General features: G+C 41.3%; 9 protein-coding genes and 1 long non-coding RNA gene across 12 annotated transcripts in view; 6 read left to right on the top strand and 4 right to left on the bottom strand.

The window, feature by feature from the left end:
- Nucleotides 1-505: 505 nt before the first annotated feature.
- On the bottom strand, nt 506-2,527 carry id3 (inhibitor of DNA binding 3). Its single transcript, XM_031758359.2, has 3 exons — nt 2,123-2,527; nt 1,716-1,789; nt 506-1,334 (listed from the first exon to the last, which is right to left on the bottom strand). Exons 1-2 carry the CDS (start codon nt 2,420-2,422, stop codon nt 1,736-1,738), a joined length of 354 nt encoding a protein of 117 aa, XP_031614219.1. The 5' UTR covers nt 2,423-2,527; the 3' UTR covers nt 506-1,334; nt 1,716-1,735.
- Nucleotides 2,528-23,919: 21,392 nt separating this feature from the next.
- Nucleotides 23,920-79,121, bottom strand: si:ch1073-358c10.1 (mitochondrial peptide methionine sulfoxide reductase). 2 transcript variants are annotated; one of them, XM_039603829.1, is made up of 8 exons: nt 78,977-79,121; nt 75,779-75,896; nt 75,478-75,547; nt 52,555-52,623; nt 52,279-52,398; nt 47,814-47,918; nt 36,595-36,701; nt 23,920-24,864 (listed from the first exon to the last, which is right to left on the bottom strand). In XM_039603829.1, the coding sequence occupies exons 4-8, from the start codon at nt 52,571-52,573 to the stop codon at nt 24,691-24,693; spliced, it is 525 nt and encodes a 174-aa protein (XP_039459763.1). In that variant the 5' UTR covers nt 52,574-52,623; nt 75,478-75,547; nt 75,779-75,896; nt 78,977-79,121; the 3' UTR covers nt 23,920-24,690. The 2 variants fall into 2 exon arrangements, with proteins under 2 accessions (XP_039459763.1, XP_031614220.2); XM_031758360.2 differs by lacking the exons at nt 75,478-75,547; nt 75,779-75,896; nt 78,977-79,121 and adding an exon at nt 60,328-60,547.
- A 433-nt stretch (nt 79,122-79,554) lies between these two features.
- ythdf2 (YTH N(6)-methyladenosine RNA binding protein 2) lies at nt 79,555-88,334 on the bottom strand. Its single transcript, XM_031758327.2, has 6 exons — nt 88,139-88,334; nt 87,893-87,917; nt 86,595-86,674; nt 83,971-85,668; nt 81,389-81,454; nt 79,555-81,049 (listed from the first exon to the last, which is right to left on the bottom strand). The coding sequence occupies exons 1-6, from the start codon at nt 88,163-88,165 to the stop codon at nt 81,026-81,028; spliced, it is 1,920 nt and encodes a 639-aa protein (XP_031614187.1). The 5' UTR covers nt 88,166-88,334; the 3' UTR covers nt 79,555-81,025.
- A 10,510-nt stretch (nt 88,335-98,844) lies between these two features.
- Nucleotides 98,845-103,843, top strand: vgll2b (vestigial-like family member 2b). The gene is made up of 4 exons (XM_031758205.2): nt 98,845-99,163; nt 99,580-99,922; nt 101,856-102,302; nt 102,769-103,843. The coding sequence occupies exons 1-4, from the start codon at nt 99,077-99,079 to the stop codon at nt 102,810-102,812; spliced, it is 921 nt and encodes a 306-aa protein (XP_031614065.1). The 5' UTR covers nt 98,845-99,076; the 3' UTR covers nt 102,813-103,843.
- Nucleotides 103,844-108,107: 4,264 nt separating this feature from the next.
- On the top strand, nt 108,108-110,910 carry LOC116334821 (procathepsin L-like). The gene is made up of 9 exons (XM_031758364.2): nt 108,108-108,248; nt 108,514-108,618; nt 108,838-108,980; nt 109,115-109,312; nt 109,403-109,594; nt 109,956-110,121; nt 110,232-110,337; nt 110,462-110,565; nt 110,735-110,910. The coding sequence occupies exons 2-8, from the start codon at nt 108,519-108,521 to the stop codon at nt 110,559-110,561; spliced, it is 1,005 nt and encodes a 334-aa protein (XP_031614224.2). The 5' UTR covers nt 108,108-108,248; nt 108,514-108,518; the 3' UTR covers nt 110,562-110,565; nt 110,735-110,910.
- A 2,556-nt stretch (nt 110,911-113,466) lies between these two features.
- On the top strand, nt 113,467-127,485 carry LOC116334698 (procathepsin L-like). Of its 2 annotated transcripts, none has more exons than XM_039603094.1 (9): nt 113,467-113,622; nt 113,888-113,992; nt 114,212-114,354; nt 114,489-114,686; nt 114,777-114,968; nt 115,347-115,512; nt 115,623-115,728; nt 115,853-115,956; nt 127,176-127,485. In XM_039603094.1, exons 2-8 carry the CDS (start codon nt 113,893-113,895, stop codon nt 115,950-115,952), a joined length of 1,005 nt encoding a protein of 334 aa, XP_039459028.1. In that variant the 5' UTR covers nt 113,467-113,622; nt 113,888-113,892; the 3' UTR covers nt 115,953-115,956; nt 127,176-127,485. The 2 variants fall into 2 exon arrangements, with proteins under 2 accessions (XP_039459028.1, XP_031614053.2); XM_031758193.2 differs by lacking the exon at nt 127,176-127,485 and adding an exon at nt 116,130-116,302.
- LOC120434762 lies at nt 117,719-119,283 on the bottom strand. The gene is made up of 3 exons (XR_005609338.1): nt 119,218-119,283; nt 118,875-119,021; nt 117,719-118,759 (listed from the first exon to the last, which is right to left on the bottom strand). It is a non-coding gene; the product is annotated as an uncharacterized LOC120434762 (long non-coding RNA).
- LOC116334697 (procathepsin L-like) lies at nt 122,814-127,396 on the top strand. The gene is made up of 8 exons (XM_031758191.2): nt 122,814-122,955; nt 123,234-123,338; nt 123,670-123,812; nt 123,961-124,158; nt 124,253-124,444; nt 126,518-126,683; nt 126,798-126,903; nt 127,072-127,396. The coding sequence occupies exons 2-8, from the start codon at nt 123,239-123,241 to the stop codon at nt 127,169-127,171; spliced, it is 1,005 nt and encodes a 334-aa protein (XP_031614051.1). The 5' UTR covers nt 122,814-122,955; nt 123,234-123,238; the 3' UTR covers nt 127,172-127,396.
- A 2,180-nt stretch (nt 127,486-129,665) lies between the features above and the next one.
- LOC116334699 (procathepsin L-like) lies at nt 129,666-132,725 on the top strand. The gene is made up of 8 exons (XM_031758194.2): nt 129,666-130,196; nt 130,483-130,587; nt 130,838-130,980; nt 131,103-131,300; nt 131,394-131,585; nt 131,876-132,038; nt 132,143-132,248; nt 132,434-132,725. Exons 2-8 carry the CDS (start codon nt 130,488-130,490, stop codon nt 132,531-132,533), a joined length of 1,002 nt encoding a protein of 333 aa, XP_031614054.1. The 5' UTR covers nt 129,666-130,196; nt 130,483-130,487; the 3' UTR covers nt 132,534-132,725.
- A 9,255-nt stretch (nt 132,726-141,980) lies between these two features.
- LOC116334700 (procathepsin L-like) overlaps nt 141,981-142,949 on the top strand; it is a 2,674-nt gene continuing 1,705 nt past the window's right edge. Inside the window, exons 1-3 of the mRNA XM_039603096.1 lie at nt 141,981-142,010; nt 142,328-142,432; nt 142,683-142,825. Coding sequence (XP_039459030.1) covers nt 142,333-142,432; nt 142,683-142,825 — 243 coding nt within the window. The 5' untranslated portion in view covers nt 141,981-142,010; nt 142,328-142,332. The remainder of the gene's footprint in view (nt 142,011-142,327; nt 142,433-142,682; nt 142,826-142,949) is intronic.

Raw genomic sequence — 142,949 nt, 5'->3', positions numbered from 1 at the left:
GCCCATGCATTGTTTCACTCTCTAATTAATATGATTCCATAAAGAAAGCTTCTCTGTAAAAGCCATGGAAACATCTTCCTATCTTCTTTTTTAAAAATTGTATTGTTTTGTGAGTGCTACCTCAAGAGTGGTGCTTTTTAGCTTTCTAGGTAGGCAGCATACCTCTACACACTGGTGTCATGAAGGTGACATTTTAACAGGATTTATGAATGATCAGATGCACAGTTTTACAATCACGTAACATCCTCTCTCTTTTACACCATTTAGGAAATTCAGCCGCTATGAACTGGTGACGCTTTCTTTGGAAAAATAGAAACACTCAGAGGAAACTCCCTCTGTTTGATTTCCAACCACTCAACCTCAAGATTCATCTAAATACATCCTGTTGTATCAGCATTTCACTGTCATCCAAAGCCAGAAAGTCACGTCAGCATCACCATCGTCTTCAGAAGAATACTAGTTCAAACTCATTCATTTTTCTAGACCAAACACACCACACCAGGAAAACGGTTTCACATTCTTCTTCTTTTTTTTTTAATTTCATTACAGAAAAACATACATGTACATACGAAGCAAACTTTATAATAAAGAGTTTATGAAACTCACAGCACATTGTCTGTAGAAATAACACAATCCCTACAAACATTTACAATTGACTCTAGTATAGAGTTCTGATTATACCTAAGAAACTCAAACTCCCAATCCAAAAAAAAAGAAAAGAAAAAGAAACATCCATATTGATTCACATTTCACACCCCCAGCAGATATGTACACCTTCTTAAGAAGTTTGATCAGTCCTCGAGATTATTGGAAAACATGTGTTTTGCTTTAGGGGAGGGGTGGGGGGGGGGGTGATAATTGTGTGAGGTGATATGAGACTTGGTAGATACAAAGTTCAGGTTGTGTGTCCACAAAAACTTTTGTTTGGAATGCAATACAAAAAGAAAAGAAAAGAAAAGAAAAGAAAAGAAAAGAAAAGAAAGAAAAAAAAAAAAACAACAATTCCTCCGACTATCTATAAGGAATCCCAGGTTGTTGGTTTTTTTTTTTAAGAGGAAGGCATACAAAGCTGGTAGCTTTCACTTTCCAATCCTGGCTTCTACTTTGGTGTGTTGATTTGTCTGTCCAGGGGCCAAAGAATGAGTCTGTTTTCTTGCTCATGCAATACTGTTGATCCCCACTCATCTAGGAAACAGTCCACTTTTTCTCTTTCTTTCTTCAAACCCTCCTCCTCCTCCTTCTTCTTCTCTTTCTCTCCCAAATACCTATCCCACCCTTTCTGCCCCTCTTGTCCTCTTGCCCGGAGTGAAGTGGAGACATGTGTTTCCCTGCACCTGCGTGGAGAGAAAGGAAGAAAAGTGAAGTCAGATCTCTCCCTCTCACCCTCCCTCCCTGCAGAGGGGAGCAGACAGACTGGCGCCTAGCATGGAACTTTCATTAACCCCAGGCAGATAGCAATGAATCCACTACACAATCACTGGCCTGTCTAATTGGCGAGTATAATGAATGTGGACGGAGTGGAGACTTTCACTTTTAAGTATATCAGTACTTACATTATTCTCTCTGGCATTTATAGATTTATTTGAACTTAAGTAAAAAGGAGTAATTCAAGATATGATGATTTGCTTCAGGGCACATTTGCCTCATATATATATTTATTATATTATTATATATATTTACATGTATATATGTATCAATTAGGAATATATACGTACCATAACATGCAATCTCCATCTTAATGGCACAACCGCCCTTCTTCTTTGGAGAAATTGTGACTAATGTCCGCAGTCTGAATGGAAAGCAGAGAGAAGAGAAGCAAGTTTCAGCAGCTGGCAATAACAGAAGTATATTCTAATAAATGCCTGAGCAGAGGTGTCACATCGCAGAGCACCATCTGCTGCTGTGTGACTGCGGTCTACAGCAGAACAGCAGCGCGATGCGCGCACGTACGCATGCGAACAAACTTTGGAAAATTCACAGAGCACGGCCTTGAACTTTAAATGACTCTGCAGTCCAGATTTATGCAGTGCAAATAACCAGCAGGCAAATTCCTGCCAGTGATCGTGACGAGTGACTGGGGATGTCGGAAGGCGACCCAGCATCAGCCCACATCTCCCCTCACCTTTATTGACAAAACCATCTCCGGCGTAGCCGTGTCCCCTGCCTCCAGCGCGATCTGCAGGTCGAAGATGTAGTCAATAACGTGTTGCAGAATCTCCACCTGGCTGACCGACTTGTTCTGCGGGATGCTCGGAACCAGCTCCTTCAGCTTGGAGTAGCAGTCGTTCATGTCGCACAGGGCGCTCACCGGCTCATCCAGACAGGAGTGTTTATTCCGGCTGATGGCGAGGCTTTGCTCCGAAATGCAGCACACGGCCTTGTAGCAGCTCCTCACCGAGCGGACGGGACTGATGGCTTTCATGGTGAAAACGCAGGTGAAACTAGAGCGATGCACTCGGCTTGTAAGTTTTCCTGCTGAGGTCTTTTCGATCAGTGTCCTGAACAGCTACAGTGCAGTGACAGCGGCGTACACTTTGGTTTTTATAAGGCACGCGCTTGGAGACGCCCCCTTTCTCGTGATTGGCCAATGTAAAGAATAAACCTAATCCCATTGGCTGATACGGAATTGGGGAAGCGTTTGGAAGGAATGAGGAAATAAGGTAGGGATGCCTGAAGGGAATTGTCAATCGCTTTTTTAAGCTATCGTTTTCTAATAGTGCTGTTTATTTTAAACAGAAGAAAGATTTTAAAGTAGGTCACTTTGGAGGTGCAGAAGAACACCGTGTAAATGAGGGCTTCTATTACCCATGGGGTTATGCCTTGTGAATAATAGTAAGGAACGTGGTGGGTTTAGAGTTGGACTTTTATTTCTTTCATCACACTTTGTTATCCGTGATCACTGGACCTTCAGGAAGTTTGTCTATGTCCAGCCCTTGGAAACACCTCTCTCACAGGCTTCTGAATCTCTTCAGCACATCAGTACGGGCCTACAAAAAGGCTCTATATTAAATTTTGTGAACTTCGACATTTTCGGACACACACTCCCTAACAAAGATACAAATATATTGGAAATTTATAACCGATTACAGGCAAAAGGTCAGAGGAAATTAAAGTTTCCAAGAATCACATGCTCATCCACTTATTCCCTGGCTGTCCATTTAGGGTACAGTGATAGTTCACAGCCTACTGTTTAGTCTCACTGTGTGCCATGAATAGCGAAAAATCACTCCTATTATTGAAGCCCTGTGTGCTTAAGATGTCCTTTAATGTAAAAATCTGGCTTCTTTTGGGCGAGACTCTTTTTTATAAAAGTTATATTTTAACCATGTAGAATGTCGCTCCATTTTGGTTTACATCAAAGCACGCCCCGTTCTGCTCCTATTTGGGTCTTATTTTCCTCTTTTCTCACAATCCTGTTTTGTGGAGGAATGCAGGCCTGAGCCAGCTGTGTGTCCTATCCCGGCCCAGCTGTGTTGATCTAACGCGCCAGTCCCAGACATGCTGGCGCCAGCCTCCCGACGTCATCCATTCACCCCGACGCGCACTCCCCTCTTTGGCAGACGGCCCGCCCTCCCCCGTGAACCATGGGGAGGGAGGGAAGCAGAGGCGCTCGGAGATCGGATTGGCTGAGCGGTTCTATCACTCATTAACCGGACTCTGCGCCTCCACGCTTCTCTGCTTGGGTCTACAGATGGACTCAAGACAGAAATCGAAGGGAAAGTATTTCTAAATATCCACAACTTTTGTAATGCTGGACATACGCAACTGTGGCTCAGAGATGAATCATGAAAAGTTACAGCACAGCATTGTAGATTCTCTATCTCTGTTCCTAATGAAGAAGTCCAAATGTAACATTTCAGTGTGAAGAGAAAAAAATGATTTGAACAATAGTGTTGCCCAGTGGTCTGTGGGTGCCACAAAAGTAGCCTGTATGCGATATTTTGCAACCACTCTGAAAGTCTCCCTCACACAGAACTAAAACTTTAGTCTATCTTTGTTATCATAGGCTCTTTTTAACTGTAGCGAAGGTGGCAAAAATTTAAACATCGCGTTACAGGCTACAGGAGTAGCTGATTACAAAAGCTGGGTAATGCAAAAACTTCATAATCTTATAAATCTGTGCACAAACATGCTCCCAGAGATGTCCCATCTGCCCAGAGGTTCAACAGATGTTCCACTCGCTGCTTTGCTTGTGGCACCCCCCTCCTCCTCACGGCAGTTGACCCTGACGAGTCATTCAGAGACCTCACTTTAGCGCAAACCACACTGAACCGTGAGACGGGACTTCGATCCAGACTATTTTAAAGTCATATTGTGTGAGCAGCGCTGGGTATCCAAACAAGACTTTGACCTAAAGTATCTTTCTTAAATTTGCTGAAAGGAAGGAAAAATATTGCTTTGAAATTCCCAGGCTTGGTGGGAAAATAATTGTTTGCGTTTGCTGACCGAGCCAGCTGTCGTGACAGGGTCAGGGTAAAGATTTGGCGTTTGTTAATCAGACAGAAATCACTTTCTTAGTCATTTTAAAGAGCAAGGAGCCATTTCTGTCTTGTTAAAAATGGTATTATAGCATTTTCCTGTGGTACTCATTGCCAGGGGCCTGTAGATTCCAGAGTTCCCAGTGCGTAAATCTGTGAAAACGCACACACACGCACTAGTGTGTCTGGGCAGGGATCAGGTGCTTGTCGGAAAGGCCCCGGACACAATCGGGTCTCTCTTTCAATGGATGGGAGAATTCCGAGCCCGGCGTCAGTGAGTCTGCCTCTCTCACCGCCCTCCCTCTCCCTGCTCCTCCATGCAGCTGGACGCAGACAATCAAGCCATCAACAATCGCCACGCATAATTAGCAGCACCCCCCTTCTTCTCCCCTCTCGTTCTCTCTCCCGATGGCATTTGAATTCACTTTTTTTTTTTTTTTTTAAATTTCAGTTACTATCAAAGAAGCAAAAAATACAGTCTCATATTAACATCAGTTCTACTTCTATGAAAAAAAAAAAAATCAGTTTTCACATGCAGAATCTCACTCCCCCACTCGTCTTTATCTCTCAAAGCACCTTGTGTTAACATAAACAAAGTGCCTCCTTTTGCACCAAAACAGCATGTAGGATAATGAGATGAAACAGAACAAGACAGCAAAGATAAACCTCCATACTGTCCCGTGGAGAGGTAGCTCTGTATACAGAAGGGTATCTTTTTCATCTGCAAGTGCAGGCTCATCTTAAGAGGATAATTAAGTGGCAAGAAACTCAGTGAAACTTAATTCTTTATATCCCAAGTGTGTCTGTGTGTGTGTGCAAGTACACACCATGCACTGTTGGTGTGTTTTCACTCTGTCCTTCATCAAAGACGCCTCAGTCTTCTCCATCAGCTTTGAGCAGCCTACAGATCCCAAGCTTTTCGCCTTAGTGACCCAGGCAGTGACATGACATTTTATGCACATTGTTGTTTTGTATCGGCCACTTGTTATCTATGTTAGAGTCTCTTGTTCAAGCTTGCGCATAATGATCCTGCTGGATTTGTAGATGAGAGGGTACATAATATGTCAGAAGATAAACTTACCCATACGTCATTCACTGAGTCACACACTCGCCCACTATGTGCCTTTTTCTGTTGTTTTGCTGAACATCCGAATGGAGTGTTTGAACAGGGGTTCTGGGTCTTTGTTGCTACTGAATAGGGAATTACTTTCCGTTGTCCACCACTGAGAGTGCCAAATGATTAAGCAGCATGTGTCCCATTAAACATACATCAGACGTACAGCATATAGAGCTGCTGTTTACGTTTAAAAAATCCAGAAGTCGGTAATGTAAGGAAATATTGTACTGCTCACTGTGGGAACAGGGTAGTTGTCATAACTGTGTTGACAGGTGGCCCTGTTGATGTCCTTGGGTGTGAATAATGCTCTCTAGATGCAAGGACCCATCCAGGGAGTGGAACTGTATAGCAGGTGGGAGACAAGCCACAGAAGGCCATTTAAATCCATGATCACCACACTGGTCCAAAACAAGCTGAGTATAATGTTGAGTGTGGCTTGGCGGGTGGAGAGCAGGTGTTGGTCACACTACTGTTTTGTCATTTTCATCAACAGACTGGAACAGTTGGTTTATTCTCTAGCCATCCAATGAGGATAAACATCTGGCTTTTCCGTGCACAACCCAGACCTGGTGATTGTGGCTAGGATCTACACCAACTCCAGCTGGTGTCTGTGACTTGGTCTGATTAGTCACAACAACACCTTCCACCGGTCTTCAACTGTAAACAAAAAAAGGGCTTGGACTTGAATTCTGTAGGTTTATTCTTTTTCTTTAATCAAGAAATTCATCAACAGTCACTTTTCCATCAGACACTGAGCTTACTGTACAGCTGGTCGGCCATAATGGAAGTTCTTTGGGCCCAAATCTCTGCTTTCAATGTTGCAAAATATGCACGTCTGCAGACAGCACAAATTGGCTGTGTCTGCTAGTTGTCTCCACAATGCTAGGAAAGAATGAGTCTGATCCACAGTTTTCATTTGGTCTCACCATTGTGGAGCTACAATCTTAACATTTAACCAGAATCAATCCAGGCAACTATTTGCTGATTACTACCAGATGATGACTATATAATTATTTTTGATACAAATGCTCTCGTGTAATAGCTGTTCCTCTCGCAGTTTTTGCAAAGGGGGCATTTGTGGTGCACTATAAACTCGAACTAGAGTTCTGACCTTGCATTTAAAGATTGTCTGGATCCACGCTTTATGTGACATATCCACACAGTGTGGCCAGTACCACGAGGAGAGTTTAAGAGTGGGGGTCCAAATCTGTTATACTGATCTATCTTGCTGTAGTGCTAGCCGGCATGTTGCGGTTGCAAGCTACCATCGAAATGGAAATAAACTAATCCCAACATTTGTGACCAATTACATGGTGTAATGGTATTGGTACGAAGTTTTAAGACAAAAGAGGTTGGTTGAAAATTCTGACATCTTCTTACATCTACTCGCTGAGGCGTTCAGGGTCAAATATGGCTGTCCAACTTCCTCACAGACCCCACGGAAGTTAATACATGTGGTTTTGTATGAAGAACACATGGACCGGGAAACACGATAGAGAAATACAAATAGGAAATTTGCTTGGGTGATGAGAAAGCAGTCCAATGAAGGGAGCGAGCTGAGAGGGGCAGAGAAAATTGGTGTGGAAAATGTCTGAGGAACACACTTGAGGGCGAGTGACAGAAAGGAGAAAGAGGCACTCAGACTGTAAAAGAAAGAGAGGAATTGAGAGAAAGAAAGCTGTAGAGGGGTCTGACGCTGTGGCGGATGCTGCAGGGGTTCAGCTGGTCAGGCTTCACAGAGACACACATACAGAGGCCATTAGGTCCCTGGTGGGTATCTCTGCACCTGTGTGTCATGTGTTTCTAGGTCAAGTGGGTGCCTGATAATCTAAGATGAACCGCAGCAGTGACTTTCTCCTTCTGTCACTGACATTGTATTCTTCCTCCCTCTGCCCCCTCACCCACTCCACATGCACGCATATACAAATACACGCACGCAATCCACCCCTCCTCATTTCTCTTGTCTGCTCCTTGTGCTGCTAATGAATTGGAACGGTGCAGACTGAGACATGACGCACAGCTGATTCCCCAACTCTTACGCACACACACACACACACACACACACACACACACACACACACACACACACACACACACACACACACACACACACACACACACACACACACGCACTTACCCTTTCCTAATCTGGGTCAGCGGTGCCCCTCTTGGTCACCCCTGGCGGAGCCCTCCAGACGGAGGGCGCAGAGTGGGAGCAGAGAGGCCTGGTCTCTCAGTGACCTGATTAAAGGCTCTTACACAGACTAGTGATCTCCACAAGCAAGCAAATGACACGTGTCCTGGGCAAGCTACTGGACTTTTTCTAATACTTTCTGGCTGTCATATACTCGTCCACTTATGTGTACAGTGATGAGAAATATTTCATAGGTGCTTGTGAATTTTCTGCTCAGATCCAATCAGTCCAAAAAGACATAATGTTTTTATCCCGAGTGGTTTTAAGTGGGGTGCTGTGATGTGAACGCCACCATGGGATGAACATAAAGACTTGAGGAAAACGGATACTGCACCAGCTGGTTAGCATTGCATTGCCATGTTCAGGCACCATCACTGAAAGGTCACCTCTCTCAGCTCATATAATGGTCCAATGTGTTTTGTTATTCGTGTTCTGTCTGTGAATCATTTTAGGCCCTGTGAGCCCATCCTGGCTCTGTGACCCGTTGTTGTTTTTACCCCCCACCCCAGAAAAGCTTCGAAATCTGTACAAAGTATTATTTCTGAGAATAAAAGGTGAAGTAATAGAAGCATGACTCACTCCAGAGGAGAGAAACTCTACCAGGAAACTGCTATATCTGTTTAGCCGTGCCTGGTCTGTGTGTGTATTGTATTATGGACATTTCCTGCTGAACATTCCCTGGTTACTCTGTAATTACTGAAAATATCCTCACACCACTAAGTTAAGAGTCTGGCCAAAAGTGGAGGGTCAACGCCACTCAAGATTTCTAAAAATGTTGCTTCCTCCAAACCCCTAGGATGGCCAAAAGAGGAATATAGCCTTTGCGAGAAAGTTCTCATAAACTTGAAGCACTTACAAAAAGACTCTGAAATTAATAATAAAATTGACACATGTAATAAATATGTGTCAATTTGAATACAATAAATATCAATGCATAATAAGAGGTACATAAAAGGATTGTTTCACTCAGCTCCTGTATGGGATTTAGCATTTATGATCGGTGACGTTTTATTTGCTCAGATTTTGAGATCTTTTTCTCTTATTTGCCTCATGGATAGTCAAATGTTTGAAAATACAGAAGTGGGAGATGTATATTAACTACACTGATAAAGACCACTGTCTAAGAAAGATGACCTCAACACACATGTGCTACTTTCACCACATTGGACATCTTGCTATGTCCAAATTGGCATATTTTTATACCAGATGCCCTTCCTGACACAACCAGAGATCTTTCACTTGTTAGATTACATTACATGACTTGAAACATGTGATCTTAGATAAATACGACACTTCAAATACTGTAAAGGACACAAAGCAACATCAGGTTCAAGAAAGAGACAGTTTCTAAGAGGTTAGCGTTAAGTATCGCAGCTCTGCATTGTTTTCATAAAAACCAAAGGATGCAACATGCTCGATTTCCTGTGGGTTATATTTTAAAGGTTAGCAGAGGATGGAGGTGTGGAGCTTATCTAATCGGTGTCACTACAATCAGCAGTGGCATTTTGTAGCTGATTAGGCCAAAGCCTGACGTGACAGACAAGCTAAAACGAAGTTAGCTGATCTGTGTGTGTGAGCGTGCATATGCATTCATTCACGTAACAACAACCTCATAATGACTGTTTAACCACTCGAGCAGTGCTCACCTGTGTCAACGTGTTGAGGGACTGAGTTAATTATTGTCCTCCAGACGTCTGCGAGGCCTCAGAGGCCGAGAGATTACAAGCCGAGGATTAGATAAACAGGAGAAGCTACCTTTCTTTTCAAATCAATCCGGAGATTACTGATCCATTGTGCTGTTTAAATAATGGAGATAAGCCAGAGCATCAGTGCAGTTATTCATGCTTGTTTAAGATAATGCTCATAAATTACTTTGCTTCACGCCAGATGTGCGCCCCTCTTGTTAAGGAGGCTGATGATTCCACCCTCCCCGACCAACAACAACACTCCAGTGTTAGGCTAACCTCCTGGTGACTTAATCGCAGCATCTGGCAAACGTTAGGCTTCACCTGAATCCACCATTTATGCTGTAATCTGAGCAGCGCTCTTACAGATGTGGCTTCAATAGGCAAAGCTGGCTGTGAGTACGTGTGATCATATATGGACTCTCACATCTGCGCACTCTCTGGGCTCAGCTCCGCTCACAGGGTTTTAAAAGACAATCGCTCAGTTCAGGATGGGAATCCAAGAAGCCGGAGCAGGCACAGCAGGAATGCCCTTTTCACAGAGTGCACAATAACCACCCAGCCCCAGAGAACACAGTGCCTGGCTTGCCTAGTGAACGCACAACAGTGACAGTGTGCCGCGCACGTGGTCGAGATGAGTCTATGTGCCCTTTTGTTAGCTGTGACTGATGAGTGAAAAAAAGGGGGGAAAAAAGAAAGCGAAAACAGACAAGACCTATAAGACAATAATACCACACTCCCTGCACAGCTGGCATATTTTCTGAGAAGCTATTTCCTGTAAAAATTCTGACACGGGAATAATGATGGCTTTGATTGGGCCCCAGTTAACGGGAGGCACTTCCTGTTCCTTTGTATTGGTCTCATTGTGAGAAGATGGGGTGGGAGGGGGGTGGAGCGGGCGAGGCAGGGTTTGAGGGAAACAGCTGCTGGAGATGACACAGTCAAGAACATCCCTGTGACCTCCCACCCTTGCACACAACACACACACATTCGCACATATCACCACCTCTCACATTGGTAGACCTGTAGATGTGGGTGCATGCAGATTTTTCAGCTGGTGACCCAGTTAAATCTCTTTTTAACTTCCACGCTGAATCGAGACAGTTATTCAAAGTTGGAACACGACCATGGGACGCTTACTTTCAATTCTCAGGGCAAGTGCCACTCAAAGAGCTACTTTCAGGTCATCGTTAGTAGTTAAAGTTCAAAAGCATGACACTCAGATCAGTCACTGAGCACTGCCATCTGAGGTCTTTAGTCCAGAGGAATATCTAGATTAGCAGATTACTGTGCCTCTATTCAAACAACCCAGGGATAATACCTTTAGCAACCTGTTTACAAGAAACCAGGGCTGAGAGTTTTCATAAAATTATCATATATAAATTGTCACCAATATACCTAAATGCCATTAGTAATTACAGTATAAGCCAGATTAATGAGCAGAGAATGAAAAAGAGCACGCTTTCAACAGCTGTGATGATCTGGTTTTTTTTTTTTTTTATACTCTTATCTAAAATTAGTTATTAAACTAAGCTGCAGCTTAAACGTCGAAAACAAGTCAGTATCTTTGAAATCTTTGTTGTTAAAAAAAGCTTTCGTTAAATGTTATTTAAAGGTTAGGGTTTGTGATCGCGTCTGTTTTGTTTGTACAAAGTGAGGGAAGTCTCACTTGTTATCTGTAAAGGAAGGTCTGTGGTTCTCGAGTTAATTGCTGCAAACGCAGCTGTACGTTGCATTTCTTCTTCTTCTGGAGAGCCTGACATAACCTTTGGTTTGCCTAGTTTTGAGAATAATTGTGAAATTAGAAAACTTTGCAAGATGTTCTCTGCTCAGAGGTGGAATGCACACACGCGAACGCACACTTAGTCTTTATGCACACACGCTGACGTTTTCTGAGTGAGGTTTTCCATTAGCGTTTTTGCAGAGATCACAGGTTCTTCTGTTTCCTGCCACACTCAGTGTTTCGCCACACAAGCTAACCAGTGTTCATGCACTCTCTGCTGTGCATTGAACATGATCACTGGAAAATCATCAGCACACACACACACACACACTCACACCTGCCACAAACACAGATGCAAGAGCACAAACACAGTTATGGTTAAGCTTGATTATGCATCTGTGTTTCTCACACACTCTCTCTCTCTCTCTCTCCCATACACACACACACACACACACACACACACACACACACACACACACACACACACACACACACACACACACACACACATATATAGATAGATAGATAGAGAACTCTATTGGTGAAGATAAGCTTGGCAACCCTTTGATAAAGTCATCTGCTTCATTCAGCTACAAACCATATATTTTTAACCAATCAGTTTCCAAGGCTGGATAAAGTGCCCTAATGTCTCATTACATGAGGGCAGTGGAAGTTATCGCACTTAGCGATATAATAGAATTTCCATCATTATTCCACTCACCACATTTTACACACCAGTTGAGTTACTGTTAGTCATTACTGCTGCTCTTTGACACCATTCGGGTTCTGAATAGAAAGAAACACTGTGCGCCTCTTTTCAGGGGTCTTCTCAGATTTGATATAGGTGATCTCATGGTAGGTAGCATTGTCTGATTATGGGAACCCTTAAATGTGAATTTGTGCAAACTGCAAAGGGTGTCCAAGAAGACTCAGTCTTGAGGTTTGTTCTTTTTACTTTTCATGTAAATGACACAGTTTCTTCAGTAACTGAGAGTAATACACATATACCTGATGATGAGATTATCTCGTACTGTCAACAATCTATGGGCCGACTTTTAAATCGCTTCAGTCCTTCTTTTCCAATTTAGAGGTTGTGCTCACTAATTATAAACTGATTGTTAATAAAGATGGAAATTAACCTCATCCTTTTGACCAGTAATGATCATTTTGTAATCTCTATTAAAAATGCTTAAAATATTAAGAGTTGCAGGTATAAATAACATGTAATTTGGTTCAGTTACTCAATTAGTGAGACAAAAAATGGTTTTAACAGAAAGAAAAATGTGTTTGTTACATTTACATTTTTGAGTTATTAACTGCTCCATAGTTTTACTTATATACCTTTTATTTATTTTTTATGTACAATTTTATTATTAAATAATCTCTCTTACTTGTGTTTCTTTATCCCTTTCCCCATTTTCTGTTGGTCTTTTATTCTGTTATAAAGTGAATGAGGCCTAAATGTTAAAATGAATATTGGTGGGATGGCTATGATGTTTTGGCTTTTCTGGAAAATAATTTAATCATCTTATTTTTCCCCTTCAGTCTATATTTCTACTTTACATTATATTTCTTTTGTCACCATCATATCTTACTGTTCTTTTTCTTCTTTCTTAAATCGCCTGCTCTTATCCATTTTTCCAGCGGTGCTGTACCAACAGTCCAGATGTTGAGAGACTGGCTCTCATAACCTCTTCTACTGTCATTCTCCTGACTATAAGTCAGATCTTATTTGATATTTAAAATGTTAGCTCTTTTTTTAGGGAGGACTTTTGTGATTCTTTTGCCCTTTGTGTGCAATTTTATAATCATGAAGAAATTTGACTTCTGCACATTTTTAATTCTCATTATAAAAACACTACAACAACAAAAAATTCTGTCTTTTAAAAAAATATTTGCATTAGCAATTTTGTTTGTCGTCATTTGCTGTTTTTTCCTCAGTTTTTTTTTAAAAAACAAAGTGTGTTCATAACAGTTTGCTGTAGTTCTGATACACCTTATAACCAAACAAAAGTAGGCCATTTATTTCTTGATGCATTCTCAATCATCCAGGAAAGTAAATCATCCTCATTTCTCACGTAAATGGCCTCCTTGTGTCCACTTGCCTCATACAGGCCAGTGGACACTCTTTCAACGATGAGGATGTACACATCCTGGACAGGGAAGAACGCTGGTTTGAGCGCAGAGTCAAGGAGGCCATTTACGTGAAAAGGGAAAGACCATCTCTGAATCGAGGAGGGGGCCTAAGGGTACATCTTTCGCCATCTTACAATGCTGTGATTGCAGCCATTCCCCAACTCTCTGTGAATGGTACTCATGGCCATTGATCAGTGTTCTTTGATCAGTGGGTTTTGGTCAGTGATTGTTGATCAATGGTCATGGGAATTTGCATAATTATGATTAAGGAACTGACCTCACAGCCCATTGTTCCTTCAGTGGGCTGGTTTCAGTCATTATGCAAATGTACTGTTTATAAGGTTTGGGGAAACCTGCAGTCAGCTGAGACTGAAGAAGTCACTTGGATGAGTGACGAAACGTTTCTCCCACAAAACGCTACGTCCAGATGAACAGATTCAACTTTTGGAGATAGGCCATTTATTGTCTGACATTATTCATGACTGGTTTTATTTAGTACAACCTAATAAAGTATCAGTGCCCATTGACACATCTTTATAGTTTAGGACTACAGATTGCTACATGTAGTATTTACATTAATTAAGTATTGCTGCATAAGCAACTTTTTTTGCCAGTAGGTGCAGAAATAAAATAATAATAAAAAAAAAGACCGATGGAAGTTCAGTGCATTGGATGATGTTACAACCTAGTGTCCTTTACACACACACACACACACACACACACACACACACACACACACACACACACTCCCTCTCTCTTAGCTTTAAAACAAATGCTAAAACTGTTATCTTCACGTAACACTTTACTGGCTGGGTCAAAGGACACTTAGCCTCTAAAGTTACTATCTCTGCATGCGAATGGCCATTCATCAAAGTGGACCCAATGTCACCTTCCTCACCTCTTGTCCCATAATGCACCTCTCCTCCTCCTCCTCAACACTGTCATCCATGGTTCCTGCAACTGGTCACCCCTCCTTCGTTCCCCCGCTCTAGTGCTTCCTTCAAAGCGCACATTGATCATCAGCGGATAGACAATTTAAGGGAGTCGTACTGGTTTCGCTGAGCGAGCGTGTCTGTGCATCAGCAGGGGTCACACTGTGAAATTAGGCTGCATGCCAAGGCTAATTGAACTCAGGGTCACTAACGCGCATCACTGACCGTGTTAGTTAGCATATCTACTGATAAGATCGTGTGCATGTGTGTGTGTGTGCACACGTGGGTGTGTATTGCAGGTAATTTAAAGTAAAACAGCAAACAGAACCCAAGGTAGCCATAATAAGGAATGACTACAGTTAAGTGGTTTAAGGTGTCACGGGAAATGACATTCACAGACCTTCAAAGGCATTTTTCACACGTTGCTGTGATAATAACCACAATTGTTTCACTGCTGTTTATAGAACAGGAGGTTTTAAATTGGAAGTAGCTTGCAATTAAACAAACCATGCATACACAAAGTATATACATTCATTCATGTAACTGGACAATAACAATCACAACCAGTGTTTGTTCCCATCTCAAGACTGCTATCAGGAAATTTTCCCCCCTGATGTTTTGGATGTTGTACGCATATAAGAGGCCACAAATGCTCTCTAATTTAATTTCGCATCCTTCTCAAAATAGACGGCCAGCATTAACCGCCCACATGAAGAAACACCAAAAAGTAACTCACACATACATACAAAAGTCTAACTACTGAAAGGTCAAATTAGGTAGCAATTAGGCAAATTGAAATAGCTGCTAAATCCATTTTGCTCTAATTAGAACACTTAGCAGTACCACAATTTGTAATGCATTAGTCCAGTCACTTCTATGTAATTAAGACATTTCAGTTCACCTGCTGTGACCCGACATCTCCTGAATATCATTAAAAAGCAGCTTTTTCGAGGTTGTGTGAGAATTTAAAAAAAGGCCACAGTTAATAGTTTGCAAATACTTGCACACTAGTTAAAAGGAGACAGTTTAGGTTCTGCTCAACAGTAGTCACTTTAGCTACCAGTAACATTAAGGGACATTAAGGAAAGAGTAAATGGTAAAACATGGTATACCAGCGGCACAACTGTAAGTTCTGCAGCAATGTTAAAATGGGTTAGACAGTTATGAAACGTCAGATTGTAGTGAGTAAGGTAGCATTTGTTTTTCTCATGTGTGAGAAGATCAAACTGGAGATCAAAACCTCTACAGTTTCAATTTTATATGCATAACACAATCAAAACAGCAGTACATTTTAAAGTTCAAGATTCTACACATGAAAGTGCATGTAAAGTTCCTGTGGAGTGCTGCTGTTATAAGTGACAATATGTCTGGAAGTGAAGAAAAGCTTTAGAGTTAGAAAGAGCTCGCCAGATATCTGCAACCCACTTCTCATAAAGCCTAACATTTCCCCGTATGTTCCATATTTTATTGCACGAGTTCGACTGTAACAATCTAATCTCCAGAGAATGAAGTTAACTTTATTTGCATCTGTTCTGCTGAGATGCTGCTTTGATGTTGACCCATGTCATCCCGGTGGCTTCTAATCAAATGACCTGATGAAGGGGGTGGTGATGAGTGTGTCTGTGTGTGTCTGCCCTCAGACTGCAGACTGAGACTATCCGCTTTCTCTGCCCATGTGGAGCAAAGGGTCAAGAGTTGCAACAGTTTTAATGATGGCTTGAGTGAATGTGTGCGAGAGGGTGTGAGTGTGTATTGTGCACTAGATTCCTTTGTGCTCATCTTTCCTGAGTTGCGGTTCTCTGTAGCGTGACCTCCGGCCTGGTCACTTGACCTTTCCAGTGTTGACCCGTCCTTGGTCATCCAGCTGTAAAACAGACTGTGCACATCTGCGCTTTGGTTACATCCTGAAGAAGTTCTGTGCTCTTTAAATGAAAAAGCCTCATAAACACATCTGTTTGTTTTCTCACAGTGTGGGTTCCTACGTGGTTTCCTCCTGTGATTGGCCTATTTGCTCACTCTAAATCTGCATGCTAGAGTCTTTACTATTATCGCTGTTCTTCCATAGGTTTTTTTCCCCCAGATTCCTTGCCCCCTCTGCAGAGGACCAGAGGAACTGCATTCGAGCGCAGACTGACACAATTTACAGTGAGGCATTTGGGAGCAGGCAAACAAAAGAGGAGCTGCATTTACCTCCTAATATCGTTTTACATGTTTTACATGTTAACCAAACAGATGATGCACTGCCTAGTATTTAATATTTGCTTTTTCCTTTCCTTTCCTTTCCTCATGGAAATATGAATAATGCCATTTGGATGGATCTCACTTAAATGACTCTCAAATACACACAGGAACAATTTATTAGAAAAAGTGGGGTGTTTGGGATGATTGTCAAACCTTTCCAGGAGAGAAGAAACAGAGCGTACTGATTTCCGTCGCAGTTGCATCTGGCTGATCAGAGTTGCATCTGGCTGACGGAGAAACTTTGACACACAAATCTGTCTTCAACAGCCCAAAAATCTCAATCTAAGAGGGCAGTTTCACAAAGTTCGAAGCTTGTGGAATGAATACGGCGTAAGACCTGCACGATAAGCCATGGCAACAGATTGAAAAAAATAAAATCTCCCCTTTTTCTACCCGCATCTTTCTTTCTATTTGAACTTGTTGGGTCCCCGATACAGCACACAGGGCCCCCTTTTCGTCTCCTCCCATCCATCTCTCTTTCTCTCCTTCCTCTATATCTCTCTTTCTCTCTCTCCCCCCTGCTAGGATCCCCACAGCTGCGCGGACCAGGTGCGTTCCGCCCCGACACACACACACGCACACACACACGCGCGCGCTGACACACACACACCCTTACACCCGCCAACGGACGCAGCAGGAAATGCCTAATACCAGTTTTAGAATGATGCCACTATGCCAGCTTGACAGGGAGGCTGCAGGATCTGTCACAAGAGAAGGCAACGGAGACCGAGAGAGAAAGCAAGCCCGACTGAGTGAGCAGTATCTTGCACAAAACGAGGAAACCGAAAGAATGAAATAATCGCTTTATTTCCAAATGTTACGTTCTAATATTAGGTCGAGACAGCCGAAAAGACTTTGCGCTGCTCTACCAAACAGCGTCACCTCACGGGGGTTCATTTCCAACACTCGCATCTCTACCGACAGAGCCAAACATACATCCAGTGACACCCCTCTCCAGGGATCCTAAAGTAAAAGGGACCTCTGTGTGACTGTGCTTATGCGTGGGACAGCGCACGCATGTGTGACTTTACGTGTGGGTGGATGCACATGTGTTTTTATAACAAAAAAAAAAAAAGAAAAAAGTACCAGTTATTTTGGTCTGTGGCTCACCACAGCTCACACTCTCCTCTGTCTTGTACTCATCTCACACGGCCCCAACAGAAGAAGGGGAAAAAGCGTGTGACAGACTGAGAAGTCAGTGAACAAGAGAAAGACAGATCAGAAAATACAGATAAGATAAAGAACGAGTTGATGAGGTGGAGGAAAATAAATTTGTCATCAAAAGGTTTGCACACTACAGGAGATTTTAGAAAATACCCGACAAATCAGAATGCACTGCTGGCCTAATTCGTATTTAATGGCCTCCATTTGTACTGGTGCTGATGTGTTTCTTCTCAAAAGTACTGCACTTCTCGTAAAATGTCTCACAGAACGAGATCTTGGGAAGGCAGCCAATACATAGTGTTTCATACAACAGTGAAGAAGATTACTTCCTAAGCAAAAAAAGCATATACAGTCCCACCAGTCATAATTTCCTAAAACCTAAGCATCTTCTAGGCTACCATATACGGGTGGCCTGGTGGTACAGGTCTTAGTGCTATCGTCTCACAGCAAGAAGGTTCCTGAATTGAACCCCAGCTGGGGCCTTTCTGCATGGAGCTTGCACTTTCTTCCTGTGCCAGTTAGGGCTTCCTCCTACAGTCCAAACACATGCACATCTATTGGCTACGGAGGTGAGGTAAGCAGACAAAGTGCTTTAGGCGTATAAAATGCATGGTTAAATGACCTGCAGTCTAAAGAAGCAGGTTTAGTCATAGTTATTTATATAAAAGTTCAGTTTTATTCATCCGTAATTTAGGCATCTAAATTCTTTTTACTCTACTTTAGTCGACTACATATCGTGAGATTATAGTAGACTAAATCTAGATCTAAAGTTGAGTCATTTGAATAAAATATGTGTAACAGTTCACACAGTTTACAAAGCATTTTACAAAGCTCTACCCTTTCCCCGGGGCAGCTCAAATGTGCACATCTAACCTTACTGCACACTTCCAAACTTCTCACACATTTCTACGCAATTAAGTAGTTCTGATTGGATCTCATCTCTGCAGAGATGTTTTTATTCATTCACCGTGAGCCTCAGTTCATTTCCTCACAGTTTTTTGTCCTCATGCATTAGTTTTTATTTCCTTGTAGCCAATTTCGTAGACATTGGTTAAAACTAGTCTAAACTAAATGACAATTTTTTGTTGCCCCTGAAAGCATTTTTAGCCTTGGACTAGGCTTAGTCCACCTCTCGTATCTGAGGCTGCTACACAATGTTTTTGGAGCATGGTTACAGTCAGTCTCAGGGATCGAAAATAAAAACATATATATGTTAAATTGTGGCATACACATTATGCTATTAATTGATTAAAATCTGATTCCCTTGAAGAAATACCACCTATCAACTTGCACTACTGTTGACTATTACTCAGTACTCAGATTATCATGAACAATGAAGGAGATTTACTACACTGGTGCAAAAAAAACAAACAAACAAAAAAAAGTAGCAATAAAAAAACAACAAAAATCAGTAGCACAAGTCTCTAATCATCCCACTGACCCAGTCCAATTTAATAGCACATTATAGGGACAACATTTCATCAGCTGACACTATGGGACATTATGGCTGCATCTAAAGTAACAGCCCTGATGATGTCTCAATGATAAATGCGCATTAAGTTGCATACATTTAACCTTTTTTGCCTTTATTTGTCAGTCTTTGCTTTTAGACAGAGTTTGCTTTTGGCCTTTTATATTGTAAAAACTCTCACGGGTGAAGCAGCTTTGCTACTATTAATATTCAGTTAAATGAGGAAGATGCAAAGCCAGTAATAGTCTAATATGTCATAGTTACTTATCATGTATATGCTGAACGTTCTGAGGTATTGATATTTTTTTTCGCCCACAAAGGTTTATAAATAGGAAATGATGCACATGGTGCATGTTACTATGTATATGTCAGAGGTCAGTGTGATCAGAGACAAATGTGCAGTGAAAAGCACAAGAGCAATGTGGCTAACGAAAACCCTTTGCATTTTATTGTATTGGAAACTTAGAGAGACCGCCAAACTCATATATTGACACATACACAATTGCACACCCTGACACCTCAATGTGGCCACATTCTCACCTCAAACCTTTCCATTCACTGACTGACAGGCCAGTGTTTCCACCAGCGGATGTTTTTTGAGGCCAGTATTTCTTTGAAAATACACAGAGGGCCTCAGCCACACAGGAGAAACCTACGTCTTCAGTAGGATACCAAGAGTCTTCGTGCCTCACTGCTGAACCCTTTCTCTTTCATACACCATGGAGGTTATAATTTTCTTTTTGCGTGCATCAACTGAAATGTTTCACAGAATGACATAATTCTGTGTTGGAACCTGTTGGAAGTAAATTTCTACACAAAAAAAAACTAAACATAGATGCACACACACACAAACACACACACACATATGCACACACTCCAACAGGAAGAGTGTGGGTGTTTGGGAGCAGCTGCATGGAGTGGCATCAGACCCAGCTTCCTCCTGGTGCAGCGAGCACCATCTCTCCTCCCTTTTCTTTTTCTCTCCCACCATCTACTCATTTCCTACACATTTATTTCTAATCTTCCTTTGTTGTCGCCACTTCCTAGACAGAAACATATATTTAGTTGCAAATAGGCAACATCATCATGCCACTATCTTTATGATGAGTCTCATCAGGAAACTGAACCCAAGATTCAATCTGCACCGTTGACAGAAATTAGTTGGCTGTGGCAAGCACACGGAAAACAGTTTGCGCATGTTGCAATGCAAAGACTGTGTGTGTGTGTGTGTGTCCTGTTTCTGCCCTCTTTCCTTAGAATGGTTACACATCAGCACATTGCCACCTGAAAGCCCAAACGTTACTCAATACTTTCCTGCACTGAGCTCTAATTGAGAGCTTGCTAGCAATTTTAAGAGTTTACTTAACTTGCGCACCTGCGCGATGTGAAGCTGCAATGACTCAAGCAGTTGATGGACAGAGCAGATAAAGCTATAAAAACACACACACACACACACACTACATAAAAGAGAGATGGTTTGGAAATGTATCTGTTATATGGGCGCCCCAGCTGCAAAATGTCAATCTTTTGATTGTTACACAATCATCTCTGTAGTGGCTTGATTATAAAAATGACATGATAAACAGGATGCATTGCATGTGTCAGAGAAATGCTCAGCAGTGTTTGAATCAAGGCCAGTGGAATCTTCTTCTAACACAAAGAGGCACAGGTGCAAGAGCCTAAGCATCTTGGTGTTTCAATTTTCTTTTCACTTTTCTTTCTTCTTGCTCCATACTGCTATTACTCAGTCCAATTCCACCCATTACTCCTACATCTTTCTGCTTTCTTTTAAGAGCTCCTCTCAACCATTTTCTGTCAGCGGCACACTCCCAGTACGTGATAACTGTGCTGAAGACACTCAGCAGTTATTTCTGTGTTTCCTGTGTGTCATGTGGTGGTAGCTTGAGCTAGCTAGCATGGCTGACAACACACAGGCTCCCAGGTGCAGAGTGTCACGGAGTGGGCTGTCAGCCAGAAAGCCTGTGGGCCAGTTAGCAGCCAACAGGGCCCTGCAGCACGTGCTGGCCTCCACCCCCCCAGTGCTTTTCACAGTGGCAAAGAAGAACAAAGTTATAACATTCTGTCTTTTTTGGGAAAACACATGTGTATGTGAACATGTGGGAGCCTGTGTTTCTGCTGCACCAAAGTAACCTGTTTGAGAGTACATTTTTTAAACACAACATCACTGCTTTGTCACTGACTGGCATGCTGTAGCTGATCTGCCGTATTTGGTAATATGCTCGTGTTTCTCCCTCAGAGTTAAAGGGTCAGGCTGCACTAACAGAGCCGACCTCGAGTGAAACCGGCATGCAGGGGCACCAGGGTTTGCCCTCTTCCCCCAGCTCGCCCCCAGGCCACAGATGCATCGACCCAGACAAGGCTGCACTTCTCTGGGCAGCACAGAGAGACTGCTGTGCTCTGGTTCCTGGAGCCCTGATGCTCTGATTGAGACCCTGCGCCCATGCAGGAACCAGAGGGAGGGGAAGAGAGAGCAACAGAGGGGATGCAAACACATCTGGCATCTGCAAAACCCGCACACAACTTCTCATATCATCACGGAGTAATGTACAGGCCCTATAGAAAAGCAAAGCGCTCCCGTCCCTTCGCTATCACACGTGCGGAAGACGATATGCACCCCCACACAACCAAATGGTTGCCTCGCTCCAAATTCTCATAATTATGTGAGGAGCGGGACAAGAAGGCACAACAATCCTCCAGCTGGTAGGACAGCACCAGCATACACCGCTCTGTGCTATTGTTCTTTATATATAGCTCTCCAAGCAAAGCTGTGTTGGTGTCTAAAACAATAGATTATGTCACCACATGGTATCTAAAACAGGAAATGGTATAAAACAATGCTCTCTCCAATGATGTATGCACATAGGGTATGGTATATAAATAAAGTTAGCTCTATTGAAGCTCTTAAAGGGAAGATACATGAAAAGCTATGAAAGGAGGACACCTTAGAGAGCATATCAGAGTGCAAGAATTTGTGTGGGTGCACGTCTCTGCAAGGTGTCTTTTTGGTGTGTTTGCTTCTTTTGCGTGGGCGCTGCCTTTTGCATTAGGCGGCAGTACAGGACGGAGTTCGAGGTAGCGGTTGGGACTTGTGTTTGTGAGGGTTGTGTGTACACGTGTGGGTAAGAGTGCACAGTACCTCTCATAAACAACCAGCACCAGCTTCAGCCCACTGTTCCACAGTGCCACAGGTCTTTTGCAAACCCTTTCTTCAAATCATCTGGCAACGACTTTCATGAGCACAGTTGTTTAAAAACGGATGGGTAATACATAGAAAAGAATGCTTGTGACAGAAAAAAAGAATATATCAAATGCGTGATGCTGGTATGGATGTGAGCTGCCCCCTCTCTTGGAGTATAGGCCAGTGAGAGGCAAAGCAGCACGCTGGAGCGGTGAGCCCTTTGTGGCCAGCTGTGGGGCCATTAAAGGCCCATCTGCAGACAATAGGCTCTGTCTGAAGGGTGCACACAGCCTGGTTCCTGTCCTGTTCTGCCTCACTGTGTTTGTGTATAGATGCGTACATGAGAGTACCAAGCATTTCCATGCCCCATTTTAATCTATTACAAAGGAATACAGAGAAAACACACTTACTCACGCAGCTACACTCTAAATGGCACTCGTTTTTACATGTCTGCGTTAAAGCCAGTAATTTTCCACAGAAAAATCTCTCCCTACGTATTATCAACTCATAACCTGAGTTAGTGATAACAGCATCACTGCTTTGTGGGAGAATCATACCGTGGCTCACTGAGGCATCTCTTGTTTCAGTCAGAAATCATCACAGATGGCGGAAAACCTGATGTCACAGCGCGATTAAGGCTTTAATGCCACCCTCTTCGTCAAAGACGGGGGAAATGAAGATCGCTTCATTAAAAGGTTATCTCCTCTCACACACTTGAGAAGCAAAGCAGAATGCAAAAATATAAGCAGGCACTGGAAAACAGCAAGCTGGCCCAACCACACACCACTCAGCGCGGTTCGATCAAGCAAGCCACAGCTTCACATGCCTCGACACACACGCACACACACACACACACACATACAGGGCTGCTGCATGCAGACACATGCAAAAATATCTGTCCCAATACTAAAATAGGCCCACAGAGGTTGCACCTGCACCTGTGCCCTGGTCCACACCTACACACAGGTGTCAGGATGTGACACATACACACAGACAGAGAGAGATAGCAGAGAGGGAGGGGGAAGAACAAGAGCGGGGTGAATCACACTACTGCGGTCGACCAGAAAGCTTTTTCTAGATATCATCTCTGTATTTTGGAGTGTAACCATGTGTGTGATTTTCATTTTTAAATAGACTTTCAGGTTGATGTGTTTAATTATAAAAAAGACACACAAAAAATTCTGCACACAAGGCAGAATCGGAAATTCAATTCTTTTAAGTATGTCAAATAATGAGCCTTTCATTCCTAATTATGGGCTACGTAGCGTAGAGTGAAAGTTTAAGCAAACCGTGTATCATATTGAATGCACGGGTATTCAAGTGTGTCATTGTGTGATTCAGAATGAATGGCCTTTGAATGTGCATCTGTTTATCACAGTGACTCACCCATTTGTCCCCCGGTGGTACGTCCCTTCTCAAATGGGGCTGAAAAGGGGACAAAATACTTTACGCAGTGGTTTTTCTTCATTTTATATATATAGATATCTGTGTGTATGTATATACAGAGCTTTGTGGGCAGGCACATGCATAAATTAACACATACTGACACATATATACACAAACACCTGCACACTAAACATAAGGTTGGAGGAGAAACGTTTTTATTTCCAGTGTCATAATAAGAAAGGCAATGAGCAATAAAAAAAATTAAATGCAACGTTTAGAAAAGTTAAAAACTAAAGAAAAACAGCGTTAAAATCAAGCTGGTATTGGTGTCTTTGCCTGCTACGAAGTATAAGAAGCTGAGCTTTGTCACAGTGTTGTGGCAGTGTTGGAGGTGAGACGGATTACACGGACCAGGTTAGAAAACCGTTTCATCTCCCAGTTTACCAAGACAATGTTTATACACCCTTCCTTTGCAATATCATCCCACATTATGTGTATATTAAACATAATGTATGGATTTCTTTTGTGAAACCTCGCCACCCTCTGGAAGCTGTTAGTTACTGCAGTCAAAAAGAGCACAGCAATACAAAATTCAATCATGTTTCAAATTAACTTTTATGCAGCTTTTAAACATTTGATTTATGTCATTGCTGTCCAAGTTTTTCAAGTTTTTTTTTGTTTTGTTTTATTTAGAAAATCTCTCAAAGATCTTTTACACATACTGTATGTATTCTCCATAGCTGGCAGGCAGCCAGGACTTACTGAAGCTTATAACAAATATGAGGCTCAGTAATGATGTTGACTAATGTGTTATTATCTTACAAATAAAGACAGATGCATTGTAGATACAGTCCATTTATAAGAAAAAGAAAATAAATTAGAGGCATGGACCGCGAACAATGACATTAGTGCCTATAAGCATATTCTGTGAGCTGAATATTTTCCCTCTCTCACCACACATGGCTCACAGTTCATCCTTCCTGGCGCCGATGGGACAGGAGATCCCGGTGCCTTTGAGGCCACAGTAGCCTTTAGGTACCTTCTTCAGGTACTGCTGGTGATAGTCCTCAGCGTAGTAAAACTGCTGCCCCTCCAGAATCTCAGTTGTAATGGGACCATATCCTTTTTTCTCCAGCTCCTAGAGACAAAACACAAACATTCACCACTTTAGTTAAAACTGAATGCAAACTAACAAAAAAAGAAAAGAAAAAAAGAGCACCCGTTCAAAGTGTACACTGTTTGTTATTCAGCTGATGCTCAGCACAGTGATGCCATTGACTGAGGTTACTCATTGGCATTACTTCCTGAAATTACTGCTTTCATTACCACACTCATGAAATATATTCAGCATTACTTTCTCCAACTCCCTTAACTTCCTCAAATGAACACACCTCTTAAATGTTTTTTTTTTTTTTTAAATTCTGTAGTGTATTGCATGTGAACTTCCAATACATCTCACTGATACAGTAAAGAGTTTCTGCTCCTCGACTAGAAAGCAGGGTGATTGAGTGACAGAAGAAAGGAACATCTTTTGTTTTGTAGTGCAGCGTGCCTCTGTGGCTCTCTCTGTGGGACAAAGCATCAAAGGGTATCCGCTCTCTTTGAGGCCTCTTTAAGACATTTTCACACTTAGCCTTTTCTAAACACCTTGAGAGAAGGCTTCAAACCCACTAAAGCAGCACGCTCGTTCACATAGACACTCATAACGCCTTGAAAAACACCTCTGACAGATATATCAAAGGTTTACCTGCTGTGCTGAGTGGTTTTCTCTATCTAATAATACAAGCACTCAGGCCTCTCTAGATCAGTGCTCCTGAGAGCTGACAAACAACAAGTCTGAGCTGCACTGGGACTGTCTGTGGGCAACAAGTAGCTTGTGTGTACAACAGATTGCTACACCTCAGAGAGAGCAGTTTGCAGCACTGAGGAGCTTTGCTTTGTGGGGGCGTCAGATGGGTTCAGAAAATACAACAAAACAAGAGCTGAATGTGCTCAAGAAGGACGAGCATGTTCTTACCTTCTGCATGTAACCACAGTCATTAAGTATGTTGTTTATAAGATATATCCGATAAGAGTGTTGTGTAGAAGGTTGTGATTGTACAAACCTCAAAGATCTATCCCTAAACTTTACAGTCCTTCTGAGCAGGTTTTCGCTCATCACTTTGGTTTTATGGATTTAACACTATTGCTCTTCTGCTCTCTCATTATTAACCAGCACCACCGGTAAAAAGGGTTGGGGTTAATTAATCCATGTTTTGTTTGTTAAAAATTTATTAGTTACTGTTAAGGTGACAGTTTTATACACTCGCTGGTCACTTTAGGGTTTGGGTGCATATTGTCAGTACTAGGCTGGATCCCTTTTTCCTTAATTCTTCACGCCAATGGAAACATTCATCAGGGATTTTGCTCCATATTGACTGCAGTCATAAAGGGATGTACACGGTTAGCAACAATATCCAGGCAGGCTGTGGTGTTTAAATAATGTTCAATTGGTCCTAAGGGACCTAAAGTGTGCCACGAAACACCATTAAACCTCCACCAGCGGTATGGATTTGTGTTTTCAGGAATTTATGGCAAATTTTGATGTCTCAGCAGAAATCGAGACTCATCAGACCAGGCAGCATTTTCCAATTTTCTATGTTGTCAGATTTTGTGAATTGTAGCCTCACGTTACTGTTCTTAGCTGACAGAAGTGGCACTGGGCGTGGTCTGCATACCTTGGTTGTGTCAAGTTGTTATAGTGTTACTGTTGCCCTCCTGTCAGCTCGAAGCAATCTGGCCATTCTTCTCTGACCTCTGGCATCAACAAGGCATTGTCATTCAGAGAACTGCTGCTAAACCCAAGGGACGGCTGTGCAGCTTAAACCACCTTTCTTCCCCATTCTGATCTTCAGTTTCATCTTCAGCAAATCATCTTGACCATGTCTACATGCCTAAATACATAGAGTTGCTGTCATGTGATTGGCTAATTAGATATTTGCATTAACAAACACTTGAATAGCTCCATCCAATGAAGCAGACAGTGAGTGTACTCACTGCAGTGTGCAAAAAACCCACATGACCAGATTTTGCTTGTTAAATCAGTCAGTCCATCATCAAAACTGTTACAATTTCTTTGATTAAATGACTAATTGTAACTGAGCTGATGAGTCTGGAAATTCTGTTGGAAAGGAGAAACAATAAAAACTCACGATGAAGCAGCTGTATGCTGTTTTTCACTGCCTAGAGCTATTTAGCTGTAAGAGTTCAACAAGCTAACCTCATACCTTTGGTCATCAGTAATTGTGTGATGAGAGAGGGAGACAATATCTGAAAAAAATATCATTTCTAACTGAGACTAATGTCAGTGAAAAGCAGCAGGGTAGTGTGTGATATTGCCCACATGGAGGCAGTGTGGTACTAACCGTGTGTGCTCGGGTTTGCTGGAGGTGATGCAGTGGAGTCAGTAAATCAAAGCTCTGCACCCCACAGAGAGGCTGAGGCAGCAGCTGACCTCTAACTCCTCAGTGGCTGCCGCTACAATGTGAGGGCTCTAATCTCCCTGCAGGAAGGACCCAATGTCCACAATCCAAACTACAACACAATGCAGTCCTTAACACAGAGCCCGAGCCTCACCAGCACAGACATATTTACCTTTTTAAAAGGCAAACTGTGAGCAGTCTGCTAAAGAAGAACCAATTTTCCTGCCTGTATCCACCAGCACTGTGGTTAGCCAGCCGGCACAAGCAAAGAGCTTTGTACATCATGGCCTAATTAATCAGCCATCACCACCAAACCACAGTAGCAGAGAACCCTCCGGGGCAGAGGATGCTCCGTGTGAAGGGAGCGCCACGTCCAAGGAAAGGTCTGCTATTCTGAGCATACATACACCTCCACCCTGACACCCCCACACCACTCCCTCGCTCTCCATCCAGCCTTGTACAGCAGTCACAACACGGCGGCCATTTTAGATCTATAAATCAAAATGCATGGCGTCATGCCACTGTGTATAACCTTATGTGGCTTTGCTTTCTCTCTCTCTCTCACTGCAGCAGCAGCAGCAGCAAAGAAATGGAAGGAAGAATATGGAGGGAAGGAAAGGATGTAAAGATGAGGGGGAGAAAATTCTAGATGGGAAAAAGTTGATGACGTTCAAATGATGGTTACCGAGAGACAGGCAGAAGCGTGTTTGTATGTGCAAATATGTATATGAGTGTGAAAGGGCTGATACAAAAGGTGTGTGTGCTGTTATTCAATTTGTGGAGTCAGATATTTTGTCACAAATCCACATCATGGGGACCCGATCCCCAAAAAGCGAAACCTTTTAGGGTTAATATGTTTTTACTTAGCGAAGATCACAGCTAGCATTGCGGCTAGTCGTGGCTTGCAGTTAACGCTGGATTAAATCTGAAGCTAATGAACGCAAGTCAATGCAATGTCCTCTTAAGTGACAAAAACATGTTTGTGTGTGTGTCCAGGGCTGAGCTCACTCAGCCCAGTCAGCCCTTCCTTTCTTCACGCCTGTCGGAAAGACTCCCATGTCAAAGACATGGCTGAATGGGTGCATGTCTCTTTCTCTCTCTCTCTCTGCATCTCCCTCCATTGCCGATTCTCTCGCTCTTTCTCCCATGTGAGCACAGAGGACTTTGCTTCGTGCTACCAAGTCCTCCCTGTTCGCCAGCCAAGCGAGAGAGCCCCTCGCACCATCGCCATCGCTAGAGAGGCGGCCCCGGGACACAAATAGGACGTGACACCCCGAGAGAGGGTTGAGGTGGAGGAGGAAAAATGTACTCTCTCTCTCTCTGCTCCTCTCTTCCTTACCCCACTGCCTTGTCTCTCTGTGTCGTCTTCCCTCGGAAGGCCTACGGCTGCAGAGTGGTGGGGAAGAGACAGGCACTGACATAGAGTTTGTGACACTCGGTGACTCATAGTGAAGACATTTGAAAGAGGGATATGACCTCAATTCGGTGATTTATGTAATCATGCCTTAGTCCGCTATACTTTCACCGGTTTGTCACTAATGCTATTTGGGTCTCTCGATTTTTCTTTTGAGCTCTCACCTCCATCTTGGTCGCTAATTCCAATTAGCTTTATTGCCATTATCATAATTAAGTACAGTGTTGGCATAAATTTCAAGATATTTACAATGTAAATCTGATAATTTAACTGTGGATGAAAAAGTACTAAGACCTTAAGCAAAATCGCAGCCCTGCAAAAAACACTCTTCATATGGGTTAATTATTCATCGTGCTTTGCCAGTCTGTGTTGATGACTTACTGTGTAAACAGACTTTAAAGTTGCGTAATTAGGTGAGTTTTGACTCTTTTACGAAGCGTTGGGTAGTATATATTCTATAATACTGAATTAATGTTTTATCGTGTTTGGATGCAAATACACTGAATGCAACTTGTCTTCAAACAGAAAGTAACGGCTAAAAGGCAAAAGATGTAGAAATATAAAGAAGCATAAAATGTTAATATGTGCAAAGACAAAATAAGATTTGCGCGTTCCTACCCGCTATCCATCTCCTTCGCTCAGATCTAAAAGCCAGCCCAGCACTGACTGCAGCTGCAAACCTGAACTCTGGAGCACAAAAAGCTCTTCAACATCTTAAAAATGTAAATACACTCTGAGTACTACAGACAGCAAACCTGCTCTGTGGCGAAATGCCGGGCTGCAGCTCTGCCTGAAAATACACGGAAAAGCCCGACGTGATATTCACGCTCGAGTCCACGGCACCATGCTTGCCCTCAGTGACCTCAGGGAGAGAGGCAGAGTGGGAGTGATGGAAGGAATCCAAGGGAAATACAAAAAGAGAAAAAATGGAGGAAAAGAGCGACTTGGAGATGGTGAAGAAATGGAGTGAGGATCACTGACCAGAGTGTGGTCATACACAATAACAGAAAAAAGGATATTGTATTGTTCATGTGAGGTTTTGTGAAATGCAATGAGTGCAAAACTCATCATGCACATCACTGCATCTGTATGTGTGCAACTGTGATTTTTCTTTTTCTTTTTTTTGCCTGCTCTGCTCATCTCTCTTTCCCTCTGTCATCATGGGTCAGGCATCCATTTTAGCTGGGCTTCTTAAGCGAGGTCTCCTACATTTTGTGAGCAGAAAAAAAACACTCCTACATTTCGAGCGGGAGAGAGAGGATGCACGCTCTTCGGTCTCGGAGCAAGGTGGTGCACGCTCCTACATTTTTCTTTTCTTTTTCCCAGGGCAGACAACAAGTAGCTCGCTATCAGAAGACCCAAAATGCAGAAGATCAGCTCGACGTTCCCGTGAAAAGCGATCGCCTTTGAACATCGCAGCTGCAAGGCAATCGGCAACATCTCACTTGCAGGCGGCGACTTAAAAAAAAAAGTTGCCTGCGAACAATATTCCACTAAAATTTTTCTACTTATTAATTCATCTAAGCCAATAATGCTGTTTTAATATTGATCAGTTCGGCGCGCGGCTAAATTTAAACGAATTTTTAAAAAAAATGTGCAGCACAGACAGGGTTGAGAACGCTAGGGCCGGGGAATCACTGGAAGGGTAAATCTCACTTTCTGACGACTTTCCAAAATGCGGAACGTGAGCTTGTGCGACGAGAAGCGTGATTCTGAAACCTGCTGATGTTGTGCCCTGTTTTAACAACCCTCGGGCTTCTCCTCAAGACTTCTAGCCTCGAATGATCTCCTTTTTTTTTCAGCCATCATCCGAACCCCTGCGCACCACCCCTACACCCTCCACCCCCCACCCATTTCAAGCTCATTAAGTTAGGATGCTTTATCAGAGGGCACACTCACCCCTCCAAGGCCCTACACACATGCATGTGCGCATACACACGCACGCAGTATTCAAGCTGGCTTGATAAAACCTATTGTTCATACATGCACGCACACACACACGTGTATATATATATAGAACCCCCCGTTCATCCATTTTTCTCTCCCCTAACCCATCTCTAAGCCACCCCCACCCCCCGACTCTCCTAATCAACTCTTCCCATCCCTTCTCTCTCACCCTCTACTCACCCCCACGCCCCTCACCCCAGCTCAAGGGAGACACATTTTAGCAGAGAGGGAGGGATAGAAAGAAAAAGAGATGGGGGGGAAAAAGAGGGATGGGGGAGACAGAGGGAGAGAAAGTGATGCACTCCTCCTCTCTGCTCTGCTGCCACAGCGGCTTGGCTACAGAAGCCTTTGATGTTCTGCAAATTTCAAATTTCATTATAGAGAACCCCCTTCTCCTCCCCTCCTCTCCCTCACCCACCCCTCCCCCCTCCCTCTCTGCTCTCGCGCTTAAACAAGCTTTTCTGCCTCACTCTCCCAAACCTCCATGCACCCCCCCTCTCTCAATGCTGAAGTTAAGAAACTGAAAGCCCTGCAGAAGAGACTCTTCGTATGGGTTAATTATTCATTGGGCTGTGCCTGTATGTGCCAAATGTATGTCTGTGTGCGTCTGTATGTACACGCGAGTGTGGGTGAGTCATGTGCTGGCAGTGGGGTAGAATAGGGATTTTGTGATGCCTTATCTCTGGTTGTCTTAGATCGCCTCCACCCACTCTCTCTTGTCACTCTTCTTGAACATGTATTCACTTCTCCTGATGCTCTCCCAGACAGCATTGGGCTTTCAGGATAAAACACACACTCACATACAACCTCACAAGCACACACACACAGCAAGCTCTTCCTCCGTAGAGATGCTGTTTTCAAGCCAGACGTTCTTGAGACTCAGCATCAATGTGGCGAGGCAACCATTTCAGGGCAGGAAGCTGCCATTTTGGTTCAGAGTGTGTCAGCTGCTTTGGGAAGATACGTGTCCCAGTGGTCCCAGTGGCCCTCAGATGGAACTGGGGTGCCACTGAAGTGGCTGACAGATTGGTGGTGTCAGCAGCATTCCAGAGAGTCGGGGAGATTGAGTGAATACCGTTTCTATTCTAGATGTTTGCAAATGTGAGTGTGTGTGTTTTTAAGGGTCTTTTATGGACTGGATTATTTATTCTCAGGCAGGTGACAATATAATGCTCACTATAACAGCCTTTTCTGTGCTGTGATACAAACTCAGTGAGCCCCCCCCGGGCTTGCTTATGGTTGTTTTTCCAGTCTGTTTATTTAAAGGCTCATGACATTAAGATTCTCAGTCTTACCTAGAGCCCATACGCACTGTTTTTAGGATTTTTTTCTATTTTTTGCAGTTTGTAAATAATTACATTTAATTTTTCTGGCTATTTTAATTATTTAAAAAAAGAAAAACGTCTCGTCTTGTCTTAAAAAATCTCAAATTCATAATAGAAAATCATTTAATAATATTACAATAACATTTTGATATTGTAACTTTAATCAAGTGTCTCTATATTCAAATCATGCAATCACATAATTAAGGGTGCAATTCTTTGATATTCTTTGAATGAGTACAATGTACAAAACTTCTCTAGTGTAGAGCTGCCTGGAAAAACTGACCCTAATCTGCTGAGCTGCTGAGGATCATACACCGATCAGACATAACATTTTGACCACTGACAGGTGGTCATGGGGCCTGTTACTGTGTGGTATACATGGGATACATGTGTGAACATTTTGTCCTCAACGTTGTTTTAGAAGCAGGAAAAATAAGGATTTGAGTTGGACCAGGGCCAAATGGGGCCAAACTGTGATGGCTACACCAATGGATCAATAGAAGCTATGGAAGAAGGTAGCCTGGTGTGGGGTATCACATAGATGATGGGGTAAGTGTGTGTCACTCATCTGAGAAACACCAGGATGCACTAGGGGAAGAAAGCAACCCGGTGAAGGCAGTGTGATGCTTTGGGCAATGTTCTCCTGGGAAACCTTGGGTCCTGCCATCCATGGGGTCGTTACTTTGACACGTACCACCTATCTAAGCCTTGTTGTACACCATGTACACCCTTGATGGAGAGGATAATGCACCCTGCCACAAAGCAAAATTGGTTCAGGAATGGTTTGAGGAGAACAACAACAAGTTTGAGGCATTGACTTGACCTCCAAATTCCCCAGATTTCAAGCCGATCAAGGATTTGCTGGACAAACAAGTCCAATCCATGGAAGCCACATCTCGCATCTTACAGGACTTAAAGGATCTGTACATCTTTGCGCCAGATAAGATAGCACACCTTCGCCCTTCAAGGGTCTAGTGTAGTCCACGCTTCGACAGGTCAGGGCTGTTTAGGCAACAACACAATATTAGGCACGTGACCATAATGTTATGCCTTTTCGGTGTACAAAATAATGTTTAAAATGACTGAAAGCTCTACAGGAGATTCAGGATGGCTGAATTATTTCAAAGTGGAGGGGCAATAAATAGATGATATAATTTCCCTGCTCATAGTTGGTAACAAATGAATGAATGAATAATGTAATGACATGTGAAAAGTTTCAAATATACAGATGTAACGTGGCCTCTTAAGTAGCAACAGCTGGACAATAACACAAAGATTTAGCATGGCTGCTATCCTCGCTAATAAAATAAGATAAAGAGATATTTCACAATAACTTTAGGAGAAAAAAACCCCCAAAGCAACCTTTTATATCTGCCTGATTTAGTTCATCTAAAGTCTTAGTCATATGCTACCAAAGTTGTTATGACTGTGTACCATCAATGTTTGAAATGATCACAACAAAGATGGGGACCAGATCTGAGACTACTCACAGTCAGTTGCCATCTTCAAAGCAACTTTGGTGTGTCAAGACGACGATAAAACAGGACAAAACGGCAATAAGAGGCAGTCAGTGTGCTATTGATTTTTCCTTTGAATTGGGTCAAGTTGGCACTTACATGCAATCTGTTTGCAATAACACAGAGATTACCTGTGATAAATCACAAATCTGTGGATGTTTGTTGCCGTCTATATCAGATGTTTAGTTTTGTACTGAAAGAAGCATAGAAAAGAGTCCCTGTATGAAGGAGCGTGAATGGGTGATTGAGCCAAGTTGGGTAAAGCGCTGTGAGTACTTAGAGTAGACAAGAGCTATATAAGATCCACGTGTTAATGAGGATATTGTTACTGTACCAAATGCGTGCATTGGTCTGGGTTTTTCTTCTTTCAGGTTCTCCCTTTAGCGGTTGCCTCCATCTCACACTATCCTTTTCCTCCTCTCTGGCAGCTTCCATATTTAACATGCCCAATATATCCCCTATCCCTCCTCTGCACATGTCCAAACAATCTCAGCCTCGCGTCTCTAACTTTCTCTCCAAACTGCTCAACCTGAGCTGAGCTCTGATGGACTCATTTCTAATCTTGTCCATTCTGGTCAGTCCCAAAAAATCTCTGCTGTCTTCAGCTCCTCCTCCGGTCTTTTTCTCAGTTCCACCATCTCCAAACAATACATCCTTTCCTTTCACTCATGCTGCTGTCCTTCTGTGACAAGTTACCCTGACACTCATCTCCTCCCACTTCACGCTGCCTACATCCTCTTCTTCACCTCTCTTCTGCCCTTTGCTCTGGATGGTTGATCCCAGGTATTCAAAGTAATATACCTTCACTACCTGCAGCTTCACTGTTAAACCTGTCTCCCTCTCATTCACATGCATGTATTGTGCCTTGTTTCTACAGACTTTCACTCCTCCTGTCTCCAGAGCATGCCTCCACCTCTCCAGACTCTCTTCCACCTGCTTCTTACTCTCATGTACAGATCATCCTTCTCTCTCACTGAGTCCCAACACAACTTCCATATCTCTGCTTTCCTTTACTTTAGCCAACAGTAGATCAGTTTCCACCAGCACCTTTTTGGCAAACAGCACCAGAGGAGGTCATTTTTAACTCGGGGCCCCAACCTGGTATGGAAATCTAATTCTTGGTGTTTTTGTTTGATTTTATAAAGATTTTAACACCTTCATGACGCAACCTTCAACATATATTCGAGTTTGGGATAGATGGATAAAGGCAACAGAACCCTGAAAAAAAAGGCATGCAGAGATGATTGAATTATGTCCTGACGTCTGTGTAGAAATGTCTGAAACACTGGAACCGGCTCTGCTCACTGTAAAAAGGAAAGCAAGATGTATCCTTGTATGTGCCTTGCATACAAGGATACTCCTCCTCCCCTCCCTCCAACGCTCCATTAAGTTCAGTTCAGTTCTGCTCTGCTTCAATAAAATCCCAGTATTACTGTGGAGCAGGAATATGTGGCTCGGCTCTAAACACTCAGAGCAGGGACCGAATAAAGAGCGACAGGACAGAGTCAAAGTTTTAGCACTGCGCTCACAGCTTTGAGCCATCCAGTCATGCCAATTACACACTCATTCTGATAACATCTCCCCCGTCTTTCCAAATAAATAAACACTCCTAGAGGCAATTATCACACACACATATCAGCCACAAAATAAGACATGCTTTTGGTGTAAAAAGCATAATTTACAGTTAATTGCCTGCCACAAACCTTAGTCACTCAGGTTTGTGTGTTTCATTATTTGATGGAGCAGATGCCGATCTGTCTGCCTTTTAAGAGCAATTAGTTGCAGGCCTTCCTCCAATCTGTTCGAGACTGACTCTTGCCAGTTAAGGTTGAAATGAGACAGGTCGTCTTCCACCAGGTGACCTGTGCAGTTTCCTTGCAACTACACGCATCCAGAGGTTGAGGGTGCCGCACGCTCAAATTCCAGGTGAGAATGGGTCATTGAAACTACTTGCTATTGGTCCCAGACAACAAGAAAATTCAATGTAAGCACTTGGCAACCACTGATTATTCTGGGTCTCCTTAAAGTTTTAACTTTCACTTGCATTTGAGGCCCTACAGCGAACCAGATGAACTCAGAAGAGCTGCCAAACAGATCACAGGTAAGATTGTTTGGTCAAATGCCGTTTCCAAGTTCAAGGATGAACTTTTAAACTCAAAACATACACATGTAATTTCCTCCTGTCTCTTACTATGCAGATGGTAATGCATGTGTGCCATCTGTGCATTTCTCTCCCTGTTTCTTTGTTGACTGTTACAGGCTTCATCCATTTGCCCCATGCTCTTTAGCTTTTTAAAAAATACTTCAAGGGTGTGTGGCTTAGAAATCTTGGTGGTATGTGTGCTTGTGTGCGTGTGGGCGTGATGAGGTCGTGGTCAGTTGACAGCCAAAGGGCAGGGTCATCGTGAGTTGATAACCTGTCAGTGATGACTCTCTGATCTAACTGCCTCTCTCGTACTTTTCATGCTCTTCCTCCCCCACCTTTTTGGTCCCAGCTGCCACTCCTCTCTAACCTCTGACCCAAGCCCAAGGCCAAGGTTGGGAGGTTGTTGCCACGGCAACATAACAGGCCCGCAGCGCCTGGCTGCTGACCCCGGGAGCCCCAAGTAACCCTAACGATCATAATTTGCTCCCCTCTGCCCCCTGCCAGCTCATCCATGAATACCATTGAGAGGAGCGAAGAGGGTGATGCCGGGAACAACGGACGGATCGGCGGGCTGATGGGCAGAACAATAGAACGAACAAAAGAAGCACGCGTGCGCCACTGAAAGGGAGAGCTTTAGAAATCAGTTAGGATGGCCTTTTGACCCCCTTCCTCTCTTTCGGTTTAAGAAAGCCGGTTTAGATGCATATCATCTAAAAAGATGGTTTTGACTAAACTGCACAAGAGGCCGCTACTCCAGACACTGATTTTTAATTGCCATTCAAATAATAAAGAAAGCTCCAAACTACAGCTTATTCTGCTGCAACACTCAAAAAGTTTCCTATATATTGATAAAACCTATATATGATGACTCAGTCATATTTATATACATGCGTTACATTAGTCTTTTAACTGGAAAGGTGTGTGAGACTTTCTTCACATTTTTCACAAGTCGCTCCGTGGCTACTGCTTTACTTGGCTTATAGTTTGGTTATATGCAATCCCATACTTGAGTAAATATAATAATAAAACCTCCTGATGTGTGTGAGGGGGTATCATACCTGCTGGAAGGCCACTTTACTCTGCAGCGCAATCTCCTGGTGAGTGGGGTTGGATGTGTAAATGGCTGAACGATACTGAGTACCTTGGTCATTGTGCTGCTTCATACCTGCAAAACACACACACACACACACACACACACACACACACACACACACACACACACACACACACACACACACACACACACACAAAGGAAAAATAAGACACCCCACAAAAATGCATGAAGCACCACAATCAGAGCAGACACAATGTGATTTGCATGTAAAAGGCTTTCATAATTATGTCATCATCCTGCGTCTTGAATTCATGAGGCCGAATGAATTCAAAGATCACAGCAGATTCGGGCTTTCATTAGGAAGGCCTGAGTCGTGTAGGTGTATGGGCAAATGAAGGTGGACGCATTTTCCTCTTCTTTGTCATCTATGTGACAGTGTCAAAAATTTTCATCAGCTTTACGTCAGAGTGTTTGGGAGGATGCCCAGGTCTACTGTAACTTGATTAGGAGGCCAAACAGCTGCCATCCTTTCTATGCTTTTCAGATGCTAAACTCCTGAGCAGCTCAGACATCCGTGGACACATCTCCCACTCTGCATTTGTTTCCTTTCTTTACTGAAGTGTGTCATTCTTGTCTTCTTCTATCTTTCTAAATCCTTGTCTTTTTCAGTTATTGGCGTTTTGTTATGGGCTTGAATCACTGATACATGTGGTCTTCTTTAGAGGCCTTTCAGCCTGACTTTGATAGTGGATTAGTTCATGTGGACAACACGTTTACCCCTCCTTCCAGCCACTCTCATTTCACTTCACTTTCGGCTACTGGTCAGCGATTGCCAAGCAAAACAAATGGTTAATTCTTATATATTAAAGGTAGCATCAGTGGAGAAGCTTGTCATGTTTCTGTCACCATATTCTTCCCTTTCTCTTTTTCTTGTTTTAACACAGAATTTTCTGGGGCGCCACATCCCACATGGGCAGAAAGCAGCAGCATGGGATCAAACTGACGTGAACATTTTGGCAAACATCTGCCTCTTCATACATCTGGCAAGAAGCAACTCTTGAAAAAAGTCACACAACATTTTGAAACAACAGTTTTGCTCATTTGTGTTGTATTTTGAACCTGTGTTGTGCTCAGAGCCGGGCCCCGTACCAAAGCAAGGCAAACCAGTAGCTCAGTAAGTCAACCCAGGACTTCCAAATCTAGCTAGAAAGGCATTGCAAATGAGGGCAGGTCTACTGACAGAAGAGCAACTGGTCTTACCAAGAAAGATAATACGATGATATTATTAAAATATTAAGAGAATAAACACATATAAAACAGACTGCCACAGACATTGTGTGCTAGTATGAGAGTGTGTGTGAGAGGAAAAGTGCTGAACAGTAGTTTAGTATTAAAAGCCCTGTATGAATGTGTGAGCACTTTAAGCACTTTTGTCAGTAAGACTGGAAAACACCTCCCACATTAATAAAGTCTAGCCTATTTGAAGCTGGGAAGAACAGCCGGAAAAAATACAGACTGTGTGAGGTACGAGAATTATTGATATCACAGTTTTATAATGGAAGACGTGGGAGAAAACTGGATTTCAATATTCTGTTAAATTCCTTTAAATTAACATTTTTAATGTAAGTAAGACAGTTTTAAGCTTTTTTTTAATTCAAATTCAAAAATTTAGTGTAAGATCCACAAGTACAAATAGGTATCCTGTTTTGTTTGCATATTAATGCTTATAGAACAAAACAACTGTTGTAAAACAGTTTACAGTCAACAGGGAAAAAGCATCAAGGAATAAAAGTGCACTAAGAATCTATATTTATCACTAAGGCTCAGGAGGGAAAAGCAAAGACTGGACGCTGCAATGGTGCAGCATGAATGCAATGGTGAAGCTATTTTCCATAGATCTGCTTGATCTTTATGTGGTGATTTCATAGCTGCAGATCTCTAATGTGGAACATTACCTGTTCCAGAGGTGGTTAGATCTGCAGCACAAGTTACCATGGCGATATACTCTCACAAAAAGTAAACCAAATTTTGGTACATTTGTGTTGTTTGTGCAAACCAAAACAATGAGCTGAAAGATGGTGATAAGGGCTAGTTCGTCACTAAGAATGAAACTGCTCTCATTACAAGTGTTCCTCAGACCAATTGTTAACGTAAAAATAATGGTTACAGCCTTGTGAGTTTGAATAATGGTGGCTTCAGTTGTCTTTAGGTGTTTTTTTTGGGGGGGGGGATTGGTTTGCTGAGCTGGTCTTCTTTTTAAAAGTGCATCAGATTTTTAATTTCACCTCTCCTAAAGATTTCCTATCTCCCCGATAGGTTTTCTTTTAATTTTTCAGCCTAATGATGGCCTTCTTCACTTGCATCGACAGCTCTTTGGACCTCAAGCTGACAGCTCCAGTAAACAGATAGAAAATGTAAATTCCACATTTGGAATCAACTCCACATCTATTATCTGCTTAATTTATCATGGAAAACAAAGGTACAGGTCTCACCTGGTCACAGAGCATCTTGTAAGTCAACTGTCCAATTTCTTTTTCAGCCTATTATGTGGGACTATGTATGAAAATGGCAAAACGACAAAAAAACGTGTCATACTTCAAATATTTACGTCACTAAATGTAAGGTTTGCTGTACGTGTAAGGTAAAACAACACACTGTAAGCGATGTCTGTTGTTACATCTCAGATGTGGGTGTTCGATCTATACTGTGGCAGAATAACAATTTCCACTCACTGTACGGACAAGACATCTCCCTGACACAGTGATCTGCATATCGTGTTCTCTTTAGATTAAATGCTACCTTACATCATAGAGTGTCACAACCTATCTGCGACACAGTCTGTTCAGGCATAATGGCTATAAGTATTCATCTGGTCTTCATTCAAATCAGAGCAGACAAGCAGGCATCGCCTGCTCTCCGACACACGTTGAATAAACTCACTGTTACTAATGTTGCTGCCTTGAGGAATTTGCTTCACTTAATATTTCTGGAACAATATCAAATGCTCGTACACTTAAAACATGATCTAAAAACAAAGAGAAGGCATACATATCATAAATGCAATACAAATAAATACATTTGAAATCGGCAATCCTAAGTACAAGTGACATACAGGTAAATTTTACGACAGTGCACACTTGGAGTAACTTGGATAGTGAGTGAAATAAAATGAACACATAACTGCTCTGAGCTTCAGTAAAAACCAACTAATAGTAATTAAGTTTCAAAATGTCACCCTGTTGCTTGGAGTCAGTGTGTGTGTTCTCTATGACCCACCAGCTTGGAACTCAAATACAAATATTCTGCAATTTTGTAAATATATATTTTCTAATTTTACCTTTTTACATCTTTAATTTAGCATTTGCTTCTGTATCTCTACCCTCATCCTCCGTCTTCCAAAACCTGCATTGTGCACCCCTAAGCCTCCAGCACTGCTGTTCAGTGACGAGACAAATGGTTGCCCCTCTATCAAAGGCCACCAACTCAATCTTCCATTGGCTTCTCACTCAGAGTCTTACCTCTGATTGGTTAACTCGAAGGGATTTTGTAGCTTGGCTCTTCCCTCTGACCTATCCTGACCACCCTGACCACACACAGAGCACCGCTTGCATATGCACGTGCATGGTGTCGTATGCAGCAACACATATATTAATTATGCCAGGGAACACCATCAAATATCTCAAACTCCGCTTTAATTTGATTAAAGCTTTTTTTTTCCTTATACAGCTGAACATAATTAATTTTCCACCTTACAGAAACAGTGGAAGCTTCATATCTCACATAAAAAAGTAAAGATGAAAAAGGCTTCTCTTCACAAAGAAGTGGTAGATGATATGGAATATCAGAGAAAAGCCAAGAGACAAACACCCTGGAGTGGTAATGGCGGCTTCCAACACAATTAAGTTCTGAGATCCATCCACCATCAGAAGGAGTCACTCCCTAATCAAAATATTAACACCATCCAAAATATGAGCCTAGCTTTTGATTGTACTAACTCCAAATCCATCCCCATAAGCATTCAGCCCTCAAAGAACTACGATGGCGAAAAAAAAAAAAAAACAGGAGGGGGGGAAAAACACCCCAAAAACTCTTGATTCTCCCCTCCCGCCTCCACCGTCTCTCTCAGTCTCTCCATTTTTAACAGCCCCCTTCGTTATTTTCTCCATCCATCAAAGGCGGCAGTAATTATTAATGAGAGCCTCCCTGTTCACTCTGCATTATGCATGAGAGCCTTGCCTCTGAAAGCAGAGGGTAATGGGGGTGGACAGAAGAGGAGGGGCTACAGGTGACATATGTACACACACACAAACACACTCATCTACATATATATATATACATATATATATATATATATATATACATATATATATATATATACATCTATATATCTATCTATCTATCTATCTATCTATCTATCTATCTATCTATCTATCTATCTATCTATCTATCTATCTATCTATCTATCTATATATGAACACTACTGCCTCTCTGGGTTACTGACCTATGCCCGCAAAGCCAAAAATATTACTTAATTGCTCCAACCCCCCTCCCTGACCAAATGAGAACCTTTAAAGTAGCTCTTTTAACACAAATGGAAGCCAAAATGAGAAAAAGTGGGAGGAGTAGCTACTCTCTTCAAGAGACACTCGTGCACAAACCAGCGTATGGAGAAGCAAACTCTTCTGGGTCTTGTTGCGTTTAAACCTGCTGAGATTTCTTGCAACTCTATACAATTTCTTCCAATGTTTATCCTTGCACACTCACATACACACACAAAAAGGCTCCACTCAGCTTGTCCCTTCTGGCTGTTGGGGATAAAAGCACGCCATTTCTCCCACTCCCAACTTCACCTTCCCTCCTAACTTCAGCACTCTGGGCTTTTTCACTTTCCTGCTCTAGCTCTTGCCTCATTGCCCACTTACTAATTTGTTTCCAGATTTCTTTCCTTGCTTTCTTTGCCATATGCGCATATATGTTTTTTGTGCTGAAAGGATGCCGAGAGATCGGGGGGGGGTGTTCTGGCACCAGGCGTAGCCAGACTTGTGATTTTAAAAAAAAAATTATTTGCAGGCCAAGAAAAGAGATGAAATAGTAAGAAAGTAATCAGATTAAAATCAAGGCTGGTGTTGTGACAAACTGGTAGGGAGGAAGGAGGCAAACAAGTGATGGAGGTAGAAATTACAAGCCAAGAAAGAGCGAGTGCCACACTTTAAACGTGCTCCACTTTCCCGCCATCCTACAGAAGTGGGGGCTTATTTTTTTTTATCCATGATCCTTCATCTGGTAGCACTCCACCACTTCACGTACCGTTCCCACCTCCCCTTCGGTCTTCATCGGCTGCTCTACCATCCCTGTATTTCAAACGGGCAGTCGACACTTAAATAGATGTAAAACAAGAAAATGAGGCACAAAAAAATCATTTAATTGAAGAGAAGAAACAACAACAAACATTTCAGCAGTCAAGCTTCTGTAGGTGTCTGCAATTAAGGAACGCTTCTGCATAATTGGTGACTTTCTGCATGCTTCTGAACACGGCGGGAAAAACATGCGAAGTGAATTCAGAATTACTGCACTTGACAGCACATACCAATTACACTGCAGCACAGTGAAAACTAATGAACTAATGTAGTTTCTTTTTTATTTTTATATATTTTGAACTCTTGATTCCTTACTCTCTACCTCCGTTTAGTGCGACGCATACACAACTGTGGTTACGAAGGAGGTTTAACACAGCCCTGTGCCCATGCTGAAAGATCATCGGGAATTATTCGGTGTTCGCGGAGTCCTCATTTCTACTATTCTGTCAGAAAAGTACACACACAAGCACGCACACACAAAAAGATGTATAATGCCTGATAACTGCAGTCTTCCCTGTGCATTTGTGTGTGTGTGATAGTACTCAGGGTTGTGCCGTGCCCCGCGGTCCTGTTACGACTGTGTGCGTGCCAGCAGAGCTCTCTCCTCCTCTCCACTCTCAGATGCTATTTTTGCCCTGTTCTTATGTAAGACGCTCCTGATGCGCTGGAGACAGAGGCAGAGTACGGAGATGGGATGAGGAGAGCATCCCCAGCGGACACACACATTCACTCTCTCCTGCACGTGCAAATGCATTCGCACACATAAGGATGGATGTACTGTATGCATATATAACATAACCATTCAAAGAAAACAATAAGCCATTGCAAGCTTGCTGTGAGGTAGTGACACAACACTGAAAGTAGGTAGTTTTAAATCAGAGCTGTGACTCTCAGGGATGGTACCGCGACTACATCTGTTTACGTGACAACGCATGAGGTAGATTGCTGCAGTTATCTCTTTTGAAAAGCTGCCTCATCTCCCTGTTTTTAATTTCTCTATACAGGAGCAGTGCTCTCTAACATGATCACTTCATAGTTCTGGGCATGTTGTCAGACCACTGTGACTCTAACCCTTAGCTGTTTATTTTTAGCTGCTCCAACAGTGAAGCGAGCTCTACCATTGTACTCCAGTCAGTCCATACTGAGAGCATAAGTTGGATTCCTCGAATTATATCCCTCTCTACTTTAGACAGAGTTCAGGTCAGCAGTTTCAGCAAACCCAAACCTCCTACTGGGATCAAATTTACATATTATATAATTATGTAAAAATGAAGTAAACAGAAATATAAAAAACCCCGACTGCTCCAAATTAACAGTTACAATAATAACACTCTAACTTCTTCGAGTTTCTGTCCAGAATTAAGTACATGCAGTTTCTCTTCCCTGGAGGGAATATGTTTTTTTAAATATTGATTTTTCAAATGCTGCACGTCTTATTTTTCTTTTAATAAATTTTATCTCATTTTGTGTGCTGTCAAATTAAATATACGACAGGCTGTCAAAAAACTTAAAATGTTTAGGACACGTTGGCGGTCTATCACTCTTTATTCTGAAAAACACTTTAGTTTAGACTTTAATTTTGAAAGAAGAAACCACTTGCTTTTGGGACCCCATATCTCCTGTCTAGCTCTATTTTTTGAAAATATATTTTTTCAGTCCAGTTGTCATCTGTGTCGGTTTATTACCACGAAATATGAATACGTTCACAAAAGCCCACAGAAAAAGGTTGCAAATTTGCAAATTAAAAAAAAATACATTGAGAAAATAAAGTATGAAAATGTTTGAAAACTTTAACATAATCAAATGGACATGCAGAACTCAACCCCCACGCTGTGAACACACGTGCCTCAATCTCCATAAATTAAGGCCGTCAGCATGTGTGAGGGTGTAATAACCGACACCTGGTAATGAGCCCGCCAACCTCAGCCAACCACAGGAGAGAAATAGGGTTGGATTAGAAGTGTGGGGGGTTGCAGAGGTCATGGGTTATATGTCAAGGTCATCTCCTGTGGGATTTTGGCTTTGGATGTGCAGGGGCACCCCTGAAATTGAGGGATGTGGTGACACGGGGGGGACACGGGGGTACCCCAACAGGGAATTGGCGTGTGTCGCCGCCAGCTGGGGTGAAGATATTACATAAAGGAATATTCATGCTCATTGCAATTGTCAGAAAGTAACTGCTGCTAGGTTGACTCAAATAGATCATGTTTATGTGTGATAGGCAATAAGCCATTTAAATACAGCTTGTCATTTAGAATGCAATGCAGCAACAACGCAGTGCAGCTTACATTCATATTGTAAAATATAGATTTTAGAACAAAAAAAAAACCCAAGCTCAAATGTAAAGAACCTCTCACAATCATTTTTCTTTTCTTTTTTTTTACTTAACTATTTAAAGTATCTGCTGCTGCGCGGCTCCACCATCATCTACCTACAAAGGTTAGCGTGCATGTACGTGCAGACGTTATCAAATGAGGACAGCTGCGTCGGCCATTTTAGTTGTGCACTTGTGTTTTTGTGTCTATCGGCATACGCCTGTGATGTCTGTTCACTGACGCAGCATCAGCAGCCCACAACATAAATACTGCATGGCCTCAAAAAATAGAGAGGATGGAGGGAATGAGGGGAGAGGAAGCAAAGAAGAGGAAAGAGAGATGGGGAGGAAACAATGAGGAGGGGAAAAGCCTCGCTTGTTAAGATGAAGGGCGGCGGAGAGGGTGGGGGAGAAGGGGAACGGAGGAAGAGATGAGGAGAGCGGGGGGGCAGGGAGGAGAGAGTGACTAAGAGATAAAAGAGGAGTGAGTGAATGTGAGTGTGTTTGTGTGATGAGCGGATGGCCTCGGGGAGCGGTCGACTCACTGTGCTGCTCTGCGGATGTACTGACGGGCTCCGGGCCGTTTGCTCTCTCACTTGCCCCTCCGCTCCACTCACTGCAAAAGGGACAGGGGTAGGGGTGCAGGTGAAATGGGTGGGGTGGGAAGGGGAGGGGTGATAGGATGAGACAGGAGGAGAGGGGGAAACTGGGACAGAATGTGCAAACACAGAGGAAAGAATTGGAGGGAAGAAGATAGAAGGCAGAATAAGAAATCACAGAAAAGGGAGGGGGGTGCTTGTTTAAAAGGGTTAAGGAGTTTTTAAAAAGGGTGGTAAGGCAAATATTGAAGTAACAGAGAGAAACAGCGGGGTTTGAGCCGACAGGTTGCCCGGATAAAGAAATGACCAGATTAAGTGTTCCTATCTTCCACAGGGAGTGCGGAGATAGCAAAAACAGAGAGTGAAACAAGGCCTACAGGCCTCTGTAACAAGGACTCATCCAGTGAATACACCGACAAGCAGCCTATGCTGCTGTGTACGCTCTCTGCATGCACAGTATGCATGGGTGTGTTCTTGAGCGTATGTTCAAATGAAGCAAAGCTTAATTAAAGCTTAAAGCAGGCATAGTGGGCACTTGTGCATAAGGTAAAATCAACAACACGCTTGGATTTTACTGCGCCGGAGTCCGCATTAAAGCGAAAGAAAAACTGGATGTGCTCGCAAGTCAGCGGTAATCATCCTCAAGGAAATCACGTTTTCAACTTTCAAGATGCAACAAAACGGCTGCTGCCCTCTGACATGCAATGTCACCGACTGTTGAGAGTTTGTCATTCACTGGCGTGGAGGGGTACTCCTGAAGAGTTGACTGAACGTAGACATGAGAAACTTATAATATGGAAGCATGTTGGAATGGGGGGGTGTGGGGGTGGCTTTATGCAACATCCCAAAGAAGCCAGCAGATTGAGACTAGTGTTGCTGAATATGGAAAGGGGGCACACAGCAAAGGCTGCTGGGAGTTTCTGATTGGCTGCTAATGTTGCTATCCAGGCTGGGATTGGTGGAGCTGACGCAGCCCGACATCACGTTGTCGGGACTAAACCCTTTTGAACTGAGGCAAAGCAGAGAGGCACAGATATCAAAACACATACACGTGCGCACACATATGTGCATGCACACACCCACACGAACCCATTAAAAGGGAAGCATTACATGCAACTGAATATGCACCTGTGCATTGCCCCCCTCCCCCCGACACACACACACACACACAAGCATATGTTTTTATAGATATATATATATATATATCTATCAACCCTCTGCTGTTTTGATACGTGTCAGGAGAAAACAGAATTCGTAATGCTCCCGGGCTCGTCTATATACGATCTCTAGTGAATGTGTGCAGTTAAAAGGGAAAAGAGTGAACTTCCTTAATTTCTCCATTCTCTTTTAAGCCCAGCTCTAAGGTGGACAGAATAAATTGGAGCTTAAGCATGCGTGAAGGCACAGCCAGCGGGCCCTTTTCCACCACTCCATGCTACATTTGTCAAATCAGAGGAATTTCTGCTACACGTGAACCCGGAATCTGAGAAGAGAGAAACGGCGGGGATTCACATTTAAGTCACGCGCAAAGGAGCAACACTCAGGGAGACCGAGAAAAAAGTACATTTGAGTTTGTGGTTATTCCGAAATATGTCGTCTGGTCTTACCTGTGACAAAAAAATAAAAATAAAAATACATAGTGCATAGACAATAAGCTGCACGCTATTAATAAAACATGAGATGAGACAAGGCAGTGAGTCAAGGGAAATGCATGACTAGTCTTTTGGCCTCACTGCTTTTTCCCCGTGGTGTGTCAGCTCGACTCTTTGCCCCTAGTAAGACGTGTCTCTGCTCTCAGCTGTGGTCAACAGGAGAAGAATCCCTTCTGATTAGGAGGATGGCGTTCTTGGATGATCTTCAGCGCTCACTAGCTTCTTCTTCCCCTGCATCCTTCCTAAATCCCGCCTCACGTAGAACAGCGGAAGTGGAAAGCTTATGCTTGTATTTATATGGGTATTTGCGGTAGACGCACAAACACGGCTGACATTCCAGTCTATGTAGGTCACACCAGGAGCGATCATGAGAGAGCAATCATGACAGATGCAAAAGGGATGACAAAACCGTCACGGGCAACGTTACTGTGAGTGGTGCGTGCGTGCGCACAAGCCTGAAGGTCGGGCCTATGAATCTTTGATCCATCTCTTCCCAAGTTGTCATGCCCCTCCCTACATTCAATATAAGTGAGCACAGCACCTCTTTGCCTGTCCTTTCTGTCTCTCACACACACATAGATGCACACACCCTCTACATATCCTCCCGGTGCATTAATGTTCTTACATCACCTCCTCCAGTGAGCACAGAAAACAAGAGAGCAACAGACTTGAAGAAAAGAAGAGATATGGCTTTTGGGGGATGTGGTCCTTGTCGATGCTGTGCGAGTGCGTCACCCTGTATAAAGTACGTACTGATGGAATAGGGATCACAAGTGAAGCATCTGAATTAGTTAAGCGAGCTGTTACGACGTCGCTCCAAAGTTTGTGAACAGTCACCAGCCTCTTGTCACTGTCAACTTCAGATATGTCGTTAAGGGACTAAACCCACAGATGAAACACAAGTGAGCACAATAACATAAAAATCCAGAGACGTTATTCAACCTAGAAAAAAGCGAATTTAGGATCATCAATGCATCACTCAGAATCCAATATGTGTAGTGAGTGACAAAAGGCTGGTATACATACAATAAAGTCAGAAAGACGCACATGCTCAGTGAGGTTTTGAACGTGCACCACACTGGTGGGTCTCTCCATGGATGGCTGGATCTCAGACACATTAACACTGTCTGGCGTTGACTTACACCCATGAGACCTCCCCCCGCCACAACACACACACACACACACACAGGCACACGTCTGGGCATCATCCTTCTGCTCTAATACACCCTGTGCCCCTTGGGAGAGGACTTATTTGAGGGCAACTTTGGGGTTTGTCTGTAAGTGTATGTGTGCGCTGCTACCTTGTGTTGGATCGTGGTTCTCCCAAAAGTGTTTAAGCAGTTCTTCAAGGCTGATGTCTTGGGGGGCGAACACCACTCTCACCACCTCGGTGTGACCTGTCAGACCTAGTGGAGAAGCACAAATTTGCATTAATCTAAGTAAAGTGACACGACATCCCCTCTTATGATGTCCACTCGATCCACATTCTCCTTATTTCACTCTGTTCTCCTACATTTCGCCACAAACACTGGACATACTGTAACAGCTGATTAAATTTAAAGCAAATGCCTACTGAAAACTGCAAAGGAGAGCTCATGAGTGGGATGCTTGTGCAGTGAGTTCAGGTGCCACAGGTAGAAGACAGTCAGCCATTGCTCATGGCACAATGGGGGGAGAGAGAAAGTGGCAGAAAGAGAGAGCAAGAGAGAAAGCAGTCAGTGTTGGGGTTTATGGTGGAGGTTGCCAAAAGCACTCACTCCTGTCTGCAGCTGCCAGGACCCCGAAGCTTCAACAAGCTGCCTGCAGGCATTCACAAAGTAGGAGCTGCTTTAGGTCTCACATGTAGGTGCATCCGCAACGGGAAACACATTTAGAGCAGAAAAGGTAATCTCAAACGCCAAACACCCCTTTGCAAACAGATTTTTCTTCTAAACATAAAGACAGAGGTGTCAGCTTGGAACTGCTTCAGAAGAAACTGTAAGTACAGTATATAGCACACACACAAAAGATGCCCACACAGAAAGATTTATCAGGTGCATTGCAGATAATAGATGAATGTCTGCCAAATTCATGCATCTGGTTTCAAACCAACTTTCTCTTTTCTAAATGATACTCAGAGGAACATGGTGTGCCAAATGAAAATGGAGGAGTTCGCTTATTTAAACTGCTGTTACCAAAGTCAAGAAGTGTGTGTTAACTAATTTCTGAAAAAAAAAGGTGTTGCTAGAAACTTTAAGCATATTTTTAGATTTAGATTGTAATATATAAGCATATTGTGCAGCATGGTGCAAAACTCTTCAAGTGTTTATATTTTGCAAGGAAAATTGGAAACAGGTGGAGCTATTTAATGAAATGTGCAAACATTCATAGAAGTACAGTATATAAGAGATTGAAAGACAGTATTTCATATGACCACCTTTGTTCTTCAACACAGTCTGAACTCTCTTAGTCAAGCTTTCTGTGTGTTTTTCTATCCAGGTATGCTTTAAATGCATTGGCAGTGTGTTTGGGATCATTATCATGCTGGAAAATGGAGCCACTGCTTTCAAATGCTTTCCAGATGGCACTGCATGGTGGATAAAAATCTGATGGCAGTTTTCTGCATTCATTATTCCATCAATTATGATACAATCCTCAACACCACTACGACAGATTCTCCACTGTGTTTTAAAGATGGCTGAAGACACTAACTGTTGGATCTCAGTTACACGACAATTTAAACCAAAAATTGCAAATTTGCAATAATTGTCTCATAAGACCTTTAAATACTTTAAAAAATGCTTTAAATACTCTCTGTTGCAGCAGGCTTCCCCTCCCTGAGCCTGGTTCTGCTGGAGGTTTCTTCCTGTTAAAAGGGAGTTTTTCCTCCCACTGTTGCCAAAGTGCTTGCTCATTGGGGATCTTATCATTGTTGGGTTTTTCTCTGTATGTATTATTGTAGGGTCTACCTTACACTATAAAGCACCTTGAGGTGACTGTTGTTGTGGTTTGGTGCTGTATAAATAAAACTGAATTGAACTGAACTGAATTCTTAACAACCACCCTTCCCCTGAAATCATTTCTTATGACTTCACTGAACAGCTGGTGGATCAGCTAAAGGCCCAGATGCATCTCTTGGGTCCTGTGTTAGGTCAGGTCTGGATTATTTCTTAATGACATCACTTTCAGATGTCATTTATCTGCTGTAACACAGTTAGCTAAATATATTAGCAAAATATAAAGAAATGAGAGGTGGCTCAAGACTATGCATAATACTGGACTTGGCATATTTAATATGTATTACCTGTATAAAACCTCTAACTCTGTGGGAATGCAAACATTCTGCAAACACAGAACAGTGAGTGTGGCTGCAGACTGGCAGTCATGCTGTGAGCAAGTCAACAAAAATGGTAGAAATTCAGCTGGAGCAAAAATAGCTGTTAAGACCTGAAAAAATATGACTGTGGTATGACTCTTCAGGGTTGTCGCACATGAAAGGGGTGAAAGTGGAAAAGTCCAGCAACACTAAAGCTGCTAGAGATTCAATTTTTGGCTGAAGGACCCTTCAGCAAGGTGAACAGCCCTCTGGGTGAAAAATACCTCAAAGCCCAACATGGCATCCCGTTGGACTTTTTAGTTTAATTGTTATCTGCTGTTATAAACAGCAATGAGTGAAAAAGCTTTGGAAATCCACAGAAATACTTGGAATTACCTTCAGTGAGCAAACAAGAGTCTTAAGTATAATTATTGTTATTTCACCCACAGTGGCTATATGAATGCACTCAGAAGCTACGCCTGTGCTGAAGAATGCATTCTTGAAAAATATAACTTCACATTGGGGCTACTGAAATACCATCTGCCTTCTGACATTTCTCTTACAAGTTTCTTATGCCAGTAGCAATCATCCAGAGCCAAAACAGCATGAAGCAATAAAACACACACTCTCTATTGCAGTAATGGCCCTATAGCAAAGCCATTTTTACTGCAAACTTTCTGCTCACTGCTCCAAGTCACAGTGAATGGCACAACATAATCACAGTGGTTCCTTATAGAAAAGTCCTATATTCAATCACAAAACACAACTGACCTTCCAACCCAAATCAAAAGTGTACGAAAGACTGTATAAACAGTCACAGTCTTTCTCCTTTCTCCCACTCCTATTTATTATAGTGGTTGTGATATTAATAGTTCAGATCCTGCGCTGAAATAGAATTTACGGCCTATACCTTAGAGGTCTACACATGGCCTCCATTAACTCTATTTGTAAGATATAAACTGAACTAAAGTGGAAAACATGGAAGTCGTGTAGTGTTGCTGTGTCGCTGTGAGTATATAAGCAAAACACTGGAGTCTGGAATTAATGTTTTTTTTTGTTCTAATAACAATCACAAACCTTGACTAAGGTTTGGCAGAAAATAACAAACTAATTTGATTTTTTTAAATCCATTGATATGATCAGCAGCCTATCTGACTGTTATGGTTGGAGGACTGGATTCATCTTCATGCAGCACAGTAGAACTGAAAGGTATCAGCATCAGCCTTTGATTCTGTATCGCAAACATCTCGTGCAATGGACTGTTTTACAAATTAGTTCAAATATGCTCATTGATAATAACATCATTTTCTCATCACTCCCAGCTGTCTGTCTGTGTCTGTCGAATCTGACTGCACCTCAACCTCTCCTATTTCTGTCTGTCAGAGCATGCTGCCTGTCCTTCTATCCCTCCCTGGCTCTTCTGACAGTTCCATCAACCCCTTCTTTCTGTCTGTCTGTCTGTCCTGCCTTGGCTGTGTTGACAGCTCCTCGGTCTCATGCCGTCGCAGTGTTCTGCTCCGTCATGGCCACTGGAGCGACGCCTGCACTCTCTCAGCCGATGGACAGGTAACCATTCTTTCTCACACTTTTTTTTTTCTCAAAAGTTTATTTTACCCATTTCCTCACTTGCTTCGTCACTCAGTCTCTCTTTTTCTGTCATCTGTCTCCATCTCCATCTTCCTCTATAGCTGACCATCGTGTTGCTGGGAAACTGACAGAAAGCAGGACTGGGAGGAGAACAGATAGAAACATAGAAATCCTATGAAGGGCTCTGCTCAGAAAATCTGCCAACTAAGCCCAGAGCATCTTTCCCTTCCTTTCCATGTCCCCATGCTGTGCCTTCACCTAGACATTATGCCAGTCTGGAGTGATGGAGAAGCCTCAAACTAACACTCATATCTCCTAAAACACAAGGGAGGGAAAACGAGAGTGAAATCTAACGTATTCTCTTGAATATATACATCAACTGCCTACATAAATCTTTTCGACTCTCATGATGAGGACAACTGAGAGACTAATTTAGAGGGATTCAGACAGGTAGCCAAACATTTTCAAAGCCTCCGACTGCAAATACTCAGAATTTATGCCTTCATCTCCGGCACGTTCGCCAAATCATACTCTCAGGGAAAGAAGCCCAATCTATGGCGCTTCATACACAGTAACCTCTGTTGGCAAAAACGCCGCAGTACAGCACAGTACAGAGCCCAATCCTTACAAGTAGGTCATGGGGGGGTGGGGACGGGTGGGTGCAGCCCATCTGGAGCGGTGCATTCTGAGTAGTTGACTGCAGATGAAGGGAAGGAGCAAGAGGAAGAGATAGCTTTACTTAAAGCAACCTTTCCAGCTGTTTACCTGTTTTATTTTGGCCATAGATATAACAGTAAAATGTCCTGCTCAGGGGAAGGTAGCATGCTCGGTTATTATAAATCAAAGTACAGGTATAATTACACAAATGCGTAAAAGCGCAGTACCTGAGCAGACCTCTTCGTAAGTGGGGTTTGGTGTGAAGCCACTTGCATAGCCCACTTGTGTGGAGAAGACTCCCGGAAGTCGCCAGAAAAGTTTCTCGGCTCCCCAGAAACAGCCCATTCCTGGATGCGCACAAACAAATGCATGAATCACCCCTGCTTCAGCGCTACAGTAAAACCAGCTTCTCGCCAAAACGTGTTACTAACCACAAACTGGTAAAAGAGGATGCCATATTGGTTTATTTCTGATTTTTCAAAAGTGTGATTGTGCAGTCTCACCAAACATGATGGTCTCCATCCCTTCTGGGAAAGGCTCCACAGTTGGATTCCCATTGACTGCATGCTTGTCTGTGAAGAGAAACAGTGTGCAAATATGGCTTCAGACCATAACACAGTGTTGCAACAGTACAAATTACAATACGAGAGCAAAGAGGCCTATTAGGCGCCTCGATTTGGCCTCACAAGTCTTTACTTGGTTACAGGCTGCCCCGGGCCAGCAAATCAAAGCCAGAGGCTTCTGTGCAGGAAAGACATTTAAGGGATTACACAGCTTTGACTGCCATTCTATCCCTGCTGTCCTCTCCTCAATACACACAATTAAACACAAAGCAGCAGTTTTCTCTGATCTCTCTCTCCCTCTTACTTCACTTTATGTGGAATGAGAGCACATTTAGTGTTCAGCTCGGCACCACTGGGCGTCCACAAAGCAAAAAAGATGACTACACTTCAAGGGCATGAGCCTGTATAACCTCACATGTGGGGAAGAGCACTGCAAGTAGACTCAATGCCACCCTAATCTTCATCATGTTAAAAATACCCAATAAGTAAAACAAACTGGAGTGCTGAGAGGTAGCACTCTACTGCCAACTGTGCTGAGTGGAATTAGAGTGCTAAAAAGGAAGTGTGTGTGAGTGTGTAGCTCGCAGATGTGTGAGGGGGATTAGGGTTTAAGAAGACTGAGGTGACTTAGCGTGCAAATCTCCACTAAGCAAGGCTGGTTTGTACTGCAACCACTAATATTAGTCTACAGATAAACAGGCCACGGGGTACACTAAGAGCTTAGGCACATCCCAATAATGGACGCTCGCGCTGAGTTCAATGTGCGATTACTCTCTGGCTGCTCAGAAATGTTATGTGCAACACTGACCTGAATAAAAACAATCTCTAATCTGATACGGACATAATAGTTCATTTCCTAGATGGGATGATCTCCCTGTGCGATAAAAGGCCAAAGAACAGCAGCTACCTTCAGTTTAGGCTTCCAGAAATCGCTCCGAAACCAGACAGTAGAGCACAGAAAAGAAACAGTTTCTGAATGCTTGGGCCCTTAAGATTAAGTGTTTGGAAGACTACACAATAAAAGAGTACACTTGAGCTGATAATACTTTCTTGGCGTGCTAAGGCACTTTTGTTACTTGACAAAAACTGTTTGTTTTTTACTGTGGAGTAGCACACTGCACAAGCATAAAGAAGTAAAATGTCACGGGGGCCTGGGTGCCCTAAGGCGGTCTCTTCTTGCCCTCCTGTTGTGCGACAGTGCTGTCTTTCAGCAGCAGGTTGTTTGGCAGTGCTAGGTCATGTTCACGAGTACAGTTAGCTCCAATCAAAGTATACGAGTGCCTGTACGGGCAAAATATTCTCATCCGATGGAGGTGACTTGAGGAGGTGTGAGGACATTAGATATCTTCCTTTTTTTCCCTGTGAATTTGCATTGTTTCTATCCTCCGCTCACTCTCACCCTCTTGTCCTTTGTTTCTGGCCACGGCGATAAAAAGTACTGTAGCTGCCAAACGACTGAGAGAGAAAGAGAGCGCGAAACTGAGAGAGTGAGAGGGAGAAGAGTGTGCGATAGAGGAGGAGGAGAAGTGGGAGGAGGAGAGATCAAGCTTGCCAAAACAATAAAAGGCGTAAATAGCCAGTGAGAAGCAACAGATGAGGGTAGCAGAGAGGCAGTGAAGGATTCTTTTTGGCTTTCGGACCACCATGCCTTTGGGCGCTATATAAAAAGACCAAGCACTTCATCCAAGAGAACACAGAGAAAACAAACACACAAACAAATAAACAAACAAAAAAAAAGAGAGAGGTAAAAACAAAGTTAGCCAAGAATATGCCGACACAGCACTGTCCAAAGAAGGAAACTCAGCGCCAAATCTCCCCGCCCTCTCATCTCTGTCAGCTGCTCTCCATCTTCACTTCACACTCTCTTCCTCGCACCACCTTCCCATCATCCCTCACTCCCTTCTTGCTAAACATGTGCGCGGCTGCCTGCATGCACGCAATCAGCCACACAATCACCTGCACACCAACCTCTGCAGTGGGTGTTTCTCCCAGGGAGCATCTGGCAGAGGTCCAGACAGTGCCAGGCTGGCTCCTTTCACTGTGCCTGGTCCAGCACACCCCCCCCCCCCTCCCCCTCCAGACCAGCGCCCACACCCCATTCTGCCAGAATTACCCCATCTAACACACGCAGGCACTGAGAAAGAACTGAATACCCTCACTACGCTCCCTCACTACGCCAGCAAAAGAAAGAACAGAGGACGACAAAAAAAACAAGCAGGGAGGGTGACTGACTGGGCTTACAAAAGAAGAAAACAGGCTGAATATGGGGGAAGGATTCATGAAAAGGATTTTTTTCCCAACTTGGATGAGATATGGGCGTAATTTCTTTGCGTGTCTTTGTTTTCTTGGATATCTGAAAAGCACTGCGCCTTCTATACAGTGCAGCAGGACGGAAGCGGAATACGTTGGTCACCTTTTGTTGCTTTTACGATGTCGGTTGAAGGCGGCTGGACCAGAACCAGAAAAATCAAACCCGGACACCCTGCCACTCTGCTTGAATCAAGGTTACCACCAGTCAAGGGGACAACAATCTGTCTGTTGTTTAGCGGACAATAAAGCCCAGTTTGACTTGTTTTAGTGGGTATTTAGTCTTTGTTAACCTCCGCTTCTACCCGTGATCCCGTGTTTCTCACCCGTAAAACTGAAGTCCAAGCGCTCCTGCCTCCTCACAGGGACCCGGGAGAGGTTCTATCCCTGGATGCCAAAACTGGCGATGGAAGGTCGATTTCCAGGCTGCTCTGTTTACTTCCTTCCAAAAAAAATCCATTCTATCTCTTTCCTCTCTCTCGTCCCCTTCCCTCCCTCTTCCCTATTCCCCTTCCTAGCTTCACACAGGTTGGCAGGGACTCAGGCACGAGTCGTCGGAGCAGGCTGATGCTTTATACCGCTGCCAACTACTCCTCTGCTGTATGGGAGGGTGGGTAGGGGCGAGAAAGAGTGGAACAAATTGGGGAGGGGGGGTTAAAAAAAATACCATTAAGAGGTAAGTAATGAAAACTTTGCTGGTGTGGCCTGTAAACAACCAACCCAACTTGTTATTGTGATGCATACATACACTTCACACTGTCACTATTCTGGGTTCGAAAAAGATTGCTATTATCGCATCAGCTCCACTATTCCCCTTCCTCAAAGATGGAGGCACATCCTGTTTGGGCCTGCTCGTAAATCTAACAAAAGCCGGTGTGATGGGAAAATAACACAGCAGTCTCCAAGTGGCCCAAGAAAAATGCAAAAATGAACTTTCACATTCTCGCCCTGCACATATATGAGAGCAAATCCAATGATTTTCTATATAGCTAGTGTCACAGAGTGGTTTACTCCAGAGTGCACTGACCAAGATGCATGAAGAGTGTAAAGAAGGTCTCCAATTCACCAACTGACTGCGGTATGGAAACCATACAAGTATCAAACGACAGATTTCAGGTTACGTTCTTGCACTGACACTCTAGTAAAAATCAGTGAGCTGCAGGACCGCACATAAGCAAATCTCTCATTTATTTATCTCCTGTTTGGATACTTAATTTATATGTTTACTCAACACATGCATGCTTTCTCCCCTCCAAGCTCTTTCCAAGACTAGGAAACCAAGGGCATCAAGAGACGGAAGAGAAGCAACAGAGGTGTAACACCAGAAATATATCTTCTCTATGAAGCTGCTTTTAAGAGTTATAGTGAAACATGTAGCAGAGATTGATTTTAGTCAGCTGACCTCCCCCATCCTGTTTAGAAGAAATATTGGCAGTCTATCCCGCACTGACTCAAAATAATAGCTACTGTGCCCCTACCATGTAGCAATCTGCCACTGGATCATTCTCGCCAAGGTCACTGAGTACATTATACAGACTGGAGCAAGGAAGGGAGAGAACACAGGACAACAGGACGTCTGAACAAGAAACGGGGTGCTTCTTTAAAGAGGATGGAAGGCTAGAAGTAGCTTTCAAAATTAGCGATCTTCATTGTGGACAGGACGCGAGTGCGTGCACTCGGACACACACGAGGCTGGGACAGCACAGGGCATATGTGGAGACAGTTCTTGCAATCCTTAAATTACTCATGCTTAATGGCTCACACCGTCAAACACAGAAGCATGCTATTCCAACACACACATACACACACTTGAACGACCCCATCTAAACTGCTCCCCCATGGTGAAAGGGGAGGAACAGATTTCTGCCATGCGGTGTCTCCGAGCTGCTTCAACAGACGGAGAAGGAACTTACGACGGGGCGGAGCCTTCATGCGCATAATGCCCAGATGGACCTCTGGACGCTGCGGCACGGCTTCATCCTATGCGCTCACACCCAGGTCCCACAATGCACTTTGTGGATAGTGCTATCTATGTTCATATCACACCATGATTCTCCTTGGTGGTACACTGATACTGGGCTTGCTGTCCCGAATTAATAAGATGAAAAAGTGAATGAAAAGATAAGACAAGCTGAGGTGAGGCAGGGATGTTTGACTCACAGAATGAATGAAATTCCGAACAGTTCAGCAAAAGCTAGTAAAATGATTTCATTCAGTTGTTTAAATGTCACATTTTCTGTGCCAGGATGGCTATAACAGAGCTGAGGACTTGATCCAAACAGATTTGTGTTATCCTGACTTAATCAACAACTATTTGTACACAATCCCACCACATATCCCAACAGGCTTTTGCTGCCACTACAGATTTTGTTGTTGACTGAAAGATTTTATTACTGTCCACAGACTAAATCACACACATTCACTCAACAGGCTAAACAGACGGGTGGGGGGAAAAATACAGATACAGTACAGTGACACCAAATATCGATATTTTATTAATTAAATCAAACTACTATGGAAATACAACAAACGAGAGGGCTGATCTCATGCACCACCATCTTGAGATGATGTTACTCAACCAAACCGCTCAAACAAAGTGAAAGTTGCTGAGCACAAATGTAATAGTTAAATATTCATTTCTGTCCATGTAGACAGCAACAGATATGTGATTTTCTCTGACCTATCACAGTTAATTGCTGTATTATCAGAAACTGGTTGCATGTAATTGCTAACTTGACCCCATTCAATTGCAGACTGATAGCAGACTGGCTCCGTCTTCAGGACACATTTAAGGCAGGTGTTGGCATTCTTGATTATTATCATTTTGTAGAGAAAAAAAAATTAAATAACTTTTATTTCAAACTCTACTAAATAGTATCACAGCAAATGTATCCTGAGGTGCTTGGTTTGAAAAGTTAATGTCAGGGCAGGTAAAAAAGCTCCAAACCTCCATATTTATATCTCCACAGTTGTAAAAATGTCAGGCTAACACAAGAGTTCTGTGGATACAATTTATCAGATCCATATCAGAATCATATCCATATCCATATCAGCAACCCACAGTGTGATGTCAAAAGTCCAGTAAATACTAACTATTCCACCCAATAAAAACTGTAAATTAGAGAGTAAATAATTCTGACCTGCAGCTCAAACACATTTAATTCAACGGAAATTAAGCAACAAATACTGCATCCATTCTAGTCATCGTAAAATGGCCTCTTTACTTACTGTGTAATTCTTGGAAAACAAAACTATAACTATACACGGCGGTACACAGTCTCCCTGGATGGAAGGGTTGTAGTATATTAGAGCTCCCATGGGTAAAACTCAAATGGAGAGTGAATCAATGTGTTGATGTTGTTCTTGCGCAATCGTAATTAATGCTGCTCCAAAACTGTCACTGAAAAACTGACTGTTCAGGATGCTGTGCTGAATTTTACAGCTCAGGTGGAGAAAAGACTGGAGCCAGAACGTCAATGACACTGTTACTCATCCGGCTCACAATCCATCACAGTTCACGTTATTGCCCGTAAAACGACAAGTATGACCTTCACCTTGAGCACAATTTGGGTGAGGACCCATTAGGTGATAAACGTGTGTAAGTTTGATTAAATTCTGACCAATACTGTAGGAGGAGTAGAGATGCTTGGGGAATTGTAGATGGACGAACTGTAAATGCCCCGCCATGGAATAAGTTCACAGGCAGGATGAGCTAAAAATACAGTTTCAGGAGAAGTACGCTTTCAGGGGTTTCTGAAAGGCTTTTTAAGACGTGGTTAACATTGCGAAAGTGCTTTAATTCAAACCCCGAGCTTTTCCTGAACTTATGTAATTTTCTTGACTACCAACCAACCCGAAATCGGATAATCTTCTCTTAGTGTATTAGCGTAGTGTATGTATGCCTGGTGCCTAACTCTTGCTTTATAAGCTGCCACCATTATCAACATCTATATAGCTTCAGGAAAATACTTTCTTAACACTCAAAACATTACAAATGATATATATATATATACATATATGTGTGTGTGTGTCTGTGTGTATAGTAGGTTATCTTAAAGCAAATGGCCATTACGTGTATGTTACATTTACCGTTGTTGTTTACCAGCACAGTTTGCTAAACTATGTTCAGTGTCGCCTTGGGGTTATTGGAATGTGTTGGCATTCATTTCTGTAAATAAGTGTTCATCAAAATAGCTTCATAAAATTAATAGGTTGCATGAAAAGAAGAAGAACAGTAAATATATATATATTTATTATTCATTTCTTTGGTGTTTATGAATCTCTCTATATACAATGGTATAATGAAGACAAAAAAGAATAAAATGGCTAATTTACAACCTGTAGGGTGGTTTGTGACGAAGTAATAATAATGATAATAAAAATCATTAAAACTACTTCGTTAAATAGAAAAATAACAAGTCGACGACTTGGAGTTTCATGTAGGACATGAACCCTAGTTTCCTGGGTGACAGCCATGAATTTGAGCAATCCGAACACCCACCCATCCCTTTGCCTGACTTTTGAAAGCCTTTCTATTTTTCACTGTGCTGCAAAGTTTTGACAACACAACATGTCTGGTCAGTTACAAAACTGGAGCAAGATTTACTTGTTGAAAACCCACCAAGACAGACTTTTACGTGATTCTGGATCTGATCATATTTCCAATTGCTGTTATAAGACAGCCATAATGTCCTGCATAAACAGTCACAAGCCCTCACTATCAGTTGCACGCACTGCAGTGCGCAGGGCTAAAATTTCAGTTAACATGAACCAGTGTGTCTGTTGTGATATGTCTCAACCTTTAACATGGCTGGATTGATCCCTGAACAAAACATCCGACACCTACGTTGTGCCAAGATGAAGTCAAGGACTTACAAGTGAAAAAATAAATAAAAATTAAATAACGAAACCTAACACCCACTTGAAAACTGGTTTGTCCTTGATAACTATAATCTGCAAAATGCTGTTTTGATTTGTGCTGCCCTTATTTTTCTGCAGAATGGAAGGAGTTCAAACCTGTGGTCATGCAGGGCATCAGCACCTCCTACCAAGAGTGGAAAATAACAGCAGAAGAAGTTTCTCAGCTGGTAGGGATTTTGCAGAGCAAAAGGCTTCAGGCAAAAGCCAGCGACTGCTTGGAAGCTGTCACCTTAATCTTTGTATACTTCAGCTACATACTTGTGTACTTCAAATATCTATACACTTAATAATTAGTTTATAACGCAGTACCAACTGCACATCTTACTTTGCTTTCACTGAACAGCGACGCCGTTTTCTGTTACTATTTTTCACACGAGCTGTTCTGATGTCAGTCCTGTGCGTGTGCCACAGGTAACCTGGAGCACCAGGTGTCACCCCCGTGCCAACTGTTGTCTTGGTACAAACTCACCACCGTGCGTTATTTACCTGCCACGACCATTTTCTCCTCCCTTCCTTTCAGCGCGGCCTCTCTGCTCGGCATCTGAGTTTTATCGCTCATTGTTTCAGCGACAGCGAAGCACACGTAAACTACAAGGAGCCACACGATCTGTGTTTGTGTTTGAGGGCGTAACTGTGAGGTTGCCCGAGTCTTACGGCATGCCTCCATAGCGCCACGTCGTTCCGTTACATAGCGGGAAAAGGGGAGGGAGAAAGGGATGGAGAGACGCCGTCGAAAACGCCATCAATATGAATATTCATCGCGCGTGGGCAACGCCGTGCACTGCATATTAACTAGTCAAGGGGTTAATATGACTTTGGCACAAAAGCCTGCACAGCACCGTGTGCGGGAAAGAAATTAAATTTAAATAAATATCCACGGCGTCCAGCATGCAAATGAGCACTCGCCAGTAATCAGCGCTCATTCTGTAGGAGGTGCTACTGGTGGAGCGGGTTGGAATACGGATGTATGGAAGGTTATTTCCCCTTTGTGGTTCATTTTATATAAAGTAATGCTTGTTTGGGGTTAACGTTGATGAGGAACAGCATTAAGAGCTCGCAGTTAATATCTAACAAAATGGCTCTAAGCCCTGCAGGATGGATGAAATGCAAAAGAAGATGAGCCACGTTCTCGTGGACACAACTCTGACCACATAAACGATCCGAAAATATCTAGAAAGTCATGCCCTTTAATGTCTTTAAGACCGTACACCGGGTCTTCTTGGTTATTTCCGCTGTATAAACCTGACACCTATATTTTTCTTTACAAAAATCACATGGAAGATCATGTAGAATGAAGAATATGTACTTACGAATGCTTGGATGAGGGAATGTAAAATCCCAACCAGTGCACGTTTATTATGTCTGGAGACATCATTCGTGATGATTCGATGACTTAAAAAGCGCAAATTCCAGCCTGAAGTCTTCAAGAAAGGCATACTTATCAATCATCTGACATCTCATTAGCAATGAAAGCTGCTGTCTTGGATCGAAAGCTGTACATAATTTCAGTTTTGTGAAACATACAAAAGAGACAGAGACTAAGAGGTAAAGAAAAGTTGAAAGTATTGGTCAGCTGATGGATAATCAAGGACAACTAATTAATTGTGCCAGAATTTCTGCTCTAGAATTTGTTAGTTTAGTCTGTTAAACAAAAAGTCTTAAATCTTTAGTTTAGGATTGTTGGCCAGATAAAATGAACCTCTGATTGACACATTTCACTACTTTGTGGTGCTCTAAATGCTAAATAATGAATTAATAATAAAATACATCTAAGTTCACCTAAAGTAGGAGTCAACAACAATCATTGTGTCCTTTACTGTCTTTAATTGGCACTAATATGATTTGTGATTTGCTACTATAACCCACAGAAAAAGGCAAAGGCACAAAACTATTTAAACTATTCGTCTAAAAAAAGTCACTCAGAGTTACAAGCCTGCAACAGTCAAAAAGCAGAGTTTTACTGCAAATACAGCCAGACCAGGTGATGCGATAGTAATGACTGATTATTTATGTGCGGAAACATTTTTCTGTGCGCTCTGAACCAGACAATGAGAATAACAAAGAATTTGGGGCATTGTTCCTATATCCTGCAATCCAGAATAACATCACACCCTGCCGCAATCCTCTTTTCCTCTCCCTCTTCCTCTTTCTCTCTCTCTTATCTGCTGGGGAAATGAAGCTCAATCACCTGCGGAGGAGCTGAGGGCGGCATTGGGGACTTTGCAATGCAAATGCCAGGTAATTACCCGAAAGCTAGGAGAGTGGAAGCACACGGATGAAAATAGAGGAGGCAGCAGAGAGGGAGAGAGGGAGTGAGGGAGAAAGAGAGCGATAGAAGGAGATGAACCAAGCACAAGGTTCACATGCCTGTTGATGCAGGATGATTGGGGTGTTTTCAGGGTGTTGTAGGGAATGTAGGAAGTGGAAAGGGGAGAAGGGGTGGAAGATGAGAACCACAGGAATGGATTGGATCTAAAAGGAGTCTGTGTTGTGGGTTAATTTCCTCCTGCGTGCCAGTCTGAGTCTGTAAAAGTATATATGCTCATTCTGCCAACACATTAATTTCTAATAATATAGTGTTTTTTTTCCATGAGTGCAGTACTCAGTTGTGCCTGCACTTGGATTTGCTTGTGCCTGAATGCTTACATTACAAACATGTGTATGAGGGCCTGTGCGCATGAGTGTGTGCGTGCTCTGTAATGGGCACTAGTGCAGGTCGTGCGCATATATGCATGCAGAGAGCGACTGCATATGTTTGGCGTGTGACTCGTGTGTAGTAGCAGAGGATTTAGTGAGCATGCCAGCTTGCAGCTGCTTGATTGTCAGTGAGTGAGAGCAAAGAGATGTGCAGATGTGAGTGAGTATCAAAGAGATTATGAAATGACCTGGAATTAAACACTGCAGTACTCGGTATCATTGCATGTTAAGCCTTCTGTTTGACGACGACATGGTTGGGAAGCAGGCTTGCATACCTGGTTTACACAATTTTATTTAATAAGACAAAAAGCCTATTTGCAATTTAGTAAAGGACCCCAAACATCTGATTGTTTGTGTGTTTGTTGAAGATATTACCAAGCAATAGTGTGACTCACAAGCAGTTTGCACCTCAACTCAATAGCTGCCTCTGATTAACATCTAAACAGAACAGGAGCCAGCCAACCAGAAAACTGTTTTGGCGATTTAGTGTAATTGTGGCTTTGCAAAAGTCTCACTTCACCTAATTAGAATAATAAATCATGCCGCCTCGTTCTTTTCAAAGGGCCCTCTATCGTCTCGTCGAAGCAGGTGGGATTGTGGGATGGTGTGAAAAAACAAAGGGTTTGATTGCTCTGCTGAACCTACAGTCAGTTAAAAGCAACATGGCGCTCTCTGGGGATTCATATTAAAAAGTAAGGCTGTATCAATTCATAGAGCGGAGTGGGAAAAAACGAACTTGACAAATTTTGATTCATATGCTGGCCCATGCTTGACTTCACTTGACATAAACCACTTGGCTCATTGGAAAATAGGGAGAAGAGATGGGGGCCTGTTTGAATGACATGAAAGGCTGAGGCATGACAGTACCTTTCTTCAGTTGTTTCAACAGGAGAGTAAATATACACTATAATGGACAGCTAGTATGGACGATAATAATATTGTCCATATTATATGATATGATTTAGTAGTACAGTTTGGGTAAAAAGAAAACAAGGTTTTGTGAATCAGGATATAATACTACTACTACTAATAATAATAATACTGTAGTCTTTAACAGGTCTTAAAAAAGGTAAATACAATCTCAAATGAACTACAAAATATTACACTGTCACTATTTATTTAACAAAAATAAACCAAAACAGAAACTATGTGATAAGTACACCCATGATTCGTCAGCTTGTAGAATCACCTTTAGCAACTTGCGATAATCATTTCCTTTACAAAATTTTAAATTAAGTGAAACTTATATTATTTTATGCACAGCTCTTTTAAAGTCCTGCCACAGCACGTGAGACAAGTTGAGGTCTGGACTTTCACTGCACTATCGAAACACCTTGATTCTCTTATTTTCAGCCATCACGTTGTAGAGTTACTGGTGTGCTTGGGATCCTTGCCTTGTTCCATGACCCAATTTCAGCCAAGCTTTAGCTGTTCGACAGATGGCCTCACATGTTATTCACGTATTCAAGAGTCACATGAACTCGTCAAACGCACTGACTGCAAAGCGATCTTCTCCTGTGGGTACCAAATAAACCCAAATGATAACCCCTCCACCACTGTGCTTGACAGTTGGGATGAGGCATTTGTGCTGATAAGAGAGAGGAAGCGTTCTCCTTTTTTTGGCATTTCACAGCGTGACCTTGGGTTAAATTTGCTGGGAAGATTGGCAGCTGTCTTGAAGGTTTTCCAATTGCGAATAATGGAATGATGGACTTTAATTTGTTTGGAAATGACGTTCCCAGATTGATGGGCAACAATGATTACTTATTTAAGATCATTGCTCATGTTTTTCCTCCTTGGCATTGTTTTAACACATCAAAATGGCTCAGGGAGCAAACTGCCAAAACTTCTGCTCTTAGCGAGCTGCTCACGCTTGCTGGTGATCAGTTATTTAAGGGCATTTAATTAGCAGCACCTGGTTGCAACTTAAACCTCTTATGTCCTATGGAAGCAAAGAGAGTGTACTGAATTTTCCACACACTGCCTCTGCATTTAGGTTTATTTTTTGTGAAATAAATAATGATATGAAGTAATGTATCATGTTTGCATTTGAGACTGTATTTACTTAATTTAGGACCTGCTACAGACCAAGTTATTTTTCATGCCCGATATGTAAAATAATAGAATAAAAAGGGGGTGAAGTTTCTTTTTACCATGACTGTATAAACTCATCACTCTCTTCTTTTCTCTGATTTCAATGAACTTCACTGACACAAATAACCCGCATTATAAAAATAGCCCAAAAAGTTGTTTCTGTTTATCCGGATGTTGTGTTTTCAGAATGCATCTTCATTCATCAGAAAGTGCATGGATTATAAAAAGTTTGTTATTAATGTTGACTGTGCAGGTAATAATTGCAATCATCCCTTAATTTCATTGCTTATTAATTTATAAACTATTGCAAATTTTGTTAAAATGTCTTAAGAAAGTGACAAATGTTCATCACTGTGATGCTGTCAAGTATCTGATTTTGTAGAAGCAAAAAAAAAAAAACCCAAACAAACAAAAAGCGCCAAGATACTCGGATTACTTCTGTGCACAGAAGACCAAAAAAGCAAAATATTCATAGTCTTTGGAGCTCGAACGATTGATTAGTTCAGCCCCACCCATTACCTGAATTTTGCTTAAATACTCACTCACACACCCTCCAACTACCAAAAATACTTTTTATTTTGATTTTATAATAATTTCAGTGTTTCAGAGCAACAAAAAATGCAGAAGCCAAGAAGTATTGCCAATGAATAATAAAATACTGCTTTCTTATTCAGAAATGTTCTCAGTCTTGACAGATAAAAGTGAATTTCTGTGGAGTGTGTTCTGTCAGCTCAGAAAACAACGAGAACAATGAGAACTTTCCACAGTGAAGGAGAAAGTGCATCTCTGTCTAAGCTGTCCCTGTTCAACAGTGATTACAAACTGTGTGCACTCGTTTTTTTGTTGCATTTTCCCCTCCCTCTCATTTGACAGTAACTATCCTGTAAACTCGGTCAGGATGTGGCCGTGCTTCTGCAGAGATAGTCGGCCAATTTGTACTCTCTCTTTAGAGTCATCTAGCATATCATTTTATTGAGAGTTTTGCATTTGTTTTGTCAGTGGTTCAAATAATTAGATTTAATTTCCCCACTGATTTTTACTTCATTATAAAACATTTGTAGTCTAAGCCGTACTTACGTTGTAAATCTGGAGCACTCCTGCAACTAAATACGTTATGGAGTATTAAAGGGGTTGTTAAGGCCTAGATTTTAAATTTAATAGATCCTTCTCAAGTGATGGTAAGTGGGAGCACTTATTTGGGGCTTTTTTCTTATAAACTCACCTGCACCCATCAGACTTTTCTATATTTATACCTTTAATATTTTTCTCCCCTCAGTAAAATGTAATGCATTTATTAAGGGCTGTTCTACTGTTGTGGATGGGGGCAGAAGGGCTACAACACAGGCTCACATATACTCATACTTGAGTCCTTATTTCTTGCAGAATTTTTTCAGAAACATTTCTATAGAGCAATTTTCCCCCCAAATAGACAATTTAACATTACAATTTTGTAATAGAAATTATAACATTTTATAAGATTTACAAAAAAGATCATTTTAGCAACTATTCCATTGTTTCTTTGTTTTGTTTTTAATAATTAGGTGTTATGTGAAAATTTGTTATGATGTACTCATACCTGTATAAGCAAATGAGTGAGTGAGTGAGTGAGTGACCCCCCCCCCCCCAAAAAAAAATAAAAATTAAAAATTAAAAATTAAAAAATTGAAAAAAATTTGAAAAATTTTCTCCTTAAATTGATGTCATTAAAAACCTTTGATTATTCAACACTGTGTAGAAATATAAGAATAAAGTGGGAAGGGGGAGATAAGCACAGAGAAAGCCAGGGGTGATTTGAGTGTAGCTATGTAACACCAGTCTACTTCCTCTCCCTCTCACACTGGTGCTTCACCCATGCTAAGAGTGGCTGGGCTAAGCTACTCTTGCCCTACATACAGCCTAAACAGCAGATTACTGGCTGTTCCTCTAATCCCATGCACTAGGGCATGTGCCACTGTCACCATGCACCAACCACCCAATCACCCTGCAGCCACCACCACAGTCCCTGCTGTTCTGTTAGCTCTGTAACCCCCACTTCAATCCATAACATCTTCTCAGTTTCTGTTTACAGTCAGTCATTTTGGATTTTTGGTTTTAGTTTTATCGGTTAAAAAAAGAAAAAGAAAAAAAGCCCGGGATAAGCAGATATCAAAATACCTACATTTCAGTCGCTTCCCCCTCACTCTCTTTTCTCCCCGTCTTCCCTAGCAACACCCAGTCCCATCCTCGTGCTCCCAGTGCCCCCCACCCTTTCCCAGTTTTAACCTCCTCATGACCACCTGGCATGGGATAGCTTCCTTCAGTCGCTCAGCCTCACCTAAAGCACCAGGCCTGAGATTAGGGTTAATCTGGACCTTGTGTCATCCTGTATCTATCCACCACCCCCATAGCCCCATTCTTTCCTCCCTCCCTTCCTCCCTCCTCTTTACCAAAGAGGCTTTGGTTTAAAATCCTTTATTGTGAACCCCCGCTCCCTTTGCAGTGTCTTTCTGCCTGCTGCCAACAGCAACTTTTCCTCCCGCACCACATCCTGAGCCAATCCTTAAACAGATACTGGTAGAACCTGTCCCCGAGCTATGCTGGTTAAGAGATGCAAGCAAAGGATTTTTTTTTCATTGTCTCTCCCTTCAGAATAAATTTTGAATTAGGCAAGAAGTGTCAAGTTTTGCACACGCACTATGTTAAAACGAAACGCTTGCTTGGGTATGTGTATATGAGCATGCGGTAATACATGACTATACATAGAAAGCAGCCTTATTTTAAAAAGACTTGCTATGTGTTTGAATGTAAGTGCTTGTCAATATAGGGTAAGGAAATAAATGAGACAGTAGAGAATTCATCTTCCGCTGTACTGTCCCAATCACGCACATATTTAGCCAGCCGCGCTCTTCTGTTCCTCTCACCCCAAGGACAAAGTAAAGGCATGGAGGCCTGAGTTGGATGAAGAGGCACCACAATGGTGCAGAGAGCAAAGATGCGTAGAAAAAGAAGACAAAAAGGGGAAAAGATACAAAGCACTAAAGCCCCTTTTTTTGTCTCCAAAAATAAATGGCAAATTCTCCCTCAAGCAAAGTCTCCTGTCTTGAGTTGAAAGGCCAGCAAAAAGCACTTGGAAGACAGATACTGGTAGAAAAGACGAGTAAGAGGTAGGGTAGCAGCGACAGATGTAGGCCAGTAATAAAGAGACTTAATGTAAGGGGAAGAGAGGAACACCCTTGAGCATATAAACTGCATAAGTTGGATGCTTTAACGATAAAACAGCATGAAGGATGCACTCAAATGAACAAAAGGTGCTGAGCTTATAATGTTAATGTCAAATTCCTTGTTTAATCATAATCAGATAATTTACTGAGCACTGTTTAATTCCTTCTGATTACACAATGTGTGTTCATTTATTAAAAAGAGTGAGTATATGTAACATAATGATTATTTACAGGGATTATTCATACGATTAAACAGGAGATTCCTCAGCTCTTCAGGAGGCAGTAACACACTCCCTCCCTCCCTATCTCCCTCATACACACTATATTAGCACAAACTCACAGACAAACAATATGAACTTGATGGCATTATTGTTTATGTAGAGACCTAGGTCAAAAGTGATGCTAAAGGTCTGCTAAATGGATTAGGAATATGAAATCCCGGTATGCTAAGAGGGAAATGTGGGTGCTACCGGTAGCGTGAGAGTGACTGATTAAAGCGGAGAGAACATGCTGAGAAGGGAGAAAGTCTTAGAGTAAGTGGAAGAAGCGCAAAAATGTTCAAACCGATTGTGCGAGAGTGCCAAACGTCCACAGAGAGCACGAAAGAAAGAGCGAGCGATGTGGTTAATGGATGTAAATTAATTGCTGTCATGTGGATTCTGATCCCAATAAATCAGGGTCAGTGTGGTCTCCGGTGCCATCTCTTCATGGCTGGGCAAAGGCACGAGGGAGCCTTGAGCTGATACACTGAGATGCAGGAAAAGGCACACATATACATATATACACACATGGAAAGTCACAAAAATACACACACACACACACACTCACGAAGACAGCTATTTAAATGTAAGACTCAAAAGGATGAACAAGAAATACAAGATATATGAATAAATGAGTTAATGAGTACAATTTATGAAGAAGATTTAATTGAAACAAATTATGAAAGGCGATTTTTGAAGTATTATATATTATATTTTAATTAAAGCAAAAATAACGATACACAATAAGTCAGTAAAGCTCAGCTGCTGTTTAATCTGCCTGTATGTCATTTTCTGGATTTTGAACCCTTTGCTACAAAAGCCCGTTTATCGTGAAGTGATTTGATAAATCCACCTCAACTCCAAAGAAAATACTGGATGCCAACTAGTGCAGACCTAACTGGTTTATAAATGCAATGAGGTCCAATGAATTAGCCATGGTTATTACTGAAAATTACCACTGTGCTTTCTGCTTGACTAGGCTGCAAAATTGATTTACCTTATTTCTTTAGTCTATGACCATCACAAAGACATCCTGCTATTATGAGGGCTATGAGTATTATTGTATGTGTTAATCGGGAAATGTGTGAACCAAGTACTTTAATTACAAATCATACAAGAGCAATTTTAATAACAAAAGCCTTAAAAAAAAGCTTGCCTATACATTAAAAGAACATGCAACACTGCAACAACACCAAACTGCAATTCATGAAAAAAAAAAAATCAATGGTGATGTTAACTTTTTCATATTTTTTTAAATATATATTCATTACAGTTTACAGTATGGATTGTCCCATAACATATACTGTACACTGCGTTTTCTTTGAAACTGTATGCCCCAAAGCAAATCACTCGCGTTCAAACAATAATATCTCAACATGAGAGAAATGGTGCAAAATGGGAAGTAGGTCACATAGCAATTTATTTGACAAAAAGGGATGGGGGTGGGGAACTGGGGCATGCTGTATGCAGAGGCAGCAGCAAAAGGGAAGGTTTTTGGGAACACGCAGATCAGATAGTGTGAGTTTGCACGTGCATGCGTGTGTGTGTGTTTGATAGTGGCTGAACGCGCGTATGATCGACCTGGAAGTGAAGTAGCGAAGCGGTCACAAGCTGAATGAGGAGTCTGCACAGTGAGGAATTTTTCTTTCTTTTTTTTTTTTTAAAAAAAGGCTAGCTAATATTACCCAAACACACACTCATCAGCGGCTCTATTGCCTACTCTAGTGAAACTGAAACTGATATTGCAGTCACTCGACCATATCAGCGCAACTGACACAGAGTGTCAGCAGCATTGATCAGCTGTCAATGAACAGCCCAGCTGCTCCGACCTCTGACACAACAAAACACACACACATACAACTGAGCTGTGTGTGTCACCGCTGATATTTACAGAGCAAATACCCCAAATCCATATAACCTACTGTAAATACATGTATTCCCTTGCAAAGACACCCACACACTCATAAGCTCTCTGGCTTCTTCCTGATCCTGTGTAAATCCCATCATCACTGAACGTCACATCTGTATGATTTGCAAGTGCAAGAAGGCCATATAGCACCATTTTCCCCACTGACCTACATGGTGCTAAATGCTACAGCTTACCCAGCAGTACACTTAAGGACAGTGAAGATGCATTTTCTCAGTGACTTTTTACTAATGCCTCAGTTTAGCTAAAAAAAAAAAGAGTTTTCAATTTAAAAAAAGAAACTATGTTGTGGTACTTTAACATAAATACATTCTATGTATTATATCTAATATATACATTAGATCTAATATATACATTTCAAAATATTAGATTATAAAAAAACTAAAGATTATAAAAAAACTAAAGATTTCTAATTTTAAAATTTGATTTATATTGTTTTCTTGTACCAACACAACCATGGTTAATACACTTCTGCAGTAAACACATTTAAAGCATTGCATGTGCTACCTTTACGACCTAAATAGATACAAATAAAAAGAAAACGTGTGTATTCTGACTATAAGCCATTCTTAAAAGATAATTAAAATATTCGGAATAATTAGAACATCACTCATAAAGACTATTATAATCCCGGTGGGATGTAAATAATACATACATACATACAGAAACTGGCGCGTGAGATTTATGTATTTGCATATTGAAGGACTATCTACTGTATATACTCTCAATACAATCTGCACAGACTGCCGGGAGGACCTGTAAAGCCACATTAACACATGAGAGAGGCTCTGGAGCACCAGTCTTTTCTAATGACTCGATAATCCGACCCAAATGCTGCCTGCTTGCTAATCTCTCCATCAGATTACCAAAGTAGGGACGAGCACTGTCTATTTGCCTGTCTCTCTGTCTTCCTGCCTGTCTGTCTCTGACAGCTTGTCTCTTTGTATAATCGCTCGTCTATTTCTCCTTTTATTTTTTCCGTATGATAAGAAAAAAAAAGTCTTTGCTAGCCTCTCTGTGATCCTCCAAGCTGTGTGCTTGTAAGGTTGCATGCCTGTTCGCCCGCTCTCATCCTCACGTGTACAAGCCTTTAAAATGGAGGACGAGGTTGTAAGGACATTAAAATGCAATTGCAAATCTTTTTTTTTCCAACGCCATGCGAACGTGCACAATCCTTAAAACACCTGATACAAACAAATAAAATCTGCACTATGCATGAAATGTATGGCATGTAATTGATGAGCATAAATATTAAGTTCAAGCTTTCGTCAATTCATAGACAAAAAAGTATATATATCTTTGACACAAAAACATAAAACACATTTTTTTGTTAATGCCTCTGAGGTAAACCTTAACTTACGTTACCTCATAAAATCCATCTCCCCATGCCTCACAAACAGAAGGCCAAGCTGTCCTCCATTTGTGGCCAAGCTATTGTTCTACCCCAGAGCTCTGCTGCGGTGTTATTGTGTATTCCCGGTAAACAAATGTAAACTAATGTCATGTCGGTCACACGTCAACCAAGTCTAATTCTATATATTTATTATAAAACAATGGCACAGTTTTTTCTTTTCTTTTTTGCCTGCAAGGCCGTACACAATGTCTCTTTGATTTTTCATAAATCCTACTGTGTGTGTGAGTGTGTACCTCTGCGTAGTGTTTGTACACGTCTGGGTAAGAGTGTGTTTGGATTGATGTGTGTCTCTGTCTAACATACTGTAGCTCAAACTGCTGTTGACAGTCTGAATAACTTTTGACTTTTAGCTTTTCACAAAATAACACTTGACGCAGCTAACGCTAACTGAACACGTCCCCGAATTATCCCCGTATATGTGGCAGTTTGGGCAGATTTAGTGACGGGCTCGAGACAGATCATATTTTCTGTGCAAAAATAATATATCAAATTCTACACCATTTCACTCCATCAAGGTATGTAATTCTGTGTGATATTTAAAGCAGATATTTTACGCTTTTGCAGAAATGAAGATCAAAGGGGTGTGAAGTAAATGTGTGTCAAATTGCTACTGTGGAGACGTGCGGGTAGTTTAGCCTGCGTGGTTTTGGTAATGCCTGACAAAAATCACACTGACAGCAGTGGCCAAACCACATGATTCATGCTTCCAGGATTATTTTAAACTGCATCATTATAGATAACTGAACATACAGGAGGTAAAAGATCAGAATCTGATGCTGCTTATATGATTTCTAATCGGTTGAGCTGCACGTGTATTTACACTACGTGCTGTTCAGTGTTTATTATTGTAAAGCAGTTACCACACTTTCCATAAAAGATTGATTTATAAAAGCAAAAACTGTTTCATTCTACAAATATAAAATTTAATTTAACTACACTATGTGTCACTGTGTTGTGACATAGCTGAAAATAAGTCTAAAAAATGGTTGAATTAAGTTTTTTTTTTAAAGTATGACACAAAGGGACAAATCAAAACATGAACGTATGATAAAAATATTCTCATACAGTCTGAATCTCTTCCTGCAGAGATGTGAAAGTTGTAGATGTCGACACATTTCAAAATAATCAGAAAGGTTAGGAGCGGGGATATTGGATTGAGCTAAGTGGTGAAGTGAGGCATGAGACGGCAAAGAGAAATGCAGGGAGGGATGGAGGGAGCGAGAGATGGAAAAGGAGTGGTAATAAAAAAACAGAGAGAGGTGAGATGGGTCTGGGTGGATTTAGTGTTCTTAGCAGACGAGCGCCCCGTGTGCATGTGTGCATGTGTTTGCGAGGGCGATAGCGGTACTGTGGTTGTCCATTTCTCGGGATCAGCTGATGGCCACGGATGATGGAGCGGAGAAGGGTCAAGGGTCAAAGCCTTGCATTGTCAGCCTGGCCCCACTCTCCCGTGGGGTTCCCTCCCTCTCTCTGCCCCCCTCTGCCATCCGTTCCCCGGAGCCTCCTGCACATTTACATACATTTATCAACACTGTGCGTCGCCCTGTTTTGTCGGGAAAGAGGCTGCGCTGCACGGCTTACTGGCTGCGTTACCCCTGCAGTTACTGCAGCTCATGCATTCCTTCAAATCATATTTGCAAGCTTTTTATGTTGTGTCCAGGCACTGGTGCATGCCGTGTATGCGCATCTGCATGAAACATCTATGCGACGACTATCTGGTCAAGTTTGTGTGTCTCCCTGCACATCTGTGTGTGTGTGTGTACGCCTGTGTGTTGCCAGGACAAGACAAGGCCTCCCATCCCCCCTCCCCCCCTCCCCCAGTAGGCATACCCTCCTCGCCCTTCATGCCCCCTCCCATTCCCATCACCCCCCCCCCCTTAACGCACGCACACACACACACACACACACACCTCCCCCACTTTGCCTGTGTAATCCCTGCCAGCTGGCCCTGTTGGCTAATCCCTCTGCACTGATCAGCTGGGCCACGCATCCAGTACGGGACAGGACAGGGACAGGGGCAGATAGGGGCGGGACACTCTATATGTGTGTGTGTGCGTGTGTATGTGTCTGCATGTGTGTTTGCGTGCGTGTGTTAGGTGGGGGGTGGTGTCGACCAGAAAGCATAAATTGAAGCCCGTGCCTGCGCCTCGGCGCAGTGTGTCTGTGTGTGAGCCAGTTGCCTGTTCCTCCTCGTCCGTCCATCCATTATCTCTCTCCTTCTCCTCCTTCTCCCTTGGATCCTTATACATATATACCTGCCTGGCTTATATATGTATATTTTACATCTTGGGCTTTTTTGCCTTCTTTTTCGGTTTTGTCTTGAGCAGATCCAAATGGATTTTTCTATTTTGTGGTGACTGGGTAGAATTTAGTTTTGTTTTTTTGTTTTTCCTGCTACCCTCTCCTCTTTCCCCTGACTGCATGCGTGACACCTGCCTGCCTGCCTCCCGTCCCTTCAGCCCCTTGTCCGCCATCCCACCATCCCCCTGTGTGACTGCTCCCCTGCTCTTCCCAACCCACAAGGACCTTCACAGGATGGAGCTGCGCAGGCACAGCTACAACTACAGCGACAACAATCACAGAATCAGGACCAAGGACCCGAAGGAGGAAATACGCTGCACCTTCTTTGCAGTTTTTTTTTTGCTACGTCTTTAGTGAGGAAGGATATATTTGATCTGGAAAACAAAAAAACAAAAACTGTATTAAAAATATAAAGGACCTGAGGGCAGTGGTCAAGAGTTGTAAAAAGAGCGATTTTAGCTGTAACGCTATCAGTTTTTCGGGAGAGTCTTGCGTAATGGCAAACAAGCTTAATTTTTCCTCTTGCGCTTTTGCTTTGGGCCGAACATTAATATTCACTTTTTTCGTTTAGTTACTTATTTACTTATACGTATATAGTTTTTAATTACAGGATGGAGAGTGTTGTTATTTAGATCCTGTTTTCCAGTCTGTACATAGCTATAGTTGCATGCGCAGAGCGGCACAGAGAGAGAGAGAGAGAGAGAGAGAGAGAGAGAGAGAGAGAGAGAGAGAGAGAGAAACAGTAGAGAAGAGATGGAGAGTGGGAGGGAGGGAGGGTAAGGGGGATATAACGACACAGCTTTACCAACTGTAATGAAGAACTGCTTGATCTGGTTAAACCGTACCAAGCTCTTAACCAGGAACAGTGGAGGCAGTGCTATGGCGAGGATAAGGCGTAGCTGTGCATCGTAACGTGTTCTCATAAATATCTAGTCGTCGTCCTTTGTTTTGCTCTGAGGGGAAGATGGTCTGCAGGAATGGTAGCAATCAGGTAGCTGGGCTGCTGCTCTCTTTATGGTGCAACAAAGGTAGCTTTGCTCGCTTGCTCTATCTCCCTCCCTGTTTCTCTGTGCTTTCCTCTCTCTGTGGTGCTTTTTTATGATGTGCTGTAGTATGTGTATACAAATGTGTACACATGTCTTAATGGTGTGAATTCTGTTTTGATGATCACAAGATGTATTTTTTGTTCATCTTTTTTTTTTGCTGGAAACCCTCTCTTTTGCACAGCTAGAACCGCATGCATGCATTTACATACTATAAGCTGTTCCAATAGAAGAATCACAATGTCACTGGCTTGTATTGTGTATGCTTTTTTTCTGTATTGTTTGTATTGAAAATATGTTTTCGTTGCAAAGGGAGAGTGCATGTTAGTGTGGGATTAGCATGCAATGTACTTTGTCGTGTAGAAGGACCGCATAGCAGCCCCTGAGGCTTCAGGGACAAGGAATCACAGGTGAGGAGAGAGGAATGACAAAGTCAAACAGGGATGGAGTGGCGAAACCCAAAACAGAACACACATTGAAGACTGAGAAAGTGACAGCATTTAGCAAAGAGTGCGCATGTTGAAAATTGCTGTAGTGCAAGCATGGTAAGTGAAGCGATTAGAAGCGAGAATCGAAGTAGCTGGGAACATTTTGGAAGTTTCGGTTTGGGCTCTTTGTGTTCACAGTGGACCTTGATTTAATTTCAATACAATTAAGGCACGCGGTGAATGCCAAGAGAGAAGCCACAATCTTCGCTCACCTGAGTGCAAAGCCCATCCAACACAGGAAAGTGGCACTGGTAACTGCACAGATGGGTGTTTGCTACCATCCTATGGGATTAGGAAAAGAATCAGGAGAGTAGGCATTAGGCAGAGCTACTGAACAGTGGCCTAAGACAGGTGTCCAGATGAGTTAATGCAAACCACAGAACATATATTCTTTAGACATAGAGGGAAAATAGGCGAAATAAGGACACCACAATCACTGGGCGCCAGGCTAAGCCTATACTAATAAACTGGTTTTCCATAATGTCAGGACAGACAGAGCCGTAGGCAGCCTACCAATGTTGGTCCTTTGGCCAAATGGACAGAGGGATCACACTAGGGGGATCTGCCATGTGGTGACAGAGGGCCACTTCAAAGGTCTGTGTATTTCCGCATGAGCGTACACTTGCCCTATCTGAGAGAAAGATGAAAAACAGGATGAAAATGCTACAAGGGCATAATGTGCTACTACACGATTATTGTTTTTAGGCCTATCATAAAACGCAACAACCTCCTGAATCATTCTCATGCATGGCGATATATTCTTTTTCCACTGAACTGATTTCCGTTACTATTCATAGTCTGAAAATACGGCTTTTAAAAAATTTGATTTCATTTGACTTTATTTGACTTTTGCTCATTTAGAATGATACTTGTTTTGTTCGTCTGTTTCCGTGTCACACCTTTGTGTTTTTGTTCTGCAAAAAGTCTCAATAAAGACATCATTTCATGGACAACATTTCTATTTGTATTATCTAGTATTTCTTTTCAAAGCAAAAGAAAAAGAAAAAGAAAAAAGAAGAAGAAGTAAATAAAAAAGACATAACGAATAAAGTAATTTAAAAGACGAGCTTCAGTTTTACTCCTATAATCACAGAGATGTGTCAGATGATTCAAGCTGTACATCGCTGTAGGCAATAAAGATGTGAGCTGACCTACATCTCAGATGATGGAAGCAGAACAGGCAAAAAAAATTATATATATATATTTATAAATTGATTTTGTTTAATTTTACTTATTTACATATCTATACTATTAGATTTTTAAAGCTTCTATTCAAAATTTGATTCAGTGTGTTCAGTATAGGAAAACGGGATAAAATCATCCCCAAAGGACAACATTTTGAAGAGACTGGAAGATTAAAAACACAAAAGACTTGTTTTGTTTTCTTTCCCGAGAATAATCTGCATCTGTTGTAGGCCTAAATGCGTTATGCTGACATGCTGGTGAAAAACAATTCATTATTGACTGTCATCTGCACACAATTAGAGCGTGCACAGGGCAAGTGTGCCACATATGTTAAGACAGAGGTCATCAACTGTTTTCAGACCTCTATGGCTGTCTACACATTTTTCGTAAAACTCTCAATACAATCGGGAGACTATGGGCGAAATGAGGGGGTACCACTCAATATGTTAACAGTGTGGAACCCCTGGCGATGGAGAGCAGGTGACCGAGTATAAACCCCCCATCATGTGGTAAAAAACATTAATCGTCATGAACTGTTCTTCATACATACATACATATATATATATATATATATATATATATATATATATATATATATATATATATATATATATATATATATATATATATATATATATATATATATATATATATATATATATAGTGAAATATAATGACTGAATTAAAAAAATCCACTTTGAAAATTAGACGCAAAATATAATAAAGTGACTGAAATTGCAACCGGTGAGGTCCAAGAACACAGAGTGTATGCATGTATTATTCTTTTCTATTAGAAAAATATCAGTCCATATACATATTAGTTATATTAAGTGCCTTATTCTTTCCGGACTGCTTCTATTTTTTACTTTTAGCTATGGGCAGGCTTTCTGAAACAAAATGCACGAAATCTAATTTAGTCATGTAAATAGAGGTCGGTTTGGCGACATGGTGAAGCGTCACTAATGGAAGAAAGAGATGGATGCCTTATGATAATGAGGGGAAAATAAAGCAGATCCATGACCTTGTAGCGCAATATGAACCCACCGACACAACGCATTTAAGTAGCTCTCTCTAAACAATACTTCCCAACAGAAAATATTTAATAATCTTTTTTTTTTTCCCGTGTGAAAAATTTGCAGGGTCTAATGTTTGAAATATGAAATAAATAGCACGCCACGGGCCTACATCAGATCATTTCTTTAATCAGTTGACAGATCCACTGGATACTGCTGGATTAACAGCTAAAATTGTTTCCGAATCACAGCAGTCAGGAAAGGGACTTTAACTGATGATAATTCAAGTGCCTCTTGTGAATTCAGTCAATATGTCGAACTCTAGCACATGGAAAAACACAAGAAGTCCTCCACCAACACACGCAGTCATCATATCTGTATTGGGGTTTTTAAAAAAGAAAAAGAAAAAACAAAAATATATATTTTTTTCCCCCTCCACCTCCTTCATGCATTTAGGTTCATGCGCGCGCTGAGATGTGAGTGGTGACCCCCCTCTACACCACCACCTCCTCCTCCTCCTCCATTCTCCCCTTGGTCCCATTTCGCTTTCTTCTCCTCCACCACCGTCTCTGTAGCTGTATCTGCCTCTGTTTTATGGCCGCTCATTTGCATCCCAGGAGGGGCTAAAAGGCGTCCCCAGAGACGCGCAGATAAGGGTCACGGGAGATCCCCTCGAGGCAGCGTGTTTGCCACGCACCCTCCACGCAGACACGACACGTGCCGTCGACCTCCCTCTCGACACTCACACACGCACACACACAGATCCTCGCAGGCTACTTCTATCTTTGTACACACAGTTTTTACACAGACCCCGCACTTTCATCCCAAAGAGCAAAAGGATGCTCGCCCGTTGTCGCCTCATATTTTCCTCTCAGGCCTCTCTCTGTTACATTGTGTACATATATATATATATATATATATATATATATATGAGCACATTGTAGTTATGTTGTCCACCACCATCAGTTCCTTACAGCTTACCAGGCAGTGTGCAGGAAAGAGGACTTGAACTGAAGCAACGACCCCTTCCTCTAAATAAATCAAGTTATGAAGTATAGTCTTTTGACAGACTATGGAATCTATATTAAGTCAGTTATGAATGTAATGTGTCGTGTACGGCTGCAAATAAAGCAGTAGTAATTGAGTTTCGCAATTACAGCATACCATATTTTCAGTGTTTGTAAGAAGACTGGTGTAAAGCCGCATAAGCTCTAAAAATATTGAATGGCTCTTTGGACGCGTTTATATTAAAAACCGACGACTTTCTTTTGCAGTGGTCACATTATCTGTGCAGAAATAGGCTAAATTGTTTAATTTTATCTGCCAGCTTTTCAATTTTAAAGATCCATTTGAAATTTCGTAGACTACACTTCCTCTTTATTCATCTGTTGGCAGCGTTTTAGGTCTCACAAAAACACAGAATACGAGGGTTAAAGAGCACGTGGCATTTCTATTATCAGTAGTTTTTGGAGGAATTAAAAAACTGTCAGGAAGAATAAAATAACCAACGAACCCATCTCAGAGCAAATACAGTCACAGCAGGCCTTGATACTGAGAGCAGTTTCGGAACGCCATCGAGCCCGGGCTGAGAAACCTCGTCCTTGATCACGTTGAAGCATCAGTAAATAGTCCTGTGTCGCCCTCTTGTGTCCGCTACGATCAATGCAAGCAGCAAAGGAGAGAAAATGGCGGATTGCACGTTAAACAGCTGCACATCACATTTCCTCAACTCTACTTCCGCCATATCAAAAGGTAAGAGGAACCAATTTTCCGGTTCTTTGCTCACTTTCAGTGCGCAGAATCGGAAACTAAATACGATCAAGTTCATTTTAATGAGCTGCAAATCATGTGTTGTGTACTGTACACACTGCAGTCTTTTATGCCAGTAGACCATACAAGTGGTGTCTGGCCCAGCGACAGATGAAACAAAACACTAAAAACAATCTTACTGTATACTCTGTGCATCCCAAATGGCACTCCTGCCTGCTGTCAGCAAAAAGACAATGCAGACAGACATGTTTGTATAAACAGCCCACATATCACTAAAGGAGGGGGGGGGGGGGAAAGCAAAGCCCAATGAGAAACCACACATGACTTTGTGGAGCATCTTTATTATGCCACAAATAAAAGCCAGTAGTTCTGAAAGAGGACCTTGCGCTTTTTACTCACCAACAATGACATTCTGAAAATGGTCGAAGCTGATTGTGATATAGTATGTATGGTTGGCTGAGCAGAAACGGGAATCCGGGAGTGTGTAGCACAAAGGCGGGTTTGGAAAGTAGAGAGGTAAGAAATGCAGGGTAGCACAGTGTGGATCGAAGCTTGGATAAACAGGGGAGGGGGCGGTGGAGGATGAAGAATGGCAGGAAGAAACATTCATATACCCATATGAGAGAAAAAAAAAACAAAACAAAAAAAAAAAAAACACACAACTAAACGCACAGACATGCTGCATGACAAAACTGCTTTCCAAACAAGGGGAATGCACACCATTCTGCTTAATATACCACATTTATTACTTTTGAACTGATTAATAGAAAGAGTGGGGTCAAGGCCACTCGCATCACTGTCTTTAGAAAACGGAGGAAGGAGAGAAAAACAAAAAACAGCCCATAGCAACAACGAATCAACTTGTCCAAGAGAAAGGAGGAAGGGGAAAAAAAAAAAAAAAAAAAAAAAAAGGGGGGGGGTTAAATTAGGTCCAAAGACTGTCAACAGAGGGCCCCATTTTTTTCTTTTTAGACCTTAAAAATTATACAGTGAGCAAGGCTCATCAACTTAACATTTCTTTTGCTTTCAAACTCTTAAACCCCTTCCCTCCCCTTTTAGATCCTCCCTACCCTACCACCCCACACACTCCATCCAACACACTGGGAAAACAAAATGAAGGGCCTTCTGAACATTTGCAGTCCTCTCAAACAAAAACATGGCAAGCGTGTAGAGAGATTCTGGAGTGAGCGTAGCTGGCATACGCCTACGATGAAAATCCACAGAGGAGGAAACTCTGCTGGGTCCCGGATGAAGATTTGAGCATCCTCAAAAGACAGATTGGGGTGGGGTTACAAAGAAAATGAGACACACTGCCCATTTTTCCACTTTGGGACACTATTATTAGTCAACACTACAACTTCTATTTGATTTGTGTGTTTCAGTGAGAATTACAGATCTGTTCTTGGACCATAAGGGGAAAAAAAAAAAAAAAAAAAAAACCACAACAAAAAAACCAGAAGCTGATCCTTTCATTTCAAAAAGGAAAAAAGCAGCATACAAGGGGAGAAAGCATATGTAGTGGAATGGGGGAGGGCAAAAAAAAAAAAAAAATTCACCTAAGGATGCTATGCATTTAGTTGTAGTCCTATGAATAATTGTTTCCTTTTCTTTTTACTACAAGTTCAAAGTAAGTCTTTAAAGTCAAAAGAAATCAAAGTCTTCATTTAGTTTCTGTCCTTTGTTAATTCTTCACCCCTATTAGAATTTCTTTAAGAGATCTGGATGTAATGATGTAATGGGGTAGAGAGGGCTTTAAGGGGGCCATTGCAGTCTTTGACCAAAGCACCAACTGTTACTTGACTCGTCCTTGGCGCTCCTAGAACATGAAAGGACAGCGTGTTACACACAAAGCAGAAATTTCATCATACAAAATATAGGCACATTGCAATAGATCCTTCCAGTTTCCCTTGTTAAATGTGGGCATCCACTTAATACACATTTTAATTGTTTCATAAAACCACAGCTCTTGTTTGCAAACGACAACCTAAACAGATGTGGGTTTCAAGGAGGAAAAGCTCGATAACTTGGCAGCGTTACAGGCACATCTAATACACAAAGTATTACCAAAATATCAAGCACATAATGTATGTGAAAAACATCCAAGTGGCACAGACTCAAAGTATGAAAATAGGCTAAATTTCTTCAGAATAGTTACCTGAAGCCTGTAATGACTTCTGTTGTTTGGGTTGCTGGGATATGGCTCACTGCCTTGGACCTCCACCTGTCGCAAAAGAAGCAAAAACTGAGCATAACTGAAGCATTTCAGATTGAAAGAGCCAGGTCTTTGTAGTAAGATCATTCAGTAATTTGACCCAAAGGATTACTTAGAAACAGAGCAGATTCTGCGTGAGGCCTAGCTCAACAGCTAAATATCGATTACTCTATATACAGATAACAGATTAAAATAGATAAAACCAAATGTTGTCCATCTCAATCTCAAATTGACATATATAAAACAATGTACTCTAGATGAATCTTTTTCAAGTGTGCATTTATCAGTAAGCAATTAATTCAGGTTTACTGTCCTCAATTAAGTGGCTTAGTTAGTTTCAAGTCTGGGTGTAAACATGACAACTCAAAATGAACAAATCAGCACAGATTAAAAACAAACAAAAAAACCCATAAAATGCTGTTTTTAAGATTTCAAACACCTGGGACAAAATTTAAAAGGTTTTGCATTTCTTACAGAGACCACAAAAGAGCAGTTATCCTCCTGCAAAAATCATTAACTATGTAATTAAAGTGCTACATTCATTTCTGAACAGATGTCTTGCCATCAAGCGAAGGAGAAAGCCAAAGTACCCAATAAAATTTAATATAAAATACATACTGCAAATTCACCTCTACCAATAGTTGAGCTGGTTATGTATTCGAGCATAAACATTGTGTAGACAAAGGTATTCATGAAAACTTGAAGTTTTTGCTTTTTTCCTCTCGTTATTTTAGTTATATTTACATCTATCCAAGCTTATAGCTACTAAATCGTAACCTCCAGAGAGCACATTTGGGTTTTTAGCAAGCTACACGTGCTCCTTTTCAATCACAGCAGCTCTGAAAAATAAAACGCAACATCATGTCAATAGAGGCATCTATTGAATGCCAGTGTACACCATTAAAAAAAAAAAAAAAAAAAAAAATATTTATATTACGGGGCTAATTTAAAGAAGGTTCCAACTCAACTGCTATGTGCTGCTACTGCTATGTGGGTGCATTGTGGCCCAACAACGGTGACAGATGTTAAGCATTGTGGATCTTTCTTTCATTGCAAACTTAAAGATGACACTGAATAAAACAACTGTCCCTAGATTTACCCAACAAATAGAAAATCAACAAGCATTTGGAGATTGGTGGATGTAATTTCCAATACTGAGTATGCTTATGTAAATTTAAAAACTGTCTCCACCTTGATACGCCCATATTTTGAATGTAATCCACTTGCCAAAGAGAGGAAACACACAAGATGAAATAAGGGCTGGCAGTATGGAGTCATTTCTTGCTTACTACACCAACACGTTGTGTGTGCTTGCACTAGTTTGTGGCTTAGCTGTGATCCAGCTGACACTGGTCAAATGAGTCGACAACACAAAAGTGGCATGAGTCGTACCCAACTTGAGTAACATTTTCCTTCACCCGTTTTCTCAACTCCATGTGTGAGGATGGGCTCACAAGAAGAGAGAAACTAACAGGGGAGGCAAAATAATTATGATTAAAAATGACGACAACCCCCCCCCCCCCCGTCTTATCTGACCAACATGAAAGCATGCAACTACTTTAAGCACTCACTTTCCTCCTCCCCACCTTTTAATTTGACTCCCTTTTGATTTTTAGTGGGAGAGGGCAGAGGTCCCATTGACATTTATCCTTCCAATAACGGACAACTGAGTAAATTTTAATCGATACATTTTTTACTTTTCATTTAGCTAGAAAAGCAATGTTATATCACACCTGGTGTTCTTCATAACAGGGCTTATTAAATTAATGCAGGTATTGGATTTAGAAGTTGACTAAAGACAAGGTCTCTATTTTGGCATCAAGACTAAATACCTGATCAGTGCATCTGTAGTCCAAAAATAAATAAATAAAAAATAAAATAAAATAAAAGTGTAAAACACAAAAGGAAGAAGAAAAAAAGAACAAAACACAGCACTTGCTTGAAAAAGAAAGAAACAACCCTAGAAAAAACATTGAACGATCCCAGTATAAACTTAACAAATTTCCCTTGTCGGTTTGACATTTTTCCATTTTTGCTTTGCTACCTTCATGCTCTAATAAGATAAAGAGATTATCAATATCATAAAGCAGTAAAGGGGACAACATCTCCCATAGTTTCGGCAGCACAGCAACTTTCAGTGTTATCTTGTTCACAGCTAAAGTTGCTAGTATTACACAATTATACACCATGCATGTTATCTATTTTATCTTTGTAAATATGTTTTCTCTTGCTGTCCACTCTTAAAGCAGAACATTACATGTGACTGATAACAGGTAGAACATAATAAAAGCTAGAGGAAAAAAGAAAAAAGATGACAAATTGTTCTAATCCATATAAGCACATCAAAATCAGCTCTCAGCCCATCTGTAAATGCTTGTATTGTACCGTTTCTTTGTAATGCATAAAATCAATGTTGTACAAACACATACACAGGCTTCAAACACTCCACCTTTTTGATTTTAGATCACACTCGTTTTTCATTCATTTGTTATGTCATTCACTTTATTCAACAGTGACTTTGTTACCTTTTTCACACACTCTTCTTCTTCCTGACGCTTCTCGTAGTGAGAAAAGTCATCGAAGATGGAAGTGGTGTGTTTATATCCAGCGATGATCTTTAGCACCTGCCTGGCCTTGTCCAGTGGCACCTCCTGTGTGTCCCGAGAGTTGGTCACTGGCTTATTTTCGTTGTTCTCCAGTCGAATGTGCCTCAGTTGACTGTTGGGAACGTCCTTAACAAAGATCCAACGCACATCAAAACGACCCTTCCACTTGTCCTGTGACCACACGCCAGCAGATGTGTTGTAGTCCACGGGTGAGCGCATCTCTGCTACACCACAGAAGTGACCGCTCCCATTGACACTGAACAGAAGATAAAGTGGTCCTTTACCACCCAGTGAACGGTAAGCTGCATCAAGCCTCTTGTTGCCATGCTCCGTGCTGCACCAGATGTTATACTTGATGGAGCGGTGGATGTCATCCTCGGAGTAGCTCTTGATGATAAACACCCTGCCCTGCTTGGGATTCCAGTCAAAGTCCTTCGGGTTATAGTTGTTGACCATACGCAACTTCTCTAAAACTGGGTGAGGCTCCGAAGGGACCCCTGGAACCACACCCACTCCTGAAGAAGAGGGGGGTGACTGGCCTGTACCACTCCCACTGGTATCCCCAAATCCATTGGCCCTATTCCGTGGTGGGACCCAGCGGGTAGGTTGAGATGGTTGCTGCTGTTGGCTTGGTGGAGGAGGACCACCCTGGGAGAGAGGAGGAGGGGGCATCTGACCCATACCTGGCTGCCCAGTGGGTGGAAGCTGATGATGACCCATCTGGGAAACAGGTGGAACCAGTTGTCCATTGCTCAGGGGCATTTGTGGATTCCCCGCAGCAGTACTTCCAGGCTGCGGGGAAGCCTGATTGGGCGGCTGCCCGTTGCTGGGAATAGGGGGCACCTGCTGAGGAGTGGTGGCTTTAGGCATGGTGCCCTTGTTGTCCCAAGTACCAATGTCCATGTTGTGTTTAATGGGCGGAGGAGGCAAATTAGCACCAGCCATGCCACCCTTAGTTTTAAGCTTGGGCTGGGGTTTGGCTGGCTTGCTGGCAATATCAGCCCAGGAGGCAGGCTTGGCAGGGGCAACTGAGACAGGAGGCATGCTGGGAGGTCCAACAGATGATACAGGGCCTAGGGGACCCCCACCAGGTAATCCAGAGCCAACCACCTTAGGCGCCAAGTCCCCGTTACCACCAGGAGCAGCACCACCTATCTTAAGCCCCGCCATGCCCTGGTCCAGGCTGTTCATACCAGGTGCCTTGTTAAGGGGCTCGTTGGCAGCAGGTGCAAATGGGGACTGTCCATCAATCATTGCACCTCCAAGTGAGCTGGGAGCATAGGCGTAGCTGCTGCTGTAGCCAGAGCTCTGCGGTGTCCCCGACTGTCCCTGAGAGCTGTTGTTGCCCCATGCTGAGAAGTCGATGCCACTGGGGAAAAAGTTGAAGCCATGCTGACCTAGGAATGGGTTGCTCCCCAGGGGGCCTGGTTGGCCAAACATAGCGTCCGGGAGGTAGTGGGGTTCCCCATTGCTCAGCTGTCCATAGGAGGCCAGGTAAGGCATAGGAGGATCCCCACCTGTGGACCATGCTGCCTCATTCAGGGAGTAGGAAAATCCTATGGAGGGGCTGTAGTAGCTGGGCATGTACGAGTCCGACATGGCCGTATAGGCATTGCTCTAAATGGAATAGAAAAATCTGATTTAGTGACAACATGAAAAAAAGAAAAAAAAAATGTGGAAAAAGCAGCCTAGCATTTAATTATTAAAGCAACATATTTTGTAACATTAACAGCTGAACACTCCTCTTAACATGAGCACAACTTGTTCTTCATCCAGGGAGTGAAACCACAGTAAAAATAAGTCAAGTAATTGAACTGTCACTGCTCACCACGGATTGTAACAACAATGACAACAATGTAAACAATCCTCTCGCTATTCCTCCTTTAAACTCATCTATAAATAAACAGAACTAAACAATGAACTGTTCCCCCACCACCATTTAGAGTGTCTTGGAAGAAGATAAGGACAGCTATTCTTCTGAGTGGACCAAAAGACAGGCTCTATTATTTTCCTCTACAGCCCACTTCACAGTGCATGTGCACGTGTGTTAGTTATTGGACAGGGAACAACCACATTTAACAAAAATTAAAGCAATAAAATCCAAGATGAATAAAGAGATGCACATTAATATTCTTCGTAATCAAAACAAGAATGTGCAAAGTAAACCTTTTTTATAGGTTTACTTACAATCAATAATATGGCTGAAATTGGGTTTAACAGATGTGTTAAGACTCCAGTAACTAGTATATATTTATTCTGATATGCACGGTCATGAAACTTGTGGTGGATGCAAAATAGAGAATATCAGCTGATCTCTACATCACCATTTTAACTCCCTTAAACCAGAATTTCAGTTAGTCTTTATCAGATTTATCTGAATTTCGGTGCAATAAAACAAAAGATTTGTGTTCAACTAAGAACATTTAAGGATAAGCCAGTAATGGACTACTTAAAAAAAGCAAAAGATTCAGATTTGAAAAAAAAAAACAAACAAAACAACAAAAACAACAAAACAAAACCTCACACACTGGGAAAACATTTACCTGTCTGGCCTGAGTATTCAGGTAAGGCTCAAATTCATCGTCATTCAAAGTATCCTTTTGGGTCACAGCTCCGTTTTGCACTGTAAATAAAACAACACTTGTGTTAACAGGTCTGTGCAACCCCAGAGGTACAATGGGTTAGACATTATCAGGCAATTAACATCAGCACCAACGCCACTCGTTACATAACAAAACCACTCCCTGAAATTAGAAAAAGAAAAAAAAAAGCAATAATTGCTCAGTATGCTTCAGATTACACAGTATGCTCAATGATTTGAATCAGGGCCAGGAAAAATTAAATGGACTTGGAAGTGGTCACATACTAGCATAAAATAGCACTAAAGAAATTTAGATTCCCACAGCAATAGACACATTAAAATAATAGGTAAAACCAATACTGACACCACTTCGAGAGAAAAAAAATGCATGTTAAAATGCAGGTAGACGAGTAGTGCATGTATGTGCGCCCCCCCCGCCTCGCGAGTTAAAGAGCGCTCTCTGTTACAGGTGATGTTCATGTGCTGGAAAACACGAGATTGTCAGAGCTTTCCGGAGAAAGGGACAAAAAGAATTAAAATAAAAATTACGTGTTCAATGTGTCTATTCATCATTACAGTGTGACAGCATAATGATGGGAAAGCGCGAGGCCCTTTCTGACACAGGAAAAGCATGTCGGAAGACGTGTCATTTTGGTTAACCTAGCAACCAGCTAACATTAGCACGCTAGCGTCTCCATGTTAACAAGCGCCAAGAGTCCTTTCAACTTGACGGAGTTGGCTAACATTAGCCAGGTCGCCAGCGTGCTATATGGTGTCACCTGTAGCCTAATATTGCCTAATATTGCAAAAGAAATTTCATAATGTCTGATAATTAAAGACACTGAGCAGTAAGGTGTTTTCCACGCATCTGTGGGTGATAAAAGGCATTAAAAGTAGAACCAGGAAAAGGATGCTCATGTGTCTCATGTTGCCATTTAACATTAGCCACTCTGGAGACGGCTAGCCTAAAGCTACCTGTGAGAACCTGTGTGATTTCTGGGATGTAAAGGACACTCAAAATTGCTTTGTTTAAAGCCGGAAAAATCCCAACTTGAAACACAGTATCATTAAGCGTTTCACTCAAGTTGCAAATTATATGAAAACCTTTAAATCGTGTACACAGAGGCCCATTCTACCCGAGCAGCTAGGAAGCCAGCTATTGCGTTCGCGCACGCAAGATTTTCTAAAGCGAAAGGTACATAAAAAGCTCCGCACTCTCTCAAACCCAAGTCGACAACGTTAGATAATATTTGTTCTTACCTTTATTAGCTTGGCCTTTCGGTCTCTGGATTGGGTCCAGGTGATTCATGAAGGTTTGATTTATGAGAAGAGAGGAAGGGGAAAAAATAGATGAAGAGATATATTTTCAGCAGTCAGTTCCTTTAGCAGGTGGTCAGGCCTACTGCACTACTGAGCCGCTGCCTCTGAGCTAAGCTATCCTCGCTAGCCCGTCGCGATGCTGAGAAATTTGGCCCCCGTAAATGTTCAGAAAATACCTCTCTTTACCTGTTCAAGAAGACTGCTGGCTGACATGTCTTTCCCCCCCGGAGCCTGTGTAACTGTATTTACTCCTAAATAAAAGCGGCAGGGTGAAATAATTATCAAGCTATTGAAGAGTTTCAGCCAAGCACCCTTATCTCTCTACAGAGCCTGGTTCTACACAATGGCGGGCTGCAGTTTGCTTGACAGACTCCTCAACATGGCTGGGCGGCCCTCGTCAACCCACGATGGTATTTATTTACAAAAAACGTGCGCCCCCCATTGGTGTGGAGGAGCCAGGGTGACGTTAGAGGCTATTATTTTCATTATAAAACAACATCTGAAAGATCTTTGAGTTATAAACTTCTTATAAAACGACTGTAGGATGTAGAATACAACATAACAAAATAACATAAATATGTTATTTATGTTTCACACACACACACACACACACACACACATATATATATATATATATATATATATATATATATATATATATATATATATATATATATATATATATATATATATATATATACAGTTAAGCCCATAATTATTCATACCCCTGGCAAATTTTGACTTAAAGTTACTTTTATTCAACTAGCAAGTTATTTTTTAACTGGAAATGACACAGGCGTCTCACAAAGATAATAAGATGATGTACAAGACGCATCATTGTGGAAAAAATATTTCTCAGCTTTTATTTACATTTGAGCAGAAAGTATCATGTCCAGAATTATTCATACCCTTTACAAACTGTCACAGTCTCTGGGAAAATCCAAAGTTCCATACCATTCCAAATAGTCAAAGCTGTTCTAAAGCATCCTAATTACCCTGATTAATTGGAAATAGCTGTTTTGATCAACTCAACAGGTGAAAACAGCAGCTCTCTGCAGGTGGTCTGTGGACATTCATGGCTAAGACAAAGGAACTCAGTGAGGACCTGCAGCTGTGCATTCTGGCTGCTCACAAGTGAGGAATGGGCTACAAGGCCATATCCAAATGTTTTCAAGTTCCAGTGGCTACAGTGCAAAGTATTATTAAAAATACAAGATGTTCCGCACTGTGGAAAATCTCAGAGGACGTTGTCGGAAGCCAAAAGTGAAACCTGTGCTGGCCAGGAGAATAGTGAGAGAGGTGAAAAAGAATCCAAGGATCACCACCAAGGCCATTCTGGTGAATCTGGGCTCTGCTGGTGGCAATGTCTCAAGGCAGACAGTCCAACGGACACTGTTGGGTTCCACGGATGCAGACCAAGGAAAACGCCACTTCTCCAGGCACTTCTAAGGCATGCAAAAGCTCATTTGGCCTTTGCAAATGCTCATCTGGACAAAGAAGAAGGTTTCTGGTCTTCAGTGTTATGGTCAGATGAAACAAAAATTGAATTATTTGGTCACAATGATGTTGCCTTCATTTGGCATAAAAATGGAGAAGCCTTCAACCCAAAGAACACCATCCCCACTGTCAAACATGGTGGTGGGAACCTAATGCTTTGGGGGTGTTTTTAGCCAATGGACCATGGAACCTAATCACAGTAAACAGCACCATGAAAAAGAGCAATACATGAAGATTCTCAACAACAACATCAGGCAGTCTGCAGAAAAACTTGGCCTTGGGAACCAGTGGACATTTTAGCACGACAATGACCCAAAACATACAGCAAACGTGGTGAAGAAATGGTTAGCAGACAACAACATTAACATTTTGCAGTGGCCTAGCCAGAGTCCTGACTTGAATCCAATTGAGAATCTGTGGAGGGAGCTAAAGATGAGGGTGATGGCAAGAAGACCCTCCAACCTGAAAGATTTGGAGCTCATTGCTAAAGATGAATGGGCAAAATGCCTGTGGAGACATGCAAAAAGCTGGTCTGCAATTATAGGAAGCGTTTGATTGCTGTAATAGCCAATAAAGGCTTTTTTCTATTGATTATTGAGAAGGGTATGAATAATTCTGGACATGATAGTTTTTGCTAAAATATAAATAAAACCTGAGAAATATTTTTTTCCACAATGATGCCTCTTGTACATCATCTTATTATCTTTGGGGAGACACCTGTGTCATTTCTGCTCAAAAAAGAACTTGCTTGTTGAACAAAAGTAACTTTAAGTCAAAATTCGGCAGGGGTATGAATAATTATGGGCTTAACTAACACACACACACACATATATATGTGTGCTTGATGGTTGCTGTATATGTGCTGCTATGACAACAATTTTCCTCTGGGGTTGATAAAATCTCTGATTCTGATTCTGATAAACAAAACCACATCAGGAAATCAGGATTTCTAATTTAAAAAACCTAAAAACTAATCTGTTATATAACTGTTACTTACCCAGGAATTTATTTTCAAAACTCTCTGCTGAAACAGTTGCACTTTTAAATCATTTTCATGCTGTTTTTGCATTTCATCACTGCTTTCCAAATCAATAGAGCGGAAGGTTGCTCCAGAGTGAATGTTGTGGGTTGCAAAATTACGTGTTTCTTCAGAGAAGCCCCCAGCCTGCCCCAGGGGAGCTGCTGTGTGGGCTACAAGCTTGTGAAGTCTGTGATTGTACGGGTTGGAGGTATGAATGAATGCAGTGCCGATTCTAGAGTCTATAGTGGTCTTAGGCAAAAATTCGCAGGTGGCCCCTTCAACCACTATTCATTAAAATTATGGTTTAAAAAATCTGACATCATCAAAAGAAATTGTGCACTCACTGTCACAGCCACCACAGCTGGACACCCTTGGCTGCTCTGCTAGCTTAGTTAAATAATATTAAATGTCAAAGAGAGCAAAATAAATACTGTGACGTTAGTGGGTAGCAGGTGTTTCTCCTCCAAAAGTTAAGGCTAATCTGGCAGCAGTTTAGTTATTTAATATTGTACAGTCCCAATCAAAAGTTTAAGACCACTTAAAAAAATGGCAAAAAATCATATTTTGCTTGATTGGATCTTATAACAAGGTTCCAAGTAGAGCTTCAACTTGCAACAAGAAGAAATGGGAGTGAGAAGAGAGAGGAAAAAAAATTTTTTAGCATGCAGTTTATTGAAAACAACGCTTAAACTGAAACACGCTGTCTTACAGCTGATCAAAAGTTTAAGACCACGTGCCTTTAAAAGGCCATATCTGTGCAAAAAATGTGGATTCATTGTCATTTTCTGTCAGGTAGTCACCCTGTCATGACTTTCTGATGGCAAAGGCAAAAAACTTTCCCTTTTTGGTCGGGTTGTTGAACTGCATAAACAGGATCTCTCGCAGTGCGCCATCGCTGCTGAGGTGGGACACAGTAAGACATTTGGAATTTCTCAAATGATCCTGAGAATTACGGAACAAAAAAGTCAAGTGGAAGACCCAAAAACACTCAGCCGGAGGATCCAGTTGGCTGTCCGTCAAGACATTGGATGATCCTCGACCCAAATTAAGGCTGTTACTGGTGCCGACTTCAGCTCCATAACCATCAGACAACATCAGAGGCTGAAGAGCTTCAAAAACAAAAAATGTCTTCAAAGGCCTCGTCTCCTTGAAAGCCACAAAACTGACCGTTTGGACTTTGCAAGAGAGCACCAAACATGTGACATCGAAAGGTGAAAGAAAGTTTTATTCTCTGATGAGAAAAAATTTAACCTTGATGGTTTCCAATGTTACTGCCATAACGAGCAGATCCCACCTGAGACGTTTTCTACGCGCCACAGTGGAGGGGGTGCCATAATGGTCTGCGATGCTTTTTTCCTTCAGTCGAACAATGGAGCTTCAGGAGGTGCAGGGGTGTCAAATGGCTGCTGGCTATGTCCAGATGTTGCAGAGAGCATCATAACATCACTCTTTTGGACCATCCTCCGTGTTCTCCTGATCTAAATCCAGTTGAGAACCTTTGGGGATGGATGGCAGGGGAAGTTTACAAAAATGGACAACAGTTCCAGACAGTAGATGCCCTCCGTGCAGCCATGTTCACAACTTGGAGAAATGTTCCCACTCACCTCATGGAAATGCTTGCATCAAGCATGCTGCAATGAATTTTTGAAGTGATCAGCAGAAACGGTGGAGCTACTCATTACTGAGTTCATGTTTGGAACTTTGATTTCTGTTATGGGGGGGGTTTGGAGGTGTGGTCCTAAACTTTTGTTCAGCTGTAAAACAGCCTGCTTCAGTTTAAGCGTTGTTTTCAATAGATTGCATGCAAAAAAACAAACAAAAATGTTTTCTCTCACTCCCATTTCTTCTTGTTCCATGTTGAAACTCTACTTGGAACCTTGTTAAGATCCAACAATGCAAAATATGATTTTTTTTTGGACATTTTTCAAGTGATCTTAAACTTTGAATCGGGACTGTATTTAACTGTTGCTATCTGCTGCACTCACTGCTGTTTTTCTTTCGTCGCTACAAAACTACACCGCTGTTTTGTTGATTTGTGCTAATCTGAATCACACAGGCTACTTGCAACAGAGTGAGTGGAGTCAAGTGTGGCTCCACTATTGTCATTGCAAACTTTGCATACTGCTACTACTGTATTTTAAAGTTTGTTGGTCCTTGGAGACCCCCCACAGACCCCTGGGCACTTAGCAATTGCCTAGTTTGCCTGGTTGTAAGCTGAGCCTCTGAATGAATGAATGTACTGTGTGAGTACTGAGTACTGTGTGAATGTACTGTGTGGGGCACTCAGAGACAGCTGAAACTCATTGGAACTTCCCTAAATAAACCAAAACTTTGTTTTCCTCTGACAAAAAACAAACCATCCAGTTGTCCATCATTTGCAGACACTATTTAGTTTTTCTAGGTCTTTATCACCCACTAGTGTTGTTTCAGAGGATAATACTCCAACACTAGTACTTGCCATTTCATGCTCTTGCCACAAGATGGACACCTAGACACAATATTGAATTTTCAATTTAACTTGGGCACTAAAATCAAGTTGTTGTTTTTTGTTTGTTTGTGTGTGGCAAGGCCAAGAAATCCAATTATCACAAATGATCAGTACCATTCCTCCATTTCTTTTCCCATGAGTTCCATTATAAAGGAATTCTGCTCACTTACACGAGTATAAAAAGCATTTCACAAGAAGATCCTTTTCTTGAAGTTAACTTTTCCTTTATGTGCTTATCATGTGTTTGATTTTGACCATGCAAGACTCGGTGACACTAATTACAAATGTGTCTGTATTGATATTGCCTCAGCTTGTGAGTCATCCTTTATAAACTCATTAAGAATATACCCACTCATTCAAAGACCCAGAGTCATTTTCATCTCAAGACCAACTTTTCATATATTTTCACAAACTTTAATCTTCCAAAACATGTGGTATTATCTACAGTCATTTATGTTACAAGCTTATAGCCTCTGTAATATTTAGTTTCTAATAGTTAACATCATGCAGGGCACTTAATTGAAATGGTGACCCCCTCCACCCCAAACTACTGTACGTGGCATGTGACTAAATTGCACCTAAGAAGGCACGATACAGGGCCAGGAATAACCCCATCTTTGCACCACCCCCCCACCCCACACACACGCACACACAGATCATAATTTTGCCAGGGAAAAAAAGGAGAATAAAATGGTGATGCTTACACGCCTTTCTCAGCAAGTATGTGGTATTTTATTAGATCACATACAAAACTCAGACAATGGCAGGGATGTTCCAAGAGCTATCATAAAAGCCATTCTTCCAGAGATGAAGTAATGCGGATAAGTGTTGAAGTATGGGAAATATAGCTGACTTAATTCGGTGAACGAAGAACAAATGCAAATAGGGATGACAAACCAGTAGCAGTGACAAGACATTTGACTTGTGAAACATGCCTAGGACAGTAGCATGGCATGCATGTATCATATTCCACCTTTCATCTCTCAATCATTTTTGGGTGCTTGACTTTTTTTTCCCTGGGGCTTGTTGACTGCTGTGGATTGGACAGGTGGCATAGCATGGCAAAGAGCTGGCTGCTTACCAGCCAATAAAAATAGCTGTGGTCTCCATGATGTCACCGGTGAGTAAATCATAGCTCCTGAGAGTAGAAAGAGAGAGACATAAAATGATTAAATAACTGCTAATCTCTGTTTTGCATGTTTGCAGGAGAATTTTTTTTTTCAAGAATTTCTCTTGAAAGTTTGTCTTGTTGATTCTTAACCTAATTTGTCTAAGTTTGTGTCAGTCTCTGCATGTACTCTTTATGATTTTGTCACATCTGCATGTTCAGATTCACGTGTAAACACTGAGAACGATGTTAAAGCGAGCATAAGGAAAGACCGTTGCATTACTCATGCCTACCACCCGCAACACTGCCATCTTGAGCCAGTCACACTGGCTGCAGTTGCCAGAAAGGGTGTACAAACTAAAGCCGGAGTCTGATCTCACTCCCATACCTGTCATTCTAAAGCCACAACACCATGCTGCTGATGAGGAACTTGATCGGTCGTAAATCTTCCCTGTTTGACCATGTGACACGCCAAATTTGTGATTCTGCCCTCTGTCCACCCTCCGCATCTCTTTCCCTCCACCCCCTTGCCACCAGCATTGCCCTTCTAACTGCAGGCCTTGCTGGCACCCTGAAGCAGGAATGTCAGGCAGTAAGGTGACAATCCCACATGCCCAGATGAGAGGTCCTGTGTGCATCTTTCTTGAGTCTGTATGTTTTCTTTTGGCCTTACTGTATATCTGTGTGTGCTTTTCAATGAGTTTGTAAATTTGTTATTTTGTGTGCCTCATTCCGGTGACCATTGCAGTTATGTGACGGCAAAATTGTCTCAGCAATAGGATGTTAGGAATGTAGCACTTGTCAGGCTCTCTGAGGATGCTGTTAATTCACATTCTACCCATTTAATAAGGTTAGCCTTCAATACAGTGGGAATTGAGTATATTTAGCTAGGGAGCACATCGCTTGTTGTATGATTGACTCCCCAGCAATAGTGAAATTTTATTTTCTGTCAGTGTATCACAGATCTGTTTAATAAATACATTCTAAAAAAGCCTTTTCTATTATCTGTCTGTCTACTTCTAAATAACCAGCGATTTTGCACATTTAAGAGCATTGATTCTAAAAATAAACCAAAACATTATTGCTGATTTCTTTGCAAATCAAACCTTGGTTTTAAATTTATGAAAGTGTTTTTCCCAGCCCTCAACAGTACTGGTATTATTGCATGGTTGCTTGCTCAACAAAGTAATTCGTGTAAATTAGTGCTGGAAGGAGCAACAGCTGACAAATGAGCTCCCTGATTGTGTTATTACCTGAAAATGGATATCATGAAATACTCATTTGGGGCGTGGTAGTTGTCAGAATTCAGAATAATATGATAAGATAACCTTTATTAACCTTTATTAGTCCCACACGTGGGAAATTTGTTTTGTCACAGCAGGAAGTGGACAGTGCAAAAGTTATATAGCAAAATTAGAATACAATAAGAATAGAATAGAATAGAAATAAGAATACTGTACACAACTGTAAAGAATAGAATAAAATAAAATAAAATACTATATACAGTAGAATAAATAGAATAAAATATACAATAGGATAAAAATAGAATGCAAATGCTTTATACAACTGAGTAAAAAATACAACTTTTTCAGAAAAAGAGTATTGCACTTAGTGTTATTGCACATGTGTGTGTTTGATGGTGATTATCTAAGGTACTTTCTAAATTATTTCTTTAATATTTAAAGAAATCTAGAAAAATTGCTGTAAACATTGAATTGTAATGTGCAACTTAAGACCAAAAAAATTGTTGACAAACTGAGAAACTGTTTAGGCGCCAGAATGCTCTCTGTTAGATTTCTTTTTAAATTGTAGGCTCCTGAACCCATAGACTTCCTCAAATAAAATACATTCAACATTCACTGTAAAGACTGCTGTGGAAAATGGCGATTAATGTCAAATGCATGTGATGTGTGAAACGGTAAATTGGTGCATGTTTCTTAACTTTCTTTAACTAACTTGTAGATTCAAACTTTGGAAACTTGGGCCTCGGTGGTCTGCGGAGACAAAGCGGAGGTTGTTTGACGAAGAAAATAGCTGCACACATGCACATTCTATCACAGAGGATTTATCACCAACATTTGTGTAGAAGGTTGAATGAGCCAGACCTGTCCATATGTGGCCCTTTGTATGTATGCATGTGTGAGTGTGTGTGTGTGCCTGGGTGTCTGTGTTTCTGATGACACTTGGTGATGATTTTGAACAGCTGAGATGAGTTTGTGAACTGGACAACGGGGCAGCTGTACATCTCTGTCTTGGACATATACACATGCACATACACACCCACGTACGCGCACACACAGGCACACATACTCACTGAAGCATATAAACAACAGTGGAATCCTGAGGGGCCGACCCCCTCGGGACCAAGCCACTCTGAGACCTTAATAAAGGACTTGTTGTTTCAGGAGGTAGGTTATATGGTTTCAGGTTCATATTGCAAGCCCCACTTTACAGGCCATCACCATATGCTTACTGATCACATTTTCCTCAATGGCATTTACATCTTAATAAACTTTATATCCCTTTTGACAGTTTAACTTCAGTGATCTTTAAAAAGGCAGCGGTACATGGAGCATTCACAATTATTTCTTTAATGTTCTCAGGTATTTCTAGCACAGAGTATAAACTATTAATGGTGGTGTTGCAATTTGAATAGTGGTCTAAATAAAACCTGGTTGCCATTACTACCTCAGCCGGCCCGCAAATCTCAGCCAATGAAAGACTTTGCCTGGTCAGACCTCTTTTAAGAGAGGCGGGGCTTAAATGTGCTGAGGGGTCACAAGGAGTGATGTAACCTGTGTTTATTTTCAGCCTATACACGTAAATGTAGACACCACCAAACACATTTCCCCTCAGAAACACACGCAAGATAAATTAAAGATGTGCGCACACTGTTCTTCCCATGCACAGAGTTTGGCATGCACTATTAAATATCACTGAGAAAAACAAATGAAGCAGCTGACTAAATTTTGGACTTTGGGACCTATGCCATGTTCTTGCAGGCTGACTGTCTCTCTCGCTGTCTTCCTAGTTTGGTCAGTTGATGACAAATGTGGCCACATGTATGTGTGCACACACACTCAGCAGCACTCTCTTATACACGCAATCGCAAATGTGCACAGGGGTTGGCTATGGCTGGGGAAGACAGGGTGATTAAATAGAGATAAGGTGTGTGTATCACTAGGGAAGACAAGTGGTAATGGAGGGGTGGGGGTGGGGGGGAGAGCAGAGACAGAAAGAGTTACAGAGACACAGAGAAATTTAGTCATGGCCATTAATACTAATAGTGGCCTCCCTTCCCTTCCGTCAGCTGCAGCTGTTGATCACGCTGGTGTAACAGTGAGCTTTCTAGCATTGCATCACTCTCTTTCTCCTTGAGTCCTGTGCCGTCCTGCATTACATTACCCTGCATGCACATGGATCTGGTAGCCCCTATTCCACAACTTACTGCAAGGGCAATGGACTGGAAGCAGGGAAGCAGGGCTAATGCCCAAATAAGGTTATTAATATACTTATGTGGCTTAGAAAGTGAGATTGAGTTGCTGTCTTGGGATTATATACAATGCAGTGCCATGCATTATAGAGTATTATATCACACAGCTTTGCTGCGAAATAATAATTATTAAAGGTTGATAGAAAAAGAGAAAACTTACATATTTCAGCATATCTAGTGCTATTTGAGAGCATGCTTGATTAACTAGCATGCCAATAACCTGCTACTAGTTATTCACAGTATGTATGATGTATGCATAGCAAGATGTTGGTCATGTTCTGCATCCAGAGAACGCAGCAAAGGAACGATGTAACTTCCCGAGGAGCTCGTCCACTAGCACACATCAGAGACATTCCACCTCATCTGACACTCGTCCATGGAATTCTGCAAACTTTCCACACTATTCTCCCAGGCATTCTGAAGTGCCTGTCAAAAAGACTGGCATGCCTAAACATCAGGCACCTGTAAACACTTAAAACAAGCAAAAGAGGCTGCACTATTGGAAAAAGTGTTCTTCACATTGAATGGTTGTTGTTTTGAATTCCGTGCTTCTGTGGTGCTTGTGATTGTCACTGTTTGTGTTATTGTGTGTGAAAATATCTTTTTATTTGCACTTCTGATAGGTGATAATTTGTCATAGATTTGTGCAGAGTCCCTTTCTCCTTTATGCTGGTATGACCAGTGTATGCAACCTATAGTTGACACCTATGTGTCATTCTCGGAACCCACTAAATACTTCAGATGACTTGAGGGTTTACTTGGCAACCGATAGCTGTTTTAAGACCATGGATACACTTTCGACCTGGACTGAACACAAAGTTTTTAAGTATCCAAAGTACATGGAGACGAATAAAAAGTCACTGAACCGCGTGTATCATGTGCTCATTGTTGTGTGGCCAGTTATAAAGCTCAGTGACTTCATCCAAATCTATTTGTGTAACTAGATGACATTCTATTTAACCCTTTTTTTTCTACACCAGGATTACGATGGTCTGGAGTCATAATGATTTACTGTGTGCTTACAGCTTTTCTAGAATACACTCTTGCCCACTCTTTGAATTTTATATTCACAAATATTGGCATAATTTACGCCTATATGTTTTAAATGAGCTTTTACGTGATTACACCCATCAGACAGTTAATTTCAGTACTGTGTCAAATTTGCTCGAAAGCAATCTGTTATAGATGTTATGCCAGTGGGAGTCTTAATGTCGGTGATGTGGGGTGTTGAGAGCTGGTAAAGGTGGGAGGGGTTGACACAAAGATGTACAGGACAGGACACCCTCATGCTTGCTCCATAAACCTCACCACATTTTGCTACCGCAGCTGTGTGGCGCACGCAAGGAAAGCGGAGAGGTGCGCTCCTCCTGGGGTGACTATGTCGAGTCTGGAACGGGTTTTTGTGCACTGATCGGCGACTAAGAAGCTCATTTCTCTCCGACATAAACGGAATGTTGACGCTCTCTCTCTCACTAAGGTCGGTTTCAACAAAGCATTGAAGACATCGCTCATTTACCATGAGCTGTTTGGATGTTATGTACCCAGCCTATGGACATTACGCACCGTACGCACCGACTGCTCCCGCTTTTATCAGTAACTTCCAGGTAAGAAATGAGCACATGTGGAAACGTTCTTGTGATAACTCTCATCTCAAGTATTGGAGCCTGTTGTGCTAGTTAACAGATATGCTAATTTATGCAGCTTGTGCGTAAAAGCAAACAACCAGATTCAAAAAGTTATTTTTTTTTGTTTAAGTTTGTGATTTAAGAATTACTTTGATTTATTGAGATTTTTTCTTTATATCTGTACATGTCACACCAAGCACAGAAGTCACTCTGCACCCACTAATTAGCGCACAGCAGCTCGCACGCACACACAGATTACACATACCAGTGCTGCCTGATACAAAGAAGAGCATCATGTCAAAATGTCTCATAGTCAGCTCCAGAACTGTCTTCTGCAACACCTGTTTCAACTCTCTCCCTGTTCTTCCTCTCTCTGCCCTCTAACACCGCGCCAGGCTGCCACAGGTCTAAATAGCGCTTCATCTCATTGCCGGGATTTTATGGACACTCCCAACGGCCCCGAGGGGATGTCTGGGGGCCCAGGCACTGGAGGATCAACTTCCTCCTCTGCTTCATCCAGCTCTTCTTCCTCCTATACTCCTGCGGCTTCAAGGCCAGAGGAAGGCCCTAAAGAGAAGCAGGAAGCTCCCGAGGCAGAATACCTGACTTCTCGCTGTGTCCTCTTCACCTACTACCAGGGAGACATCAGCAGCGTTGTGGACGAGCACTTCTCCAGGGCCCTCAGCTCCTATATGGATGGTGAGGGCAAACGTCGGGCACCAGAACATCAGCGAACAGGTAAATTTCATTGCCCATACAGAATTATCATTTGATTCAAATAAAGGTCCTTGTACCAGCAATACAAAGTCATAGTGCATGTTTGGTGTTTTTAAAGAAACTGAAAAAAACCCACCAAAACATTTCAAGATGTATTAATAAAATCAAATTTGTGCAGTATATGCACAACAATAAAGCAACACCAATCAATTTTATAAAATCTTTAATAGACTAATTCCCCATTTATTCTTGGCGTGTTTACATGACGACTGTGGGTTTTCTCCTTACTAAATCCTTCTCCTCCCATGTATTTAGGGAAGCACAGGTGCCATATTTGTCACAGTTGAGATATTTTGCATGAGAATTTGAGGCCACACAGGCTGAACTGACAGGGAGCGCAGCAGAGTGTCACACAGGTGATTTGGTCAATTGAAGGCTCATTTGTTCAAAAAGTTGTCCCTGGAAAGGTCGGGGCATCGGGTCAAGAAGGTTAGAAGCAGTTGGAAGTCAAATGGGTCTACTTTGACTCTTCCAGGCTAAAAGGTTTTGAAAAAGGCACAAGAGAGTCAGCGTGCATTATTGGTTTTGCGGGTGAAAATCCCAAATTCAGACGTAGCTATAGTCAGATTTCTAGTATCTGGCTCCCGGGTCTAAATATGACTCTGTGTCTCTGTGTTTCAGTATGTTTTGCCAACTTTATCATCAGGAGACGCTGTAGATTTATGAGTTTATTGTGGGTTATGTTAATACCAATTACAGATAATGTATAACTATCATCCAAAGAATCCTAAAAAAGCTCAAATTAGTGTTGTGTAAAGATGTTCCTTTCCTCTTTTTACAGTTTTAAATCTGATTGCACCAAGATGTAAAGTAAAAAAAAAAATGTAGAAATGAATATTTTAAAGATGCCAGTGTTGTTTTTTACTGCCAGCTTGACGATATCCTTTGGATATCCATGTAGGGCCTAAAGCGTCTACTCACTCTGTTGCTCTGTCGGTTTTAGTCTCTTTCCTTGTTGAGTCGGACGTCTTCATTTCAGCACCAGTGCACGCTCCCTGCCTCACAACAGATGCTATGTTTATACATGACCGTAAGCGCACAGCCTCGCTGCGGTATCCCCTTCAAACGTCTCCATGGCTGCCATTCTGTCTCTTGCTCCAGCTCTTGCCCCACAATGGTTGCTCAGTCAGTTGCCCACCTGCCAGTCAGATTTATATAAGTTGCGGTCATTGTGATATGGGCAGTGGGAAACACTGCCTCTTGGGGGGATGCATAGGGCATTTTTTTTTCTTATAAATATCCCAAGGGAAAATTATACTGCTAAAAACATATAATGGCTTGCTGACATTCTGTCAAGGGCGAGGAGGGTGGGGGAGCAGAGAAAACAACAGGTGGGGGTGCAGGAGACAGAAGAGAGGGTTGGCGGGTGCTAGCACGGGGCCAGAATTGCTTTTTGAGTGTGTGTGTGTGTGTCTGTGTCGGCTTGAGTGTGTTGTGAGACTTTCAAAAGTAGTGAGCTGACAGGAGAGTGAGAGATGTCACCACAGCAAGTGATTTAAGACCCTGTGAGTCTTGGGCTCGTTCCAGGTCAGAGCGCCTGCCTTATATAGAATTCCAGGGTATAGGGACATCGCCCTTTCTACCTTTCTCTTTAGCGCTCACTCCCCTCTGTCTGCTCGAACGTGGTTGTGTTTATTTCTGTGTCTTGTTGGGGCTAGGACGGTGTGACAGTATGATCCAATGGGGAAGATATCTGGGCCAGAGGGTGTAGCAGTCATGTGAGTGACATCTATGTTTTAGTATGTGTTGCTCCTCCTGCACAGCTCCAGCCTTTCCATTTGCTTCTATAAATCAATTCAATTCACTACGCAGTTGTGCAACAGTTCATGACTTGGCCTAAATTTGACTGTTGTGCCTCCTCCTACCTCTTCTCTCCCACCTCTTCCCTTATTAGATACCCCGTCGCCTAGCAGTAGACGAAGCTTCCCCCCATCCTTCTGGGACAGTAACTACTCCTCGCCTCAGAGTCGCTCCCACTGTGAGACCGGTGCACCTTCCTATTCCATGGACCCGTACGCATCAGGGCTACACCCCAGCCTGCAGCACCCGCACGCTCATCCTCATCCACACGCTCATCCGCACTCCCACCCTCACCCACCAGAAAGCTGGGGATATCCTCAGGCCCAAGCCTACGGCCCCCCACGGCCTCTCCATGAACTTTATTCACCTTCAGCTTTGGAGCCCCACTATGGGCCCCTACTCATGCCTACTGTGAGGCCACCTCATCTCCCCACCTTGCCAAGCCACTATGAAGTGAGCAAGCTGGAGCCCACTACCTCATGGCCCAGTTTGCTTCCCCCAGGAGATGTCAGCCAGACTCTGGCACTCAACATGGATGCAGGTAACCACTCAACCATGTGAGGCCTTTGGATGGTACAGTGCAGTTTTAGCGCAAGATTGAACTTTCATCCATTTAAATTTAGCAACACAACACACCAAGCAACCCTAACTTTAAAATATCAAAGATTCATGAATAATACTTGTCAAATAACCATTTACACAAGCACCCACACTCTGTTGCACACTGCTGTACCAACTTTCAGCCCCTGTAATGTTCTGTATAGAAAACAAATGCCCAAATGCAAACATATATACACTCAGGAAGTTAAATAACTCAGTCACCATTATAGACACTCCCACGCATGCAGACACACACTCACAAATGCACACGACACATCATAATCATCACAGGAGCTCCGCCACCCCACAAAAACAGGATGTTTGGCACAAGTAGACTCCATGACAACCTGTGTTCTGTGTTCGCCATTGTCCTCCTCATTGTATCCTTTTCTTTTTTTTCCCCTCAGGTCTCCAGCAGCACAAGAAAGGCAAGGAGCTCTACTGGTTCTAACGAGCCCTTCAGTCACAGTGACCAGCCATTACCAGATCCAATTAGTCCCTGGACCTACTTTGCTATTGTCGCAGCGGGTCCCTTTATCCCCCGCCCCCCTCCTCCATACACACTTTGCATCCCCATCTACCCACCCCCTTCACTCTGTTTCTAGCCTCCCCTGCCAGTATACAGCCTTGCTCCAGGTCGACGTGTGTGCACCATGGAGATAAAGCAGAGAGAAAGAGGGAGCGAGAGAGGGAGAGTGTCCGAACTGTCTGTAATCTGTGCTGTTGCTCTCTTTTTCTCAGCTCTTTTGGTCTCCCTCTCCTGTCACTGCACAGACCTTGGCAAGGTGTGAGCCACAGTGACCTGTTTGGACTGAGAAAGACAGGATCACACCAGACTTTTTTTTGGGTTTTTCGCAGAGGACAGAGAGATGGAAGGATGAATGGAGGGACAGAGGGATGAATAGCAGAGAGTAGGGATTTCCTCCAATGTCCCTGGTTATCTCTGTCTCATGCTCTGTGTTGGTACAGTGGTTTTCATTATCCACTTATCTGCATTTCACAAATGCAACATTCAGTGATAAACAAGAGCAGCAATTATGGCAGTTTAAGCTCTGTGACTGTCATCATGAGGCCTTTTGTGTTTGTTATTATATAATACTGCTCTCTGAAATAAAGTGTTTATATTTATTGGTGTTTATGTGCATTTCTAAAATATTAGGTTGGCCAGTGTTCTGAAATTTTTGTGTCAAGCTGATTGTGCTTTATATATATATTTTTAAAAGAGGTGATAAAGCTGACCATACCAGATCTATCATCTATCTTATGTGGAGGATATCATCAACGTAGTTTCTCTCGCATCTACCACGATTTGTTTGCTCAGAACTATCAGATAAAACTGAACTTTCAATTTGATGCTGTTCCATTTTAGTTCTTTTGTTCTCTGTCATTCATAGACATTTTGAATTTTGGCTTTCTTAATATTTGTGGGATTATTTTTTCCTTTTTTCAGTGTGCTCATTTTTTTGTGTCCAAGAATGTGATGTCAATAAATATTTTTATGGTTCATTGTCACATCTCATAAATGTTTACCTTGAACGATACTAGCAACATGAATATAAGAGAGTAATATTTCCAGATGATAAATACTAATATTAGCCTGGAGAAATTTGGCTCCATGGAAAGACTCCAGGTGTCAGGTAACATATCTGTGATGAAGGCTTTTCGGCCTGTTTCTAATTTTGCACACTTGTTTGGTGCCCTGACATTTTCATAGCTGTCTGATTCCCAGATACAGTAGCAGAGCCAGATGTGATCAAGGTTACGCTGTGCACCTCGTCTTATTTAAAAGGCCTTCCATTTGAATTCCTACTTGCATTCACACTTTGTCACCTATAAAGTGGGAATGAGTGGCAAATGCCAGCCATGTGTAACCAGAGAAGAAGCCAGCCATCCCAGCTATGCACCAAATGTTGCTGTGTTATTGATCTGATAATCAGATTATGCCCTAAGGTATGCCAGTCTTGGCCACCGTCACAATTTAGTGGCTGTTATGTGTGACCCCTCGCCCCCCTAACAGAGCAGCCAACTATGTGATTGGCTTTAATCTGAGGAAACATGTAGAGTAATGAAATTAAAAGAGTTTACCAGGGTTAGCTTTCCTCTCAGCTTCCCATTCCAACCACCTTACAGCCTTTTCATTCTAGTATTGTTGCTGGCACTAGGGTCTTCTTTTTTAACCCTCCAGGATCTACTCCATAGTAAGTATGCACCCACAGATATTGTCACATTACAGTACATGGCTGTCAATAAATCCCACATAATGTGAAGCAGCGCATTCAAGTGTAGTTTGTATGGGAAAGGCATTGCACAAATTGACTCATCATGGATAACACCAAGATTAAAATGATTGATTTAACATAAATTTGTAGCTTAATTTGAGTAATTACTGATTCATTCGTTTTATTACTAAGAGAAAGTGGATGTGGTTTCGTGGTTTCCATGTTTGTTTATAAACTGAAACATTCTACAACCAAATGAAATAGTGACATCTCCTGGTGTGTTTATAGCACTACAAAGCCAACAACAAATAAAGGTTTTACAGGGCACACTTACAACAGGTTGAGCTGCTGTAATGCAGCCAAGATACAGTTTATGGTGCTTTTACAGCAACACTAACTAAAACTAGCTATGAAAACACAAAATTAAGAAAAACTATGAACTGCTTTAGTTCATTTTTCATAACTATTTGACCAGTATTATCTCTTAGTACAGAGGTCACTGTTGATTACTTGGTTGATTATATATAGCTTTATCAATAGCTACTAACGAGCCCAATGCAAAAAAAACCAAACTTGCATTTGCTCCAGCTATATAATCATTACACTGAAAAGATATTTTTATAAATGTGCATAAGACTGTCTGTTAATAAAAATAATACATAATCGTGTGTAAAAAAAACATGGTACAGAAATTTGAGAACAATGTGTTCAGGAAAACATCTCAACATATGGGAGCAAAGGTTAGTGGCCGACATAACAGAGCATTTTCTGAGAACCACTGATTGCACTTGCATTATGCATTGGTTTCAGTAAGAGTTTATAATAAGACAAGCCCTATGCTGACCCAGATTCAAAACAATAGGTCATATGATGGCTCATTGGTGGTAGTCACATGATACAGGTTCTAGAGTCACATTCATCAAATTCAGCCTATCAAATGCTGATATTTATCAGAATCAGAATCAGCATACTTGATTAATCCCTAAGGAAATTATGTGGGTTACAGAAACAGACTAGACTATTTAACAATACATTATGTTACAGATTTACAGATTTAAGAAATAGCACAATATACACAAATACAAATTTACTGTTTGTGATGCAAATCCTCAAAATACTTTTGGTAATCATATGATTCACTCGGTGATCAACTGTCATCCTCCCTTCTTTAAATAAACTGGAATCTTATAACCTGATTACTGAGTGTAAAAGACAGTAAACTTGAGTTTTGCGCTTTACTCATCTGAATTTCTTAAACATGTGACTTTCCTGCTGTTTTAACTGTTAATATCTAACTGATACAATCATCATGTGCAAGCTAAAGGAGACAAATAAAAATGAAGCAAGAAAAACATGTGATGTAGTATAAACAAGTGGCAGCGGAAATCACAAAACACACGCAAAACTTTTTTTCTTCACTTTTAATTTTTCCAAATAAGTCCTAGACCCATTTACCATAACATATTCACATGCTTTACTTCCACATTTTTCCCGAAACAAACAGACAAACAAGCAGACAAAAATGTGCAAACTTTGATTTGTGAACTTCCATCCTCGTATTTGCTGTTGTGCTGACTCACGGTGAACCTGTCACTTGTTATGCATTCATGCTATGCTGCACCTGACCACTTCTGCTGGACTTCACAATAAAAACAAATACAATAAACACATAAAAATCAATAAAATCTTTCACACTGTCATTTTTCTGTGTAAATGTGGCGTAATTACATTGGTTTCTTACTGAAAGCAATGCATAATGCAAGTGAGGCAATCAGTGGTTCTCAGAAAATGCTCAGTAATGTCAGCCACTAATCCTTGCTCCCATATGGTTACCAACTTTCCTAATAATAAAAAAAAATAAAAAGGCAACTTTATTATCTTAAAAGATGCAGATTTTTGTCTGTTCTGTATTAAAATCTTCATGTTTGTCTACGATCGTCTATTGTGAATACTTTTTATGACTCTGCACATTTGTCTGGTTCCTACACTGACAGTCACAGTTGCTTTTTCTTCACACATAATATGATTTTTTACTTAAGAGGATTTTGGCTTCCAGGCTTTAATTTTAAATATATTTTACAAAGTAGTATTACTTTCACTTAAGTAAAAAAACAAACAAAAGCAAAACAAAAACTGTGTACTTCTACCACTAATGAACTGTCCTCTTGTGTCATGCCTTACATTAGCCACTGCTAAAAATATACAAAGCATTATAATACTGCTGCAAAGCTGCACTGTAGCAATAGTTATACATTTCTATCATAGAAAGTAAACAGCATATGGTTTGTTTTTATTGACCCAGAGGTATTAGAATTCAAACTATTTGCACTCTGACAGAAATGACCCCAGTCTTGTGTACAAATACTGATATCTGTGCTTTCGGCCGGGATGTCAGATGCATGGCATAAGCTAAATTAAGAGTTCCTTGAAATCTTTTTGCTTAGTTCTTAGTTTCCCACCCACTCCATATCTTCTTTATGGGTGTCATAACACTTAAAGCCTTGTGACCACTAGTCAGTCAGACAGACAGACGTCAGTTACAGAAGATGAATTGCCAGTAAAAAAGGGTGATATCTTACTTAGAGGGAAGAATTTAAAGACAAAATGCACATTTTTGTATTTGCACTGATAAAGATAGGTGGGATTTGCCCAGAAAATCAGGCCTTACAGTCAAGCTTAAAAACAGGATGTGTGTGTGGAAACAGAAAGGAAGTGCAGAATAACTGTCAGTGGAAACCCGCATGAATCATAAATCAGACAATATCAAACTCAGAATAGAGTTTATCGGAAGTTGTGTGTGGCTGCGTGCTTGTTTTCACAGTAGCTCAAAACTTTAAGAAATCTAAGAAAACTTTCAGATAAAAGGGGACAGAAATTCCATATTTGTGGGAAAATTTTGAGATTTTAATCAGTCTGCGAGAGGTTATATGCGTACATATGAAGACAACACATCATTTCAGTTTCTTAAAGAAGAAAAAAAGATGGGGTAACACTTCAAATAAATCCTGATCATTCATGTAACTCATTAAAACAACTTTCGCTGAGTGGGTGTTAGCTGAGGTGCCACCTACAATTTCAAGAAGTATAAGCACCTCTATGAGGACTTTATATATTTTCCAGAATGATGTTTCTTCTGTTTCTTCTTAAGGTTTCAGATCGCAGGTGGATGACGCATTAGCACACACGCTGTGTTGTTTCTGTACAGCTGCTTTGTTTTTGTTTTTTCTGCTATTGTTCTTCTTGGAGACTTCCCATCTCTTTGTGGTGTGAAACAGATTACAGGGGAAAACACATAACAATAACACATACAGGCATATGGTGTTTGTTGAACGTGAATGACTAAACCAAAACTGATCATGCCCTCAAAAAAACCCAAAAACCAAACAAAAAAGCAGCAAACAGGATTCATGACAGTAACGTTCAGTGTTTTTGCTGACGTTGACTAAAATATTTCCTCAAAACAGTGTCATCGTGCGATTCTCCTCTTAATGTAGTCCACCTTTGTCTATTTCAATGATTGACTCATTTTTATGACCTGCTGACAGCCACCTGACTGGAATACTATAGTCATAACTGTAGCTGGCTATATAAGAACTCCTCAGACAGCTCTACAACGCCCACAGGTGCTTCTACCTCAGTCTTCAGCACATACACTGACATCAAGCCAGGTGAGTAGCTACAGTGCAGACAAGTGCACACATAGACTACACTTTTTAGTGACAGACTGATGACAAGAAAAAGAAGAGATTCATTCATTTGAGAAAGAATAGAAGGGAGAGATGAAACAGAAACTTAAAAAAAACAGGACGTAGAGCGGATACTGTGGTAGTGTGAAAGTGACATCCAACATCATGATGTGACAGCCATCAGAAACAAGCTGTCTGGTTTTCTGCACACCACAAAGAATTTCTGTCTTTTTCTGCTTGTGTCCAGTCAAGATGAAGTTGCTGCTTGTTGTTGCTGCTGTTTTGGCTGTGGCCAGCTGTGCCAGCATCTCTCTGGAGGATTTGGAGTTTCATGCCTGGAAACTCAAGTTTGGTGAGATAGTGGACTCTTCCTCTCCTCTTTGCTTTAGCTTTTTGTCAAATCATGTTTTGTGGTCTTAAAGTCTTAAATTTGACCTTGCTCACACTCATATGCTTGTATAACATTATAAGACTAGAATAAACAAAAATCTCTCACTGGAAATTAGATTGTTAATGTTTAAAGATTCATCACTTGTTCCTTCACTCTCTTTTTGATAATTCTTTTTCACAGAACGATCCTACCACTCTCCATCAGAGGAGGCTCACCGGAGGCAGATCTGGCTCAACAACCGCAAATTTGTGCTTGTACACAACATCTTGGCAGACCAGGGTTTGAAGTCCTACCGCCTCGGCATGACCTACTTTGCTGACATGGTATGTTTGTATGTCTGTTTAGGTTTTTATGTGTAGGTCATCAGCATTTTCACTGCAATTAGCATAGATCGACACAGAGAATGGCATTTTGAATAAAAACCCCATAACCCCAGAATTTTGTTTTTCTTCATCAGGAAAATGAAGAGTACAAACGAGTGATTTCCCAGGGTTGTCTTCACTCCTTTAATGCTTCTCTGCCTCGCCGTGGCTCTACCTTCTTCAGACTACCTGAAGGTACTGATCTGCCCGACGCTGTTGACTGGAGGGATAAGGGATACGTCACTGATGTCAAGGATCAGAAGCAGTGTGGCTCCTGCTGGGCCTTCAGTGCAGTGAGTACATATAGCGTAGTCTTCTCTATTATTGTAAAGCAGGAAACTTTGCTCAACTGTTGGTTTCAAACTGACTCATCCTTGTTGCAGACTGGCTCACTGGAGGGTCAGCACTTCAGGAAGACAGGAACGCTGGTGTCTCTGAGTGAGCAGCAGTTGGTCGACTGCTCGGGAGACTATGGCAATGAGGGCTGCGGTGGAGGGCTGATGGACTATGCCTTCCAGTACATCCAAGCAAATGGAGGGATTGACACTGAGGAGTCCTACCCTTATGAGGCCGAGGTAATAAAAGAGTGGAGAATAATGTGCTTATCATAATGTTATAATGTTTTGATTATAAATCATAATCTTTGAAAGTACATTTGAAAGTGTTCATATCTTGACTATCATTATCTTGACAAATGACCGAGTTAGAGATGAAAAGACAATTATTCATATCAATAGACTTGCATGCAACTGGTCTAGTTTACTGCCACTTTGTGGAAAAAAATATATCTAGTGAAGCAAATCTGATCAAGGTCAATTTATTGACTGCTTTTATATTCATCTTTAAAACTATAGCACTTGGTAAATGCTCTCATCGCTTATATTTTTGCAATAGCGACTTGCAAAATGTGTCAGTAGATAATTTTCTCTTGATTAGGATGGAAAATGCCGTTATAATCCTGATAATATTGGAGCCACATCCACTGGCTATACTGATGTGAGTCAAGGTGATGAAGACGCCCTGAAGGAGGCTGTGGCCACCATTGGACCCATTTCTGTAGCCATTGATGCTTCTCCGATGTCATTCCAATTCTACGAATCAGGTGAAACACCATGTTGAAAGTGCCAAATAAAAATCTTATATGGAGAAAGAAATGTGAAGATTTATTGATTGATTTTTAAACCTCTCAGTCTAAACGATATGTATTTCTAGGAGTGTATAATGAGCCCCAGTGCAGCAGCTTACAGTTGGACCATGGTGTGCTGGCTGTGGGTTATGGTACTGAGGATGGAAATGACTACTGGCTGGTCAAGAACAGGTAAATAACTTGATTGATGCTCCTTCTAATAGTTACTGAGAGGTAATACATGCAGATTATTATGTCTCTACATTCAGTTACATGTTTATCTGCTAAATGTTTATTAATTTGTTTCTTTCTGTAGCTGGGGTCTTGAATGGGGAGACAAGGGATACATTAAGATGAGCAGGAACAAATCCAACCAGTGTGGGATTGCTACTGCAGCAAGCTACCCTCTGGTCTGAAGAGGTCAGAAGAAACTTAAACTACTTTTTCTTTTTAGCTCTACTAAGATTTTTTTTTAACAATTTCATTAACAATTCCTTTTAAACATATCAAACCTATGATCATGTGCACAGATTAATAAAAAAATATTTGTGCATCCCACAGTTTATTGACTGATTTATCACATTTGCAGGTTTCCTCAGTGAGGTGGAGATCAGTGGGATGTAATCAACATTAATTTTATTTTTATTATTTAATTTTTTGTCAGGGTAAAGAGCCACCCTTTGTCCTGGTTTATGTTTAATAGAAACTCATACAAAAATTGTAAATAAATGTAAAGAAATAAAATATTTCACAGTGATTTAATCATTTGTTTGTGTGTGTTTCTCTTTGTTGGTGGTCTTTGGCTTTGTAAGCATTCAGTGGTTTATCCAGACAGAGATATTCAACATCAGTGGGAATTTTTGTCCCGCCACACAATTTTAAATCATACAGTTAAGATGCGACTGAAGTGCAGACTTTCAACTTTAGTTCAGCAGGTTTAACAAACATTTTACTTTAATTATAGTCATTTTTACACATAGTTCTTCATTAGAGCCTCAAAAGTAATTGGACAAGTCACTGACAAAAAGTTTTGTTTTGTGGCAAGTGATGCCTTTGTTTTAAACCTTTCATTGTAATTTCAAGATGGGACCTAAAGAGATGTCGGTGCAAATGATGGAAAAAACAAAGTCAGACAGATCGTCTAATCTTTAGGCTACATTTATGACTTGGTTTATTCTTAAAAAGAATGAATGCCTGTAAATAAGGTCTATGTATAAATATAGCTAATACTCTCAGCCAGTTTGATGCAGCTAATTCCTAAACAGTCTATTAAAATTTAATTAACAGGTACTTAAGTTAATTAAAATCTTTGCCAAACCACAGAATTAAAGCTGAAATATGGCTGAATTAAATGTTATTGCGGTGGTGTACAGCAGCAAAACTATAGAAATTGTGTATTTGTCCAACAGTTTATAGACTGAAGTGTAGCTTGGTAGACTTTATGAATTTCTATAAAAAAACAAAACAAATAAGCATTTAGTATACCAGTTAACTAACAAACAAACAAACAAACAAACAAAAAACAACTTATCTGGATGAAGTTATGTACCTGACAGAAAGAATACTTCATCATCATCCCAAATTATGTATTTGTAGTTTTTTCTAAAGATTACAGAAAAGTAGCGTCTGTTTGCTTCACCTCATTTAGAACTTATGTGTTTAACAATAAATTATGATCTTCTCAAAATATGCAAAAGGGGCTTTTAATGTTGTACTGATTCTTGCTTAATTTTATTCACGGTTCTTTGGACACATCTGAGAATATTAGCTGAGCTTCAGCTGACATAAATTACTTTAAGGTGGACTAAATAATTCAAAACGAACTAGAAGAGTCTGAAATGTGGAATGAGATACACCCTCACATACTGGCTGCTTCGTTGACATTTGGCTCGCAAACCTCAGGTGAAAAAAACCAGCTGTGGGCAAGAAGTTTCAGAAGTGGAAACTTCATTTTGTAGAGAAATGTCTCCTTTCTGGTTTCCTCTGTGTTTGAACTTAATTTTTAAAGTAACATTCCTTGCTTAATGTTTCCATTGACAGTTTTACTGTTTTTATTTTTAGTATTTTGTGCCTTTTGAAAGGTTGTGAGTCTGAATCATTCATCAAAAGCACTAAAAAATAAAGATGCAAAAGTGAAAGATGATTTGACTGGCAAATGTAAATGTATAGGAACACAGTAATGAAGTGTAAGCAAGCAAGAAAGAATTTTTATGTAGTGTGTGAAGTCTGGTAGCCTTAATCTAGCATACAGCTCAGCTAACCAACTGATCACATGCCATCCAACATCAGCTCATGGACACCACAGCACCAGCTCCTCCTCAGAAACAGTGTGGCTCCTGGTGGGCCTTCAGTGCACTCACCCTGTTCTATAACATACTTTTCAAGTTAATTCAGATATATTTATATAGTTCCAAATAACCAAAAAAGTTTGTCTCATCCATCCATCCATAGAGAAAAATCCCCAATCACAATCTTTGACTTTACAGGTCTTTGTAACAACTGACTATTGTTATTTCCCTAAATAGCAAAGTTGGAGATGCAAATAAACTCTTTCAGCTGTGTGCCAGCAGTTGCCTGGATGCCTACCTGTTATCAGGAAGAAGTCTTCAACAGAACTAGACTCAGTCAGTGATGTCAGACTGCCTCTACTGGTATGAGGTGATGAGGAAAAAATCATGTGTCAAAAGGGGACAGAAATTCCATATTTGTGGGAAAATGTAGAGATTTTAATCAGTCTGCAAGAGGTTATATGCGTACATATGAAGACAATAATTCATTTCAGTTTTTTAAAGAAGAAAAAAGATGGGGTAACACGTCAAATAAATCCTGATCATTCATGTAACTCATTAAAACAACGTTCACTGAGTGGGTGTAAGCTGAGGTGCCACCTACAATTTCAAGAAGTAAAAGCACCTCTATGAGGACTTTACATATTTTCCAGAATGATGTAACCTGTTTCTTCTTAAGGTTTCAGCTCGCAGGATGACGCATTAGCACACACGCTGTGTTGTTTCTGTACATCTGATTTGTTTTTGTTTGTTTTTGTTCTGCTGTTGTTCTTTTTGGAGACTTCCCATCTCTTTGTGGTGGGAAACAGATTACAGTAACACATACAGGCATATGGTGTTTGTTGAACGTGAATGACTTAACCAAAACTGATCATGCCCTCAAAAAAAACCCATAAAACCAAACAAAAAAGCACTAAACAGGATTCGTGACAGTAACGTTGTGTTTTTGCTGACGTTGACTAAAATATTTCCTCAAAACAGTGTCATCGTGTGATCCTCCTCTTACTCCACCTTTGTTGGTTTCAATGATTGACTTTGTGTTTCATTTTTCATGACCTGCTGACAGCCACCTGACTGGAATACTGTAGTCATAACTGTAGCTGGCTATAAAAGAACTCCTCAGACAGCTCTACAACACCCACAGGCGCTTCTACCTCAGTCTTCAGCACATACATCGACATCGAGCCAGGTGAGTAGCTACAGTGCAGACAACTGCACACATAGACTACACTTTTTAGTGACAGAATGATGACAAGAAAAAGAAGAGATTCATTCATTTGAGAAAGAATAGAAGGGAGAGATGAAACAGAAACTTAAAGAAACCAGGACGTAGAGCGGATACTGTGGTAGTGTGAAAGTGACATCCAACATCATGATGTGACAGGCATCAGAAACAAGCTGTCTGGTTTTCTGCACACCACAAAGAATTTCTGTCTTTTTCTGCTTGTGTCCAGTCAAGATGAAGTTGCTGCTTGTTGTTGCTGCTGTTTTGGCTGTGGCCAGCTGTGCCAGCATCTCTCTGGAGGATTTGGAGTTTCATGCCTGGAAACTCAAGTTTGGTGAGATAGCAGACTCTTCCTCTCCTCTTTGCTTTAGCTTTTTGTCAAATCATGTTTTGTGCTCTTAAAGTCTTAAATTTGGCCTTGCTCACGCTCATATGCTTGTATAACATTATAAGACTAGAATAAACGAAAATCTCTCACTGGAAATTAGATTGTTAATGTTTAAAGATTCATCACTTGTTCCTTCACTCTCTTTTTGATAATTCTTTTTCACAGAACGATCCTACCACTCTCCATCAGAGGAGGCTCACCGGAGGCAGATCTGGCTCAACAACCGCAAATTTGTGCTTGTACACAACATCTTGGCAGACCAGGGTTTGAAGTCCTACCGCCTTGGCATGACCTACTTTGCTGACATGGTATGTTTGTATGTCTGTTTAGGTTTTTATGTGTAGGTCATCAGCATTTTCACTGCAATTAGCATAGAACGACACAGAGGATGGCATTTTGAATAAAAACCCCATAAGCCCAGAATTTTGTTTTTCTTCATCAGGAAAATGAAGAGTACAAACGAGTGATTTCCCAGGGCTGCCTTCACTCCTTCAATGCTTCTCTGCCTCGCCGTGGCTCTACCTTCTTCAGACTACCTGAAGGTACTGATCTGCCCGACGCTGTTGACTGGAGGGATAAGGGATACGTCACTGATGTCAAGGATCAGAAGCAGTGTGGCTCCTGCTGGGCCTTCAGTGCAGTGAGTACATATAACATAGTCTTCTCTATTATTGTAAAGTAGGAAACTTTGCTTGACTGTTGGTTTCAAACTGACTCATCCTTGTTGCAGACTGGCTCACTGGAGGGTCAGCACTTCAGGAAGACAGGAACGCTGGTGTCTCTGAGTGAGCAGCAGTTGGTGGACTGCTCGGGAGACTATGGCAACATGGGCTGCATGGGAGGGCTGATGGACTATGCCTTCCAGTACATCCAAGCAAATGGAGGGATTGACACTGAGGAGTCCTACCCTTATGAGGCCGAGGTAATAAAAGAGGACAGTGGTCAATAATTTGCTGCACAGCTTATCATAATAAATAAAAAAATTATAAATCATAATCGTAGAAAGTACATTTGAAAGTGTTCATCGTTTGACTATCATTATCTTGACAAATGACCGAGTTAGAGATGAAAAGACAATTATTCATATCAATAGACTTGCATGCAACTGGTGTAGTTTACTGCCACCTTGTGGAAAAAACACGTCTAGTGGCTCAGCAAATCTGTTCAAGGTCAATTTATTGACTAGTTTTAAATCTATCTTTAAAACTATAGCATTTGGTAAATGCTCTGATCTCTTATATCTTTGCTATATACTTTGAAAATGTGTGAGTGAATAATTTGAATATTTTCTCTCAACTAGAATGGAAAATGCCGTTATAATCCTGATAATATTGGAGCCACATCCACTGGCTATACTGAAGTGAGTCAAGGCGATGAAGACGCCCTGAAGGAGGCTGTGGCCACCATCGGACCCATTTCTGTGGGCATTGATGCTTCTCAGATGTCATTCCAATTCTACGAATCAGGTAAAACACTGTGTTGAAAGTGCCAAATAAAAATCTTATATAGAGAAAGAAATGTGAAGATTTATTTATTGATTTTTAAACCTCTCAGTCTAAACGATATGTATTTCTAGGAGTGTATAATGAGCCCGACTGCAGCAGCTTAGAGTTGGACCATGGTGTGCTGGCTGTGGGTTATGGTACTGAGGACGGAAATGACTACTGGCTGGTCAAGAACAGGTAAATAACTTGATTGATGCTCCTTCTTATAGTTACTGAGAGGTAATACATGCAGATTATTACATCTCTACATTCAGTTACATGTTTATCTGCTAAATGTTTATTCATTTGTTTCTTTCTGTAGCTGGGGTCTTGAATGGGGAGACAAGGGATACATTAAGATGAGCAGGAACAAATCCAACCAGTGTGGGATTGCTACTGCAGCAAGCTACCCTCTGGTCTGAAGAGGTCAGAAGAAACTTAAACTACTTTTTCTTTTTAGCTCTACTAAGATTTTTTTTTTTTTAACAATTTCATTAACAATTCCTTTTAAACATATCAAACCTATGATCATGTGCACAGATTAATATAAAAATATTTGTGCATCCCACAGTTTATTGACTGATTTATTACATTTGCAGGTTTCGTCGGTGAGGTGGAGATCAGTGGGATGTAATCAACATTAATGTTATTTTTTTATTTTTTATTTTTGTCAGGGTGAAGAGCCACCCTTTGTCCTGGTTTATGTTTAATAGAAACTCATACAAAAATTGTAAATAAATGTAAAGAAATAAAATATTTCACAGTGATTTAATCATTTGTTTGTGTGTGTTACTCTTTGTTGGGAGTGTTTGGCTTTGTAAGCATTCAGTGGTTTATCCAGACAGAGATATTCAACATCAGTGGGATTTTTTTGTCCCGCCACACAATTTTAAATCAAACAATTAACATGTGACTGAAGCGCAGTCTTTCAACTTTAGTTCAGCAGGTTTAACAAACATTTTACTTTAAATATAGTCATTTTTATACATAGTTCTTCATTAGAGCCTCAAAAGTAATTGGACAAGTTGTTTAGTATTGCAGCATCGACAGCGATCAAATCGAAGGCAAATGACGACGGAGGCAAAAATATCCTAAAGATTTTGGGAATTTTTTTCCATGTTAACACGCGGGAAAACCTTTCCTCACCGATGCCATTTTTGTTGTGGTACACTCTCAGCCAGGGGCGTGAAGACGCAGCATAGGTGCTCTTACAGTGAAAACAGTGCCCCCTTGTGGTGACAACTAAAATAGAGCCTCTCTGTTAAACAGCAGTAACCATAATGCACTTCAACATATTCTACAACATGAGTACACACGATGAATATCTTAACACAAGTCACTGACAAATACTTTTTGTTTTATGGCCAAGTGAGGCTTTTTTTTTTTTTTTTTTTTTTTTTAAAACATCTTTCATTGTAATTTCAAGATGGGACCTAAAGAGATGTTGGTGCAGATGATGGAAAAAACAAACAAAGTCAGACAGATTGTCTAATCTTTAGGCTACATTTATGACTTGGTTTATTCTTAAAAAGAATGAATGCCTGTAAATAAGGTCTATGTATAAATATAGCTAATACTCTCAGCCAGTTTGATGCAGCTAATTCCTAAACACTCTATTAAAATTTAATTAACAGGTGCTTAAGTTAATTAAAATCTTTGCCTAGCCACCGAATTAAAGCTGAAATATGGGTGATTTACATGTTATTGTGGTGGTGTACAGCAGCAAAACTATAGAAATTGTGTCTTTGTCCAACACTTTATAGACTGAAATGTAGTTTATGAATTTCTATTAAAAAAAAACAAGCATGTGGTATACCAGTTAAAAAAAACATACAAACAAACAACTTATCTGGATGAGGTTATGTACCTGACAGAAAGAATACTTGATCAGGATCCCAAATTATGCATTTGTATTTTTTCTAAAGATTACAGAAAAGTAGCTTCCGGTTGCTTCACTCATTCAGAACTTGTGTGTTTAACAATAAATTATGATCTTCTCAAAATATGTAAAAGGGGCTTTTAATGTTGTACCAATTCTTGCTTAATTTTATTCATGATTCTTTGGACACATCTGAGAATATTAGCTGAGCAGCTGACATAAATTACTTTAAGCTGAGCTAAATAACTCGAAATGAACTAGAAGAGTCTGAAATGTGGAATGAGATACACCCTCACATACTGGCTGCTTCGTTGACATTTGGCTTGCAAACCTCAGGTGAAAAATAACAGCTGTGGGCAAGAAGTTTCAGAAGTGGAAACTTCATTTTGTAGAGAAATGTCTCCTTTCTGGTTTCCTCTGTGTTTGAACTTTTTTTTAAAGTTATATTTCTTGCCTAATGTTTCCATTCGCAGTTTTACTGTTTTTATTTTAAGTTTTTTGTGGCTTTTGAAAGGCTGTCTCTGACTCATTCATCAAAAGCACAAAAAAAATAAAGATGTAAAAGTGAAACATGATTTGACTGGCGAATGTAAACGTATAGGAACAAAGTAATGAAGTGTAAGCAAGCAAGAAAGAATTTTTAGGTAGTGTGTGAAGTCTGGTAGTCTTAATCTAGCATACAGCTCAGCTAACCAACTGATCACATGCCATCCAACATCAGCTCATGGACACCACAGCAGAAACAGTGTGGCTCCTGGTGGGCCTTCAGTGCACTCACCCTGTTCTATAACATACTTTTTAGGTTAATTCAGATATATTTATATAGTTCCAAATAACCAAATCGGTAAACATCCTGTGGGCTTAGAGAGAAAACCCTAACAATCAGATCATCCCCTTTATACGGGCTGCATCCATAATGTTTAGAAGTAAAAAATGAAATTCTCCTCTCTGATTTCTCCTGTCTTTGACCTTGTTTTGACCTTTTTTTCTTTAAATAACATTTCTTGCTTTATCTTTTCAGAAACAGTTTTACTTTTTTGGGCATTCTGTAGTTGGTGTTTCTGTAAAAGAATCATCAGTATTGTTAGGGATGAAGATACACATGCATCACCAAACATAACAAACACACTCCTTTGTGCTGTTCTATTTTGCCATGTCCAGATATTTGACATCAAGGACAGTGAATACCACTCAATACCACTCAACCTGTGGATAAATACAAAGAGCATCTAACTGATATCAGTGATCAAAATCAGTCTAAGGTAACAACGCAAGTAGCCATGTGTTTCCACACAGCTGCAAATCCTCTTCTGTCTGCACGCCGACCTTGTCTCGTGTGTGCCCCCTCCTCTGTAAGAGACAGAAAAGTAACACATCTCTCTGCCTAGCTTTGATTTTCTTAAAATAATCCTACTGATAGTTCAGGACATGTTGTTCAGACTTCCTGACCCAGAGTCTACTCTACCTCTGCTGCCCTCAGTTGAATGTATGGCTATTCAACCTATGCAGCGAGCTAAACATAAGAGGAGATGGTTCCAGGAACGACAGGACGCATCACTTTGTCTTTGTGTCTTTAACTGAAGACCGTTTTTTCCTCTTTTAATTTGTAAGACTGTGAACATACAGTAAAATAATACGTAAGCATCAGTATCGACTTATTTTGTAACCAAAAACAGAAGTTAGCAACATAGCTTTTCTTATGCTTTACATTCACCATAAACATCTTTCCTTATAAGTTCAAATAACCTCTTAAGTAACAGAAAAGTAACAAATCTTACAGAAAATAAAGCTACACATTGATTACTTACAGATTATGGCTCAACAAACTCCCCAACGATGTAAACCTGGCTTAAAGTTGTGCAGCTTGTTTTCTCCTCCAGGCATTTTCTCACACTGTGAACTTTGCCTGCTGCTTACAACACATCACCAAAGGGGCAGTGTAGTGCACACAAAATAACTAAAGAAGAAGCCACAAAACTCAAGGGGTAATACTGCCTACTAGTGGGAAACCTGAGAAATGCACCAGCCAAAGAAACCCAATAAAGCAACAACAGAGGGGCAGAATACTACCCATTATCACCTACCCACCTGTTCAAGATAGCCTACTCTATATAACTTCCGCATGCTCTTAAACTTTCTTTTATTATTGTGTTTATTTCCAGTTTTTATGCTTGTCTTATTTGCTCTGTACAGTGTCCCTGGGTGTTTTGAAAGGCGCTTTTAAATAAAATGTATTATTGTTCTTATTGTTCTTCTTCTTCTTCTTCTTATTGTTATTATTATTATTATTATTATTGTTATTATTATTATTATCATGTCTATGTGTAAGCATGCTGCAAAAAAAACCCCTCTGCGCTCTATGTCATCGAGCAATATATCAATCCAGACAGTAACGCTTGAACGAAGCTCTTTACCTTCAAAATACGGAGCGCCAACTCGATTAGAACATTTGCATTGTGTGTAAAAAAAAAGAAAAAAAGAACTTCTGCAGACTCTAAGCTACTCGGCTGACCACCACAGAAGTGGTGCTCCCGCTTCTTTATGCATTCCAAGGAAGAGGGAGGAAGTTACAAGACGATCATACCACACATCACGAGCCTCGCTATGAAACCTAACGGAACAATGGGTATGCTGTTTTGTGCCCTTGGCGTTATTAGCGCCTGTAAAGGGAGCTGTCTTCTCCAACTGCTGAGGCTGAAATAAGTTCATTTAGTTTTAGAAACTTTGAATGAACAGTCAATTACAATGTCACAACTAAGCATATGCATAAGCACTTAAATACTTTAAATGAGAATAACAGAAATTTTCTATTACACTCCCTTTTCCCGTCACTCGTGAACAAGACCCCAAGATACTTAAACTCCTCCACTTGGAGCAGGAACTCGTCCCTGACCCAGAGTAGGCACTCCACCCTTTTCTGGCTGAGGACCATGGCCTCAGATTTGGAGGTGCTGATTCTCATTCCCACCTCTTCACACTCTGTGAACTGTTCCAGTGTGAGCTGGAGGTCATCACCTGTTGAAGCCAACAGATCCACATCATCTGCAAAAAGCAGAGATGAGATTCTGAGACCACCCAAGTGAAAGCCTTCCGCCACTTGGCTACACCTAGAAATTCAGTCCATAAAAATTACTATCAGAATCGGTGACAAAGGGCAGCCCTCACAGACTCCATCACCCACAAGTCTGACTTATTGCTGGCTATGTTTACCAAGCTCCTGCAACGGTTGTACGAGGATCGAATGGCCCGTAGCAATGGGCAAGACACCCCATAGTCCTGAAGCACCTCCCACAGAGGTCGAATGCCTTCTCCAAGTCCAAAAAGCACATGTAGACTGGTTGGGCTTCAAGTATCCTCGAGAGGATAAAGAGCTGGTCCGGTATTCCACGACCAGGACGAAAACTGTATTGTTCCTCCTGTAGCCGAGGTTCGACTAACGGACTGGACTCTTTCTTAGTCTTGAGTTTATCTCAGATTCATTAATTAAATGAAGTTAAGGGCAGAGAAAATAATGTACAAGTTAAATAAACCTTGATATAGAGCTAAAGTCTTATAAGCATTATAACAACTCAAGTTTGTTAATTTAATGAACTTGAGATAGTTAGCAGTATCTCCCTCTTGACCTTGCTGGTCGAGTCCAGAGTGGTGTGACGCGTCTAGTATCTTCGTGCTAGTGCACTGCAAAATCTCCAGTGGTCATTTGGAAAATAAATAAAAATGCTAGTAATTTTTCAGTGTTAGAAAATCAACACTGCTAATGTTAGTCACTGTTAATCTTTAACACTGACTAAGTTACTGTTAAAATATAACACTGTCCTTGTTAATTTAACACTCAAAAGAGTGGACACATATAGACACTTTTCTAGTGTCACTTTAACACTGGAGATTTTGCAGTGTGGGTAGTGTATTTGCATTTGTCACCTTTCGCTTTCAGCCACACCATGACACTGCCACATCGCTGCCGAGCACTGATGATTGCAGTTCTGCAAAAAGGAGAACTGACTGAGGGAATGTTCTTTGGCCAACATATAACCTTTTCCTATACAATCTAGGGTAGTCTACAGTGTGGTGCGATACATACATGTTAAAAAAGTTTAGCCACCCGCTACATGAAGGTGTGTAGACTTATTGAAACAGTTCAGATCTCACAGGAAAAATGACCCCTCACCAAACACCAGGGAGTGCTGAGCTCCAGCTCTCCACTTCTTCACTACAGACCTTTGGACCAGCTCAAGGAGTGCTTGGTTTTGGAGTGTGGTTACTCATTAAATTGACATTTCAACAGCATGTTGCTGACTAATATCAATGTTCCTCCACCAGATCACCCTACCTCAACCCTAGTGAACATTTATGGGAGTTGGAAAAAGCCAAGAATTCTGACAATTCATTTCAAGAGCTCAATACTACCAACACCTGGATAACTGAGAATCTACATAGACACTTAAAGTATAGTTACACATTGATCTGCTTCAGTTCTTTAAATTTTTCTCTATGAGCTCCAGTTAACCACCTGGCCTTATCTGGTACATAGAGAAAAATCCCCAATCCCAATCTTTGACTCTACAGGTCTTTGTAACAACTGATTATTGTTATTTCCCTAAATAGCAAAGTTGGAGATGCAAATAAACTCATTCAGCTGTGTGCCAACAGTTGCCTGGATGCCTATCTGTTATCAGGACGAAGTCTTCAACAGAACTAGACTCAGTCAGTGATGTCAGACTGCCTCTACTGGTATGGGGTGATGAGAAAAAAATCAGTCATGCACCTGAGGAAGAAACAAAATAAATCTGATGTCAAAGTTAGATTATGGTTTGTTAAGTAAACAACTTTATTATTAAGATTGCAGATTAATTGCGTTGCATGTTGTAGATTCTGTTTCCACACCCTTGTGTTTAACTATAAATTTGTGAGAGGGGATTTGCTTGCATTGTTTTGCTTTATCTTATTCATTGATTTTCAGACACTTGAAGATGGCTGAGAATGTTGCTCAATGACAAGCTAACACATTTCATCCTGGACTACTTTTCAGCTGCCTTAAATACTTCAAAATCATTTTTGTTGTTAAAAAAAGTCTGAAATGTGGACTCAGATATTGGCTGCTTATATGACTTTTTAGCAACTGAGTGAAAATATTGTTTGGACCAGCAGGAGAGAGAAACACAGCACAATTTAGGTCTGGGACTGTTTTTTTCCATGATTCCAAACACAGCTAAGAGATTTGCAAAAAACTATTGAAGACCAAAGAAGACTAAATGCTGACTTTCATGAAGGTTACTCAACCAGTGAACCTCCAGTGAACAACTGTGGGGGTGGATAAAAAAGTCACACTTCCTCTTTGGAACACTGCCAAACAAATTGTGTTGACTCTTAATGCTAAGCTCCACCTTTTTATGTTTCAGTGTTGCTTTGCTTGCACACTTCTGTCCTGACTTGACTGGAATACAGCAGTTATAACTGTAGTTGGCTAGAGAGGAACTCCTCTCTGACACAGACGTACATTAGTCACAGGTGGTTAGTCTTCGTGATACACACGGACACTGAGACAGGTAAGCAGCTACAGCACAGATAAATAGACACATAGATGAGTGTAAATACACTTTTCAGTAACATGCTGATGGAAAAAAAACCTGAGAATCATTCATTTGAGGAAAAATTGTACGGTGGAATAGAAACTCAAAGACAATGGGCAGAGTAGATACTGTGATTCTATGAAAGTGACAGAAGATATGACAGAAAACATTTTAAAACTGAAAAACATCAGAAACAAGCTGTCTGTTTTTTTGTAAGTAACAAAGGATCTGTGTCTTTTTCTGCTTGTGTTCAGTCAAGATGAAGTTGCTGCTCGTTGTTGCTGCTGTTCTGGCTGTATCCAGCTGTGCCAGCATCTCTCTGGAAGATCTGGAGTTTCACGCCTGGAAACTCAAGTTTGGTGAGACAGCAGACTCTTTTAGTGTTTTTATTGCTCTTGATCCTTGGGAAGACTTGGAATGAAATGCTCACCCTAATTGTTTAATTGTGTAAAATTGTGTAAAAAGATAAGATAAGATAAGATAAGATAAGATAAGATAACCTTTATTAGTCCCACACGTGGGAAATTTGTTTTGTCACAGCAGGAAGTGGACAGTGCAAAAGTTATGAAGCAAAAATTAGAATAAAAAGGGAAATTTCTTAGCAGATTATTTCTTACATTCATTACCAATGTATTTTCTTTTGTTCTGTTTTCATTTCCTTTCACTTTCATTTCCTTTTCCAATTGGTAGAAAAGTCATATGACTCTGAGTCAGATGAGGCTCAAAGGAAGCAGATCTGGCTCAACAACCGCAAACATGTGCTAGTGCACAACATCTTGGCAGACCAGGGTTTGAAGTCCTACCGCCTTGGGATGACCCAATTTGCTGATATGGTATGTGCAGAAAAAGACGTGTGATTCAGATTTTACTCATCACCATTTACAATTTCACAAATACGTTTTTTTTGTAATGCATATAAGCATGTAAGAATGCATAGGAACTTTTAAATAAAAACCCCATGAACTCTGTTCCTCTTCTCAGGAAAATGAAGAGTACAAACGGCTGGTTTCCCAGGGCTGCCTTCACTCTTTCAATTCTTCTCTACCTCGCCGTGGCTCTACCTTCTTCCGACTACCTAAAGGTACTGATCTACCTGACACTGTTGACTGGAGAGATAAGGGATATGTCACAGATGTCCAGAATCAGATGCAGTGTGGCTCCTGCTGGGCCTTCAGTGCAGTAAGTAGAAATAACTTTCTGTTCTTTATTTTTGTAGCATGGGAAACTTTGCTTGACTGTTGTCTGGTTTCACATTCACTAATTTTTATTTCAGACTGGCTCCCTGGAGGGTCAGCACTTCAGGAAAACAGGAAAGCTGGTGTCTCTGAGTAAGCAGCAGTTGGTAGACTGCTCTGGAGACTATGGGAACCATGGCTGCAATGGAGGCCTGATGGATTCCGCTTTCCAGTACATCCAAGCAACTGGAGGGATTGACACTGAGGAGTCCTACCCTTATGAGGCCGAGGTAAATAGACTGCAATATGTCAAAAACATGTCACACTTGATTCCTTTTAAATCATGATCTTTGAATTTATACAAGCCTCAGCACTTTGCCACCTCACTATCATCATCTTGATAGCTTTAGTGAAAATTACTGATGATATTCTAATACATTCAGATAAATGTCCTGCTCATCAGCTTTTGATACTGTTGAACATGGTACCCTTATTAGCAGGCTACAAAACTGCGTTGTCATCTCTGGTACTGCTCTCAAATGGTTTTCATACTTATCAAACAGATACTTCAGAATTCATATAAATCAATGTACGTCCTCATCTGGAGCTCCTATATGGGGAGTGTCCCAGGGCTTCTTTATATATGTTAACCCTGGGCCAGCTAAACAATGGTTTTAATGGAATCTTCAATCACTGCTATGCAGATGATACATATTTTTCTGTCAAGCCCAACAACCTCAGTAGCCCCTCCTCCCACAGTGAATTTTTATGTGCCATAACTAATTAGGATATTTTAATATCGTAATATCTCTGTCCTGGGCAAACTGAGGTTCTAGTCGTCAGCCCACTAAGGATGTTAGTCAGTACATTAGCCCCCATGCCAATCATTTCAAATCATCTGCAAAAAATCTTGGTGTCACTTTTAATCATCACTTTAATTTCGAAACTCATATCTCAAAGGTTACCCAGTTTTGTTTCCTTCATCTGACAAACATTGTGAAACTCAAACCTTTACCTTTCAATCATCTTGAACTTTTAGTACGCACTTTAATTTACAACTTTCACACTTGATTATTGCAATTCACTTTTCACATGCATTTCTCAGTCCTCCATAACTAGTGTCCAATTAGTTAAGAACACAGCTGCAAGGCTGCCAACTAAAACTAGCTGTCAGTAACATATTACACCTATCCTTGGATCCCTTCACTGGCTTCAAGTAAAATTCAGAATCCACTTTAAAATTCTGTTATTAACATAAAAGGCTCTACGTGGACAGGCTCCTGTGTATTTAGCGGGGCTTCTAGCACCTTATCAATGAATCCAGCCTCTCAGATCGTCTAACCAGGGCCTTCTAATTCTCCTTCACTCTGATTTTAAAACAAGAGGTGATTGTGCTTTTGAGGTTTTAATGCCCAAATTCTGGACCAGCTTTCCTCAATCAGTTAGGTTGGTTATTTGTTTGAAGCGAATGCTGAAAACTCATTTCTATTGGTTAGTGTTTCCTTAATTCCCCTTCAATTTTGGCCATAGTTTGAAACGATACAAGTATGTCTAAGTGTATGTGGGAATGAAGGTCTATGACTGACCATGTGACTGTTTATGTGTCTGTATGTTTTAACACATACACTTGTCTTCAGTGTGCACCAACTGAATAAATAAATAAAGTTATTATTATTTCAATAAGGAGAGATTATCAGATGGAACTGAACATCATTTATTGATATACAGAATTCAGTTTGAGTTATTTGGCTGTTAGACTCTGATGGCCCATCAAAGCAGAACAGAATCCCAGAGGTGATAGGGATTAGAACAGGACATCCCTTGGAATCTAGACAATGATGGTGGCGATGAAGATGGAGGCTTGAATGAAGCCAGTGATGAGTGAGAGGTGGTGATGCGGAGAAGGTGTGGTGCATGACGGCATCTACAAGGGAAAATGACAAATGCCAGTGAGATTTACAGTATGCGGAGTGAAGAAGGCTGGTAGAAATATGATTGGACCAGACCAGTCATGTCACAATAAGCTTGACAGTGGAAGTGATGCAAAGCTTAGATTAGATGCCAACACCTGGGAAGCAGACAGATGTGCAACTACAGATCTTCCTTATAGAACATACGCATAAGCTTCATTATTATTATTGATAAATATATGAATCAGGGATGTAAATCGGCTCGTTTAGACAGTGTTATTAAACATGAAAGTGTTTGAAGCAGTTTACAGTACTTCCAAAACATACTGTAGGTTCAAGTCGCATAAACCCGACAGTATTGGCTGCTTTACTGACTTATGCATTTTTTATATACTGTGTTTGCTAATATGTTGCAATCAGCGCAAGAAATTTTAACATCTTTCTCTGTATTAGGATGGAGATTGCCGTTACAACCCTAAATCTACTGGTGCTACATGCACCGGCTATGTTGATGTGCAACCAGCTAATGAAGAAACCCTGAAGGAAGCTGTGGCTACCATTGGACCAATATCTGTGGCCATTGATGCTTCTCAGCTGTCTTTTCAGCTATATGAATCAGGTGCAGACATTGAAACACAATTGAAAGTACCAGGAAAATGATCTTCAAATTAAAAAATAAATGCGAATAGTTTTGTTCTTTACATCTATCAGTTTAATTGACATGTGTTTGCAGGTGTTTATGATGAGCCCGACTGCAGCAGCACAATGTTGGACCATGCTGTGCTGGCTGTGGGTTATGGTACTGAAAATGGACTTGACTATTGGCTCGTCAAGAACAGGTAAATACCTACTTATATTTAAATTCATATTTGATACACAGATATATAAAGACATCTTTTTTATGGCTTAACAATCGGATCATCATGTCTCTACATGTTATTGAACTATTAGTGTGAACACAGCCCATTTTTAGCTGTTAAATGTTGTTAATTTCTTTCTTCCTGTAGTGCTGGTGTTGGATGGGGGGAGAAAGGATACATTAAGATGAGCAGGAACAAATCCAACCAGTGTGGGATTGCTACTGCAGCAAGCTACCCTCTGGTCTGAAGAGGTCGGAAAAAACTCATCCTCATTTTTACTTTATTTTTTTTTTTTTTACCAAGTTACATAACTAAATGTCATTTTGTTTACGGTGTCAACAGGCTCTCTTTTTGTTCCATTAGTGTTTAATGAAATAACATCATAAAGACTGCAAATACATGAAACATAAATAAATAAATAAACAAATTGTTTCACATTGATATTTAATAAAAGTAATTGTGTTTATTTCAATGTGTTGGTAGTGTATGGCTTAATAACCAAGAAGTGTTTTTTAGCATTAAAACTTTGGTCTGTTGATCAGTCCACTATGCTCAGCACCAGTGGGATTTCTAATTTTTGCATACTTCTGTGTTCCCCAAAGAAAAAAAGTTGACTGGTGATCCATCCCTGGCTTTTCCTGTACAATCCCCATGAGAAATATAATGCATTTGTTTTATCAGAAAATTTGCCCTGTAATGAAGCAGAAGCTTGCAAAAAGGCTGAGTAATGCACCTTCATCCATTCCTTTTTGTAACAAAAGTTAGCACAAGTCAGAGATCAATCCTGATAGGATTTGCAATCATGGTTTGATATACTGTTGTGAGAGGAATGACGGACCCGACCACATATTTGCACTTTCCAGCACACTTCTTTATCGCCTCTGTCAGTGCGCCCCAGGGTGGCTGTGGCTACAACGTAGCTTGCCATCACCAGTGTGTGAATGTGTGCATGAATGGGTGAATGACTGGATATGTAAAGCGCTTTGGGGTCCTTAGGGACCATAAAAGCGCTATATAAATACAGGCCATTTACCATTCTTTATTCAGTTGTCGTCTCTTCAACTCACGTCTGCAGCTTTTCAGCTGCGTCCTACACACAACAACAACCTCAGGTCCCGACATGTTTAATATAGGGGAAGCGTGATGAGCTGATCGAGCTCAGGTATGTCAGCCTCCTCCGCAGCCACATAATGGACCATGCCCTGCCACAACTGGCAGAAGTATGGATACTTCTGTTATAAAATACTGGTAAAAGCTGAAGTACTGATTCAACTTCTTTACTCAGTTAAAAATTTTAAAGTACAGATTCTGAAATTTACTCAAAATAAGAAAGCAAAAAGTATATCTTTTGAGGATTTTATTTATGTAATAAAAGAGAATTGTGCTGCTGCAGTTGCATATTTTGATTCTAATGAATGTACTCATGTTATATCAATTATGTAGGATACAAACACATAAAAAGAGGGAGAATTAAAAACAAAAACAGCTCTATCTGTTGCCTACATTACAGAGGCTAATTTTGCAAACATAAACAAGAAAATGAGTACAGTTGGGCGTTAATGTGAGGTTGTAGTGAGATGGAAAGTAATCAGAATTGAGGAGATCCACTGCCAGGAGGCAAAAATCCAGACACTGAGAATAGCTAGAAGTACCTGGAAATCCCACAGTGAACGGAAACCACAACAAAGTTGCTATTATTAGTCAGTCAACTGAATGGATAGGACAAGATCTGGGCAATCAAAACCTATGCCCTGCCAGTTGTGAGATACCCTCTACAGTAATCACCTGGCCAAAGGAGGAGATAGAAGCCACAGATGTGAGGACAAGGAAGCTCCTAAGCAGAAGGAAGGTGGCTGAGGATTGGTGAGTGTCAGATACACTGTCCAGGATGAAACAACAAAGATCCATGAGATGTACACTGACTGTGTGCTTAGTAAACACCTCAGGCAGCAGAAACCTGAGAAAGAAGAAGACTAAGAACATATTTGCTACACAGATGAAGCAAACTCTATGTCAGAGTAATGTCCCATACACGTAATTTGTTGGACAGAGGCACAATTCATCTGGTTTTGTCCATCCATATCATTTTAAATCAAACACTCAAAATGTGACTGAAGTGCAGACTTTTACCTTTAATTCATTGAGTTTAAGAAACATTTGACTTTAATTATAGAACTTTTTATACATAGTTCTTAATTAGAGCCTCATACATTTTGGACAAGTCATTGACAAACAGTTTAGTTGCCAGGTGACGTAGGTCATTTGACATGTGCAGAAAAATCCCAGATCACAATCTTTGACTCTACAGGTCTTCATAACAAATAACTATTGTTATCTTGCTAAATAGCAGTTTATTTGCAAATCAAATCATTCAGCTAGTGTTGCTGTATACCAACAGTTGCCTAACAGGAAGAAATCTTCAGCAGAAGTAACCTCTGGGAGTGATGTCAGACTGCCTCGACTGGTTTGTGGTGATGGGAAATAATCACGAGTCATACACATGAGGAAGGAATTTCTGCTCAAAAAACCAAATCTAAGGTCAAAGTCAGGTTGCGACTTGTTAATTAAACAACTTGATTTACAACTATGCTTCATGTAGTAGATTCAATATATGTCCCCTTGATTGTTTGAATTGCTTTATTTTATTTGTAGTTTTTCAGACACATCAATTAAAAATATTTCTCAAAGACAAGCTGGATTTTTATACATGTTATATATAAGAACTCAGTGTCTTTATATATACCATACGACATAATACAGTTGGCTTAAACATTTCAAAATAAACATTTTATGTTGTTCCAAAAGTGTGGACACATACTGACTGCTTCTGTGGCTTTTAGCAAAGTAACAGCATGGTTTTTGTAAGTAGACCTGCAGGAGAGAGAAACACAGTACAACATATTTAAGTTTGGGAGTGTTTTTTCAGTAATCCCAAACACACCTCAGAAATTTGCAAAAGCTACTTGAGAGAAAAAACCCCAAAGAATTCTGACTGTCATGAAGGTTCGTCCACATGACTAACTTCCAGTTAACACTGTGGGGAGGGGAAAGCCAAACACTCTGTGACTTCCTCTTTGGAAAATTATTTTCACTCTCATTGTTTAGCTCCACCCTTTTGTACTTCAGTGCTTGACACTTTTTCTTTCCGTGCTGTCCTGACCTGACTGGAGTACTGCAGTCATATTATAGTCGGCTAAATAAACAAGCTCCCTCTGGCACAGTCATATATCAGCCACAGGTGGTTATCAGTCAGACGGAGTCAGGCGGTACAGGTAAGTAGCTACAGTAGAGTTAACTAGACATGTAGACAATTATGAATACACTTTTCAGCAATGTGTTAATGAAAAAAAGCAGAGAATCATTAATTTTGGAAAGAACTGGTGGGAGATGTGAAACAAATAGTCGAAGAAAAAAAGTGAATAGTGTGACGCTATGAAAGTGACATCCAACATTACGACACAATGCATTTTAAGCTGTCATTAAAAAAAAAAATCGAAACTGCCTGTGTGGTTTCCTGTAAGTCACAAAGGATTTCTGTCTTCTTCTGCTTGTGTTCAGTCAAGATGAAGTTGCTGCTTGTTGTTGCTGCTGTTCTGGCTGTATCCAGCTGTGCCAGCATCTCTCTGGAAGATCTGGAGTTTCATGCCTGGAAACTCAAGTTTGGTGAGACAGCAGATTCTTTTAGTCTTTTTATTGCTGTTGATCCCTTTCTATGCTTTTTAAATACTGTACAAGCCTCTCCTCTTTGATATAAACCTTTTGTTTTTTAATTGTGTTCTGCTGAAATTAAGATACAATACAAGGCTCAAACTTGGAAAACTGTGGAAACAAAGGGAAATATGCATTTTCCCTAAAATTCATTAATAGATTTTCCTTCATTCTGTTTCTCATAATTTCCTTTTCTAATATGCAGAAAAGTCATATGACTCTGACTCAGAGGAGGCTCACCGAAAACAAATCTGGCTCAACAACCGCAAACTTGTTCTAGTGCACAACATTTTGGCAGACCAGGGTTTGAAGTCCTACCGCCTTGGGATGACCCACTTTGCTGACATGGTATATGCAGAAAAAGACGTGTCATCGATATTTTTAGTTGTAATTGTAAGGTTAAAAAAAAAACAGGAACAAAAAACAAACTTTTGAACTAAAAACTGATAAATTTGGTCCCTCTTGACCAGGAAAATGAAGAGTACAAACGACTGGTTTCCCGGGGCTGCCTTGGCTCGTTCAATACTTCTCTGCATCACCGCGGCTCTACCTTCCTTCGGCTACCTGAAGGTACTGATCTACCTGACACTGTTGACTGGAGGGATAAGGGATACGTCACTGATGTCCAGAATCAGATGCAGTGTGGCTCCTGCTGGGCCTTCAGTGCAGTGAGTACATAAGCCCCTGTGTTCTTTAATCCTGTAAAATCGGAAGTTTGTTCAACTATTGTCTGGGTTCAAATAGACTCATCCTTATTGCAGATTGGTGCACTGGAGGGTCAGAACTTCAGGAAGACAGGAAAGCTGGTGTCTCTGAGTAAGCAGCAGTTGGTGGACTGCTCTGGAGACTATGGCAACCATGGCTGCAATGGAGGCTGGATGGACTGGGCCTTCAAGTACATCCAAGCAACTGGAGGAATTGACACTGAGGCATCCTACCCTTATGAGGCCGAGGTAAGAATTATGAAAAAATAATTACCATTACCTGACAATCATAATACTAATATAAGAACTAGAAGTGTAAATCAGCTCATTCAGACAGTGTTATTAATCATGAAAGTGTATGAAGTTGTGTACTTCCAAAACACATATTAGCTCCAAGCCACATGAAGCCCACAGCATTAGCTACTTTACTGACTTCTTTCAAAACACATTTTTAAGATCACGGTGTTTTCTAAATGCTCTTTTTGTGAATATAATTATGACTAACACAATAAATTATAGCATCTTTTTTTCTGTATTAGGAAGGAAATTGCCATTACAACCCTGAAACTGTTGGTGCCACGTGTACCGGCTATGTTGATGTAAGTCCGAATGAAGATGCTCTGAAGGAGGCTGTGGCCACCATCGGACCGATATCTATTGCCATGGATGCTTCTCACGAGTCGTTTCAGTTCTACCAATCAGGTGCAGACACTGAAAAAAAATACTTGGAAAGTGTCATGAAACCTTTAAATTGAAAACGATCAAATGTGAAGTGCTTCATTTGTCTAACTGACATATATTTCTAGGAGTGTATGATGAGCCTTCATGTATAACCTCACGGTTCAGCCATGCTATGCTGGCTGTGGGTTATGGTACAGAAAATGGACATGACTACTGGCTTGTCAAGAACAGGTAAATACTCACATGTGAGGCTCATATTTGAATTAACAGTGAGTGCTGATACGCACGCGCGCGCGCGCGCGCACACACACACACACACACACGTAAATACATATTATTTATGCAGGTTATTATGTCTAGTGTGGACGCTATTCATTTTTTGCTGCTAAATTTTGCTCAATTGTTCTTTCCTGTAGCTTCGGCCTTGGTTGGGGAGAGAAAGGATACATAAAGATGAGCAGGAACAAATCCAACCAGTGTGGGATTGCTTCTAAAGCAAGCTACCCTCTAGTCTGAAGAGGTTGGAAGAAACTCATCCTCATTTTTTTTTCTGATTTGACAGAAATTTATTTCAGTGTTTTTAACTGGGTTATGTAACTAAAAATCATTTTATTTGTGGTGTTAAGAAGCTCTCTTTTCCTGCAACTGTGCTAATAAATTTATAAATACTGTAAATACATGCAAAAATAAATCAACTTTGAAACTGTGCTCTGTTGATCAATCCATCATCCAGGCAAAGATTTTCTGCACCTGTGGGTAAATTTCTAGCTTTCTGGAGACATTTTGGACACTTTCAGACTATAGACTGTCAACACAGATTGATAGATTGTATTTATTTATTTTTTACATTTTTTAAAATAATTACCAAATCAGAAAACAGGTTCCAGAAAAACAAAAGGTTGTAGGACCCAAACCTAGGAGATGGAATAAATAATTTAAAGCAACAGTTTTATTACTGGGAAAACTTTACATAAAATAAACTCACAAAAAACCAAACCAAAACCTCAAACATAAAAACTAGGACTAAATAGGATTCAAGAAACTAAAAACTAAGAAACATGAACCAGGACAACCAGGAACTATGCATTAGAATTAAGACAGGAACACGAAGGGAGAAAACTCAGCACGGTGAGGGCACAACGTGACCAGAAACAGAGAGAAACACAGGGCATAAAACGCAAGCAGCACAATGAGAGGAAGGGGAACAGGTGGACACACAGCTGGGACAAATCAGACCTAATGAGACTAAGGAGAAGCAAAGTTAGACACACTGCACACAGGACAGGGACTAATAAAACAGGAAGCACACGACAGGCACAGCAGCACGGACTACACAGTGAACAGAGGGAACACAGAGCACAGGGACAAGAGTAACAAACTGCAAACCTACACTAAACATGACGGGCACAGGAACCAAAACCTAAGAGCTAGCGATCACAAGACAAAAAGGAACTAGAAAGCGAGAAGTAAAGAACAGAAACCAACACACTAGCAGTCATCAACCATGATGACATCGAAGCTCAAAAACACTAGGTCACGGACCCAGGACCCTGACAAATTTAAAAGTTGATTCAATTCAATTTAGTTTTATTTTCTGTAATCCATTCCTACAGAAAGAATAAATCAGGAGGTGACATCTCAGATTTGGGGAAGGAATGAAATGTTTATTTTACTTGATCAGTTTATCATTGATATTCTAAAACACTTTAAAAATATTTCTCCAGATTCCAGATCTTTTGATTATGAGTCTTTACAATTTTCTGCAATTTTCCACTGTTACACACCGGCCCGGGGGCGCTGGAGTGCAACACAAGAAAAATAATAAAAAGAAGTAAATCACACAGCCACAGCTTTACAATGACTAGTCGTTTTATTAACTTGACAGGTAGCGAGCGTCAGGGTGGGCATGGCCAAAACAACAAACAAAACACACTGGAAATGAATCAGAACTAACTTACCTATAGTGAGTCAACCCCAAAAGAAAATACAAACCTCTAACCTGTCTCCCTACCCGAAACAGGAGAAAAAGGTTGTAAAAGAAATGGCTTCCCACCCCTACAGCTACCATGTCCAGATAAACGACTCTCTACACTGTTTTTACTGCAGCCTAGCTCTGTCACACGGCACGAAGGGCCCCAACCGCGCAGCTCACTGGAAACAGGAAGTAGGAGGAGGGGCTGCTGGCCCAGTCAGGTCCCAATTTGTAGCTGGCCTCATTCCCTCTTCCACCAATGGTCAGCCTCCACCTGGAAACTTGCATAACACAGACATCACAGAGTACAAACAATGCCCCCGCATCGTGTGGCAAGTAACAGCACCACACGGCAACAATGACCTGGGTCATAACACCACAAATTGTATATTTTTGCACATTGATCAACCTTTGTCTATTGTTACTTCTGAGAAACTCTGTCTTTCTAAAATGCTCTTTTTAGAATAGAATAGAATTAGAATTCAACTTTATTGTCATTGCACATGTCACAGGTACAGGGCAACGAAATGCAGTTTGCATCCATCCAGAAGTGCTTTAGCCGTGATATAGATATATTACAATATATATTAGCAATAATATAGATATGTAAGTATATTACAGAAATGGGTCTATTATGGTATGTTATAATGTACACGGTATGAAGTATGTTATGAATATTCTATAACTATAAGTATGTACAGGCTGTAGTGAGTACAAGCTATGTACAGGCTATGAACAGGATATAAATATGAAATAAAAAAAACTATACAGAAATATGAGATATACAGCTATACAGAAATGTGAACTATGCAAGTTATAAACAGTTGTAGGATTAAAAATTATTGTATGTACAGAATGATTATTTACACAGAACTATACAGTAGTGCAGTTAAGATAAGTGAGATATGTGGATAATTTCTACAGAGGCTACATAAAGTGCTAGTGGTTGTGAGTGGTGGTTCAGTCCATGTTATTATTGTGTGTTTGAGGGTACGGTTGTCCATTGTGTGTGTGTGTGTGTAGGTGGTTGTGGGTGTGTGTATGTTCAGTCCATGAGTTTAACGTGGGTCAGATGTCAGGAGGCAGAGTTCAGGAGTCTGACAGCTGTGGGGAAGAAGCTGTTCCGGTACCTGGTGGTCTTAGTCCGGAGGCTCCTGTAGCGCCTCCCAGAGGGCAGGAGGGTGAAGAGTCTATGTGATGGGTGACTGGGGTCTCTGATGATTTTCCCAGCCCTTTTCAGACACCGCTTCCTGTAGATGTCCTTTATGGCAGGAAGTGGTGCTCCGGCGATGCGCTGGGCAGTTTTCACGACCCTCTGCAACGCCTTCCGGTCCGAGGCAGAGCAGTTCCCATACCAGACTGTTATACAGTTGGTCAGGATGCTCTCAATGCTGCAGCGGTAGAAGTTCACCAGGATGTCTGAGGACAGGTGGTTCTTCCTCAGAGTCCTCAAGAAGAAGAGGCGCTGGTGAGCTTTCTTGATCAGCTTGGAGCAGTTGGTCGTCCAGATGAGATCCTCGGAGATGTGGACTCCCAGGAACTTGAAGCTGCTCACACGCTCCACAGCCGTCCCTTTAATGTAGATGGGTGGATGTGGGTCAGCATTCCTCCTGTAGTCCATGATGAGCTCCTTGGTCTTCTCAGTGTTAAGCAGCAGGTTGTTTCTGTTGCACCACTCAGCCAGACGATCCACCTCCTCCCTGTAGGCGGCCTCATCGTTGTCACTGATGAGGCCAATCACCGTGGTGTCATCTGCAAACTTAATGATGGTGTTGGAACCATCAGCAGGTCTGCAGTCATGGGTGAAGAGGGAGTAGAGGAAAGGGCTCATCACACAGCCTTGTGGTACACCGGTGTTCATTGTGATTGTAGATGAGCAGTGGTTGTCCAGCCGGACATGTTGGGGGCGGTTGGTCAGGAAGTCCAGTAACCATTTGCAGATGAGGGAACTGATGCCCAGGTCTGTCAGTTTCCTGATGAGTTGTGAGGGGTGGATTGTATTGAATGCTGAACTGAAGTCTATAAACAGCATTCTGGCGTAGGTGTTGTTGTTGTCCAGTTGTGAGAGGACAGAGTGCAGTGCGATGGAGACTGCATCCTCTGTGCTCCTGTTCTGGCGGTATGTGAATTGGTGGGGGTCCAGGGTGGGGGGGAGACAGGATTTGAAGTGTGCTAGGACCAGCTGCTCTAAGCACTTAGTGATGATGGGGGTGAGTGCTACTGGGCGGTAGTCATTGAGGCTAGATGGGTTGGAGTTTTTGGGTATCGGGACGATGGAGGTGGATTTGAAGCAGGCCGGTACCACAGCGTGGGCCAAGGACAGGTTGAATATGTCTGTCAGGACTCCTGCAAGCTCCCCAGAACACGCTCTGAGAACACGACTGGAAAGCGTGTTATAACTGTTACGCACATAACAGTACCCAATAATGTTATGACCGTTTGCAGAATTTATGTTTTTCAAATTGTAAAAAAGCGTTTAAAACAAAGTAAAGTGGAACGATTTTGTGTTTTTCAAAATTTAGATAAAAAATCCTGGACAGGTCAGTGCATGTTAGAAGGGTTGTCATGGGAAAAACAAACAAACAAAAACAAAATGAAAAACAACAAAACAACCCCCCCAAACAAAACAAAAAACAGTGACCATCAGGATCTGATGATAGATAATAGTTTGTGGTCTGCACACCATACAGTTCAGCTGCACACACAAATCATTTTTACACGGTGGAATAGTTTGTCATAAAGCAGCCGGACTTCTCCTGTTGAACAATCCTGCTTCCTGTCATATAAAACTCTGATGGTAAAGAGATTTATCTACATGTTTAAAAGTGATGAAATTCAAATATTCACCAGAGAATAAGTCAGGGAGAGAAAATGCATCAAAGTTAGAGAGAGAACACTGAATTATCCCAGAAAAAAATGGAAAAGAGAGAAGACACATGCAGTTGTAAGCAGCATGAAGATTTGGCTTGGCTCAGTTATAGCTAAATAATGCGAACTTGCCACTGTGGTGAAATAGCATAGAAACAAGTAACAAAATGGTCACATTCTGCAGTTTATAGTGCAATCCTAAAGGCAATACTAGGGGGCGTCACAAGATGGCGCTAGAGGTTTTTGCTTTATTTTTCAAAGCGCAAAAAGAAATGTGACTCTGTGACACTTTCAGAGATGGAGATTTGATGAGAAAAAATTAGTTTTTTTTTTTTTTATATAATCTAATCTTATAACTGATAAGTGACATTTCATAAACTGGAAATGGAAAACTTTCTTGTAATTGCTTAATTTACTTTATAGGTAAAATTATTATTATATATTATACTAGATTATAATAATTATAATATATATTATATATTATCAACCTATTAAGAACTAAATCATAAATAAAATAAAATAAGAATTTAAAAACCAAAACAAAACGCAACACAAGAGAAGACATATCCCCACGTAACCATACCCCCCCCCAAAAAAAAAGAGAAAAGGAAAAAAGATATAAATAACACATGAACAATTTGAAGTGCAATGGTTGTTGGTGTGCAAGAACCTGTGTACTGTTATTGATATTGATATATGTCTGTGTTTGTTCGAGAAAAAGTTTGGCAGAGTTTAGGTCTGACAGTTTCAGAGAAGAAGCTGTTTCTCACATTTGTTATCAGTGGTTGTAGTGGGGGAAGTGGAAGTCACCACCTAAGAGAGGCCCTGGCAACTGTGAAATTAGTTTTTTTTTGTTTGCATCCTTCAGAAAAAAAGCCAGAAAGAGCGAAGCAGCAGCAGCACCCTCTCCAAATGATGTGAAACAAGCTCATATTAATGTCAACTAAGAGTTATTCCACTTTCAGTTCAAAGCTTAACAACTCTCACTGAGTAACTCTATCCGTTATTGTTGGACCAGGTGAGGTTAGCTATGCATTTTGAGAAATGTTATTCTGCCTGAGGAAATAGCATTATAAAATACCATAATGACACTCCTACTTAATTAAAACAAGCCATTAAAGGTAGGCCCTTCTATGGTTATGGATCAGCCTACCTGATGTGAACCCGAATGGTTGTCTGTTTATTAGATTTCAGTGCAAAGGACAGTTTTCCATAACAAACACCACATTCAGATGCCCACAAGTGACACCAAGACAACCACAGGTTGATCAGCTTTGTAATTATATTATCAGATATGCCTTATGTTCTGGACACTCGGGAGAAGAGAGGTGGTGTGCTGCCAATTAATCGTTACTTGGTTATGAGCTGGATCAGATGGCGTGGGAGGATGCTGGACCTTTTGGGTGCCCTGGGAGTGTCTGGAAGAAGTCCTTGTCTGATAAATCTTCAACTCCTACCCCCAGCAAAACTTCAATGGCATTCTGATGGAGAATGGATAAACTGAGTCTGAATGGAGGCAGCTGCCAAGTGGAATGTGACTCGAGTGATAGTCTCAAAGCGACTCTGGAAAATTGTTAGGCGAATGAGTAGGGGAAAGAATTCCTAAAGGCTCAGGGTGTTGTAGAGTTGGCTTGGCATGCTTCTAAGTGGGAAGCAGTGGTTCCTGAGGATGTGCTACATCTATCTCTCCATCACTCTCCTCAGCCTCCATGGGAAGGTTAATGTTGGGAGATTTCACCTGTTAGTTGAACCTCAGATTGAAGAGGAACAATGTGGTTCCTGGTCACAGAACGCTGAATCAGCTTTTTGAGTTTAGGAGTTTGCCCACCCAGTCTACGTGTGTTTTGTGGACTTAGAGAAAGGATTTGATCTGGTCTCTCAGGTTTACCTATAGGTGGCACTATGGGATTATTGGGTGTTTGGCTTCTTGAGTCAAGCGATTTGGTCACCTTAAGGCCTCCTTGTTAATGGGAAGAAACTACCAGCAGAACCTGGTTCAAGGGGTGATGTCGGTCTGCCTCAACCAGTTAGGGGTGAGGGGAAAGAACGACTGGCCATGCACCTGGGGAAAGAACTTTGCTCACAAAACAATTTTAAGGTCAAAGTAAGTGTTTGACTTGTGAAATAAACAACTTTATTCTCTACTTTTATCCTCTATCTTTATCCTTCTCTCTCTCCTCTACCTTGTCTGGGGGATCACCATGGCATTCCTAGTCCAGCCGAGACTTATAATTCCTCCAGTGTGTCCAGGGTCTCCCCCATGGCCTCCTGCCTGTGGGACATGCCCGGAACACCTCACCCAGGAGGTGGCCTGGAGGCATCCTTATCAGATGTCCAAACCACCTTAACTGGGTCCTTTCAATGTGAAGGAGCAGTGGCTCTGCTCTGAGGCCCTCCCGGATGGCCAAACTCCACTATCTCTAAGGGAGTAGCCAGCCACCCTTCGGAGGAAGCCCATTTCTGCCGCTTGTATCCATGATTTCATTCTTTCGGTGACTATCCACAGCTTGTGACCATAGGTGAGGGCAGGGAGGTAAATTTACTGGTAAAAAAAGCTTTTCTTTTACACTCGGCTGTCTCTTCACCACAACAGACCGGTGCAGCGTTCGCATCACTGCAGCCACAGCACCAATATGTCTGTCAATCTCCCGCTCCCTTCTACTGTCAGTCGGGAACAAGACTCCAAAATACTTAAACTCCTCCACTTAGAACAGAAACGCATCCGTGACCCGGAGTGGGCACTCCACCCTTTTCCAGCCAAGGACCATGGCCTCAGATTTGGAGGTGCTGATTCTTATCCCCACCTCTTCACACTCTGTGAACTGTTCCAGTGCGAGCTGGAGGCCATCACCTGTTGAAGCCAACAGATCCACATCATCTGCAAAAAGCAGAGATGAGATTCTGAGACCACCCAAGTGAAAGCCTTCCGCCACTTGGCTACGCCTAAAAATTCAATCCATAAAAATTACAAATAGAATCAGTGACAAAGGGCAGCCCTCACAGACTCCATCATGCACTGCAAACAAGTGTGACTTATTGCTGGCTATGCAGACCAAGCTCCTGCAACGGTTTTATAAGGATCAAATAGCAATGGGCAAGACACCCCATACTCCTGAAGCACCTCCCACAGGCCACTCTGAGGGACATGGTCGAATGCCTTCTCCAAGTCCACAAAGCACATGTAGACTGGTTGGGCAAACTCCCATGCTCCTTGAAGTATCCTCGAGAGGATAAAGAACTGGTTTGGTGTTCCATGACCAGGACGAAAACTGTATTGTTTTGCTAACAGACAGACTCTCATTTTCAGCACACTGGCATAGACTTTCCCAGGGAGGCTGAGGAGTGTGATCCCCCTGTAGTTGGAACACACCCTCCGGTCCCCTTTCTTAAAGATGGGAACCACCACCCTGGTCTGCCAATCCAGAGGTAGTCAAAGGAATTTGCAAAGAAAAGCGTCTGGACTTCTTTAAGTTGCTTGAAGACGTTTCACCTCTCATCCGAGAAGCTTCTTCAGTTCTAAGGTCAAATGGCCGAGAGTCCCAGATTTAAACCCAGTGGGAGTATCCCCCCAAAGAGGGACAAAGGACCCCCTGGTGATCCTCTAATCACATGAGCCAAGGTGTGAAAGCGGGTGTGGTACCTAATCAGCCAGGGTTTCGGGTGAGCTCATTGTGAAACCTGGCCCCACCTTGTCATGTGAGTTCCTGAGGTCAGATGGCCCAGGATGTGAGTGGGCGTTAAGGCGTCTGGGGAGGGAACTCAAAACTGGATTATAGATGGCAGACAGTTGGTGTCGTAAACCACCGCCTCTGTTCAAAGATGGTCGCTCACAGTGGACATAGATGGCCTCTTTCACTCCTCTTTCAAACCATCTGTCCTCTCTGTCCAAAATGTGAACATTGGCATCCTCGAAAGAGTGACCTTTGTCCTTAAGATGCAGATGGACTGCTGAGTCTTGTCCTGTGGAGGTGGCTCTTCTATGTTGTGCCATGCGCTTGTGAAGTGGCTGTTTGGTCTCTCCAATGTAGAGGTCTGGGCATTCCTCGCTGCACTGTACAGCATACACCACGTTGTTAAGTCTGTGTTTTGGAGTTTTGTCAAAACTCCAAAACACAGACTTAACAACAGACAAATAGATTAACTTCCCACCCCCCTTGTATTTGGCAATAAATTTTAATCTCCTCAAAATATGTTATGAGTAACTTGCTTTATTTTACTCGTAGTTTTTCAGACACATCTAGTTGGATGAGGTTTTTAGATAACATGAGACAGAGCACATTTCAACCTCATTTCCTGTGGCAATATGTCAGATGTCATTTATATTTTGTCTGACATAAAATACTTTCAGCTGACTAAATAATTCAAAATAAATCGTTCTTGTTTTTCACAAAGTCTGACATGGAGTCTTAGATCATAGTTGTTTCTATGGCCTCTGGCTTGCAAATAAACTTGACAGTTTAAACTTGATCTTCTCCTCAAATACTAAATAATACTTTAGAGTCTGGGACTGAGATTTGCAAAAACTACTTGAGAGCAAAGAAGAATAAAGAATGCTGACTGTCATGAAGGTTCCTCCACCTTATCATCTAACTTCCAGTGAACAATGGTGAGAAAAGCCAAAAATTCTTTGACAGCCTCTTTTGAAACTTGTCAATATCTGTAACAAATTACAGAAAAGCTGGCCAAGCCCTCAACCCCCCAAATAAACACTGAAATTTAATCAAATGATTCATGACTATTGTGCTCCTTGTTATTGCTGAGTGAGGATAAATAAAATGTTTCCTTAAGTGAGTGATGTCATGTGATGTTCTGTAAACTCTTGAAATGAAGGCAATTGCATTTCTTTTTGCTTTATGTTTGCTTCTTTTGTTTGGTTTGTGAACCAAAAAGTTGTTGCCTTCATTTTAAACTACAGTCCTGGATGCCTGAGTTAATGTAGACTGAGACTGTAACAGACTGTTAATGTACAGCTCCACCTTTTTCTGTTCCACTGCTTCACGTTCTTTCACTTTCTTTACAAACACCTGTGCTGACCTGGAATGCTGCAGTCATGCTAGTAGCCCACTATATAAGAACTCCTCTCTGACGCAGACCTATATCAACCACAGGTGATTGTGCTACACTCTTCACAACAGGTACGGACACTGAGACAGGTAAGTAACCACAGCACAGAAAACTAAACATGTAGTTTAGTTGTAAAAGTGTAAATACACTTTTCAGTAATTATGATGAAAAAAAACAAAACAAAAAAATTATTAATTTCAGAAAGAATTTCAGGAGGAGGTAACATAGAAACTCACAAATAAAATGGGACAAAGAGGATATTGTCAAATGAAAGTGACATCTAATATAATGACCAAAAGCATTTTAAATCATGTATAACCAAGAAAGAATTAAAAAACAGTTTTCATCAGAAACATAAGTTTCCTGTAAGTCACAAAGGATTTCTTTCTTTTCTGTTTGTATTCAGTCAAGATGAAGTTGCTGCTTGTTGTTTCTGCTGTTCTGGCTGTAGCCAGCTGTGCCAGCATCTCTCTGGAAGATCTGGAGTTTCACGCTTGGAAACTGAAATTTGGTGAGACAGCAGACTCTTTCTCTCCTCTTTCATTTTTTCTTTTTGTCAGAAGCTTCTGATCATGTTTTATGTTGTTTAAGATACTGTGCAAGCCTCAAATTTAAAAAGAAAGATGAGCTCACCTGTATTTTTACTTGTGCTAAAGATTATAAAACTGGAAATAAAGGAAATATGTTAGCAGGTTTAAAATACAAAATGATTAACTTTCTTTTGTTCTTTTTTCCCCATAATTTCCTTTTCCAATTGGTAGAAAAATCATATGACTCTGAGTCAGATGAGGCTCACCGGAAGCAGGTTTGGCTCAACAACCGCAAATTTGTGCTAATGCACAACATCTTGGCAGACCAGGGTTTGAAGTCCTACCGCCTTGGGATGACACACTTCGCTGATATGGTATGTGCAGAAAAAGACATATCATTTAAATTTTACCAATTCACCATTTGAGTTGTCATCAATATTTTTCAATATAATTAGCATGTGATGATACAAAAAACCCCAAAACTTTTTGCATAAAAAC

Source organism: Oreochromis aureus, linkage group 19 (assembly GCF_013358895.1).
Source record: "Oreochromis aureus strain Israel breed Guangdong linkage group 19, ZZ_aureus, whole genome shotgun sequence".
In the NCBI taxonomy this organism is placed as follows: Eukaryota; Metazoa; Chordata; class Actinopteri; order Cichliformes; family Cichlidae; genus Oreochromis; species Oreochromis aureus.
The sequence above is the reverse complement of the archived record's forward strand: the minus strand, read 5'-3'. Positions and strand labels throughout refer to the sequence as shown.

What these genes read in the sequence shown, in the direction of transcription:
- ythdf2 (XM_031758327.2), bottom strand. Translation starts at nt 88,165, where the DNA reads ATGTCAGCCAGCAGTCTTCTTGAACAG. An exon ending in GAAAGGCCAAGCTAATAAAG is followed by an intron (nt 86,675 to 87,892) that starts GTAAGAACAAAT and finishes TTTTATTTACAG; the next exon opens with TGCAAAACGGAGCTGTGACC. An exon ending in GAAGTCATTACAGGCTTCAG is followed by an intron (nt 81,050 to 81,388) that starts GTAACTATTCTG and finishes TTCATGTTCTAG; the next exon opens with GAGCGCCAAGGACGAGTCAA.
- id3 (XM_031758359.2), bottom strand. Translation starts at nt 2,422, where the DNA reads ATGAAAGCCATCAGTCCCGTCCGCTCGGTGAGGAGCTGCTACAAGGCC. An exon ending in AGATGGTTTTGTCAATAAAG is followed by an intron (nt 1,790 to 2,122) that starts GTGAGGGGAGAT and finishes CTTTCCATTCAG; the next exon opens with ACTGCGGACATTAGTCACAA.
- LOC116334698 (XM_039603094.1), top strand. Translation starts at nt 113,893, where the DNA reads ATGAAGTTGCTGCTTGTTGTTGCTGCTGTTTTGGCTGTGGCCAGCTGT. An exon ending in TGACCTACTTTGCTGACATG is followed by an intron (nt 114,355 to 114,488) that starts GTATGTTTGTAT and finishes TTTCTTCATCAG; the next exon opens with GAAAATGAAGAGTACAAACG. An exon ending in TACTGGCTGGTCAAGAACAG is followed by an intron (nt 115,729 to 115,852) that starts GTAAATAACTTG and finishes TTCTTTCTGTAG; the next exon opens with CTGGGGTCTTGAATGGGGAG.
- si:ch1073-358c10.1 (XM_031758360.2), bottom strand. Translation starts at nt 60,508, where the DNA reads ATGGAGGCATGCCGTAAGACTCGGGCAACCTCACAGTTACGCCCTCAA. An exon ending in GAACCACGATCCAACACAAG is followed by an intron (nt 36,702 to 47,813) that starts GTAGCAGCGCAC and finishes TGTGTTTTGCAG; the next exon opens with GTATGAAGCAGCACAATGAC. An exon ending in GTAAAGTGGCCTTCCAGCAG is followed by an intron (nt 24,865 to 36,594) that starts GTATGATACCCC and finishes TTTTGTCTCTAG; the next exon opens with GAGCTGGAGAAAAAAGGATA.
- LOC116334821 (XM_031758364.2), top strand. Translation starts at nt 108,519, where the DNA reads ATGAAGTTGCTGCTTGTTGTTGCTGCTGTTTTGGCTGTGGCCAGCTGT. An exon ending in ATTCCAATTCTACGAATCAG is followed by an intron (nt 110,122 to 110,231) that starts GTGAAACACCAT and finishes ATGTATTTCTAG; the next exon opens with GAGTGTATAATGAGCCCCAG. An exon ending in TACTGGCTGGTCAAGAACAG is followed by an intron (nt 110,338 to 110,461) that starts GTAAATAACTTG and finishes TTCTTTCTGTAG; the next exon opens with CTGGGGTCTTGAATGGGGAG.
- LOC116334697 (XM_031758191.2), top strand. Translation starts at nt 123,239, where the DNA reads ATGAAGTTGCTGCTCGTTGTTGCTGCTGTTCTGGCTGTATCCAGCTGT. An exon ending in TGACCCAATTTGCTGATATG is followed by an intron (nt 123,813 to 123,960) that starts GTATGTGCAGAA and finishes TCCTCTTCTCAG; the next exon opens with GAAAATGAAGAGTACAAACG. An exon ending in TTTTCAGCTATATGAATCAG is followed by an intron (nt 126,684 to 126,797) that starts GTGCAGACATTG and finishes ATGTGTTTGCAG; the next exon opens with GTGTTTATGATGAGCCCGAC.
- vgll2b (XM_031758205.2), top strand. Translation starts at nt 99,077, where the DNA reads ATGAGCTGTTTGGATGTTATGTACCCAGCCTATGGACATTACGCACCG. An exon ending in CTTTTATCAGTAACTTCCAG is followed by an intron (nt 99,164 to 99,579) that starts GTAAGAAATGAG and finishes ACACCGCGCCAG; the next exon opens with GCTGCCACAGGTCTAAATAG. An exon ending in ACCAGAACATCAGCGAACAG is followed by an intron (nt 99,923 to 101,855) that starts GTAAATTTCATT and finishes TTCCCTTATTAG; the next exon opens with ATACCCCGTCGCCTAGCAGT.
- LOC116334699 (XM_031758194.2), top strand. Translation starts at nt 130,488, where the DNA reads ATGAAGTTGCTGCTTGTTGTTGCTGCTGTTCTGGCTGTATCCAGCTGT. An exon ending in TGCCTGGAAACTCAAGTTTG is followed by an intron (nt 130,588 to 130,837) that starts GTGAGACAGCAG and finishes TCTAATATGCAG; the next exon opens with AAAAGTCATATGACTCTGAC. An exon ending in GTTTCAGTTCTACCAATCAG is followed by an intron (nt 132,039 to 132,142) that starts GTGCAGACACTG and finishes ATATATTTCTAG; the next exon opens with GAGTGTATGATGAGCCTTCA.